The sequence below is a fragment of the Bos mutus genome, chromosome 1, assembly GCF_027580195.1.
Source record: "Bos mutus isolate GX-2022 chromosome 1, NWIPB_WYAK_1.1, whole genome shotgun sequence".
Taxonomy (NCBI): Eukaryota; Metazoa; Chordata; class Mammalia; order Artiodactyla; family Bovidae; genus Bos; species Bos mutus.
In genome coordinates this window covers 21,408,647-21,552,825 of record NC_091617.1, presented here as the reverse complement: position 1 = coordinate 21,552,825, position 144,179 = coordinate 21,408,647, and the positions used below count along the sequence as shown (strand labels likewise).

Sequence of the window (144,179 nt, the reverse complement as noted above, 5' to 3'; positions counted from 1 at the left end):
TCACTGACTCGATGGACGTGAGTCTGGGTGAACTCCGGGAGTTGGTGATGGACAGGGAGGCCTGGTGTGCTGCGATTCATGGGGTCGCAAAGAGTCAGACCTGACTGAGCGACTGATCTGATCTGATCTGATCTGATCTGATACTGCTTTGGATTGCACTGGATGCACAGATCATTTGAGGGGGGTTATTGCCATCTTAACCATGTTAAGTCTTCAAATTTGTGAATGTCCATATATTTCCATTTATTTAGGTCTTAGTTTCTTTCAATGATGTTTTGTGATTTTCAGTGTGCCTATCTTGCACTTTAAACAAATTAATTGCTAAGTATTTTATTCTTTTTCACACTATTACAAAGGGAGTAGTTTTGTTAATTTCATTTTCAGATTGCTTATTGTTGGTGAATAGGAATGCAGTTGGCTTCTAAATATTGATCCTGTTTGCTTCTGCCTTGCTGAGCTAATGTGTTCATTCTAATACTTTTTAATTTTTTGGTAGATTTCTTCTGTGTGTGCTCAGTCTCTCAGTCATGTCCAGCTCTTTGTGACTCCATGGACTCTAGCCTGCCAGGATCCACTTCCCATAGAATTCTCCAGGCAAAACTAGTAGATTTTGTAGGATTTTCTGTATAGGAGAACATGTCCTAGGCTAATAAATACAGTTTTACCCCTTTCAATCTGGATGTCTTTAATTTTTTATTACTCCTATAATATTAAACTCCTATAATAATACAGTATTGAACAGATATAGCAAGAGCAAATATCCTTGTTTCTGATCTTAGGAGGAAAGAGTCTTCTATCAGTATATGTGATGTTCAGTTCAGTTCAATTCAGTAGCTCAGTCGTGTTGACTCTGTGACCCCATGGACTTCATCTCCTTGCAGTCCAAGGGACTCTCAAGAGTTTTCTCCACACCACAGTTCAAAAGCATCAATTCTTTGGCACTCAGCTTTCTTTATAGTCTAAATCTCACATCCATACATGACTACTGGAGAAAACATAGCTTTGACTAGACAGACACTTTTTGGAAAAGTAATGTCTCTTCTTTTTAATATGCTGTCTTTTTTGGTCATAGCATTTCTTCCAAGGAGCAAGCATCTTTTAATTTCATGGCTGCAGTCACCATCTGCAGTGATTTTGTAGCCCAATAAAATAAAGTCTCTCACTGTTTCCATTATTTCACCATCTATTTGCCATGAAGTGATGGGACCGGATGCCATGATCCTATTTTTTTGAATGTTGAGCTTTAAGCCAACTTTTTCACTCTCCTCTTCTTCACCTTCTTCCCTAAGGGTGGTATCATCTGTGTATCTGAGGTTATTGATATATCTCCCAGCAATCTTTTTTTTTTAATTTAATTTTATTTTTAAGCCTTACAATATTGTATTGGTTTTGCCATATATCGAAATGAATCCGCCACAGGTATACACGTGTTCCCCATCCTGAACCCTCCTCCCTCCTCCCTCCCCATACCATCCCTCTGGGTTGTCCCAGTGCACCAGCCCCAAGCATCCAGTATCGTGCATCGAACCTGGACTGGCGACTCCTTCCATATATGATATTATACGTATTTCTCCCAGCAATCTTGATTCCAGCTTATGCTTCATCCAGCTCAGCAGTTTGCATGATGTACTCTGCATATAGATTAAATAAGCAAGTTGACAATATGCAGCCTTAATGTACTCCTTTCCCAATTTGGAACCAGTCTGTTGTTCCATGTCCAGTTCTAACTGTTGCTTCTTGACCTGCATACAGGTTTCTCAGGAGGCAGGTCAGGTGGTCTCATATTCCCATCTTGAAGAATTTTCCAGTTTGTTGTGATCTACCCAGTCAGAAGCTTTGGCATAGTCAATAAAGCAGAAGTAGGTGTTTTTCTAGAACTCTCTTGCCTTTTCAATGATCCAACGAATGTTGTCAATTGACCTCTGGTTCCTCTGCCTTTTCTAAATCCAGCTTGAACATCTGGACATTCACACTGAACATTCACAGTTCATGTTTTGCTGAAGCCTCCCTTGGAGAATTTTGACCATTACTTTGCTAGCATATGAGATGAGTGCGATTGTGTGATAGTTTGAACATTCTTTGGCATTGCCTTTCTTTGGGATTGGAATGAAAACTGACCTTTCCCAGTCCTGTGGCCACTGCTGAGTTTTCCAAATTTGCTGGCATATTGAGTGCAGCACTTTATAGCATCATCTTTTAGGATTTGAAATAGCTCAGCGGGAATTCCATCACCCGGACTAGCTTTGTTCGCAGTGATGCTTCCTAAGGTCCACTTGACTTCACATTCCAGGATGTCTGGCTCTAGGTAGGTGAACATACCATCATCATGAAGATCTTTTTTGCATAGTTCTTGTGTGTATTCTTGCCACCTCTTCTTAATATCTTCTGCTTCTGTTAGGTTCATACTGTTTCTGTCATTTATTGTGCCTATCTTTGCATGAAATGTTCCCTTTTTGTATCTCTGATTTTCTTGAAGACATCTCTAGTCTTTCCCATCCCGTTGTTTTCCTCTATTTTTTTGCATTGATCGCTGAGGAAGGCTTTCTTATCTCTCCTTGCTATTCTTTGGAACTCTGTTCAAATGGGTTTATCTTTCCTTTTCTCCCTTGCCTTTAGCTTCTCTTCTTTTTTCAGTTATTTGTAAGGCCTCCTCAGAAACCATTTTGCCTTTTGCATTTCTTTTTCTTGGGATGCTCTTGATCACTGCCTCCTGTACAATATATCATGAACCTCCGCCCATAGTTCTTCAAGCACTCTGTCTATCAGATCTAATCCCTTCAATCTATTTGTTGCTTCCACTGTATAATTGTAAGCGATTTGATTTAGGTCATACCTGAGTGGTCTAGTGATTTTCCCTACTTTTTCAGGAAATTTTCCTATTGCTTGAATTTGGCAACAAGGCGTTCATGATCCGAGCCACAGTCAGCTCCTGGTCTTGTTTTTGCAGATTTTACAGAACTTCTCTATCTTTGGCTGCAAAGAATATAATCAATCTGATTTTGATATTGGCCATCTGGTGATGTCCACGTGTAGGGTTTTCTCTTGTGTTGTTGGAAAAGGGTGTTTCCTATGACTAATATGCTCTCTTGGCAATGCTCCGTTAGCCTTTGCCCTGCTTCATTTTGTATTCCAAAACCAAGTTTGCCTGTTACTCCAGCTATCTCTTGACTTCCTACTTTTGCCTTCCAGTCCCCTACAATGAAAAGGACATCTTCTTTGGGTGTTAGTTCTAGAAGGTCTTATGGGTCTTCGTAGAATCTTTCAACTTCAGCTTCTTCAGCATAACTGGTTGGAGCATAGACTTGGATTTCTGTGGTATTCAATGGTTTGACTTAGAAACAAACAGAGATCATTCTGTCGTTTTAAGAATGAACCCAAGAACTGCATTTCAGACTCTTTTGTTGACTATTAGGGAAACTCCATTTCTTGTAATGGACTCTTGCCCACAGTAGTAGATATAATGGTCATCTGAGTTAAATTCACCTGTTCCTGTCTATTTTAGTTCGCTGATTCCTAAAATGTTGATGTTCACTTTTGCCATCTCCTATTTGACCACTTCCAATTTACCGTGATTCATGGACCTAACATTCCAGGTTCCTATGCAATATTGCTCTTTACAGCATCAGACTTTACTTCCATCACCAGTCACATCCACATTTAGATGTTGTTTTTGCTTTGTCTTTGTCTTTTCGTTCTTTCTGGATTTATTTCTTCACTCTTTTCCAGTAGCATATTGGGCATCTACCAACCTGGGGAGTTGATATTTCAGTGTCCTATCTTTTTGCCTTTTCATACTCTTCATGCGGTTCTCAAGGCAAGAATACTGAAGTCATTTGCCATTCCCTTCTCCAGTAGACCACATCTTGTCAGAACTCTCCACCATGACCCATCCATCTTGGATGGCCCTATATGGCTTGGCTCATAGTTTCATTGAATAAGACAAGGCTATGGTCAATGTGATCAGTTTGACCACAAGGCTGTGGTCAATGTGATCAGTTTTCTGTGACTGTGGTTTTCATTCTGTCTGCCCTCTGATGGAGAAGGATAAGAGGGCTATGGACCCTTCCTGGTGGGAGAGACTGTGGAGGAAACTGCATCTTTTTCTGATGGGCAGGGACATGCTCAATAAATCTTTAATCCAATTTTCTATTGATGGGCAGGGATGTGTTCCCTCTCTGTTTTTGTCTGAGACCAAACTATGGTGGAGGTAATAAAGATAATGGTGACCTCCTTCAAAAGTTCCCATGCATGCAGTGCTGCATGCAGTGCCCCCAACCCTGCAGCATGCCACCACTGATGCAGGCCTCTGCTGGAGACTCCTGAAGACTCACAGGCAAGTCTGGGTCAGTCTCTTATGGGCTTACTGCTCCTTTCTCCTGGGTCCTGGTACGCACAAGGTTTTGTTTGTACCCTTCAAGAGTCTGTTCCCTCAGTCCTGTGTAAGTTCTGGTGGTTCTGTGGTGGGGTAAATGATAACCTCCCCCAAATGGCTTATGCCATACCCAGATCTACTGCACCCAGAGCCTCTGCCCCTGTGACAAGCCACTGCTGACCTGTACCTCCACAGGGGACACTCAAACACTCAAAGGCAGGTCTGACTTATTCTCTGTGGGGTCTCCAGGTGTATACAAGGTTTTGTTTGAGCCCTCCAAACATCTCTGGTGGGTATGAGATTTGATTCTAAACGTGATTCTAAGGGCTTCTCCGTTGCCCTCAGACATGGGGTATCTTTTTTTGGTCTGATCCAATATTCTCCTGTTGATGGTTGTTCAGCAGTGAGTTGTAATTTTGGAATTCTCGCAGAAGATGAGCGCACATCCTTCTACTCCACCATCTTATGTAATGTGATGTTAGCTGTGGGATTTCTATAAATACTCTTTTACCATATTGAAGAAGTTCCCTTATGTTTTTAGCTTAATGAGTATTTTTTATCATGAAAGAGCTGGATTTTTTCCAATGCTTTTCCTGTTTCTGTTGAGATTATTGAAAAAATTTTTCCATTCTATTAAGGTGATCTATTACACAGACTTATTTTCTTATGTTGAACCACACTTGCACTACAGGGGTAAATCCCACTTGGTCACGGTGTATAGTCTTATTTGTATACTGTTGGGTTTGTTTTGCTAATATTTTGATTGAGGATTACTATCTCTATGTTCATAAAAATATGGCTCTGTAGACTTCTTTCTCTTGTGGTACCTTTTCAGCTTTTGGTATAAGAATAATTCTGTCGTTACATAATGAGTTGGGAAGTATTCCATTCTTTTATTTTTAGTATAGATTTTGGGAATGTTTGTGTTAATTAGTCTTTAAATGTTTCATAAAATTCACTGGTAAAGCTATCCTATTGTGGACTTTTCTTTGTGGGAAATTTTTGGGTATTAATTCAGTATGTTAACTTGTTATAGGTGTATTCAGGTTTTCTATTTCTTCTCAAATATGTTTAATAACTTGTTTCTTACTAGGAATTTTTTTCATTATGGCCAGAGAGCACAGTTTGTATTACCTTAAATTCTAAATTCAATCTAGTTTATTTTACCACCTAACTGTATAATGAAGAATGTTCTAACTGCACTTGAGAAGCATGTGTATTCTATTTTGTGTGGGGTGAAGATATATTTGCTCTGAGATTTTGAAAGCCAGTTCAGTTGTCTCTGGTGCACTATTTGCATGGTATCTTTTTCCATCCTTTTACTTTCAACCTGTTTGTGTCTTTGAACTAGAAATATATCTCTTGTAGACAGCATATTGTTGAATCAGATTTTAATCCATCCTGCCAATTGCTGTCTTTTAATTGCAGTATTTTAATGATGTAGTTAATGGATTGAAATACACTGATTTCAATGATCTAAAAGGCACTGTGATCTTTGAGCAATTGCAGTGGTGGGTCAAATTCCTGACTATATTAAATTGTGCCATAATTAGAAAATAGAAAAGAGAAAACAAGTTTAGACGACTTTGAAGAAACTGGGCTGTGAAAGGAAAGAGAGATAATATAGGCCAGTCACTGGAAAAGAATGTGGATTCAAGAAAATTGCTTTCATCCAAGATTCAGTTTAACCTCTTTATTTATTATTCTCTTTTGTCTTCCACCTTTAGATCATAGGGCCATCACTAGTGGTTTGGATTCACAATGAGAAGGATGACCTTTTTTCACATGGGATTGGAAAAGAAATGTGATCCTAGATAGATTAATTATGCCTCAGATCCTCAATGAAACTGTATGACTGTATATTGATGAAGGACATTGGACTGGAACATACATGAAGTCTGAGAAAACTGAGATTAAACCTCAGGTCCACCACTTTACTGGTACTAACTATGTGACTGAGCCAAATTACTGTATTCTCTTAGCTTTACTTTCCTCTTATGGGTAATACCAGTCTTTCAAGATTGTGTGTGGAATAACTGAGATAAAGCCAGGAAGTAATAAAGAATCCCAGTTCTGCCTCTTGGATGCTATTTGGGAATGGAAATGTTAGCTTTGGTTTTCTTATCCATAAAGTAGAATAGTTGGATTAGATAATCTCCATACTCCCTTCCAGCTCTAACCAAATAGTTGTTGTTCAGTCCCTAAGTTGTGTCTGACTCTTTGCAACCCCATGGACTGCAGCACACCAGACTTCCTTGTCCTTCACTATCTCCTGGAGTTTGCTCAAACTCATGTCCATTGAGTTGATGATGCCATCCAACCATCTCATCCTGTGTCATCCCCTTCTCCTCCTGCCCTCAATCTTTCCCAGCATCAGGGTCTTTTCCAGTGAGTCAGCTCTTTGCATCATGTGGCTGAAGTATTGGAATTACAGCTTCAGCATCAGTCCTTCCAATGAATATTCAGGGTTGATTTCCATTAGGATTGACTGGTTTGATCTCCTTCCTGTCCAAGACACTCTCAAGAGTCTTCTCCAGCACCACAGTTCGAAAGCATCAATTCTTTGGTGATGAGCCTTCTTTATGATCCAACTATTACATCCATACATGACAAAAATCATGGCTTTTACTATATGAACCTTTCTGTAACCAAATAGGCCTCCAATATCTTTTCATTTAGTATTATTTTTCATACACTTTGTGGGCTTGGATTGATCTGGAACTTAAACCAATCTGTGTAAGATAGTTTACATTAGAAAAGACATCTAAAATTCCAAAGGGTCTTTGTAAGATAGCTTGCGTTAGAAAAGACATCTAGAATTCCAAAGGACTGATTTACAAATAAACTTTGGAAGGTAGCTCTTCTGAGCTGGGGAATACTTTTAAACAGATGAACTCATCCCAGAACATATAAGAGAACACTTAGCAAGGCATGTTGTAAGATCCCTTAGCAATGAGCTTAGAGGAGAGGCACATCTATCATGACATCAGATCCCAAAGATTAGGTCTGTGTTTTGGGGGCTCTTAGATTGATTGTTCTGCCTAAAATATTTGTAAGGGTTTGTAATTTCTGGGTTTTGGTGGCTAAGGAGACTTTGAAACAATAAGCTGCAAGGAGAAAGGCAATCTGGAAATAAACCAGGTGGTGTTCGGGGAAGAGGTGAACAGGGGAAATGAGAGCAAGCCATTGGATGCAGGAAGATTGGTGAGACCAACAGAACATAATGAGACCAGGATTAGATAAGGGACTAAGAGACACAGGAAAAGGGGGGAACTGGAGGCCAATTAAGGCTGAGCTGGGCTGGAAAGGAATAACACAACAAAAATGATTTTTCTCCTCAGAGACTGATTTCTTTGTCCCACCAATTCTCTCAGCTTGTTTTGTCAAATCCACTGATATATTTTGGTATAATTTATTTAGATAGACATAGTCAGTATGAAATTTAACCTCTCATTTCAAGGTAAGAATCGAAACCTTGCACATTTTCTAATAGATTAATGCTTTGAAAGTTAAGGAAAACTGGTTCTGTTTTTTAAAGATGAAATGATGAGGAAATAAGAATACTTAAAAACAAAATCATGTTTATTGTGACTTTATTAAAAGTTGTTTCCCATACAACTTTGAACACATGGTGTCTCATCTGTGGTCTCTGCCAAAATTGTGAAAGAATTGTGAAAGAATTTTGTGCTTTGATTTTAAACTCCCCCTGCTTATTACTCCCAAGTGACCTGTGCCATAACTTTATTTTTAGAGTTAAAATTGAATGTGTTAGTTGCTCAGTCATGTCTGACTCTTTGTGACCCCATGGACTGTAGCCCACCAGGCTCCTCTGTCCATGGGATTTTCTAGGCAAGAATACTGGAATGAGTAGCCATTCCCTTCGATCTTCCTGACCCAGGAATCAAACCTGGGTCTCCTGCATTGCAGGAGGATTCTTTACCATCTGAGCCACCAGGGAAGCCCATTGAAAATGATTGGCAAATTTTCCTTTGGGGATATTCCAGTTCCACAGTGCTTGAGATAACTGGAACTGTCTAGAGGAACCTGGGAATCCTTCATCAACACTGTCTGCTTTTAGAGGCTACATATCCACTCAAGACACTGCTCACTTTTGCCTTTTGGCACGAGAGGATGACTGGCAGGTCATTGGATGGCCTGTTGTCTTAAGTGGACTCGTTGGATGAGACCTTGATCACTGGGGACTTTGTAGGTAGCCAGGCAGCACTGCAGCTCTAGAGAGCTTCCTTTGCAACCTGCAAATGACAGTAATGTTATGAAAGATTTCTCCAAAGACAGACATTTTCAATTAGCCAAATTACTCTAACAGGGCGTAGCTCAGGAAGATTTAAGGCAGAGCTAGTTGCTGTGCCAGCCAAGAGGCCTGCTCTGCCAGTTGAAAGGCTAGCACATCCTCCCTGCCAGCTTGCAATGAAATGATTCTTGCAGTGACAGCAGATCTACTCTGCAGGTTTGATTTAGGGCCTTCAATTACCATACCTTTGTAATTATCATTGGGTCATGATGAATCCTGGGGAAAGCATGGGTCTAAAATGCAGGGATACAGGAGCTTAATCAGAATGCAGTGTGTAGAATGAATTTTTCTTCTTGATGCCTCACCTCTTTTCAACCAATTGTTCTTGGTTTGAGTAAAACTGTAACACAACTCTTTGCCAGTAATTGTGATTCATCTTCACTTTGCTAATCAAAATGTTGTTTCACAGGCTCTGATGGTGTTCAAAACACCGTATAGGAAGTATGCTATTGCTTTAAATTGGCTAGCATAGATCTAGTATTTTCCATGAAGTGGTGGGAAAAATTTTAAAGCCTCCTGTAGCTCATAAACCCTTTTATTCTGACATAGCACACTCACAAGGATTCTAAAAGACAAACATTATATTGCTGATATATATATATATATATATATATTTAATTTTTCTGTTACTAAGATCAATGATATCTGGGCTAGTGATTCTATTTTCTTTCTACTTAGGGACCATATCTTATTTAGGAAACATGCATTTCAGAGGGTTTGCAAGTACTAGAGAAGTTGCTTGGTACTGATGGGCCATAACTTCAAATAGCAGTATTATGTTAAATATCTAACTTTGTCCAGTGACCTGTGTTTCACCTAGGGTGAAGCAGAATAGTATGAAGGAAGGAGAGTGGACTTAATTCCAGAAGATCACAGTGCAAATCTGAATTATTCTTATTTGTGAACAGGTGTGACCATGGATATATCTCTTCACCCTTCTAGGCCTCAGATCTTTTCTACAATGTGGTTACATTGGCATAGATCCTCTCCAGGACCTCTCTGTCTCTGATATCTATGATTCCATGAAAACAGGACTCCCTCTTCTTGACCATCAGCATTAAAGTACTTTGTATGCAATTTTTGGAAAACAGTTATTTATGATACTCAAGTTACTAATGTTTATAAATTCTCTTCTCCCAGGATTTCACCCCTGTCTTATATTATTGCAGATAATAGAAATTTGGGGAATTTGAAATCAGAGAAGGGTATATCAGCATCATTCCGATGTTCACAGAGTCAGTGAAGAATGGAATCGATTCCTTTTTGGTTTGGGAATATTATAAACATTGAGACACCTAGTTCAACAGAATTCTTTGGCCACGTTGTATCTTTGTATTATTATATTGCATATAAGTCCTGACTTCCCAGTTAAATGATAAGTCCCTAAAGGTCTAGAATATATTTTTGGCCTCTAAATATCCCTTTCACCTACCATCTAACAGGGCCCTGTAACTAATCACTGAGTAAGTTATACAATATAATTTTTAAAACCTTATGAAAAAATTGTATAGGCTAAAAATTTCCTAATTACTAAAAAGTAAGCAGTTTTCCACAAAACTCAACAAAAAGGGTGTATAGAAATGAATCATTGATCTTCTGTTGTAAACTGAAACTCATTCTGGTGTAATTAGTGGTTATTTGATTTCTAATTGATAGTACCTCCCATGAATCATATTGTATACAGCTAAGTAGTTGTTACTTCAAAAATAGCTTAGCTAGTATATGATTATATTTATTACAATTTGATATATTCTGAATTTATGTATTCAATTTAAAGTTTTAATGCACTGAAAGTGGGGACTATACAGCTACCTAGCATATTTATGTGTGGTTTCCCCCTTTCCTCTGAAACTATAAATTGAGAACCAGAATATCTCAGTTTAGAAGGTAAGTGTCCAAATCTTATAGTCTTAGGGATACCTTCCTCTCTGAACTCTACAGCTACCACTCTGTCCTGTAGGTTTGGCCTTTTGTTACAGGGCTGTTATGCTATTTTAGTCTTTGGTATTTGTCCTACCTCCCCAGCCAGATTACAGATTTATTGAAAGCAAAGACCACGTATCTTACAATTCTGTATTCCAAGAGTTTAACAGAGTTTTACTTATCCGGAAAGTAATCAGTTAATATTTTCTGGAATCTTACAGGTAGGTCTATAGACACATTTCCCATTGCAAGTGTAAGTTTATTTATTGAACTCCCAATTCAAGAAAAAGGAAAAGGAATAGGAACCATAGATCAAATTGCCAACAACTGCTACATCATAGAAAAAGCAAGGGAATTCCAAAATAAAATCTACTTCTGCTTCCTTGTCTGTGCAAAAGCCTTTGACTGTATGGATCACAAGAAACTGTGGAAAAGTCTTAAAATAATGGGAATACCAGACCACCATACCTGTCTCCTGAGAAACTTATATGCAGGACAAGAAGCAACAGTTAGAACCGGACATGGTACAAACACAGTGGTTCCAAATTGGGAAAGGAGTACATCAAGGCTGTATATTGCTACCCTGCTTATGTAACTTACATGCAGAGTACATCACACAAAATGCCAGTCTGGATGACTCATAAGATGGGATCAAGAATACTGAGAGAAATATCAACAACCTCAGATATGCAGAGGATATGTCTTTAAGGGTAGAAAGTGAAGAGGAACTAAAGAACCTAGTGATGAAGGTGAAAGAGAAGTGAAAAAGCTGGCTTAAAACTCAACATTCAAAAAACTAAGATCATGGCATCCGGTCCCATCACTTTATGGCAAATAGATGGGGACAAAGTGGAAACAGTGACAAATTTTATTATCTTGGTCTCCAAAATCACTGCAGATGGTGCCTGTAGCCATGAAATTAAAAGACACTTGCTCCTTGGAAGAAAACCTATGACAAACCTAGATAGCATATTAAAAAGCAGAGACATCAGTTTGCCCACAAAGATCTGTGCAGTCAAAGCTATGGTTTCTCTAGTAGTCATGTATAGATGTGAGAGTTGGACCATAAAAAAAGGCTGAGAGCTGAAAAACTGATGCTTTTAAACTGTGGTGCTGGAGAAGACTTTTGAGAGTCCCTTGGACTGCAAGGAGATCAAACCAGTCAATCCCAATGGAAATCAACCCTGAATATTCACTGGACAGACTGATACTGAAGCTGAAACTCCAGTACTTTGGCCACCTGATACAAAGAGCTGACTCACTGGCAAAGACCCTGATGCTGGGAAAGACTGAGGACAAAAGGAAAAGAGGGTGACAGAGCATGAGATGATTGGATGGCATCACTGACTCAATGGCATGAGTTTGAGCAAACTCTAGGAGGTAATGACAGACAGGGAAGTCTGGTGTGTTACTGTCCATGGGGTTGCAGAGAGTTGGTTTTTGATCAAACAACAGCAATTTATGAAATAATCTTAATGCAGAAATAGCTGTTTTCCTTTTATAATAATTTAACTACTCTAAAAATATTTAGGTCTTTTAGTTACTGTCATACAGTTTAGTCTGTGATCTTATGCAGATGTAGGATGTTCAAGATTTAAATTGCCTTTAGTTCATCTAAAATAAATTTATTGGATAACTGAATTTGTTCTTTATCAACATTTCAGTACACATTAAAATATGTTGGCTTTTTAATTATTGAAAAAAGATAGTATATTTTATTAATAAACATTTATGTGTTGCCTGACTCACGGGGGCAGAAATGTACTTATAATCCGTAAATTTATGTAATTAGCCTAGATTTTGAAGAATTCGGGGGCCTTGTTCAGGGGAACCTGTCCTAGAGCTCTGAAAGTATAGTAAATACAACATTTATAAAGGCTGTATTAAAAAAACACTGTGAAAAACTATATAAATTGGGATCCACAGAGTCCTTTTTAAGATTTAGGGTAAGGACATAATTTCTCTCATTAAACTCCTTTCGTATGGATATGATAGTTCAATATTTCATAAATATTTAATGAGTTATTTCCTACAACTTTTGAGTGTTTGGACAACTGAAGTTTTATTTGGAATATAAGTCTAGCTGCTAGGGGAAATAGGTAATTATGAATGCTTGGCACTGTGTCTGGAAAAATAATTTCTAAGTTTTAGAGTGGTCAGGAAGGATGTTTAAGGGTATTCTTTATGGTATAAACTTGACAGTGCCCAGCAAGAGTACTTCTACATTCTTAATTCTTAAAGTATTACTCTTATTAAAAACAATATCACTGACACAAATAGTGAAACTGACAGAAGTAAAATGTTGTAGAAATCATGCCAGGTGTCTTTACTTGTTTAAGCTACAACTCTGCCTCTGCAAAGCATTAACATCTTTTTGGGTTTTGTTTTGTACATTGGAATAAATTAAAGGTTAGATGCCTAAGAATTGAAGCAAATAAGTCCTGAAACTAAGTCTGATGCTAAATCTCTCATATTTCAGAAACCTGTGTTCTTAATTGCTTCACGTTGATTTCCTGTGCTGAGGAAAAGTAATTTTTCCTCTTATCTACAGTATAGGTAGGTCTTTGCATACTAGTTCTGGCGCCATATCATACAGGAGCTTCCAATAACTGCCAGTCACATGGTGACAATTATGCTTGATTAAGCAGATCCAGTAAGTACTTGATCGACTTTTTCCCATAAATACTGACATTCTGCAGCCAAAGGGAAAAGAACACTTGCTATTATTCTAAGCACCTTGGCTATCTCCGCTTGTCCCTAACAATAATACCAGGCTCTGAGTTTCCTGAGAACAGTATTCCCAGATTCTTGCCTCAGCCTGATTCCACGGTGTCTATTTCAGAGTAATTTGAATTTCTGAGGTCTGTAAGTCTACCAGCAGACAGTGATGATTTATGAGGTTTGCGGGGATGTTTGGCAAAGGGTCATTGTTGTTATTGGTCATTCTATCCCTGATAATTCATTTTTTTTTTTTAGAATCCTCTAAAAATATGTAGGAAAGATGCTTTGAAAATTACATGTGCTAAGTTGCTTCACTAGTGTCTGATTCTTTGCAGCTGTAGGGACTGTAGCCCACCAGGCTCCTCTGTCCATAGGATTCTCCAGGCGAGAATACTGGAGTGGGTTGCCATGCTCTCCTCCAGGGGATCTTCCTGACCCAGGGATCTAACCCGAGTCTTTTGCATCTCCTGCATTGGCAAGTGAGTTCTTTACCACTAGTGCCACCTAAAAAGTCCTTTGAAAATTATAAATGTATGCTATTATGAGAATCTAAGCGACTTCACAACCCACTCCAGTATTCTTGCCTGGAAAATTCCATGGACAGAGGAGCCTGGTGGACTACAATTCATGAAGTCGCAAAGAGTCAGACACAACGGCACAGGGCAGGCAGGCAAACAACCTCAAAAGATAATACGAATAACACACTGACTTACAACCCACCGAAAAGATGACATTAGCAATGGTTTTCAAAAGTTGTATCAGAATTTCTTAAAGGACTTGATACAGCTCTGGGTACTATGCTCCCTGCCTCAGAATATTATACTCTCAAACATAGAATATTAAGGGAATGCATGCATGCATGTGTAGTCAGTCATGTCCAACTCTGTGACCCCAGGGACTATAGTCTACCAGGTTCCTCTGTCCATGAAATTTCCCAGACAAGAGTACTGGAATGGGTTGCCATTTCCTACTCCGGGGGATCTTTCTGACTCTGGGATTGAACTCACACCTCTTGTGTTTCCTTTGTTAGCTAGCAGATGAATTCTTTACGACTGTGCCACCTGGGTATCTCCAGGGGAACATAAGTGGCTTAAGATAGTATTTTATGTGGCACTCTAACACAGACCATGTCCAGTTCTAACTGTTGTTTCCTGACCTGCATAGAGGTTTCTCAAGAGGCAGGTCAGGTGGTCTGGTATTCCCATCTCTTTCAGAATTTTCCACAGTTTATTGTGATCCACACAGTCAAAGGCTTTGGGGTAGTCAATAAAGCAGAAAGAGATATTTTTCTGGAACTCTCTTGCTTTTTCCATGATCCAGCAGATGTTGGCAATTTGATCTCTGGTTTCTCTGCCTTTTCTAAATCCAGTTTGAACATCTGGAAGTTCACGGTTCATGTATTGCTGAAGCCTGGCTTAGAGAATTTTGAGCATTACTTTACTAGCATGTGAGATGAGTGCAATTGTGCAGTAGTTTGAGCATTCTTTGGCATTGTCTTTCTTTGGGATTGAAATGAAAACTGACCTATTTCAGTCCTGTGGCCACTGCTGAGTTTTCCAAATTTGCTGGCATATTGAGTGCAGCACTTTCACAGCATCATCTTTCAGGATTTGGAATAGCTCAACTGGAATTCCATCACCTCCACTAGCTTTGTTCATAGTGATGCTTTCTAAGGCCCACTTGACTTCACATTCCAGGATGTCTGGCTCTAGGTGAGTGATCACACCATCATGATTATCTTGGTCGTGAAGATCTTTTTTGTACAGTTCTTCTGTGTATTCTTGCCACCTCTTCTTAATATCTTCTGCTTCTGTTAGGTCCATACCATTTCTGTCCTTTATTGAGCTCATCTTTTGATGAAAGTGAAAGAGTAGAGTGAAAAAGTTGGCTTAAAGCTCAACATTCAGAATACTAAGATCATGGCATCTGGTCCCATCACTTCATGGGAAATAGATGGGGAAACAGTGGAAACAGTGTCAGACTTTATATTTTTGGGCACTGTAGTCACTGCAGATGGTGACTGCAGCCATGAAATCAAAAGACACTTACTCCTTGGAAGGAAAGTTATGACTACCCTAGACAGCATATTGAAAAGCAGAGACATTACTTTGCCAACAAAGGTCCGTCTAGTCAAGGCTATGGTTTTTCCAGTGGTCATATATGGATGTGAGAGTTGGACTGTGAGGAAACCTGAGCACTGAAAAATTGATGCTTTTGGACTGTGGTGTTGGAGAAGACTCTTGGAGAGTCCCTTGGACTGCAAGGAGATCCAACCAGTCCATTCTGAAGGAGATCAGCCCTGGGTGTTCTTTGGAAGGAATGATGCTGAAGCTGAAACTGCAGTACCTTGGCCACCTCATGCGAAGAGTTCACTCATTGGAAAAGACTCTGATGCTGGGAGGGATTGGGGGCAAGAGGAGAAGGGGATGACAGAGGATGAGATGGCTGGATGCCATCACTGACTCAATGGACATGAATTTGAGTGAACTCCGGGAGTTGGTGATGGAAGGCCTGGTGTGCTGCGATTCATGGGTTCACAAAGAGTCGGACACGACTGAGCGACTGAACTGAACTGAACACAGACCAAAGCAGCATTCCTCAATGGCTCTCTCCAAGTATATCTCAGTGGTTCAGACTTTTCCTATGGTCTCCACAATTCAGAGTTAATTGCTTTCAGGTATATAGCTAAAGCGGAGAAGGCAATGGCACCCCACTCCAGTACTCTTGCCTGGAAAATCCCATGGACGGAGGAGCCTGGTAGGCTGCGGTCCATGGGGTCACTAAGAGTCAGACACGACTGAGTTACTTCACTTTCACTTTTCACTTTCATGCATTGGAGAAGGAAATGGCAACCCACTCCAGTGTTCTTGCCTGGAGAATTCCAGGGGCAGGGGAGCCTGGTGGGCTGCCGTCTATGGGGTCACACAGAGTCGGACACGACTGAAGCGACTTAGCAGCAGCAGCAGCAGCATATAGCTAAAGGGGTAGGGAAGCACAGAAAGAGTGTGGAAAACCTAATGAGGGGAGAAGATGAAGCCCAAAGAAGATCTAATGGTGCAAGCCCTAATTTTACTCAGAACTGGTCACATGGACTGAATTGAATGCAAGAAGGCTCATGATATGCCTAAGAGCCTAATAGGCACAGTTTGGTGAACACATGGCCTTTTCTCTGCCTTATGGATTATATGAGTAAGGCTGGATAGAACAGATAAAAGCAAAATCAAGTAAGCATGGAAAACTTTGATCATAATAGAATTTTAATGGATGCCCAACAATGCCTTCATAGTTAATATAGGCTGGTGCAAAGACTATTTGATCATAATGTGACTTTTAGGCAGGTTATTTTCATTTTCATCATCTGTAGTATGGTCCTTGGGAGAATGCAAACAGAGACTATTGACAAGGAATACCTGAAACCAGGGCTGGCTTTATGGGCATGTAACCTGTATTGTTGCATAGAACTCTGTTTTCACAAAGGCCCCACATTCAGATTAATCCTCTCCTATTGCTTCCCTGGTGACTCAGATGGTAAAGTGTCTGTCTGCAATGCGGGAGACCTGGTTCGATCCCTGGGTTGGGAAGTTCTGCTGGAGAAGGAAATGGCAGCCCACTCCAGTATTCTTGCCTGGAAAGTCCCATGGACGGTGGAGCTTGGTAGACTACTGTCCATGGGGTCGCAAAGAATCGGACACAACTGAGTGATTGTACTACTGTACTACATTGCTGTCTTAAACTTCTTAGTAATTTCGAACAAGGGGCCTTGCATTTTCGTTTTGCACTGGGCCAATATTCTAAGCACTCTGGCCATCTCCCATTATGTAGCTAGTCCTACTTGAAATTCATGTCTAATCAGAGATTAGAACTAGGTTCAATGATAAAATGAAGATACAATCTTTATGATGAAGTTAATGCTAATCGACCTTTTAAAGAAGACAAGTTACAATGGCAAAGCTTTGTGTATGTGTGTGTGTGTGTGTGTGTGTGTGTATGCATGCACACATACACTAGCACATGTGAAAACGTGCATAGGCAGGATGTATTTTCTCTTAGGACAAAGTTTATTGGGAGCAATTTGTTTTAATTGATATTCATTGAGCATCATTCCATTGTTTATTGTTAGCTACTCATGTGAAGAGTTGGTTGATGTCTATAGCACAAACATTTGTTTCAGATAAATGGGCGTTTCAGTTGGGTAAGTTTTAATTAAGCAACCTTTATTGGACAAGAAGTTGTTTTTGAAACTATGAGAAAATTACTATAGTTTGCTAATTCTGTTTTCCAGAAAGTAAAAATATTGAATCTTATCTACTACAACACTGAATATGATTTTGACTACAAATGACCCAAGTATTTGGCATCAAAATAAGGAATAAGAAACTTTTCCAATGTAATGTGTTAAATATTTTTCTACTGCATCTACCTAGACACCATTTAACTGTTCTCAAGCATATCGAGCCATTTGATTCTGAAATGAATTACTTATTTTTAAACCCTACTTCCACACCACTTACCTATATTGCTATTCTAGCATATCACTTTTCATAGGTATTTATTTATTTACACATTTGCCAAAAGAGAACACTGAACTCTTAACTCTTTCAGAATAGAAGCTGTTGCCATTCATCTTGCTATTTATTCCCAGAGCTGAGTAGAGTTTCCAGAACTCTACTAGAGTTTCCAGAATCTAGAACATGTTTAGTAAATATTTAATGAATAAACTAAGAAATAAATCCAGAGAAGGCAATGGCACCCACTCCAGTACTCTTGCCTGGAAAATCCCATGAATGGAGGAGCCCGGAAGGCTGCAGTCCATGGGGTCGCTCAGGGTTGGACACGACTGAGCGACTTCACTTTCACTTTTCACTTTCATGCATTGGAGAAGGAAATGGCAACCCACTCCAGTGTTCTTGCCTGGAGAATCCCAGTGGCGGGGGAGCCTGGTGGGCTGCCGTCTATGGGGTCGAACAGAGTCAGACACGACTGAAGTGACTTAGCAGTAGCAGCAAGAAATAAATCATTATAAAAAATGTCATTTTTCTTTCAGCAAAATAAATATTTCCAAGGCTTAAAGGAAACTTCTGTTCTTAATAAAACCAAAATCAGGATATTTTTGATTTGTGAGAACATTTAATCTTACATTATGCTCTTAAGTCCATAGCAGTTATGTTCCACATTGGGATGAAAGAAAGCATATTCTTAAAAAGTGAGATCCTAAATCATCTTAAGGGTAAAAATAGCAAATAGTTAACTGTCATATTCAGGGGCTTTCCAGGTGTCTCAGTGGTAAAGAATCTGCCTGCGAATGCAGGAGATGCAGGAGACTTGTGTTTAATCCCTTAATCAGGAGGATCCCCAGAGGAGGAAATGGCAACCCATTCTAGTATTCTTGCCTGGACAATCCGGTGAACAGAGCACCCTGGCAGGTTACAGTCCATGACCTTGCAAAGAGTTGGACATGACTTAGTGACTGAGCATGAATGTCGTATTCAGAAGTTAATTATTTTATTGAAGGAGATTTTTGTCCTATTTAAAAGAAATGGTTTGCTTGAATACATTCACACAACACATGTGTAAGTAAAGAATAATATATATATGTATATATAGTTTTCAAAGGATTTATATGTTGGTATACTTTGGTATTAAACTTGCTGCTAATAATATAGTTTTTCCCATGGTCTACTAGTAATGACCATGGATAGTGTCAGTATCCTTTTGTTTAAGACTAAACCTGGTTTATTTACTGTATTAGTTTACTGTGACTATAACACAAAATCCATAACTTAAAACAACAGAAATTTCTTTTCTCCTAGTTCTCAAGGGCAAAAGCCCAGGACAATATCACTGAACCAAAATCAAGGCATATCTGCAGGGTCACACTTCATTTGGAGGGTCTAAAGGAAAATCCTTTCCTTGCCTCTTCCAGCTTCTGACAGCTTCTGACATTCCTTGGCTTGTGGACACATCCAGCCATCAAAGCCAGCATCCTCAAATCCGTTCTGTGTCTTCACATTGCCTTCTCTTTGTGTGTCATATCTCCTTCCTCTCTTTTACAAGGACACTTGTGATTGCATTTAGGGCTCGCTCAGATCATCCAGGATAATCTCCCTGTCTCGAGATCCTTAACTTAATCACATTTGCAAAGACCCTTTCCCTAAATAGGGATTCCCTGGTGGCTCAGAGGTAAAGCCTCTGCCTGCAAGAGACCTGGGTTTGATCCCTGAGTCAGGAAGATCCCCTGGAGAAGGAAATGGCAACCCACTCCAGTACTCTTGCCTGGAAAATGCAATGGGCTACAATCCATGGGGTCGCAAAGGGTTGGACACGACTGAGCGACTTCATTTTTTCACTTTTCCCCAAATAAGGCAACACTTATGAGTTTCTATGGATTAGGATCTTCTGTCTTTGGGGGCAGTTATTCAGCCTGCTACATTTGCTCTGTTTACTCTTGTATTAATGACTATGTAGTGCAATGCTGGCTGATGTAAAATGGTGTACTTTTCTCTATGCTCACTGACACAGGAATGAGGATGCTGTATAGAGAATTATAAACTAAATAACACTTTAAGGAAAAATGCTGCCTAAAGAAGTAGGCTTTGGCAAGTAGAGCTCAGAGAGGGAGCTCATAACTTCATGATAATACCTCACATAAATTAAAGTAATGTTAATTGTCTCCCCCACAGCAAGGCCATTAAGCAGTTTATTGCTCCTACCTTTAGAATTTATTCTGGTATTTCTTGTGGTCCTACCTTTTCAATGGTATTTTACTTTTTACCCAGAAGGGATATAAACACTTCCTTGACAGTCCTTTCTGGTATATTTCATCTCTAAGTACAACAAGAGGAGGAAATAAATGACCAAATAGGTGCTGATAAGCTCTGCAGCAATCAAAGATAAAAGGCTCCAGAAAGACATCAGGATGTGGAGTTTCATTTTGAAACACAGTTCCTAACAACTGGAGAGAATAAGTGTGTCTACATTCCCTAGTTATGAACAGCTAAACTGTCAGTGACCTTGTCACTAACCAGGGAGGAATTTTCTATTTCATTTTCCCTCTGTGTTGAGGTAGGACCCTCAGCACCAGGAAAAAGGAGGTTGTATTCCTTCACCACATTTTATTCATCTCCTACTATGTGTCAGATATTATGTATGAAGCCCTGGCTCATACAACTCCCTTCTTTCTGTTGATAGCTTTCCACCTAATTTTCAAGTCTTCAGAACTTTGCCAGATTCTATGCTTGGACATTTGCAATTGGACCAAGGTCACAAAAGGACAGCTTAGTTGGAAAGGGGGAAAAGGGAGAAAAAAAAATGCTAAGAAGTTACATAAATGTCCTCTAGCACATTCCCTGTTCTGAGGGCTAATGTACTGTAGCAATTCATCAGTCATTCTAATAGTCTTTTAACTTCTGTCTGAAAGCCTACTAAATGCTAACATCTTAAATGTTTAATATTCTAAAACATATTTTCATTAATCATGCAAATTATCTAGGCATCTATATTTTACTATAACTCTCTTCGGAGATTGCAGCCTAAGGCTTTGTGTATGAGAGACCCACATTGGTGAATGATACTGTAGATGAAATATAACATACAGAATTTTAGAAATGAAAAGTTGCTAGTAAAGTTTCAGTAGCTATATGTTGTCACAGTTATTAAAAAAAAAAACAAAATGATATTAATGTCATGTACTTCTGATTAAGTAGCAAGCAACTAAAATATGCACTGCTGCTGCTGCCAAGTCATGTCAGTCGTGTCCGACTCTGTGCGACCCCATAGACAGAAGCCCACCAGGCTCCCCCGTCCCTGGGATTCTCCAGGCAAGAACACTGGAGTGGGTTGCCATTTCCTTCTCCAATGCATGAAAGTGAAAAATGAAAGTGAAGTCGCTCAGTCGTGTCCGACTCTTAGCGACCTCATGGACTGTAGCCCACCAGGCTCCTCCATCCATGCGATTTCCAAGGCAAGAGTACTGGAGTGGGGTGCCATTGCCTTCTCTAAAAATATGCACTAGCTTCATTCTATTCTATTACTTAGTTGGTGGATGGGTATTAATGGGGTAGAGGTTTTTTTTTTTTGGTGAAGTTGTCGGTCATGTCTGACTCTTTGTGATCCCTTAGACTGTAGCTTACCAGGTTCCTCCATCCATGGAATTTTCCAGGCAAGAGTACTGGAGTGGGTTGCCATTTCCTTCTCCAGGGGATCTCCCTGACCCAGGGATCGAACCCAGGTCTCCCACATTGCAGGCAGGTGCTTTACCATCTGAGCCACCAGAGTAGATGGTATATTGTCCTAATAGAAATGACCCTATGTTTCCTCACAAAATGGACTGTGGACTCCGTTGTTATAAAAGGATAGAATATGAGTCCCTTGCAGTTAGGTTGGCCTGAACAGCACCATGAAAACTTCCCTGTATATACTGCCAGTCACCCCAATACCAAGGATTCTTAGTTGCTTGGGAAAAGGAGAAATATAGTGGTGGGCCCCCTGAAACAGATGAATGAGGAATTGAAAGAATAAAGGCCATGAGTTTTGGTAGTGTTAGTGGAAGTGCTTTACCTTGAAACGATTTGATTTCAGCAGGGATGGAGGTGGGTAGTGAAATAGAAATGACCTGTGACCATGGAAATGTAGAGCCACGGAGGAGGGCTCACTGGACTCAAGAACATGACCTAAGTAACTGGAACTGAGAGTGATGGTAGTGGGTCAGTGCACTTGCCCACCTCCCAAGAGGAAGCAGATGGCACAGTAGCATTAGGACAATTCAAAAAAGTCTTCTTTATAAAGGGACTAACTACAAACGCGTGGGCAGAGTGGAGAGTAGGGGAACCATTTGTGGCCATGCAGGTAGTGAAAGCTAACAGCTGTTGTTAAATACAGGCCTTAGGAGATGAGAGAAAGGAGCAACTACCAGAATTTGAAGGAAAGGGAGTCATTATAAAAAGTCACCTCTGAGGGTTTATTGACCTTTGATTAAGGGAGACGGCCTGCACAAGGTGATCTCATGCAGAGAAAAAACACCCTGACTCCCTCCTTTCTCTCCCTTCAGTCTTCCTGATGGGACTTTCCATTCATTGAACCAAACAGGAACCTGAAAAGACAAATTAAGAATGTGGTCCCCACAGATTAGCTTCCCTGAGTGGATACCAGGGCTTCACATACGGAGAGTGGGGGTGATACAGGGAGTCAGAAACAGTATGAATACCACTTGTTTAGTTATGTGACCAAAACCATAACCTCTCTTTGAATGCTTTTCTTATGTTTCTTTTCCTAAAGCATTCCTTGTGTGGTTAGTTTCTTTCACAGTATCACCTGATACTACATATCTTAACAAAATTTCTAGTAGCAGTGCTGCTTCCCCAGTACATAAGCATGAACTACCTTAGCCTCTGAGTAATCAGCTATTTTAAGGAAACACATAGCTACTTGCCATCCAGACAGTTCTGAACTTTGTTCTGAACGTTCCTATACCGTTTGGTATGACAGTGTGCTTCTAAATATCTGTTGTCTGTACCACTAAAGGAACTCCAAGGTCTTCACTTTTTTACATTGTTGGCCTTCTCTATTTTTCTTTTTTTTTTTTTCAGAAGTATGGAAGGGCTTTATGGGGCTACTCTGAGCCCCTCACAGTGTTCCAGGAACCTATTGGTTTTGCCGTTGCCTTTGCTCTTTGGATATTTGGGAGGGAAGGCAGGAAGACCATCCTTCCTGGGAGAGAGAAGGCCCTTTTTGGGGACTGAGACAAGGTGTGGGAAAAGTAAAAAATTCAATGGGAGCAGAGTCTGGTGGGGCCTGGAAGTGGCCAGGGCTTCCTCTGGGAGAATGGAGGTCATGGAGTGTTGGCTTCATGAGAGAGAAGGTGGCAGTAAGAGGGCCTAGAGTCAGGAAGAGCAGATAGGTGGCGCTTTGGGCGCTGAAGGTGCGCACCACTCAGGACATAAGGGCCATGACCAGCTGTGGCCAGGGAGTGTGCTTGTGGATGTAGAGAAGGCTGATCTGATGAGAGTAACCCAGCCAGTCCAGGGACCCAGCAGCCCTGTGGCCAGTGCAAGGCAAGCTAGCTTCTGGCCATGTCCCAGGTGTACCCGCCATACCTGGGCATGGCAGGGAGAGTTCAGGGTTCAGGGAGAGTTCAGAGTTCCCAGGTTCAGGGAGACAATGGGCTGACTGTCAAAGTGTACCCACTTGGGCTGTTTACACCACTTAGAGACTAGGTTGATGGACCAAGAAAGATCCAGGCCCAGTGTAAAGAGAGTCAATAGACATGGCTGGCAGCCAGTGAGGGCACCCGTAGGAGCTTAGCTTCCATGCTATGGGCACGCAGGGGGCATCAACCCAAGACAGCACCAGTTATTAGGCCAGTCAAGCCCTGGTGAGGGAAATATGCTAAGAGGAAGACCTAGGACAAGCCAATTGCCAGCAGGATGGTCAATAAGCCAAGCTAGGTATCACCCTCACCCAATGACTGTGGATCCAAGTGGCCACCTGGGAAGAGATAGCCATCGTTATGGGCCAGAGGGCTGTTCCCACAGAAACAGTGTGGGAAGGGCTGCCAGGACCAGTTTCATAAGAAGAGGGGAACAGGTGAATCTGGGCTGGAGTCTAGCTCAGACTCATCGACCCACCAAAAGGGCCTGTCTCAGAAAGAAACCACTTGAAGAGGAGGTTGAGCCACTTGGTGAAGAGGCTGATCCATACCACCATGATGCCCACCTGGCGAGAGGAATAGTAGGCCGTGGGATGGAGAACAGAAAGAGGCTCTTAGAGTGTCCCAGAAAGGTGATCCAGAGACACACGTTCTCCAATCAGGGCAGCTGGTTCGCAGCACCTCAACTATCATGATCCCTGTGCCTGGCATGGACTCCATGGCCACCAAAGAGCTGGCCTGACCAGGGTTTGGTCTGAGGTGGTGCATCCCTTGTTTGCTACTGTGAAGATGGATATGTAATATCCAGGGCAAGATTCCTTCCAGACCAGACCTTTATCCTCCAGTGCTTTTACCCTCCAAAGATATTTCGAGATCTCTTGGCGAGAAGGCTAGAGGCTACTCCTATTTTGGGGAGCCAGGCATACCCAGCAGGTGCTGAAGTGGGACCCTAAGTTTGCACACACAACTGGTTAATTGGTCCGTGCCTTCCTCCCCCCAGCTCAAGACTCTCATGCTTGAGTTCATTCACTATTGATTTGGAAGCTGACAGATTTGGAAGCCTCTTAATTTTTAGGGGTTGTCCCTAAAGTCTTGAGAGTTCTTATATATAGCACAGAATAGTCACACTTCTTCCCAGTCTAAGCTTGATTGCTTTGCCCCTCTCTTTTCCATAGTTTGCTTCTAATTATATTTCTCTAGTAAAATATTTAACCATTTATTCCTGAATCATGAATTCTAAGGTGCAATAAAAGTCCAAAGGGAAATATATATGTTGTTATACAGAAAGACAGATTTTTTTTTCCCCCAGAGCATTTTCAGTCATTTCTGCAGGAATGAATGAGTAAAGGTTTCAAGAATGAATAGTGGCAGAAAACCAACTTACTATTGTATACAAGTCTCTGCAGCCCCTGGGTACAAGTACTTCTGTATCTCCTTTTGTTGAGTTCTCTATTTTTTTTATGAATATGCATATTGGGGAAAAAACTTCCATCTGCTCCCTTTTAGCTGATTCTATCACTTTTTGGAGCTGTGCATCATTATGAAGCTTCAGAGAAAAATGATCATTTACATTACATACGGATGTAAAGGAGAGAAGGAGTTGATGAATTGCAAACAAGTATAATCTATATGGACAAATTGTGCCGGAAGTGATGTCACCCCATTTTACTCTGCAAATAGAATGATTCCTGACCAATCATTTGGCCAAGTGCCCATGAACTCAGAGAAGAAAACCATCCTGTTGGCCTGTGCAGCAGGATTTCACCTCTCCCTATGAAGAAACAGGGACTTCCCTGGTGGCTCAGACAGTGAGGAATCCTCCTGCAATGCAGGAGACCCAGGTTTGATCCCTGGGTTGGGAAGATGCCCTGGACAAGGAAATGGCAACCCACTCCAGTACTCTTGCCTGGAGAATTCCATGGACAGAGGAGCATGGTGGGCTATAGTTCATGGGGTTGTGAAGAGTCAGACATGACTGAGCAACTAGCACTATATGAAGAAACAGTGCTTTGCGCTAGGGCTCACCAGGGACTCCAGAAGTCAAAGGAAATCTCTGAACATTCTAATGTTATTCTCTATAGGTTCTTTTGTCATGGTTTCTTAATTTATAACATCATGTGGACACATTGCATGATGGAGTAAGAAATGTAAAGTAATGAAAATATTTTCCTGGTAGCCTCTCCCCCTGCACTTTGTTTCCCAGGGTAGATCATTTACCTAAGTGTCCAGGTAGCGCTAGTGGTAAAGAGCCTGCCTAACAATGCGGGAGACGTAAGAGATGTGAATTCGATCCCTGGGTCGGAAGATCCCCTGGAGGAGAGTATGGCAACCCACTCCAGCATCATTGCCTGGAGAAATCCCATGGACAGAGGAGTCTGGCAGGCTACAGTCCATGGGGTCACAAAGAATCAGACACAACTGAAGCAACTTAGCACACATGCATGCACCATAAAAATTTAAAAATATATGCCTTACTTTCAGCATGTCTTTCTACAAGGACTTTTCTGTTGGCTATATCACACTCAGCTGTGACCTATACTGTATACACTAAGGCCCGATGTGCAGCCATAATCCCAAATCTTTTATTGATTTAATATGGGCATTCATTTCTATATTTAGTCATTTACCCTTAAAAGATTATTCCTATCATGTGACAAGAGTGAAGAATCAGAGCTAAATGCAATAAAACCTCTTCCTTAACTAACAGGAGTAAACAAAGAAATATTCTGTCATGACAGAATGGTCCTCGGCTATGAAGGTCTGTTGAATCAGCTGACTCTCTCCTTGATGCTGGAGAACACAGCTGTCTTAGCCCTCAGGCATTTGTGTTTGAAGGGTTTCAGATCTCTACAAGACCATGCCAGTGTTGTAGGAGCGTGCGCACTGCCTTGATTTGCTGTTTAGGCATCAGTTTTTATGCACATACTGCATGCCTTGTGCTGAGTGTTTTGCACACATTGTCTCATTTAATTGACAAAATGCTATGGAATATTAGTACAACAATTGTGTATATTTTGCAATGGGAACAAAACGAAGCTCAGAGGATAAGTGACCTGCCCAAAATCACACAGTCCTCAAACCAGGATCTCCAGTTGATGTGCTGAGGTCAACACTGGGTGTGAGGAGATGAATTCAGTGTTAGGACAGGACGTAGCATAAAGTGAAGGTTACTTCTATCTTATTTCCATAGCCACAAAACCTGGTCGAATTTAGAAACTGCTGTTCTTTTGCCTATATTTAGTCCCTATTCATTTTGCTTTCAACCTCTACATAATTTTAGCATGACTTCCCACTTTATGAAGGAGTGCTTGAAGTCTGCCTGCTGATTAGTTATACAATTTTCTTTATTGGCGGTGGCGGGGTGGGTGGGGATAGAAGTGCATGTGTGGGGTGATGGAGTATCTAAAATTTCATCATGTTATTTTCTCAGAACTTATGCCTATAACGGAAGTTTCTCAACATGAAATGTCATCAGTTTGGCCTCAGTCAGGAAGTTGCAAGGCACTTGACTAACCTCAGTGAGTTGGATGTTATCTAAGACCTGAAAATCTTTAGCTGCCTGGCATTTTAGGACTTTCAAAAGTTATCTTATTTTTTAATGAATTATTTTCTTAGTTTAGTTGATTTAAAAAAATTATGATAAAATACTTCATGGTGAAGGTATATTCCTGTTTATGTAAGCAATAGAATGGTGTGTGTGGGTGTGTGTTGGGGGTGAGGGGGGGAACCAGGATTTAAATAATCTAATTTTTGCTCTTTTCAAACAGTATTGTAAAGATTTTATCCAATTATCTGAAATAAAATTTCTCTGACCATGCATTCTGTCACAACAAACTTGAATCTGTAAACCATAGGCTCTCCCTGGGACCAGAATAATCATTGAATTCCAGAACATGTAAAAGTTTTACAGCCTTTCTATACTGAAAGATTCAGCTGGTTCCAGTGGAGAGGCTATGGTAAGATGATGGTGTGCTTAGTCGTGTCCAGCTGTTTTGCAACCCCATGGACTATAGCCCACCAGGCTCCTCTGTCCATGCAATTTTCCAGCCAAGATACTCAAATAGGTTGACATTTCCTCCTCCAGGGGATCTTCCCTGTCTAGGGAATGAACCCACGTCTCTTGCGTCTCCTGCAATGGCAGGCAGATTCTTTACCACTGTGCCACCTGGGAAGCTCATAGATTGAACAGATTGATTTAAATGTAGATATGGAATGTGTATGGGAATAATAATTATATTTAATGCACTCCGGCAAACAACTCCTAAATGCCCACTCTGTACCTGGTTTTATACCAGCAATTAAAAAGACTAAAGAAAATAATCTCTGTCACAAGGAGATCACCGTGTCATGGAAGGGCAAGTGTCATAATAAATAAAGCATAAGATGATAAGTGTTTTAACCAACAGAGACACAGATTGCTATGGAAACACAAAGAGAAGAACACCAAAGGGAATCATGGAAGGCTTCACAGAATAAGTGATTTTGGTGGGGAGTCTCAATACAGAAAACAGAGGGAGGCTTCTGGATATAGAAAATAGCAGGAGCCACTCCAGGAAAGGAAATAATGTAAGAAAAGTCAAAAAGGGAATAGTGAATTCAGGACACTGCAAGTGTATTGCTTTGGCTGGAGAGTATAGAGTGAGAGGTAGGAGAGGAAAGATATGACTCATAGGGTAGGTTAAAACTTGTTGGGGAGGATTTTATATATCCTGGAAGGTTTAAATACTCTACTAGAGACAATGAAAAGCCATCACACATTTTTAAGCTGAAAGTATGTGATTTAATTTTTGTGTTAAATCACATAGTGAATTGTGCCTTCCCCATCCCCTCAAATTCATATGTTGAAGCTCTAAACCCCATCGTATGGTATTTGAAGATGGGGTCTTTGGGAGATAGGTTTAGATTATGTCACAAGGGTGAGGACATCATTATGGGATAATGAGAGCCTGCTGTCTCTCTTTGCCTTGTGAGAATACAGCAAGAAGACAGGCCAGGAAGAGAGATCTCAGCAGAACTCAACATGCTGGCAACTTGATCTCGGATTTCTAGCTTCCCAAACTGTGAGAAATGTTTCTATTGTTTAAGTCACCAGTCTATAGTGTTTTGTTAGGGCAGCCTGAGCTGATACATACAATTATTCAGGAAGTTGGCCAAAACAGATGTGAAGTTCAGGAAAGAGACTGAGGTAAGGTGATGGCTTCCCTGGTGGCTCAGAGGATAAAGCGTCTGCCTGCAATGCAGGAGACTTGGGTTCGATCCCTGGGTTGGGAAGATCCCCTGGAGAAGGAAATGGCAACCTACTCCAGTATTCTTGCCTGAAGAATCCCATGGATAGAGGAGGCTGGCAGACTACAGTCCACGGGGTCGCAAAGAGTCGGACACGACTGAGAGACTTCACACACACATATATGTTTTATAAGTGTATATACTGACAATAAAATCTTATCTGGTAGAAATTTTTTTTTGTCTGAAGTTCTAAGGTGACATATACTTTAACAACAGTCTAGAGAACACCAAATGCATACAGTTTTTTATCATTAAAATTAGAGTATTTCAAAATTAAAAATATTTACACTTAAAAATGAGAAATCTGTACATTTATTAAAATTAGTTTTACTAAATCAGAACTGACAATATGTTTTTATCTATACTTTCATACAGAAAACAGTGAAGAAATCAACAAAAAAATAATTACTAAAACTCCATTGTGGATTAGGATAAAATGTCTCCAATACTAACTCACACTTTCCCAGTAATTATAAAAATGAGTATAAATGCTGCTTGGACAATTAAGCAGACATGCTCTGTTACTATTCACTCAACAATATAAACAAATTGAAAACAGGCATGTATAAAAAAAGGGAGAGTCTTTTTGCAGAATCACATTTGCACTTATAAAATAAAGCTAAATAAACATACCCCAAACTTACTTTATCCTTCTTCTGATACAGGGAAGTGAAATATTAACATTTTAGCATTTAAAGACATAAATATACATATTATTTACAATAACTGGGAATGTTAGAGATATGGGGTTTTATTTACAATTATTCCCATTAAAACATTTTAACTTCAGGTAGTATCTGCAAATACTTCTTTTCCTCTCCTATTTGAATTTTTAGCTCAAGAAGAGTTAAAATAGAACACATCTGTAGATACAGAGTTGATAATGTATATTCAGTCACTTGGCTCTCTGATGGTAATCTTCTGTACCATGTCAGACAGATTTTCAGACTCCAGGTCTTCTTTACCATTATCTGAATTTTCTGATGAGATGTAACAACCAGAGTCCCTTGGGCAGTCATCTAACTGTGACTTATTTAAGGAGAGGGGCATGGATTCACTTTCTTGCTCTTGAATAGCTGTAAATGGAAAAGAGAGAACTGGTTAGGCAAAGCCAAGAAAAGTTTTGTTCACATATTCATTCATCTTCAAGTTATTTTAGCTGTTTCAACTTCATTACAGTGGAAACTTCTGTAAGTAAATGATGTATTTGTTCATCATAAATGAGATGTTTGCTCTCAAATATTCGAGCCACTGTTTCCTTAGAAGATAAAGTTTGCCCTACGTTGCTCACTTGGAGTTTCACAGAATTCATGTGAACTGCTTACAGAAGTGAAAATCAATATGGACTCTCCTTTTACACTGATGATAAGTTGCCAAAGAAAGCAGATTGTAGCCACAGTGTGACTGATGCCTTGTCCAAATACTCCTTAAAGTAACATCAGAAGTCATTTGCAGTTTAAATGTACAATCCTACTCAATAGTCATTTTTGTGAACAATTTGAGAACCATGATAATGTTGATTAATGAATAAAAGATCAATGTGAGAAATAATATACAATAGAATTTCAATAACTTGGAATTTAACTAATAATTTCCATGTTTGGAAAACATAGAATTCTCCTATGTTTGAATTCATCAGAAAAGTAGACATAAAAGCAGACATTGCTTTTATTTTTTGGCTATGCCCCATGGCTTATGAGGTCTTATTTCCCCAACCAGGGATTGATCCCAGGGCATAGCAGTGAAAAGTGCTAATTCCTACCCACTGGACTGCCAGGGAATTCCTCAGGTTGCTTTTAGATAGTATAGCATTGTATCTATTGAATCTGCTTTTTGTAGTCTGCTACATCTTTGTTTATATTTCTGAATGACAATTATATATATTCAGGGTGGTAATCCTGTGTCATCAAACCAGTATTCTTAATACAACAGGCATTGTCATTTTGGGTAAAAAATAATATCAGAGATGTAATGAAAGATCTTTCTAAAGAACCTAAGGAGCCCTATAGTTTACTCTTCTCAAGAATTTTTAGCCTAAGTGTTCTCTTTGTCAATGCAAAGTTTCTTTCTTTCCTGAGGAGAGGAGATGGATCTTAAGCCACCATGTCTCAGCTATATGAGCATGCCTTGTTATTTCCCCTTCTAAACCTGCGACTGCTCTACTTTGGACATTGGAATAGCCCTACATTGGAAGAACATACATTTCAGGGTGGTTTAAGATCTGCCTTCAGAGGCTATGCATTTCATCTCATTCCAATGAGAAGAAAGTAGATCCAAACATCAAAATCCTTGGAAGAAGGAAATTGTGTACTGGTGTAATTTTCCTCAATTGACTCAAGTAATCCACGCTTTATCTCGTCTACATTTCTCCTGCTTTTAAATGCATTTTAAAGGCTTCTGATAAATTGTCAACATTCGTTTATGGTCCACTGAATATCTAATTGCTATCAACCTCCATTACAAGAGAGAATTGAGCCTAGCATCCTTGTATCTAGTGAATTAAGTTCTCCTCAATGTATCTATAATGGTACTCGTTATGCCCCTTTCATGGAGGAATGGAGCAAAGAGTCACTTAATTATTTCCATATTCTGTGGTTTTATATGGGAAACATAGGTTGAGAAAAGTTGGAAAAAATGATAAAAATAATTTCTTAGTCTACTCATTTTCAAAATGAATCATAACAATTCTTTTAACCTTTTTTCAAAGTTTTTATTCGCCACAATGAAACCACATTTATGCTAGTCTTCTGAATCTTCTCCACATTTGCCACAACTTTAACGGTGGGCTCAATTATCAGAAATTTAAGCCTAGTGATGTTATAACTAGTTCTTGGTATAAGGAGCTTCAACTTAATGTGAACCTTTTGTGATTATTGTTTTAAAATGTTGGCTATTGTGAAGCATTTTGTCTTTATTAGTTATAAGCCTTTTAGCTTTAGGGGAATCTACTTAATCTTGACTAGTCTTGATAAGTATCAGTCATTCACTTGTGGTTCCAAGCCCTTCTTTTGTGAAAAGGCAGCACTGGAATGGGACCCCGGTCTTTAAGGAAAAACCTTCTCCTCTTCCTTTGTTTTTTTGTCTTATTGCCACTGAAATGACAGAGCTGGCTCTGTGTTCCTTTATCCAAGTGTTTCTGGAAAAGACCAGAGGAATTAGCCTTTTTGCAGTGCTTCCTGCCACATCAGCAGTGATTACCATATTCAGAGTGTGATCCTGTTCGTCAGAATGGCGGTGGGGATAAGACCATATTTCCCCAGATATATTTGGGCTTATTACCTCAACACAAAATTGAAAGAACTGAGATCCCTTCCTCAGACTGGCATCCTAAAAGCGACTTAGCATAATAACTACTTCCAACACTGTACTCTGTTTAGGTTGACTGCTGATTGTGGGACTCTTCAAGATATAAAACTTAGGCTTAAAGAACCCTGATTTCTAAAATTAGCTCTTTTCCTTTCCAAAAAATAAGTACTTAGGTTGTTATTTCACCCTCAGAGAGGTCTATATGTTCACCCCAAAGGGCAACAAAGTAAAGAAACAATAAATCTAACTTTAAACAGAGAATATGCCATTTTTAATATTAGTAATAAAATGTATCTGTTTTTGTTTCCACCTGAGAAATGCTGTATCACATTCTCCATATTCTAGGAATGGTTCATTTTAAATACAGGTTATTTATTGTAGAAACCTTTCATCTGCAATTTTTATGGAAAAGGGAAATAGTTTCTCAGTATGAAAGTTATGCAGCACAGTAATTTACAGAACAGCAGTAATTTGCTAAATGATTTCCTAGTGAAATGAAAACATGACTATGCCTCCTCAAAAGCTTCCCACCAGGCTTGCAATATTTTCAGGCAGGTGATCAGCTGGAGCCCCTCAACTGTAACTATAAAAAGAAAAGGCAGGTCATTAAGTTATATGATGGAAAGGAAATCTATCTAGTATTCAGTTTTTGTATTTGGAAGGTCAAGATTTTCCTCTTGTTTTTTTGTTTTGTTTTTTTCATCTTGACACTAATGACTTAAGGATTGGCATAAGCCTAGGTCTTATGCTATGGGTAGTTTTTCCAGCAGAGGAAATGAATTCACACTAATACATTCACATGTTCTTTCTAAGTCATTTAGTCTCTTCATGTGGTCATGAAGCAGAGTAAAGCTAACTGACCTACCTAGAAATTGAAACTATATCCTTCATCAGTTTTGTCCCATGGTCCAATCATCTGAGCTAACCAGGTAAGTAACACATTGGAATAAGAATCAGTTTGACTATAAAATTACAGACTTTCCTTAGGATATCCGAGTGCATCTTTTTATACAAAAACATTTCTGATACTACATGAAGTTAAAGAATTAGCATATATAATTTTTATACTTTTAAAATTATATAAAAACATAATGGACATCATATAATTCACACATGAAAGTGTTAGAATTTTAGAGTTCTATATTTCTGAGATTGTTTACAATGTTTTGTATTTTATTTTAATAAAGAACAAAACATTAAAATGGTACCATTTTTTAATAAAGCCCTGAATGGTTTGCAAATATCCTGAAAGCTGTACATTTGAAAATCTGAGTATACTGAAGAATTAGTAAATAATCTGAAAAAGGGTATATCTTATTGCTACCAACTACCATCAGGCATAAAGGAGTACAGAAAGCAGCTCCAAACAGTTCTGCACTCTATGTAGTGAAAATAAAATGATCATTTTAAGAAAAAATTATTTAGAAGATATTTTGTCATAAAGAACTAATTTGAATATTAAAATATTTCATTTCTTACCAAAATTCTTATGGAATTGTATACAGCCCATGGTTCAACATAAGGTAGTGATCAATGGAGATAAAAAGTGATGTGGCGATTAGAATATAAGACAGCTAATATAATTATTCATAAAATAATTATGTTGAGTTGTGACATTTAATTAAATATTGGCCATCTCAATTATACTAAAAGTGAAGAAAGCTTTAAGGAAATCAAACTAGGTCCTAATTCTGGGAAAAAGTTATCATGCCCTGAAGAGAAAAATCTGTCCTATATTCACATATTAGAAAGTTGAAGATTTAATAAAAAATGTAAACTACTAGTTTTTGCTTGACTTTCCTAGTTTTCTTTACTCAAACATTTCAGATTTTGACTTTATTATCTTGTTTGCCTTAAATATGAACCTTCTGTCCTTTATACCATGTACTATCAAATAATGCAATCCCGAGGGCATAGGAAAATAGCTGAGCAATGAAAGTGCTCAATAAGCAATGTATTTAATAAAAAGAATGCAATATTTAGGTTAATTAAAGGAAATATGAACTAAAGAAAAGTAAAAGATTCTGTTGCAATTCAAATGAAGACAGCTCTTGGGCCTTTGTATTACCCTCCTCTGTTTTCTCTAGTCCAGTACCATCTTCAGAGAGGAAAAATGAGGCTTATGCACCTCTGTTGTTTAGCCGCTAAGTTGTGCCAGACACTTCTGTGACACCGTGGACCCTAGCCCACCAGGCTCCTCTGGCCCTGGCATTTCTCAGGCAAGAATACTGGAGTGGGTAGCCATTCCCTTCTCCAGGGGATCTTCCTGACCCAGAGATTGACCCGAGGTCTCCTGCACTCCAGGCAGATTCTTTACCATCTGAGCCACACGGGAAGCATTTTAAGATGGCTCAAAATCTCAGCCTCATTTGTAGCTCCATATCAGGTCCTCAAACCTAGACTCAAGCGTTCTCCAGATCACTGTGGCTATATTTATTTGGCCAGAGATAGAATTGCCCATGGAGGGGAACATTCACTAGAAAATATGGCATAAACTACTTATTTCTGATTTCATCTTAAGCATGTCCTTAAATTACCTGAACATTTTAATTTTCTATTTAGTGAATATTTGGTATTTATTTTATTTGAGTACTAGTCCACCTTTTGAAAAAAACAACAAAAACAAAGTGAATACAAAATCTTTTCATGGGAAACCAACCAGTGACTGCTTTCCTGAAGCCACGAGAGAATATGGAGTTGAAACGACTCTCCCTCTGTTTGCTAACCTCTCTTTGCATTCAAGCATCATAGTCACCTCTCTAATGAGCTGTGTTCTGGAGAGTATGTCTTTTCACTTACACTCACAACAGCTGCTCACTGTGCAGACTCCTTCAGTGGCACAGAGTCACACTCACTTGAGATCTAATTGCTCCGCACCAATGGGGACCTCACGTCAGGCTACCACTTCCTCAAGCACACATCCCCATGAAAGGCATTGATCCCAGGAAGTATCTACCCTTGGTTGAATTGTTGTCCTGTTAGACTATTTTGATGATGACCAAATAATATAAAAAACTATTATCATACTGCTTCATTAGGGGTCTTGGGAAATCAATATCACATTTCTTAACATTAATTTAATCCTGTTTACTTGACATGGTGAAATGATAACTTAATTTCATTATTTTAAAATTTATTATATTTGGCAAAACAGGATTATGTTACATATTACTAATCTACCATTTACTATATATTGGGCATCTTTTCATGTCAGTCTGTATTTCATTCTCCTGATATCTTCATCCTGGTTTGCCTATATCTTGTCCTGTTTGCCTATATCTTATTTATAACAAATTAATTACTAATAGAAGTTCATATTAGTTTTAGTTTTGAACTAAAACTCCTAGTAGTTTTTAGTTTTAACTAGTATTTTTATGCATTGTAGAAGTTAATCAAATTCCTAAAACTTGGAATTTCTAGATTCAAAAGTATACCTATTTTTTTTATATTTATTTTTTAACTTTACAATATTGTATTGGTTTTGCCATATATCAACATGAATCTGCCACAGGTATACCTATTTTAAACTTTGATAGTTTTTTACATTTTTAGAAATCTACTCACACACTTTCACCCTTACCTGCACACATGGCTAATGTATGCATGAAATGAATCTTAACAACACATTCCAACACCCAGCTGCCTGTTACAAAAGCTTTTATGTGTAAAGTGGGATTGCAGGGGACCCTAAACTTTATAACCAGAAAAAAAAAAAAAGTTGTGCTTACTATTTACAGTTCTCTTCATTCTCTCATTCAACATATATGCTTTCCACAAGCATTTGTTAACTATGGATTCAATGCCAAGCATGACACTAGGGGCTTTGGGAAGGCACACGGTGATATAGGATTGTGTCTGGTTTGACCAGGGTAATCACTACAAAGCCATGCCCAGTACACAATCACAGTGCAATATAAAGACAAATACAGGAATGCCCTGCATGTACAGATGTTACAAGTTCTCTAAATGACTGAGGTGAAAATTCTATGAACTGTTTTCTCTGGAGATGGTGCTCTGAAGTATAATGTTTTTATTTCATTTTTTTTGTTCTTTGTAGTATATGGAATATGGCATTTATCATAATTTAAATTTTAGGGGATAAAACTAAAAAAAATTTGAAGAAATTTTACATGAGGCAAAATGGCTATGACTAGAAATAGATATTAAATGCATATTTATAAATACATAAAAGCAAAATGCCCATGTGTCTCCTCTACTTTGTCTGTGGAGATAGCATATATTTTCTTAAAAGCTGCATGTTTCTTGAATCTCAATCCAAATCATATGGCAAGCGTGTTGGAAACAACAGGCACGCATGTCAGGGGCTAAGGCACCAGGCAACCCTGGCACACTGTCAGGCCAACTGCTGGACTGCTGCTTGGCATCGCTACAAAGCTCCCCTGCTGGCAGCTCATGTTCCAGGCTCCTGGCTGGGCTTTGCCATTTGCCCTGCATCGTCGTGGGCAGGTAGGCAGGCAGGAAGGCGCAAGTGGGGATAGTTGAGCAATGTGGGGCTGCTGTGACCACAGCTGGTGCCAAGGGCCTGGCATACAAGCCACCCTTCCCCCTTCTTCCTCACTGAGTACTGTGAACAAAGGGTGCAGGTAATACCTCCAATATGTTATATACAGGTTCTGATAGAGTTTGCTTATTCTGTTACGAGGTTGTTTTTTGTTTTCAATTTAAATTTTAATTATCCCTGGGCTATAGGGAGAGCAAGATATTTCCTTCACCTATTTTCCCCGAGGAGGATTGTACACATTCTCACAGACACACTTTTAAGACACATCAAAGTGCATGTCAGCATAGGAAAAGAGAAATGAGTTCTGAATAAAAAGAAAGTATTTACTATAAATAACAGTTAACTATCTTATTATTTTAAAGAGGCATTTCTCAGCAAGGCAAAGGGGTCGTGAAGGTTGTGTTTATGGAAAAATACACACACACACATATTCTCTATCCTCTTTTTTCCTTGCTGGGAATATTTATTCAAAGTAAACAAACTATTTTAAAATTCAGATGATAAATAGAGAAACTCTAAAGTGCACAAAATAAACAGATTCCACTCATTGGCTCCTTCATGAGCCAAGTAGTTGCCCTAACTTTTCTTCTCCTTCTAACCTCATCTAGATTCCCAGCTGAAGGAGCCAGTAGCCTGATTCTGCTCAGTTCTAATGTGTTGTGAGAAGAAATTCAGAATCTCTCTATGCTAGTCTTGCTTGGAATTGTAGAACCCAAAGTTGCTATTCTGCTCTAGAGGTCATGCAACGATCAGTCCTAACACCACTCAGCCCTCCTGTTAGTTTGTTGAAGTGTCTTTACCTCCTGTCAAGCAATGACCTAAAAAAGTTTAATCCGATTAACATTTTCAAGGTCAAAGAGGGTACAATGCTGTCTATTTTGGCCTAAGAGAAAAGGGAAACTGCTTGTTCTAAGTCTAGATTTCTGTTTGTTCCAGTTCCATTCCCCACCCTTTGGTCCCTCTAAATGTATTAAAAGCTCACATTGGAGTTTGTGGTCTTTTCTACATTGTCTCAGAGCTTTCACTCCTGTGATCAGAACTGGTGCGCACTCTGCTCAATTTTTATACTGAATGATAAGCAAAGCAAAACTTTGCAACCTAAATAGCAATGAAATGCTAAATTTAGCGAGGAATTTATTGACATTCCCCAAACTGACATTATTCAATGATCAAAATAAGATGCATACATAAAATCCTGTTCAATTTGCATACCCCGTTCTTCCACATAAGAAAAAAAAGCTATTTTAAACCTATGACTGTGACATGCATTTGTTTTTAATAATGTCTCATTTTTAAACAACCATATATTCAACGCCTTTATCATTCAAGGTACATGAAGGTTGTGCATTTAATCTTTAGCATGGTTGTAGAAGATATGATTCACAGAGTAGAGAATAGATAAAAATAAGCATGCAGCAGCATGGTGCCGACTCATCAGAACTCACCATCTTATCAACAAATAGAAGTCATTCTTCTTTATTTCTTGAGCAAAGCAGTTTCATATAAGATAAATAGCTTTCAGTCAGAATAGCCTAACATGCAATATGCATCTTTTTGACATGTATATTCTAATACTATTTTAGACCATAAGATTAAAAGAGGAAAAGTCTCGGGGTTGTGTGTTGAGAACAAACACTGGTTGAATCTGCATTTTTTTTCCATTTTTCATTTCCTAGAATTTGGCTCTGTATGGGTATGTTTGTACATTACTGGATATTATTAAATGGTCAACCTCTAGTGACCTTCAAGTACTGTTTTCTAAAGAGAAATAATTCAGGGAATTTTTATGCTTTTTATATCAGACATGGAAAGTCACATCATAGTTTGGAGAGATTGTCTTTTGTTTTCAGAGACCAGGGCATAGTAGAAGTGTTTCTGATAGGTTTAGGAGACTGGGTTCTAGATGTGTGACCTTGAGAAGGCTACTCCAGTTCTAGTTTCCTCATCTTGTAAAGGAAGAATTTGAGTCAGATGGTTTTTAAAATTATACCTAGCTCTAAGATGATATCATCTATAAATTGCTGTGCTTTTGTTAACAGAGAAGGTACATGGATGATGTGGAAGGCAGAATAAAGAAATTCAGTGGATACCTTACGTGGCCCAGGCCTTTGGACTGGACTGATCGTCCCTCTGTGGGTCTCTGCTGAGCGCACTTTCATGACTTAAAGCCCTGTTTACCAAGCCTCTCTGGCTCATTCCATTCACAAATCCTGTTTCAATGTAGCTATACAAGCCTTTGAACCTTTAAGGCTGTCATGCTGTTACAAAACTTCCTTTCTCACTTAAATATTAACTTCCACTTTCTGAGATGGACAAGTGAACTGAAGTTCTTGGGGAAGTCGACAAAACAGGAGAAAGCCTGCATTTTCAAATAGTCATTATTCTATTCATATTTACTGGTTTGTATGTGTGGAAGAAAGAACTTGTTTTTTTTTTTTTAATTATTTTTTAAGAACTTGTTTTTTGGAGTAGACTGCCTTTAATTAAAACTCCAACTCTACTACTAATCTAGCTGTTTGGCCTCTTTGAAATTCATCTCGAAATATTTTCTCATCTGTAAAATGGGCAAAACAGCTACATGGATGTTATTGTAGAAGAAAAGCAATTATTTACGAGTGTTCAAAAAATACTGTTTTTTCCTCCCTCTATTTCAGTATCAGCTTGTTTGGGAGAGTACTGATAATGATACTGAAAATCATCACTTTCAAGACAGAATCCATTTCTTAGTATAATATTGCATAGTGAGGATCCATGTTTTGAAATGACAAGATGTGAAAGGATTCCTAGACCAGTTTACACTGATCAGTTTTGTTTTGGCTTGTAAATAGGTTCCTTTCTTAAGTCTGACCCTGGTTTGCCTCTGTGACCTGATTCCTTTCTCTTCTGCATCTCCTAGCCGCCACAACTTCAAAGAAGGCATACAAACCCCTAAGCCTAAAGGATGAAATCATTTCTGTGGGTGTCAAATTAGTGGTGCATGTGAAAACTCCTTGAGAAGGATGAGAACCTTTGCGAGCTCAAGAGAGCAAGTAAGGATTCAATAAGGTACGGTTTCTATAAAGTAAATTAATTCTTACTAGACAAAAGGCCCATGTATAATAAATATATGCAGTTCAACACCGCCATTTTGTGAGACATATAAGGGAGAATAAAGGAAAGCTCACGAAGGGACCGTCAGGAGGCCTGGGTCCTATGTAGAACTTTTCTCTTGACTCTCAATCTGGGCTATTAATTGCAGTATAAGAAAGTCTAACAACATCACAAACACTGTTCCTAGCTTCCTAATTCACCAGGTGCATAAACTTGGGCAAGTTTCTTATCTTCTCATTTCTCATTATAAAAATAGGGATGATACCAACTTGGAGAGTTGTGGACAGCGTTAAAGAAGATAGTAAGTGTAAAGACCCTGGCTCAAAGTTTTAGAGAACATGTTCAAAAAAATAATTATTGTTATTATTCATATTACTTTGTAAAGAGAAGGTTGGATTAGGGGATATAAGTTCTTTTTCATCTTTAGAATTAGATACCATCCCCCTTTTTTTTCTAATGAAATACTCCTGACAGAGTTCGGCACTCCCTGAGCTCAGGGTTTTTGGAGAAGGCAATGGCATCCCACTCCAGTACTCTTGCCTGGAAAATCCCATGGACGGAGGAGCCTGGTGGGCTGCAGTCCATGGGGTCGCTAAGAGTCGGACACGACTGAGCGACTTCACTTTCACTTTTCACTTTCATGCATTGGAGAAGGAAATGGCAACCCACTCCAGTGTTCTTGCCTGGAGAATCCCAGGGACGGTGGAGCCTGGTGGGCTGCCGTCTATGGGGTCGCACAGAGTCAGACATGACTGAAGCGACTTAGCAGCAGCAGCAGCAGCAGTAGCAGCAACAGCAGCAGAGCTCAGGGTTTAGGGAGCCCAGTCAGATTTGGTAAGAATAATGGTCAGATTGGGCAGTTGTGAAAACAAAGGCTAGCTTATCTTTATAAACGCAATTGGTGTGGCCAATCAATATTCAAGTGAATCTGCTTGTGTTACTCCATCTTTAGTTTATATTTACAAATACAGAGACAACCACCTCAGATAATAAAAGTAAGTGCTGAATATTTTTGCAAACTATTATAGCATTTTGAAAGAATACTATAAACACGTACAAGATGTGACTATATGGTAATGAAATGAATTTTCTTGTGTGGTGCAAAGGCTCATTAGCTCAGAGCCATGCTCTCTCTGTGCAGTTCTGCAGAAGTTGCGTATGACAGTTCTCGCTAATGGCTCATGCTGTCACTAAATACTTGTCTCTGACTCCCCCAGTCTTAGGGAGTGCGGACATCCTCTTGCGTGTAAATTAATAGGTCTGCAGAATCTAAATGAAGTACCCAGTAAAGCCCTTTCATTTTCTGGATCCAGTAAGCAGCAAAAAAAAAAAAAAGAAAAAAAAGTAAAGGTCCTCTTTCTATTTATAGATTTGACCAGAGTTGTTTCCAAATGTATAAGAAAACACTTTTTTTTATTGGAAAGAATGCTTTATGTGATTCTCAGTAAATAAAACTGGGAATTTGTTTTTAATTATTTTACTATTTACATTAACCTTTGATTCTCAGTGAGGGAAAAGAGTAGCTACACATACTTACTTTCTTCATCAAGGAGATTTTCAGCAGCTGATAGTAACCTCATCCTGTCTTCTGGGTTTTTAATGTTTAATTCAATGAGATGACTCTCTTTTATATCCTTTAAATCTTCTAGGGTCTCGTAACCATTGAGCAAAAGTGTTGAAGTATATTCCTGTGGGGAAGAAAAAACTTTGTACAATATAAACTACTCTGAGCAAACATTTTACTTTTAGTTATTTTTAGATTTTTAAAAAGTATAGAAATGCATGGAAACAATGCATTGGAACCAAAAGATGCCAACAGAACTTTTGCTTAATTTTGTTTTACTTGTACTAGGTTTCTACAGATGAACACAGGACCTTTAAAAAGCACGTTGTACATTTCTCACCTTCTGGAAGGACAAATGTAAAGAAGAAATGATTACCTTAAGCAATGCAATGCTAAATCATGGATCAATTAAATAGCTGGATCACTTATCCCATCTGGCACATTTTCACTTCTCAAATAGCAAAATTGACAAAGCTAGTGTTGTTTTTTTTTTTTTTAAGTCTATCAATAAAATGCCTCTCATAGAGTATATTATAATAATATTTCTGGACTGTATCTCTTCCTGTTTGCTTGATCGCAAAATTATCTACCCTCATTAACTTCTTGGGGCAGGTCAAAAAAGGCATTTGAAACAGACACAATTTATATAAGTATACCTAACATTTTGGTTGAAAGGTATTTTATAAACCTAGGGCGTTCCAGACTTTCTATTTAATTAAAAGCTTTTATTAAGCATTAGAACACTGTGGTAGGGAAAAGTATTGTTTCCTTTTCTTAGCATGTATATTTTGTCCATCATTTGCATTAATATATATTAGTTTAAAATTCATAAGCTTCTGATTTCAAAGTCTGTATGTTATTTATGTAACCTCTGTTCTCTGTAACAAAATAAAAATGCAAAGTGAATTTAAATGCTTTTCAACTTCCTCAAATATTCTTCCCATTTTACTTGATCATTAATCCAGTATCCTTATTTTAGTTACTAAAATTGAATAAGAGGATATAAAAGTTTTAAGTAATCAGAAAGAACTTATTACTAGCCCTTTATTTATTTAGAAAAAGGAAAGAAAGAGTAGCAATTCTGTTTTAAAATAATGTATCCTAGAAGGATCACAGAATCAGAACAGGAAAAAAAAAAAAAAATCCCAGTCTGATGTAACTAACTGAGAGTTCTTGAGTAAGTTTCACGTTCTCTGACCTTGGTTTTTTCATAGGTCACAGAACAAACAAGTAGCTGAAGTAGGATTCAAACATGTGCCTCCTCCAAAGAGTAATATCATTTGGAGGGTACCAATCTGCTTTTGAACTGTGGTGTTGGAGAAGACTCTTGAGAGTCTCTTGGACTGCATGGAGATCCAACCAGTCCATTCTAAAGGAGATCAGCCCTGGGATTTCTTTGGAAGGAACAATGCTAAAGCTGAAACTGCAGTACTTTGGCCACCTCATGCGAAGAGTTGACTCATTGGAAAAGACTCTGATGCTGGGAGGGACTGGGGGCAAGAGGAGAAGGGGACGACAGAGGATGAGATGGCTGGATGGCATCACTGACTTGATGGACGTGAGTCTGAGTGAACTCCGGGAGTTGGTGATGGACAGGGAGGCCTGGCATGTTGCGGTTCATGGGGTCGCAAAGAGTCGGACACGACTGAGCGACTGAACTGAACTGAACTGAATAGTAATATTGAAATGTCTATGTAGTGTGTCTACAGATAGGAATACAACTAGGTAATTCAGGAAAAACAGTTAAGGAAAGATTAATTGGTTATTTTCTTGACGATGAATTTTGAAAACTGTCAAAATACTGCTGTGTTATTTTTAGAAGTAGATTGCAAAACGGTAAATTTAGTGAGATTAGGCATAGTGGATGTACATGCCATTTAACAACATAGAAATACTTCATAAAAATTTCTCTAATATAACAAGAAAATAACTGGATTATAAATATAGACAACAGTCTCCCTAACACAATCATTATGGGGGCTTAATGATCATTGTTTTCTAACAAATTTCTTTAAAAACAAATTGGGTATTGAAGAATCCTTGCATCCCTGGGATAAAGCCCACTTGATCATGGTGTATGATCTTTTTAATGTGTTGCTGGATTCTGATAAATCCACGCACATATGGACACCTTATCTTTGACAAAGGAGGCAAGAATATACAATGGATTAAAGACAATCTCTTTAACAAGTGGTGCTGGGAAATCTGGTCAACCACTTGTAAAAGAATGAAACTGGACCACTTTCTAACACCATACACAAAAATAAACTCAAAATGGATTAAAGATCTAAACATAAGACCAGAAACTATAAAACTCCTAGAGGAGAATATAGGCAAAACACTCTCCGACATACATCACAGCAGGATCCTCTATGACCCACCTCCCAGAATATTGGAAATAAAAGCAAAAATAAACAAATGGGACCTAATTAACCTTAAAAGCTTCTGCACATCAAAGGAAACTATTAGCAAGGTGAAAAGACAGCCTTCGGAATGGGAGAAAATAATAGCAAATGAAGCAACCGACAAACAACTAATCTCAAAAATATACAAGCAACTCCTACAGCTCAACTCCAGAAAAATAAACGACCCAATCAAAAAATGGGCCAAAGAACTAAATAGACATTTCTCCAAAGAAGACATACAGATGGCTAACAAACACATGAAAAGATGCTCAACATCACTCATTATCAGAGAAATGCAAATCAAAACCACTATGAGGTACCATTTCACACCAGTCAGAATGGCTGCGATCCAAAAGTCTACAAATAATAAATGCTGGAGAGGGTGTGAGAAAAGGGAACCCTCTTACACTGTTGGTGGGAATGCAACCTAGTACAGCCACTATGGAGAACAGTGTGGAGATTCCTTAAAAAACTGGAAATAGAACTGCCTTATGATCCAGCAATCCCACTGCTGGGCATACACACTGAGGAAACCAGAAGGGAAAGAGACACATGTACCCCAATGTTCATCGCAGCACTGTTTATAATAGCCAGGACATGGAAGCAACCTAGATGTCCATCAGCAGATGAATGGATAAGAAAGCCGTGGTACATATACACAATGGAGTATTACTCAGCCATTAAAAAGAATACATTTGAATCAGTTCTAATGAGGTGGATGAAACTGGAGCCTATTATACAGAGTGAAGTAAGCCAGAAGGAAAAACATAAATACAGTATACTAACGCATATATATGGAATTTAGAAAGATGGTAATAATAACTCTGTATACGAGACAGCAAAAGAGACACTGATGTATAGAACAGTCTTATGGACTCTGTGGGAGAGGGAGAGGGTGGGAAGATTTGGGAGAATGGCATTGAAACGTGTAAAATATCATGTAGGAAACGAGTTGCCAGTCCAGGTTCGATGCACGATGCTGGATGCTTGGGGCTGGTGCACTGGACGGCCCAGAGGGATGGTATGGGGAGGGAGGAGGGAGGAGGGTTCGGGATGGGGAACACATGTATACCTGTGGCGGATCCATTATGATATTTGGCAAAACTAATACAATTATGTAAAGTTTAAAAAAAAAAAAAAAAAAAAAAAAAAATAAAATAAAAAAATAAAAAAAAAAAAAAAAAAAAAAAAAAAACAAATTGGGTTACCTTCTGTTGAGTTGTTTTTGATCTCTGCTCTGTAGGAAATATATTTTCTTATCATTCTTCCTTTCAATTCTTTGAATTTTTACCTTCACTCTTTATATTCTCTTTATCATTCTCATTACCATGTTTTCTCTGAGTCTTTTATTCCCCCAAGTGTATTTCACTTTCCACTGCACTTTCTTGTTCTAATTTCTAGGTGCGACATGCATGTTTAATTGCTCAGTTATGTTCGGCTATTTGCGACCCTTTGGACTATACCCTGCCGGGCTTCTCATTGCATGGGATTTTTCAGGCCAGAGTACTGGAGTGGGTTGCTACAGGGGATCTTCGTGACCCAGGGGTCGAACAGGAGTCTCCTGTGTCTTATAGCATCTCCTGCATTGCAGGCAGATTATTTATAAGCTGAGCCATTGGGGAAGCCCAATTTCTACTGTGAATGCTAAATATCATTAGAATTTAGTCTAAGTGATGTTATATCAAGACCTGTCCATGCATAAAGAAGTGGTTATGGGTAAATAAGAGCTATCCTTGGAAAACAGATTTTCCCTTGCTGTAAATCATGTATTTTTTTTTTTTTTTTTTTAGCAATACAAACACTGATCCATTCTTCTCAGTTATTGCATCTGTATGCCATCAAAATCAAACAGGCCATGGGTTTGCTAACCTGAAGGTGAATCCTCTCTAAGAACTCCTGTAGAGTCTCAGGCTTTTCCACTCCACTCCTTCTTTGTGTCTTCATTTTCTTGGGGGCTGCTTCTTCTGATATGACATCCACATAAATGAATTTGAAGTTTCCCACCTTATTGTTCAACATTCCTGTCCACATCCCCATTGGCGTTTTGCAGATAATGTCTATGATATCTCCTTTCTAAAGACAAAGAAATATAAGTTAGATTTCAGAGAACTCTGATGCTATGACAATTGGTAGGAAAAAAAAACTGGAATCATTGAAAATTAGAATGAGGGCATACCATTGAAGAGATCTAGAGTTAGAAATAAATCTAAGAAGAAATTTCTTTTAAAAGTTTAAGGAAGCTATTTGCTAGTAATGTTGAAGAAAACACCAACATGCTTGAGAAAAACTCCTAACTGTATTTGATGATGTGTTTATGTTTTTGGAATTATATCAATTTATCAGCTTACATTTGTAGAGCATCCTGTAGTTTACAAAACATTTTGCATACATTAAGCTCTTTTATGTCCATAATACATCTCTTCAACCTATATGCTAGGTATAATTATTACTCTAAATATTATGGAAAGAGAAATGCAAGCATTAATTTTTCAGGAACTCACAGCACCAGAACTCAAGCCTAAGTTATTTGAATTAAAAAATGATGCTCTTTTTATTTATCCTGTAAAAACAATATACATGCAGCATCATCCCTGGAGGGGCTCCCAAGTTGGGAAGGGGAAGAGAGAGAAGTCTATGGCTCTGTCTATGCTTCTAATTCATCAGAAAAATTCATATACTTTGTGAAATGAATCTATCTAAAGTATTGCATCCATCTAAAATAATGAAAATGTTCAGAACTTTGTACATATAAAATATGTAACAAAATTATATATGTACTAAGGATAAATTATGCTATTTATTCTAGATTAATTAATACTTAATCAACTAGTAGTTATTTAATTAATACTTAGATTGAGTTTCACAGCAATAGTTTAAAATATGAATGGAATGCATTGGGACTGATAGAATAATTGGTCTGTCTCTTTATTCACCTCTAAGACTAAGACTGCAGGAGTAATTCTTAAGCACAAAAAACTTCACAGGGGTATTTTTTTTTGGGTAAGGAAAGTTGATTTCTATGTAAATACAGTGTCTACATTTAAGAGTCATAATTACTCCTTTAAGACTGTTAGCTGTCTACCTTAGAGATTACATTATAGATTCTGACATTTTTGCCATTTTAGAGGTCTACCGTCAAACAAAGCATTAAATCTGCTACTAAAAATATTTTTTTCTGCTGCTCTTGAGTGTGCATTCTTCCATCTAATACACAAATTGTATTTGTAAAAGTAGAAACCAATGTGATTAAAAGATCAGGTCTTTCCAATTTATTGACAATTTGACATTCTGATCCTATGAGTTGCTCATCTAGTTTTTCCTGCCATTAACTATAGGGAATCAAATCCTAGGCTAGACATCAGGTAAGCAGACCTAGAAAATCCCCAGAAGCTCTAGGGGGTTATCTCAAAGTATTATAGTCTTATGCTGCACCCTTCTTATTATCCTTTAAACTTGTAAAAATACATTACAGGTAAGCCCACAGGCTACAGGCAAAAATCCAACTTCATTTCGGATAAGACCCTGGCTGAAGACAATAGTATCCATTACCCTGTGGTGTCTGTGGAATTTTTATTGTGTCCTACAAGAGCTCCACAAACATCCCCTTAAGCAGCGCTAGGGGTAGTACGCTGCATGGCATTATAGGGAAATATGAAATCTATCCTGAATCAAAATGTTTTCAATGTATTCCCTTCTACTGCCCTCCCTCCACAATGGTTACTTGGCTATAATCCTCCTTTCCCCAAGACTTGGACTTAGACTTCAAATCATTTCATAGAAACAAGTAAGGAGCTAACTGTGGAAAGAAATGTTTTCCTCATTCTCCAGCTGAGGTTATTCTGATTTGATATCTTAAAAGGGATAAAGAGAAGAGCTGAGTGCCTTGAATGTGCAATAATAATATTAACACTTCATAGTTTATAATATTTATGGTTAACATTGGTTTGGTATTGACAGTATCAGTTGAGTTCAGTCGCTCACTTGTGTCCGAATCTTTGTGACCACATGAACCACGACACGCCAGGCCTCCCTGTCCATCACCAACTCCTGGAGTCCACCCAAACCCATGTCCATTGAGTCAGTGATGCCATCCAACCATCTCATCTTCTGTCATCCCCTTCTCCTCCTGCCCTCAATCTTTCCCACCATCAGGGTCTTTTCAAATGAGTCAGCTCTTTGCACCAGGTAGCCAAAGTATGGGAGTTTCAGCTTCAACATCAGTCCTTCCAATGAACACCCAGGACTGAATTCATTTAGGATGGACTGGTTGGATCTCCTTGCAGTCCAAGGGACTCTCAAGGCCTTCTCCAACACCACAGTTCAAAAGCATCAATTCTTCGGTGCTCAGCTTTCTTTATAAACCAAATCTCACATCCGTACATGACCACTGGAAAAACCATAGCCTTGACTAGATGGACCTTTGTTGGCAAAGTAATGTCTCTGCTTTTTTAATATGCTATCTAGGTTGGTCATAACTTTTCTTCCAAGGAGTAAGCGTCTTTTAATTTCATGGCTGCAATCACCATCTGCAGTGATTTTGGAGCCCCCCAAAATTAAGTCTGACACTGTTTTCACTTTTTCCCCATCTATTTCCTATGAAGTGATGGGACCAGATGCCATGATCTGCATTTTCTGAATGTTGAGCTTTAAGCCAACTTTTTCACTCTCCTCTTTCCCTTTCATCAAGAGGCTCTTTAGTTCTTTTTCACTTTCTGCCATAAATGTGGTGTCATCTGCATATCTGAGGTTATTGATGTCTCTCCCAGCAATCTTGATTCCAGCTTGTGCTTCCTCCAGCCCAGCGTTTGTCATGATGTACTCTGCATATAAGTTAAATATGTAGGGTGACATACAGCTTTGACATACTCCTTTTCCTACTTGGAACCAGTCTGTTGTTCCATGTCCAGTTCTAACTGTTGCTTCCTGACCTGCATACAGATTTCTCAGGAGGCAGGTTAGGTGGTCTGGTATTCCCATCTCTTTCAGAATTTTCCACAGTTTATTGTAATCCACACAGTCAAAGGCTTTGGCATAGTCAATAAAGCAGAAATAGATATTTTTCTGGAACTCTCTTGCTTTTTCTATGATCCAGCGGATGTTGGCAATTTGATCTCTGGTTCCTCTGCCTTTTCTAAAACCAGCTTGAACATCTGGAAGTTCATGGTTCACGTATTACTGAAGCCTGGCTTGGAGAATTTTGAGCATTACTTTACTAGCATGTGAGATGAGTGCAACTGTGTGGTAGTTTGAGCATTCTTTGGCATTGCCTTTCTTTGGGATTGGAATGAAAACTGACCTTTTCCAGTCCTGTGGCCACTGCTGAGTTTTCCAAATGTGCTGGCATATTGAGTGCAGCACTTTCACAGCATCATCTTTCAGGATTTGAAATAGCTCAACTGGAATTCCATCATCTCCACTAGCTTTGTTCATATAGATGCTTCCTAAAGTCCACTTGACTTCACATTCCAGGATGTCTGGTTCTAGGTGAGTGATCACACCATTGTGATTATCTGGGTCATGAAGATCTTTTTTGTACAGTTCTTCTGTGTATTCTTGCCACCTCTTCTTAATAGCCTCTGCTTCTGTTAGGTCCATACCATTTCTGTCCTTTATTGAGCCCATCTTCTCATGAAATGTTCCCTTGGTATCTCTAATTTTCTTGAAGAGATCTCTAGTCTTTCCCATTCTATTGTTTTCCTCTATTTCTTTGCATTGATCGCTTAGGAAGGCTTTCTTATCTCTCGTTGCTATTCTTTAAAACTCTGCATTCAAATGGGTATGTCTGTCCTTTTCTCCTTTGCTTTCGCTTCCCTTCTTTTCACAGCTATTTGACAGTACTGACAGTATAGAAAATTAATAATTTCTACTCTTTAGCTATAGCGACTTTGTGTCACTAAAATGAATAATCTAACATCTATAAAGTATTTTACCACTAAATCTTCCTCTGTTTGTACTATTGTAACACCTCCTCCTCTTGAGTATAAACAAAAGTATGAACATGATGAATTTCAAACCTGTGATTATGTTATATAACAGGAGGGGCTATGCATACATAATTAATACCCAAAATTTATTAATTTGGGAATTAAAAAGAAGTTATCTGGGTACTTCTGACTTAATCAGGTAGGACCTCTTAAAATAGATTTGAAGCATGGGTGAGCTTTTCTGCTATAGCTATTGAAGGAGTGAACTGCCATGTTAAAGAAAATCATGGCTGGCAACCTCAGGGGACTGAGAATGGCTCCCAGTTAATATACCTTAGGAAAGCAGAAAACTCAGTGCTATACGCAATAAGAACTGAATTATGCCAACAGCTGGTGAGCATGAAAATGGACCCTGAGTCTCAGATAAGATCACAGCTTCAGCTGACACCTTGATTTCAGCCCAGTGAGACCTTAAAAAGACCACCCAATTGAGCCCACATGTAAGACCTACAGAACTGTGAAATAATAATATATTTGTGTTGTTTGAAGCCCTTACAGCAAAAGAAAATGAATAGAGAAGGCAACAGTGAAGAAAAGGGAATTCAGAAGGAAATATCATTGAGAGAAAATTGTCCAGTTACTCGTGGCATTTGCAAGTACTGACTCAAGTATTGAAATTGCCTGACCAACTCTGGCTCCTAAGGCCTTTACTCTCCTTGACTCTGCCTGATATTTCCATTTTCTTTCTGTCTCCTTGGGTTCATTATTTTTACTCCAACAAGTATCAAGTACAACTAGGCACTTCTAATAACTTGTGAGGCTTTTGGTAGTCAGAAAAAATGTAGACAGTTCCTTCTCCCTTAAAAGGCTATGATTCTAGGAGGTGGGTCATAGAGGATCTTGCTTTGATTCATGTCATCGAGTGTCCTATAAAGCAATTATCCTTCAATAAAAAATGAATTAATTAAAAAAGGCTATGATCCTGCATTATCTACAAAACACAACTTTTGTGAATAGCCTCGAAAGACGGATCGCCCTACCTTACCTCTTGTGTGTTGTTTGAATTCCTGCCACAGTAAACCAGTCCTCATTTCTCCTCTTGGGAAGATACACTCATCCCTAGTTCCCCATACTTGTACTTCCTGAAAGAGATCATACACCCAGCCATAGACAAACCATACAGAATGCACACACCTTGATTTTGAGGGAATCAGTGTCATAGGGGCTTGGTGTGAAATCGGTGTGTACTCGGGCACGGCCACAGAATGGTCCAGAGTAGGGGCTGTCATCATCAAGTCGAAAGCTGTCCCGGTTACTTGTACCATCTGAACAACTTGTTATTCCACCTGATGAAAGCAAAGCAGACATTTACAGTTCTCATTGAAGGTTCATAACATTCTGAACCGTCACCTGGACATAACTAAGCAGAAACAATGCTGAACAATTGGATGCCAGCCTCCTGCGGGGGTTCTAAGTGACTGACTGCTTATTTTTGCTCCCAGTCCTTCTCCATCAGTGACTTCTGTCCTGAGCCATTTCTGATCTTTATTCAGTCAACCTGATCCTTCTTTCCTCAACCACCAATTCAAGCACTCTCTTACTTCGGCCTCTCTGATCTGATCCAGTAGCACAGTGCTTTGAGCATTGGCTACTTGCCAAAGACGCAGGAAGTATATAGCCCTAATGCCCTGTACAAGGCAGATAATGAATTTTGTACATGTAAACAAAGACAGAAGCCTATAATAACAGTTTGATTTTTGTGTGCTGTTGATCAGGAATGGTCAAAGCATAAGCCACAAATTTTCCTACAACTTACTATGATGTAGCAAAAATGGTGTTTCAGACTTCCTCCTGTGTACCAAAAGCCATTCTGAGACAACACCTCTATGTATAAAAGGTAGCATTTTTGCTTGTAGTGTGAATGACAGGGAAAGAGAAAGTGTGTTATAATATCTATACTCCTAAATGGTTCAAACCTGTTCTAAACTGGGCTATTAAAACGGCTCCAAAACCTTGTTCTCTGGTCCTCTTCCTTTCTGATCTGGAACCTCAAGGGGGGAAAAAAAATAGATTTCGTATTTGCTGCCTAGGGGCAAGAATGGTTCACAGGGGCGGTTACTCTGAGTCTCCTACCACTCTCAGTCGTCACCTCTCTTTTTCCTTTGGTGCGGTCCTTTGGTGCTCTGTTTCATGAGGGAGCAGGCCCAGTATCTCTACCATTCATTCAAATACGTGTAGAAATAAGATAAAGATCCCTAGGGATGCTTCATTTTTTATATAATGAAAGTCGCTCAGTCGTGTCTGACTCTTGGCAACCCCATGGACTATAGCCTGCCAGGCTCCTCTGCCCATGGAATTCCCCAGACAAGAATACTGGAGTGGGTTGCCATTCCCTCCTCCAGGGGATCTTTCCAACCCAGGGATCAAACCCAGGTCCCTGCATTGCAGGCAGATTCTTTACTGTCCGAGCCACCAGGGAAGCCCTCATTTTTTATATGGACTGGTGTAAAAAAAAAAGTGAGTTGCATCTAGTCACAGATATTAACCTCTGTTTGATAATGGCTAAGTGGACTCCCATTTCCCTTATCCTCTCGTCCATGACTACTTCAGGCCCTGGCTTTTCATGGTATATTAAAGTTAATAAAATTCTACCCACATTTGGCACCCACAATTTTGAATTTTAAAACTTCCAGCAGAAATGAATACTAATGATATCTGAATTTCACACATTCAAAATATACCCTTCAAATGTTTCTGTATTAGCTTTTACTTCACAAAATAGCTATTCTACAGCCAATAGGCAAGCAGGAATAAAATTCAGGATATTTTCAACATCTGGTCTTTGTGATCCATCTTCAAATAACAGAAGCAGCTGATTTAGAATGGAATGGAAAATAAACTTTGCAAAAAACCATTTAAAAGCCCTGAAAAGATTCAAAAGATATAAAACAGTATACATATAAAAAATTTACAAGGCATCCTGTAGTATCAATAGTTTCATTAAAATATTGTAGCAGGACATATGACTGAAGCCTGAGTGACTTCTTTGTTAAAATGATATTTTTTTAGAAAATTCTTATTGAACACATGCTGATTCTTTTTTGTCACCTAATTGATATGTGCTCAGTCTCTCGTTTGTGTATCACTCTTAGGAACCCTATGAATGATAGCCCCCCAGGGCCCTCTGTCCTTGGGATTCTCCAGGCAAGAATACTGGAATGGGTTGCCATTTCCTCCTCCAGGGGGATCTTCCCAACCAGAGATCAAACCTGCGTCTCTTATGTCTCCTGCATTGGCAGGTGGGTTCTTTACCACTAGCACCACCTGGGAAGCCCTACCTAATTGGTGATATTCCTACTATTTAGTATTTATATACCACTTCACTTTTTACTCCCTAATGCTGGATGGATACCTAGAATTGATGCAAATGTCCTGTTCTTTTCAGAATATTCCAGACAAAAAAAAGGAAAGGAAGGAAATAGTGAGAGGGGAAGGATAGGGAAGAAATAAATAAAAAATGGGAAAAAATAAAAGAAAAAGAAAGAAAGACAGGGAAGAAGGGAGAGGTAGTAAGATAGAAGGGAGAAAGAAAGGAAGAGAAGAGGAAAGGAAGGAGTAAGTGGGGTATGGAGAAAGGGAAGGAAAAAAGGCAGAGAACAGGATTTTGGTTTTCTGAATATTTCAATTACTTTAAAAAATCTGGATTCAAAATAATGCTAGTTCTCTCCAGCATACTATATTGTAGGATTCAGATTTAATCACCCAATGTGATCTTTTTAAGGCCTATCCTAAGAGCCCTGCTGACCACAGTGCTAAAATTTTCAAAGTATTCCGTAATCCTAATATACTATGTATTATTTTAAATAATAGCAATTCCATAGATTCAACATGCTAATCAAATAGCTGGAAGCTTGTTGCTATTTTCACAAGCCTGAGAGAAATCAATTCGTTGTTTTTAGTTACTCAGCCCAGATCTCCCATCTTGTCACTTTTCTATAGCCTTACTTGATGAGCTCTGCCCACTGTAGAGACTGTCCAAGGAGTCACTGGTTTTGAGGGAGATCTTCTCAATGTGGGTTCCAAGCGTGGGGTCACTGTTCCGGTATGGGAGGGTATCCTCTCCATCTTCCTCATCCTTCAGAAAATCATATCAGAAGTTAAGTGCAAAGAACTGATTTCCTTGGAGACTTTCACTGTGTGCATTGATTTAGCAAACAAGACAATACTTTAGCAACAAAATACTTAGGAATACATCAGCATCAAATATGAGTGTCATTAATCCTTAGCTCAATTTCTAGCAAAACGTTTTTTGGTATTCTTGGAAAAATTCTTTAGCTGAAACAGTCCACATTTTGGAATTTAACTGAAATTATCCAGTTTATTTTTGTAATTAGAATGAATATCATACCAAGACTATTTAATCAGAAATGTTAGGTTTATTAACATTTATGCTTTATCTGTTAAAGTGCTTTTGTTTCTTCCTGTTCTTCTTATCATCTGTTTACCACCATTACTAATCCTTTGAGATCTGATATTACAAGTTTAAACTCTGCGTAGTTGCTTCATGTCACTTATTTGCACCCTACCAGATCACTAGATATGAATAAAACATGCACACTTTGCAATTCTAAAGCAAAGCTTATCTAAGAAGCTTTACAAATCTCATACGGTGCTTGCCACCTAGTCAAGTGAAAAGCAAATCTTGCATAAAATTAGGAAAGACAGACAATCTCAAAAGAAATTACATCTGCTTGAAAACACCTCAAATGTTTTCCATATTTAGATAGTTTCAACAAAACCTATGAATTTCTTAATGCTCATTAAAATATAATTCAATATTCCTCATTTTTTAGCATTTCTAAACATTGATAAAACTTCAGAATAAACATATGATATATGCTTAGTTTGATTCTCTGCTTTTATCCATTCCTTTATTCATTTGTTCAATCATTCAGTACAAGCCTGTAGAACATCTTCTAAGCAACTGGCATTGTTTGGGGGAACTGAGGATACCATGGTAAACAAGATTCAGGGTCCTACCTTTAATAAGGTACATTTTAGGTACATTCTTAGGCTGTGTGCGTGTGTGTGCATGCATGTGTGTGCATGTGTACTCTTTGGGGAGGTTTGTGTAAACAAAATGAACAAGACAATTTCAGAGAATAAGTGCTATGAAGGAAATAAAACGGGATGAAGTGAAAGGTTTAGGTATTCAGATTAGGTTTGGAGGAAGGTTGACTGATTTAGAGGGACCACCAAAGACCTCCTCCAAATGCTAACAGAGTCAGCATTATTGATCTGAATGATAAGACGATGTGACTTATATGAAGATTTGGAGATAGTATCCCACTCAAAAGAAATAGCAGGAACAAAATAGCTAAACAAAGAATTAACTTGAGTTATGCAGAGGAAAGCATTTTCCAGGGGGCTAGCAGGTAAAGAATCCACATGCAAAGCAGGAGGTGCAGGCAGACAGTTTCATCTCCTGGTCAGGAAGATCCGCTGGAGGAGGAAATGGCAACCCATTCCAGTATTCTTGCCTGGAAAATCCCATGGACAATGGAGCCAGGTAGGCTACAGTCCACGGGGTTGCGGAGTCAGACATGACTGAAGCAACTGGACATGCACACATGCAGAGGAAAACAACAAGGCCAGTATAGCTGGAGCTGAGTGAGAGCAAGGAGAGTATTAGGGTATGAGCTCAGAGAAGTAGACTGGAGCCAGATCAGAAGGAACTTCTGAAGCCACTTGAAGTGACCATGCAAATCTCTTGCTGTTGGACCCTTCAGATACTCAGATCTCTTGCTGTGGGACCCTTCTTTACTGACATCCCTAACTACTGGCCCTCTGTATTCACCACTGTGTTCGCAAGGAAGCCATGTACCAATGACTTAAATAGTGGGGCTACCATTTGAGTCCATGCTGGTGGGATGTGGGGCTTCTTTAATGAAAACCTTGGGGTCGAGGACTTCCTATCAATCTGGCCAAATCTTTCTTAAAACAGTGCTGAAGTGTGAGATTTGAATGATCCTTCTTCTTTCTTTGTCTCCTTTTATAGTTATCAGACTTGCATTTTATTCTAAAGGATTTTCTAGCTCATTTTTTCTTTCTCTTCTTTATCCTTCACAGGCATTTTCTCCAGTAAGTCTTTGGTGTGTCTATTCCTTTCTTGGGGTCTACTTCTCAGAGGACTGTAATGAACACATCATAGTAAGGGAATGCATTTTGGTACTGTAAAATTTTAACTGGTACTGTAAAATTTTAACTGGTACTGTAAAATTTTAATTTCAGAACTTGACTTTTCAAATATCTTTCTGGCTTTCATGTGGAGAGTGGCTTTTATGGAGGAAAGAGTGAAAGAAAGGAAACCAATTAGGTAATCTAGGCAAGAGAGGTCGTTTACTTAATCTAAAGCAGAAATAACTTACATGGAGATGTTAAGAGTTTTTAGATATGCTTTGGGGTTAAAACTAGAAGGATATGCTGATTAATTGCTATGAAGAGTGGGAGAAAGAATGAATTTTGGGTGATCTCCGGGAGTTGGTGATGGACAGGGAGGCCTGGCGTGCTGCGATTCATGGGGTCGCAAAGAGTCGGACCCGACTGAGCGGCTGAACTGAACTGAACTGAACTGATAGGCTTTCTTCTTTTTTTCCTTTCCTTCTCCTTCTTTCTCTCTGTTCCCCTTCCTTTCTTTCCAACATCTACCATTAGTACAGTTTTGCTTTTACTTGGAAGACTGGACAAGAAACAAAGTCTTTGTACAGCATAGAGAGTCAGTAATTCCATTTTAGGGATATCAAGTTCTAGATATCTATTATGCATCTAAGTGATAATATCAAATAAGCAACTGGTTGTATAACAGATAAGCAAAGAGATCATAGCTAGAGATGTAATTGTGAAAAACAAAGTCATGAGACAAAATGAGATCACTTAGAAAGACTAAACTGAGTAAAGCATCTGGGAACAAGCCTCAGGAAGACTCAATATTTAGAAGGACAGGAAAGAAAGCATAGCCAAGACAGGAAACTACGAGAAAGAAGGAAAACAAGAATGCCCAAAGAAATCGTAAAAGAGAATGTTTCATATGTAATGAAGTCATCACTTGCATCAGACACAGCTGAGAAGTATGTAAGAAGAAAGAAAGGTGACCATTTGATTTGGCAACACAGAGGTTAATACTGACCGTGACTATTCTATTGTTTGAATGGAGTACTGGGAGAGAAATCCTGTTGAAGTGGGTTAAAAACAGACTAGCTCTAAGACATATAGATCAACAGAATAGAACTGAGCCCATAAATAAATCCATATATTTATGATCAGTTCATTTTTCAACAAAGATGCCAAGGCAATACAGTGGGGAAATAATTGCCTTTTCAATAAGAAGCGTTGGGATAACTGAATATCCACATTCAAATGAATGAAGTTGGACTCCTACCACACACCATGTAGAAAAATTAATGGGCGATACACCAAATTTTAATACCTACAAGTATAAAACTCTTAGAGGAAAACACAGGAGTAAATCTTTGTAACCTTAGATCAAGCAATGGTTTCTTAGATATAACACTAAAAGCACAACTGATGAGAGGAAAAATAAATCGGGCTACTCAAAATTATAATCATATGTGCTGTAAACGACACCATCGGGAAAGTGAAAATACGATCCACAAATGGGAGAAAGTATATCATATTGCAAATCACGTATCTCATAAAGGATTTGTATCATAATATATTGTTTTAAAAATCATAAACGTCAACAATAAAAAGACAACCTAATTAAAAAAACAGGTAAAATATTTGAATAAACATTTTTCAAAAGAAGATATGCAAATGGCCAATAACACATGAAAAGTTTCTCAACATCATAAGCCACCAGGGAAATGCACATCAAAGTACAATAATTCTCTTCCTACCCATTATGAAAGACTAACATAAAAAAGACAGACAGTAACAAGTGTTGACAAGCATGTGGAGAAATTGGAACTCTTGCACACTGGTAGTGGGACTGTAAAATGATGTAATCTCTTTAGGAGATACTTTGCCAGCTTCTCAAAGTATCAGACAGAGTTACCATGTAACCAAGAGAAATGAAGAATTTTTCCACATACAATCTTGAACAAAGACATTCATGGCAGCAGTATTTAATATAGCCCCCAAGTGAAAGCGACCCACATGTTCACCAACTGATGAAACGATCAACAAAATGAAGCCTATCTATAAAACAGAGTATCATTTGCTAACGAAAAGAAATGAAGTATTACTGTTTGTTCCAACATAAATGATCTATGTTCCTCACATACAACATGCGGGATTTTTCTGACCCTCTTGTTTCCTCTATTAAAATGTGAACAATAATACTGTCTTCCACCCAACTTCTGGGCAAAATTATCAAGGAAAAAAGTATATTGAAGTCCTTCATAAGCTACCAAGTACTTCTATATCTAGAAAAACCTGTTCCGTATTTTAAGAAATACATTAATAGAAAAATACAAATGATTAACAGAGGACGCTTACCTTTTCTTCAGAAAGGGCTTTGATGTACTTTTTGCCCACTTTTTTCTTCATTGTCCAGGAAATAGCTCTCATTTTTTTACCTAAACTTGCTCCATTATGTGAAGTTTTGTTTTGTTCTCCACTTTCATTTATGGGTTCCCCTTCGCATACCTAGTTATAATTGTTTACAAAAGACAAAATAATGAAGCAATGAAAAGCATTGATCTGAAAACATCATTAGAAGATTCCAAATTTGTGGGCTTCCTGTACATTCTGTGTAGCAGTGTTCAAAATTTCAAACAAAATGAAAATAATGCATATTTTTAAAATTGTCTAGCTCTGGTTACCTGTATTACAGACTCAGAAAGTAAAACTTTTTATCGAAAAACATGAGCTTCACATCTGATATTATTAAAGATAATTTTAGCTACATTTTAATAGATGTATAGTAGAATTACTTTAGTCCTTCCTGTTTATGAGATGGACAAAATAGAAAAAAAATGCCAAGCATGATGAGTGAATATCTACTTAGATGAGAGATATTTTTTGGAGGCCTTAGAAAGGCTGCAGCATCTATCCATGCTGAACAGGTACTAACATACCTTCTTGCTTCTTATAAATTGAAATGGTAATGGTTATTTTTAAAATTTTGGAGTTAATTAAATCCACAGAGAAACTGCAGTTTTTCCATCTTACAGGTTATGAATACGTGCACATTTCCAACATTCTCAAGTAACATTAATTATGAACTTGTTCCCGCCATTAGAACAGAGATCTTTATGTATTCCACATACTAATCAAATCTCTATTTAGACTGCTTCTGATTTTTGCCTATTAAGAATTTTGTTAAACCAGTGATTTCTCATCTAACTCAGAATAAAACAATGTTTACAGCTCACAAGGCTCTATAACAACATAATATAATGTGATATAATGCAATTATTATAATACATATTGCAATATAATATTGTTGTTATTTAGTCACTAGATTGTGTCTGATTCTTTTGTACTCCATAGACTGTGGTCCCCCAGTCTCCTCTGTGCCTGGGATTTCCCAGGCAAGAATACTGAAGTGGTTTGCCATTTCCTTCTCCAGGGGATCTTCCTACCCAGGGATTGAATCCACATCTTCTGTATTGGTGGGCAGATACTTTGCCACTGAGCCACCAAGGAAGCCCATAATATAATATATATATTACATTGTATACAGTGTATATGAGATAAAGAATTCAAACCATCTCACCCCTTGCTACTTCTCAAATTTTTCTTGTTCACTATAGGAATGATTCTCAAAATGTGGTTCTAAGACCAGTAGCAACAGAATCACTTGGGGCCAATTTGTGTTTTAACAAACTCTACAAGTGACTTTGATACATGCTAACATTTGAAACAACTGTAACTGAGTACTGCCACACTAGTCCCTCTGCCGTTTCTCTTTCATATTCCCACCGATGTTTGTACTGGTTTCAGCCATTGGCTTCCACCAGATATCTACAAATGTCTTCCTTCATTCATCCAGGTTTCCACCCACATGCCAAGTAATGGAAGGGAAATTTTCTGACTGATCACCCCATTTGCAATAGCCCACACATGTCCACGCTCCCTGTACGTTTACTATGATTTATTCTTCTTCTAAGCACTTAACAGTATCCAATAATATATTTGTTTGTTCTTTATATTTTACTGCCTGTGTCTCCCACTATGATATATGCTCCGTGAGACTTGAGACTTTATCTGCTTTATTCATCCTGAGCATCTAAATATTTCCAAGAACATAACTGACCCTCAATAGTTTTTAATAAATAGAACTTCTTACGTAGAACTTTGGCATTTTTTTCCCTTGGAGGACATTTTTGGGTGACATATACATCATATCCCAGATTTGCAAGAAAGGACCCTTGAAGGTCATCTAGTCTAGTACTGTCCACCATCTCCAATAGGTGGGTGGCCAGTCATTCCCTGAATATAAAAAATCATGGGAAACGTCTGTTTAGTGAACTTGAATATTTTAATATGAAGGTGTAACCACATAGTTAACATCATTGTTAATAAATATTATGTTTTACTTCACATGTTACCCCAAATTGCCTATGATAAATATGAATGGACAGCCAATTTAAGTCCTCATTGCACTTTATTAATGTCTACATTCAGGGTTATAAAGGCAAAGATTCTTTGCCTGAATCTTTGCCTGAATAAAATACAACTGAAGCACTGAATAAAATACAACTTGGAACTACTTAAAAATTTTAGTGTTAGGCCTTTTATTTTCTCTTTACTTAAACTTTTTCTATCTTCATTGTAAAGCTATAAACTAAAATAAGAAAATATATTAGTTTATTACTATCTGTGTTAACTTACCATTGCCTAAGTTTCAAAAAAGGGCCATAAATATTTTTAATTTCAGGCTTTTCCATAATTATTTACAGAAGCTTTGAGGAGACTCTGTTGACATATATTTAATTTCAATATTTTTCTGTGCTTTTCTCTTTCATAGCCTGAATCTCAGTTTATTTATATACTTACTTATGGGTTTTTTTTGTTGTTGTTGTTTTAAAGTCTGTCTCCCCCTAGACTCTAGGCTTCATGAAGTAAGGATTTTCACCTGTATTGTAACAGTACTTTCTGAGCACCTAAGGGAGATACTCAAGTAGATGCTCAATACACATTTATTGAATGAGTGAATGACAGTTTGCTAAAAAATGTACAAACTGCTTTATCAAGTTCATTAAATTCTCTCACAAATTGCTAGGCCACCATTACTAATCAATAAGTTTGAATGAGCCTGAGCAACTTTTATAGGTCAACTCTAGAATAAAAACTTAATAACAGTAAATATACCTACATAGGATTATAGAAAGTATAGGATTATACAATATGGGAGTTTGGGGCTGACATGTACACACTGTTATTTAAAATAGGTAACCAACAAGGACCTACCATATAGCACAGGGAATTCTCCTCTATAACAATCTAAATAGGAAAATAATTTGAAAAAAAAAGATACTAATATATGTATAACTGAGTCACTTTGCCCTGCATCTGAAACTGACACAACAGTGTTAATCAACTACACTTCAATTTAAAATAAAGATTTAAAAAAAGATCAACAGGAAATCCCTCATGCTAAAAAAATTATATCAGTCTTCTCACTGTATACCATTTGTAAAAGAAATACATTTGGGTTCTCACTATTTGTGTTGTATAAGGCTTCTCACTATTTGTAAAAATTGTATAGGGTTTCTCATTATTTGCATTGTATTATTTACAATTATGTAAGTGTTGATAGACCATAAAGTTACATACAATTTTATATATTTATATCCATGTAGCTATAAAGGTTTATTCATAAGTTTATATGTATAAATGTATAGGTGAATAAAATAAGATATATGTAATGTATATATACATATAAAGGGATATAGTATGCACACATGTACATATATATGTGTTAACAGAGGTATTTATAAAGAAGTAATATATGTCATTTTCTTTCTACTTTTGTCTAGAATATCTGTTGCTGAAATAAACATATTTAAAGATAATATAGATAGATACACTATAGGAATCTGAAAGATATTCTGAGAAATTAGACATGATAAAGAAAATTCTTTGTAAAAAATAATAATGCAATATCTAGAATGAATAAGATGTGAATAATATCTAAAGCCTATTGATCTAAAACAAATCTACCACATGAATACATAAATCAGGTTCAATGATAAATATATACTTTCACTTTTCTCAGTATATATCCCTCCTCTCTACTATTTTATTAGTTGTTATTCCTTCTTTAATCAGTTTTTACAGTTGGCCCATGACTTATGAGATAGTATAACAGAATAGCAAACTTTGGACAAGATCTCGCTTTCTGCCTTTGTCATTTATGACATGTATGATTTAGAAGTAATTTTGTTCAAACATATTTCTTCAATGATAAAATAAAAATAATAATATTTCCTACTTACAGTTAGGTAAAGTGCTTAATGTTGTGCTTACTTCCTGGTAAGTGCTCAATTAAATGTAGTGATGATGATGATGTCAATAAGCTTATAGGAAGCTTTTCTTAAGCTACACTTTAAGGTGTTCATGGTTTGTAAATGTATATGGAGCTTCCCGAGTGGCACTAGTGGTAAAGAATCTACCTCAATGCAGGAGACGTAAGAGACATGGGTTAGATCCCTGGGTCAGGAAGATCCGCTGAAAGAGGAAATGACAACCCACTCCAATATTCTTGCCTGGAGAATCTTATGGACAGAGGAGCCTGGTGGGCTACAGTCCATAGGGTTGCAAAGAGTCAGACACGACTGAAGAAGGGACTTAGCACGAACACACTCATGGAATGGTCACTGCTGATTTCATGGTTAAATGGTCACCACCATTTCAATGTGTACAAAGGTGTGAAAGTGTAAATGAGCAGAGCAGCCTATGCTCTCCTTAACTAATTTCCAATGAAGCCATTTAATCACTTCCTAAATTTAAACAATTATAACTTACTTAAAATTTAACATGTATGTCATTTCATATGTGTTACTTTAAATTATAATTCTCTTCTTAAATTGATGTTCTGCCTTCCCAAACATCTCTAATGTTTCTTAGATAGCTTTTTACTCTTAATGCCCAGCATGGTGCTAGGTACTAAATAATTGTTCATTTGTCACAAAAATGTATGCAAGGCTATGGATTTTAAATATATATCTTTTGCTTACTGTAATTTGCAAAAGTTATATTGGCTTCATAATTTTTCATAATGCTTTGTATAACACTCATAAAAATGGAATGGAATACTAACCCCAGTCGAATCATCTGGTTTTGCTGTGGAATTATTCCAAAAACGATCAAAGTTCCCAAAACTGCTGCTGCGCTGTAAAATAGGAAAGAAAAAGCAAAAGAAACAGGATTTGTGACTTTCATTGATAAAACTGCTAAATATATTAGATTATGGCTTAATAAGCCCAAGTCTCTTGTGAATAGAGGATTAAAAAGACTCTTCTTTCTAGAATATCTAAAGGTGCTGATGGTGTGTTATTAACATTCTAATATTTACAGTTAATAAAGTGTCTTGTATGTTAATGATATAGTGTTAAGCACCTTGTAGAAAATCTATTAAATTATTTTGGACTTATAGTGTTAATTTTGCTTTTAAGAATGACATGTGTTGCTAGACAACCAGACAACTAATAGAAAACAACAAAACAAAAAACCAAAAGCAAGCATTTGAGTAGATTAACCATTGTGCCTCATAAAGAGGCACATTTGTCAAAAAACTAATGCAAAAGCATTTCCCAATGCTGACCCTTGATAATTTGAAACTCTCTACTAGATATCAGAAAGAGAAGGTAGCATATACACAGACCTATTAATAAATTGAAAAGAGCATTTAGGTATGCACACTTTTAGGTTGGGGGTAAAACTGAATTTTTACACATTTAACATGAAATTACAATGAGACCTCTAGATCCATTTCATTCACTGGTTTTGAGAGAAAGCTCAATATGTTAATAGAAACCTTGTTCTCTTGGATACTTTTTGCCTACAAGGCTAAATTTTTATTCTTATGTAACTCATTCTAGGCAGGTAATTATAAGCAATTCCTGATTACTACAAACTAAATGATTCTTCTAAAGACATTTTTCAAAAATCTTTAGTCATGGAATCAAAAATTGATATTTTCTCACTATTTAATTTTATATATTGTTTGAGATGGTGGATATCGGACATTACAGACTTTATATATGTTCTATCTTAAGAACTTCATTTCATTTCAAGCTTATAATATTTTCAAAATAGGCTGGTGGTACTGAAAAATAACCTGATAATTAGAAAAGTTAAAAATGGGAGTCAGTAATCTGTAAAACTTTGTATGTCCTTTAAAAGTCACACACCGTTTTAGTTCAAGACGGCGTCAAAGGTACTTAGTCCCTGCAAGCACTCTTATTCTCAGATCTTCCTACTAGCTATCTTTAAAACTCCTTGTTTCTCTTTTAAATGAGTTTATATAAAAAGATCCTGGCATGTGACAAGGGGTGAGCTTGATAGACACTGTGACACAGAACACCACCCCAAGGATGAGGGCTGTGTTAGACACAATTAACACCTTTTGCTGACTTGCTACCCTTGCTGAAGAAGCCCTTCAGCTTGTGGCAAGAGGAGAGAAAAAGAAGGACTGCAATTGAAAACTACTCTGGAAAATACAATCTTCTCATGCAGGGCTTACGGACCTAGAATGATTTCTGAGAGCATTAATCACTTCAACTTGCCTAGTAGGCATTTCTGCCAGGTCATCATTGCCCGGAAATCGCGAAAGGGAATTGAGTGTGTTCTTGTTCTGCTTATAAACAATCTGAACACAGGGAAAGCTGTTACTTTTTTATATACTTGAAGCATTCTTATGGCCTATTGGAGCCTGTGCTTAGGGCACTTTTGTAGCCTATAACCAGTCTATGCCCTGCCTATTAAATATTAATGAAGGTTACAATGTGTTATCCACCTCTGGATAATGGGTCAGGTTGCCCAGAGGGGCACAGAATAGGCTCACCTCAGCACTTCTCCACAGTATCTTCTGCCATTAAGTAATCAATAGTCACCACCTTTTAAAATTAATTCTCCCCTCATTATATCAATAGAAGCAGATTGAGAAGTAGTGGTTTTCAGAACTATTACTTTGAGTTTTGTCAGTCATCTCATTACAAATCACTCAACAGATTCAAGCCAGAGGAGTAAAATATCAATCCATGCTAAGAAACCCTTAAGAAGCAAATCTAAGTATTTAAAATAATGTTTTTACAATGTCATTATTCTCTTGTCAGAAAGTGACTTTCTGAGATGGTTTCATAATGTATAGGCTATGGCTTATGATGAAAAAAGACTAATGTCTACTATGAGGTATGGATAATGAACAAATGTGTAATTTCTACTCTTGTTAACTTTCTAATGAAAAGGTGAATCATGTGGAGGTAAGCTGGTTTCATAGATGATAGTCCTTTACCAATGAGAATATATTTCAATACTGATAATTTTGCAGTGTATAATTATAGAGGATTAGACTTGGCAAATATTATTTTGTAACAAAGCTCCCATCAAGACAGAGCTATTATATAAACAAATAGATATCAACAAAAGAGTAACTTAAAAAAGCAATTCGTATTTTAGATAATTATTTGCTTCTGTTGGCATTAGATTATATTTAGTCTTCAACTATAAATCTGTATAGTATTTCCTTATCCAGTTAGATGTGTTTGTAAAATGACACACCTGTGTAAGATAATTTGGAAAAACTAACAAAATTACATGCAATTGACCTTTGACCCAAAATTTCATTTCTAGACAACTATAACAGATACACTTGAATATAAATTGATTTGCACATCCACATTCAATGGAAATTTTTTATAGAAAAGCTATAAACCTCAATGTTCACCAGGAGAGGACTGATTGAATAGTATATGGTAAATTCAAATAATAGAAATGTGTACATCTGCAAAACCCAGAAATATATCTCTTATCTGATGTGAAATGATCCCAGGATATAGTGTGTATGATAAAAGTCAAACATAGAAAAATGTACATAATAAACTGCTTTTTATCTAAGAGTGGAACTACATCTGTATGTTTCAATACAGGCAAATATGTATTTTCTTTCTTAGAGAAATTGGGTAAAATAAGCAAAGAAAAAGAAAAGAGAAAAAACAATTTTCTAAATATGCCTTATTTCATAGATTTGACTTTAAAACTATTTATAAACAAATTTAAATAAAAATAAAGGCAATCCCTAAAAATTCCAAATAAAAATAATTAATCTAATTTTATTTTGAATTCATGGCTTAGAGAGAGGAAATATTTTAAGCAACTAATAAAAAACAGTAATTTGATGGTTTAAAGAACAACAACAAAAATGACAAATTTTAACCAGTTTTCCAATCCCATTTACAACTGCATCCAAGAAAAGTACCTAGGAATCAATCTGACTATGAAGGTAAAAGACATGTACTCAGAAGACTGTTAGACACTCATGAAAGAAACTGAAAAGGACTCTTACAAATAGATATACCATGCTCATCTATTGGAAGAATTAATATTGCAAAAATTACCATATTACCCAAGGCAGTCTGTGAATTCAGTGCAATCCCTATCAAAATATTAAAGGTATTTTTTACAGACCTGCATGAGTTCACAAATAATTCTAAAAATTGCATAGAAACACAAAAGACCTTAAATAGTGACAGCAATCTTGAGAAAGAAGAACAAAATTGGAGTAATCACACTGGCTGATTTGAAACTATACTACACAGCTACAGTAGTCAAAATAGTATGGTATAGACACAAAAACAAGCACATAGATTCATGTAACAGAATAGAGAGCCCAAAGTACACCACACTAAATGGTCAATTCTACAATGAAAGGAGCAAGCATATACAATGAAGAACAGACAGCTACTTCAACAAATGGCATTGGTAAACTGGAAAGCTATATGCGGAAGAATGAATTTGGATTATTTTGTTACAGTGCATAAGAAACTAAACTCAAAACAGATCATAGACTTAGATGTAAGACCTGAAATCTTAAAACTACTAGATGAACTCATAGGCAGTATATTCTTTGACATTGATCTTAGCAACATATTTTTTTGGATATGTCTACTCCTACAAGGGAAACAAAACAAAAATAAATGGGACTACATAAATCTAAAAAGCTTTTTCATAGCAAAGGAAATCATCGACAATACAAAAAGGCTGTATACTGAACAGGAGAAGATATTTGCAAATGACGTATCCAAAAAGTGATTAATATCAGAAATATACAAAGGAGTCATAAAAGTCAGCATCAACTCCCCTCCTAGAAACCCAATTAAAAAAATGGAAAGAGTACCCGAGTAGATATTTTTCCAAAGAAGACATACAGATGGCCAACAGCAGCACATGAAAAGCTTCTCAATATCACTAATCATCAGGGAAATGCAAATCAAAACCATTTGACATTTGATAATGTCACATGACTATTGTCAGAAGACAGCAAATAACAAGTTTGGGCAAAGATGGGGAGAACAGGGAACCATTGTGCACTTTTGGTGGGATTGTAAACCGGTGCAGCCACATTGGAAAACAGTAAGGACGTTCCTCAAAAAATTTAAAAATAAAACTATTATACCATCCAGCAATTTCACTCCTGGGCATTAATCTAAAGTAAACATAAACACTAATTTGAAAAGATACATGTGTCCCTTTGTTCATTGCAGCATTATTTATAATAACCAAGATGTGGAAGTAACGTAAGTATATATTCATATATTAATGGGTAAAGAAGAGGTGGTATACAAATACACACACACACACACACACACACACACACTGAAATAAAAAAGAAGGAAATCTTGCCATCTGCAACAATGTGGATGGACCTAATGGGTATTTTTTAAATTGAAATAAGTCAGACAAAGAAAGACAAATACTGTATGATTTCACTTACATATGGAATCTAAAAATCCAAAACAAATGAACAAACACAACAAAACAGAAATAATCATACATACAAAGAACAAACAGGTGATTTCCAGATGGGTGGGAGTGGAATGATGAGAGAAATAGATGAGGGAGATCAAGCGGTACAGATTTCCAGTTAAAAAAGAAATGAGTGAAATTGTGAAATAGAGGCAATCATTCAATAATAGCGTAGTGTCTTCATATGGTAACAAATGCTAACTAGACAGTGTGTTGATAATGTTGAAATACATAGAAATATTAAATCCAGTTGCTTGGGGCTAGTGCACTGGGATGACCCAGAGGGATGGTATGGGGAGGGAGGAGGGAGGAGGGTTCAGGATGGGGAACACATGTATACCTATGGTGGATTCATTTTGATATTTGGCAAAACTAATACAATTATGTAAAGTTTAAAAATAAAATTAAAAAAAAAAAGAAAGAAATATTAAATCATGTTGTACACCAGGGATTAACATAAAGGTGTAGGCCAATTAGCTTCCCCAGTGGCTCAGGGGTGAAAAAAATCTGCCTGCCGATGCAGGAAATGCAAGAGATGTGGGTTCGATCCCTGAATCAGTAAGATCCCCTTGAGGAGGAATGGCTACCCACTCCAGGATTCTTACCTGAAAAAGGCCATGGACAGAGGAGCCTGATAGGCAACAGTCCATGGAGTCGCAAAGGTGGGACTTGACTGAGCACGCACAAGCATGTAGGTCAATTATACTTCAGAAACTAACTCAGAAAAAGAGATTAGACTGTGGTTACTAGAGGTAGGAGGCGGGGAGACGGGGAACTGCATGAAGGTAGTCAAAAGGCACAAACTTCCAGTTATAAGATAAATAAGTCCTAGGGATGTAACGTACAACATGATAAAAATAACTAACACTGTGGTGTGTTATATACAAAAATTAAGAGTTCTCATCACAAGGAAAATAGTTTTTAAATTTTTGTGTCATATCTGTATGATATGATGAGTCTCACTAAACTTATTGTGATAATCATCTCATGATGTATGTAAGTCAGATCATTATGCTGTGCACTTTAAACTTACACAGTGCTATATGCCAATTATATCTCAATAAAGCTGGAAGGAAAAAAGTTTTTAATTTTAACCTGTTTTCAGTATTCACACCATTATTAATGATATAAGTATATATAAGTGGATATGTTAAGGGATAATGAAAATAATGGTGTTAATGATATTTGAAATCAGACTTCTTAGTCTATATTCTCAAATTTTTAATCTTGTCATACCATAAAGCAGGGAGGCTTTCAAAGACTCTGGGGCCATGCCAAAACAACACAATGGCCATATTAAAAATATTGTCCCTGTGATAAATTGTATCCAAATATGGGACAAGTGGAGTATCAGTAAGAATAATAACTGAAGTACCTTGAAATATATATGTCTGAATTCATGAGTTCATAATGATACTAACTCAAAAGAAAAACACCAGCTGTTACTTTTGAAATGTTGCATCCAGATTATTAAAACTGACAAATAAAAGGAAAGACAAATATTTAATCTGTCCTTCTTGTATGAAACATATTTTAGAGTAACAAGATACTTAATTAGGGAAATTTTTTCTCTCCATGTATATGTGTGTGTATAATCTAGCTAATCAATTAAGTGATGAAATTACATACCATTTTGTAAGTCCCTAATGCAATAATGGGACTTCCCAGGTGGAACGTGGTAAAGAATCCACCTGTCAATGCAGGAGACACAAGAGACAAGGGTTCCATCCCTGGGTTGGAAAGATCCCCTGAAGTAGGAAATAGCCATCCACTCCAGTATTCTTGCCTGGAAAATTCCATGGACAGAGGAGCCTGGCAAGCTACAGTCAGTGGGGTCGCAAAGAGTTGGACATGACTGAGCATACACATCAGACAACCTATTTATCTATCCATGCAATAGTATCACTGTAGGAGGAGACAGAAACTAAATACATAGGAAATTTTTAAAAATGAATAAGACAAGTGACTGGGTCTAAAATAATGAAGTGACACTATAGATGGCAGTGCAATAATGGGTCTAGGCAACGATCGTCAGTGGCCACTAAAATCACAAAAGGAATGAACCAGAATATGTGCTTCATCATGGAAGCATCTAATATCATTAATGAAATATTCTTAAAAAAAAAAGTGCAATCACACCAAGCTTCTGGATCTAACTAGCAGGTCACAACAAATAAGATAGAGGAGCATACCAAAGGACACCAACAATATGATGTCAATCAGAAAAGTTTAGGCAATGAGAAAATCTACCGGACAGATAACCCAGTTTCTTCAACCAATCAATAGAAAGAAAGAAAGGAGGAGAAGGAAAGTATAAATTAAGAATGTTTAAGCATTGTATCAACTACGATATAATCCGTGGATTGTGTTTAGATCAAGTAAAGTATTTTAGCAAAAACATCCAGGAGACAACTGAGGAAATTTTTAAATAAGTAACTATATGATGTTATTAAGGAAATTTTTTTTTTTGTAATTCAAAATAATCTAGTGAGGGGCAGGAAGTATGTGGGCATAAAGAAGACATGTGACCTCTTGTTATTTAATGATTAATTAGGTGATGCATACATGGGGTAGATTATACTAAACTGTGTTTACATATGCTTCAAATTTTCCAAATAAAATGTTGGGTTAATAAAAGAACCAAAGGTACCTATATAAAAGCCAAAAAATAATTTACAAAGAGTTAATAAGGTGTGGGGATAAGAGGGGCACACGGGAAAATTGTATCTTCCTCTCAATTTGCTGTGAACCCAAAACTGTTCTTTAATAGATAGTCTTAAAAATTAATGGTTGCATAACTTTCTAAGGAACCAATTTTTAAAGATATCATTAACATCGCTTAGGTCATGTTTGTTTAGAGGTATGGACAAATTTAAGAAGAAAATAAAGTTTTGGTTTCTAAATTTATTTTAGTACAACAAATGTTTCAATATAAATGTGTATTGTGTTATCTTTTAAAGACTCTCTGATTACATAGTACAGATTACCCTCTTTCATATAGTCTACTTGGTGTACACAAAAATAGAGATGAATAAGTGGCACTTGGGCTTCTCTGGTGGCTCAGTGATCAAGAATTCACCTGCCAAAAGATGCAGGTTGGATCCCTGGGTCAGAAAGATCCCCTGGAGAAGGAAATGGCAACCCATTTCAGTATTCTTGCCTGGGAAATCATGGACAGAGGAGCCTGGTGGGCTACAGTCCATGACATCTCAAAAGAGTCAGACATGACTTAGTGACTGAACAACAACAAAAAATGGCATTTGGGGTGTTTGAACACATTTTTGTGTTTTGTGTTTGTGTGTGTTCTCACACAATGCAATGAACGATATATAAGAACTTAAGAATAGATTCTTTTTTGTTAGCCTCATTTCTTGTCTTGTTTTGTATAACAATTCTAATCATTATAGAATGTGTCTTCATATGAAGCTTGTAGTATTCTTGAAAATCATAGAGCCCTTCTCAATTAGGAAATTGTCATGGGAACCAGAATTTGCAAAAAAAAATTTTTTTTCCAATTTTCCATCCTGCTGTACTCTCTATTATATCATTCAATTACAACGTTTTAATCCTGTTTTTTGTTTTCAAAGAAACTTGCTACTAAGCTGGATGAAAAGTATATAAACTTAGCTTGATAGATAGCACTGAATTGGTTTCTTAAAACAATGACCATCCTAAATTTATCAACATGAAGAACAATTAGGGAGTCTGTCTTTTGGAATGTAAGTCAACCTTTTGAACAAAACCAAAAGAACTGAACCCTTATTTTCATTTTTTAAGCACTCTCCAACTTCTGGGATCTTCAAGTAAAATCTTATCTCCAAGATGACTTAATATTTGGGTAAGGCATCAGCGGAAAAGTTTCACAGTCTATTTCAAAGAAAAAATTTGCATATGTGAGTCAGACATCCGCAGCATTTTGAAATACACTGGCAAATAAGAATTACACGCACTGTGCCAATGAGTTCTCACATCATCTAAATATTGCACATAGAGCCTTCATTGGTGATATGCTTTTAAAGTTCAGAATTATGTTTCAGCACGTGCTTGCATGAATATTCTATAATATGCCCAATCTCAATAAGCTTGTCAGCCTTTATCCAAAGGCATTCCAGGATCTAATTGTTCTCACTAATTCAGGTGCTGAGGTCTTTTGAAGAGTGTGAAACAAGTTTAACTCACTTAAAATAATCTGTTAGGATTGCCTCAGTGTTAAATAATTACACTATCATGTGGTGATGATGGAAGACAGTTGTTTGGGTGCCAGGGGCCCGAAGGCTGAAAGACAAGCAGGGTGTGAAACGTGACCTTCAACACTAACATTAACCCCAAGTAAAGGCAACTCAGTGCTCAAATATGTATCAAAGCTCTAAATATTTTTACATCTGGATTCTTAGAACAAAAGTTGGTCTATTTGATCTCTTTGGTTTAGTATCTTTCATTATCAACTGCACAGACCATCTAAAGGAAGTGCAGATTCTGACTCCACCATAGTGTTTTAAAGTTGTGTCAAAATTTCCATGCTAAAGCTTTATTTTCAGAAGTTGATGTGCCGAGAGATGTTTTCAGCAAATTGAAACTACCTCAAAGAAGATTACCGAAAGGAAACTATAAAAACAAACAAAAAAAATCATTGTAGAATGAGCCATACCTGTAAAAGTGGTTATCATAACAGTCTATTTAATGTAACAAAAACAAGTTTCATAAATAAAAAGAACTCAAACTTTCAGAATTCTCAATCATACCCCTGCATTACTTATTGCCATATCTCATGATTTGCATTGGATACATTGACTGTAAGTTATGCTGCACTTTTAGGAATTGAATAAAAATTAAGATACTCTTTTGTCAGAAAGGAATTCTTAAATAATATTGATATGTCTTAAATGACTTTTCAGGTAAAAAGCATAACACAACAAAAGTTGTCACTTCACATTACCAACTCTTTTAAAACCATATAGAATACAAAGGAAATGGAAAACTTTAAAAAATGTGACCATGATCAGGTTATCTTAAATGTCTCAGCTCCTCATTTTTCCTACTGTAAAACTTCTGCTTGACTTACTCACTCCTACATCATTATTATAGAACTTATTTTCTATTCCTTCTCTCTTTCTAACTGCTAAACCCATAAACAAGTACACTAAATGGTCCCTATTGACCCCCCCCCACCTCGAGAATTGTTTCATTATGACCCTTCTTGGAAATCAATTTCCCTAGGGTATCCACTTGTGCAGCTGCTGTAGTTTACAGTAGCTTCTCTGCCTGTCTTCAGGCTGGAAGGCATATGTGTGAACAAAAATCTCTCTCTACTTATGTCCTCTTACCCCTGAGAATCTGTGTTGATTCTGCCTTCTGAACCTTGCACCTAGACTGTTGGAAACCCATATTTGCTCATTCCTCTCTTTGGGAGTTTGGCCAAATAATGCAAAATAATGTAAGATACCACACACACGTTCTTTCAGCCTCCACATCTGCTCAATTCTTTCCCCAAATCTCTGTTGTAGGCATTTATTCTCATTGTTGTTGTTCAGTCATTGAGTGGTGTCCAATTCTTTGCCACCCTATGGACTGAAGCATGCCAGACTTCCCTGTCCTTTACCATCTCCCAGAATTTGCTCAAACTCATGTCCATTGAGTCAGTGATGCCATCCAACCCTCTCATCTTCTGTCCCTCCCTTCTCCTCCTGCCCTCAATCTTTCCCAGCATCAGGATCTTTTCCAATGTGTCGGCTCTTCACATCAGGTGGCCAAAGTATTGGAGTTTCAGCTCCAGCATCCTTCCAATGAAAATTTAGAGTTGATTTCCTTTACCATTGACTGTTTTGACTTGCGTTTGTGGGTGTGCATTCTAAGTTGCTTCAGTCATGTCTGACTGTTTGCGACTCTATGGACTGTAGCCTGCCAGGCTCCTCTGTCCATGGGATTCTCCAGGCAAGAATACTGGAGTGTGTTGCCATGTCCTCCTCCAGGGGATCGTCCAGATCCAGAGATTGTACTCACATCTCTTATATCTCCTGCATTGGCAGGCAGGTTCTTTACTACTAGCACCATCTGCCACCATACAAATATGTCATTTCTGCATCAACGAAATAGCTTTCAGCCCCTTAGTCCCAACTCTTGACTCTCCAATCACCTAAAATCATACCACTGGACTCCTAAAGTACCAGTTCTTATCATTCCATTCTTCTCAAAAAGTAAAGCTTGCTCCACATTGTTATGATGGCCACTGAGAGCTTGCTTTATGCCAAGTGATTTATCCATAATCATTTCATTAAACAAATACAACTCTCCTTTGAGGTAGTTCTTGATTTTTCCAGTTTACAGATAAGAAAACTGAAGCTCAGAGAGTTTAAGTGACACTTCTTTAGTTATCACGAAGCCCTAACTTAGCATGTTGTACACTCATGATTCCTCATGGGATCAGGCAATGCTAGGCAATCTGATTAAGCAGAACTGACACTCCTTGCTGGCCAATGTGGACACATTCAATTATGTTTCTAAGCTGTTTCTCATGCTATTTTTCTCTCAAGGAATGTTCTTCTACTTTTCTTCCTCCTACTCAAATCCAGCCCATTCTTCAAGATCTCAATCAAGTCACACCTTCTCTATGAGACCACTTACCAACCTGCATCATTTTAGCACACACTGATTGCCCCTGGTCTTAAGTGATGTAGGACTGAAAGAGAAAATCCTACAGTTGGGAGGCTTGAGAAAACCACAGCAGATGAGAAATTTCACACGTTTCTCTTCAAGTTAAATGACAAAAACCATACATTTCCCAGTTATACAAAAGCAAAGTATAACATGTTATAGTCAAAGAAAATGACTTGCTGATGTTTAATTAAATAGCATAATGTTTCTACATTATGAAATTTGGTGTAAATATACTAAGTGGCTTCTATGGCTAATCTTTGTGCTTAGAGTCAGGGTTGTTTGTATGAAAGAGTTAAGAATCTCTCCTGGAAGAATTTACACTCTATTGGTGGTATCAATTGATTTCTATTGAAAAGAACTAAACAGAGCCATTTTCAAATGAATGCCATACAAATATAGAAGCAATTCCTAAAAGCAGATTATATTTACACACACAATAAATTAATAATGTATACTAGATGTCATCTTGGAAATTTATATTCATCATTATTTATATTTGCACTGACTACTTAATATGCAAAAGGCATTTTGTACGCATAAGTCTATACCTATATTATTGATAGTCTAAAAACAAGATACATTAACATGATCTCAGATTTTGGACATGAAATTAGCTGAAATCAATACAATTTGAGTTTGCTTAAACATCTTCATATATTATTTACTCTAAGAGATTGTATAGTTATTGCCTAAGGAACAATTTAGACATTGTCAAGTCTGAAGAAAATAATTGCTAAAATGAAGATAAAGTATTAGAACACATTGAACCACACACTGTGTTAAAAGGAGCAAAGGATGACAAACAATATGTCTAATATGTCTGAACTCTTCACTTGAACATAGTCACTTGGGGACATTAGAAAGGTGTTGTATGTTCACAAGAATGCATCACTAGGATTCCCCATTTTCTGGGTGGACTATCTTTCCAAACCAAAATTGGCAGGAAGTTTTTTTGCAGCAGCATGGATGGTTTGTTAGGACCTTCATGGAGAAGGCTATGTTGAGAAGCATTCTGAAGCTATTTTCAGGCTTGGAATTAGAGGTCATGATAACCGTGTCTACCAGGTTTACAGAAGATGGTATGTGCTTTAGGGAAGATGGTGGGAAAAGGATGAGGAGTTACAGGTAATATATTTTATGTATTTATCATCCCTACTTAGTGATAAGTGTTTTCTGTGTGAGAAAATTTCCATTACTAGTTTTGTTTTCTAGGCACCTTGATAGAATAGGGTGTAAAAAAATTGATTCAAATTTTCCAGTTATAAGAAAGATGTAAAATCCTCCCATAAATTTAGAAATTAACTTTCTATTGTGTACATATTATATTTTTCTACTTATAGACAAATATTAAATAATATTTTAACTATGGTCACTTCATTGTCAGTTATTTTAATCTTATAATCTTTGAAAGCAAATAAATAATTTTGCATAAATAATTATCCAGAGTAGTATACAGCTAACAAAGAAGATAATATTGAATATCATGGTTAAAGAATCCAACAGTTATTTAGGAGAAGAATAACTTTGAAGTAATAATTAGGAAAAGCCTTATTATATTGATCATAATCTTAATGATAAAATATACTAATCTACTCTTTGTTTTACCTACCAATGAAATGATATTGTGTATATTATGCATAGTATCATTAATCTAGAAGACAAACTATTGAAAACATAAAAGTTATGCTTATTCAACTTTATCATCAAAGAAATTTTTAAAAAGCAAGATAACTTTTTATTAGCTAAATTAAACTGAATATTCTCTTTCAAGGATTTAGATTTAAATCTTTTTCCTTTTCAGTAATCCGAGAAAAGGTTGTGAAAAATTTTACTAGTTAACATGTGGTGGAAGAATGTATAGTACCTTTAAGTCCATTAAGATATTTATTAACATATTTAACAGTTGACTATGTTGACCCAAACTTGAGGTTCCTGAGAAATTTTCTAACCAAATTTACTAGCCAAATGTTTTTGCCACTAAATCCAATTACTTCACTTTTTAAAATAAAATAAAATCATCACAAAGAGGCAAACAGTCATAGTACCCATTGCTTTAAATTCACAGTTAAATAAAAGTGTAAAAATTAAGCTGGGAAAATAGAATCCATTCAATAAACTTTCCCATCAAATTCTCTGGAACAAAAACTCTCCTTTACCTCCATTAGCCTTCAGTTTCCACCACATTCACTTGGCCTCTGGGTACATAATAACCTTTCTAAAGTTCTCCCCAGGAGATATTTTAGTCATGCAGGGATCTCCTTGAACACAAGTAATGACAAACAATAAGCTAATTCTCGAAAAGTTTTTTTTTTTTTAAGTCATTTTTACTACTTTTAAATGAGTGTGTTTGATGCATGATTTTGGTCCCCCTGATTAATGGTCACCGCCAGCCCAGCTTCTGGAGTTGTAATGTTTCTGTGAGCTTCCCTCCAGCAGAGCTCGACCATTAATCCAGTGGCATATGTCAGCCCAGCAGAGCAAGGTCACTCTTCTGCTTCAAGGGGAACCTTTTTAGAAATAATAAAACTGACAGAAAGTTCTTTTTTGCATGCTTTATGCCACCTGAGGTTGAGTGCTGCAGTTAATATCATAAAGCTTATAAACATTCCCATCTCAGGCAGCACCTGCTGACACTATGCTTAGGGATTTAAACGTTTTTTTCTTAGTAAGAACAGACATGTTTATGTGGGGCAAATATACAGTGTGTAATCCCAAACAGGAAAAGAATAGGTAGAAAAAAATAGCTGTAAGTTCATGCTAGGATATTTAGAAGAGACATTTAGGTTCTATAACTTCTTCACTGTCGATTACATTTATTTCCCTTTCATCATATTTGGATTTGGCTATAAAAATATTTCAGTCTACTAAGAGATAAATAGTGGTGTTGGAAAGTCATAGTACTGGCAGAAAGGAACTCAGTACATGATAATTCCTAAACCTACACTATGTGTTCTGATAACTGCAAAACATCTATCTTTGAAAGAATTTTATTTTAAAAATTGTTACCCTTTGTTTCATTGGTAGTGGGTACATTAAAATTGGTAAATAATTATAGTGAGATATTTGTAGTCTTAAAGTAGATGGCGTGAAACTTGTAGACAGCTTAGTTTAGAAAAAGATGATGACTAAATAACAGATAAAAATATAAATAATATAAGCATTACAACCTTTATATATTGAGTTATTTCTCTATTACTCGTAATTAAAAAAATCAAAGTTACTCAGTAAAACCATGTGGTATTCAGAAAAAAAATTTAATATCCAGACTAATGTCATATCACTATGTACTGTTATACTGCTAAAGGTAAATCTGTCTTGAATCTTATTCCAGGAATTTAAATTGTTAAAATTATGAAATGTATAGAAAAGAAATTTAATTATTTAGTTGTCTTTATTTTATGTATATAGAGAAAAGGTGGGGCCAGTTGGCAACTTAGGCCAGCCTTTCCAAGAAGCCAGTGCCTTGGTTTGGTCCCCATGGCCAATGTCAAACTGTCACATTGACAGGTACAAGAACTTCAAGCTTTCAAAAATAAATGACTGAGGGGTTGCGGGGTACTTACTCATAAACTAAACTGATAGGATACTAAAATTAGCAATATCAGGAGTTGATTAGTTATGAGAAATTCAACTGCCAAGAGAAATGCATATTCTTGTTGACTAATCAAAGAGTTGTCACCCCTAGAGACGTGGAACACAAAACCATTGTTGGAAGTTTGTTTGATTAGTATAGCAGAGACAAAGAAAAGTTGTATTCGGTTGTATTAAGGGCTAGAGACACAAAGTTATAATAGCCTGAAATATATAGTTCACCCAAGTGAGCAAGTCTGCTGAGCCTAATGGAATATTTGCTTCTGCTGATATGCATTATTCTGCAGACTCAATGGTAAATTCTATTCTCCCACTCCTTTCTAAGCACCCTGGAAGCAACACTCTTTGCAAATGTTTCTTCCCCCGCTTCAGACAGATTACAGCTTTTGATTACTGTTTTGTCTCATTACATTCTGATTCTAAGAATGGTTACTTTGTTTTATGTGGGTGTTGCCCACATCTTTACCAGTGACCCATTTGCACACTATGTCTTGAAGTAGAGTACTACTTTACATGACTCATATTATCCATTAGTCATTTCACAAGTATTGTGCATATATTGAGAAATCATGACTATATTCCATATTATAAATATTTTTGATGGTAATCAAAGTATAACAGAAAGCACATGGAGTCTGAAAGTTAGATAGAGTTCAACACCCTTTGTTCCTCAACAGAAATTGCAGAGCTACAGGTATGGATAAGATACATTCCTTGTTCTTATCCATTTGGTAAGATGGTAACTCCATTTGGGAGGACATATTAGAATAAACTATGGTAAAAGAAACAATAGTGGAACGAGTTCTATTAAACTAGAAAGGAGGGAGAGATTATTAATCAAACATGAACATTATGCTAGGAAATTTACACATGGTAATTTATTTAATTTTCTTATCAATCTTTTGTGATGTGCTTTAACACCCCCTCTTCTTCAGATAAGCACATAAAGCCCAAAAGATGTTTAGTAAAATGTTCAACATCCCATAGTTAAATAGTACCTCAACCCTGATCTAAAAGACTTTAGTTCATATTCCCCCCTGCTCTGCCAGAATGCTCTCTTTATGTACTGCCTTGGGTTAACTCTTGGAGGCTTCCTTGAGGGAAGGTATTAAAATAGAGATTTAAGTTCATGAGTTGCGATGAACAAAGGCATTCTAGGCTAAGGAAAGCACAAACAGGAAAGTATAAGAGTGTTCAGAGCCTTTCAAAGATGAGATCTGGATATACAAAGAGAGACACAAGATTATGTACACAGAGGGACTGAAGGGGAAGCAAGTAGTGGCCAACTGCTGGCCTAAAAGAAGCCTAGAACAGATTCTTCCCTTATGACCCTCAAAGAAAACCAGTTCTGCCTCACCTTGATCTTGAACTTTGAACCACCAAAACTGTGAGAAAATAAATGGCTGTTCTCTAAGCCACCTAGCCTACGGTATTTTATTATGGAAGCCTTAGAAAACCAACACAAACCAGGTGAAAACTTCCAAAGCTTTTTAAATGAGGGGAGAAATGGGACATGACCAGCTGTGTTGACAAATGGCTATCTTTAGAAGAATCACCACCAGACAACTTAAAACTCTCTTCTATTCTTATTAATCAGTTCTTAATGGAGGACGTTTTTGTTCTCTCCTAAGAAGCTAATTAAAAATGTCTTGTTTCTAAAAGTTCACCTAAATCCTTAACACTGGAAAGAAAGAGAAATGAATCAGTTTGGGAATGCTAAATTTGGAAACTTAGATATTTGGAGCATGAGCTTAATTCCATTGTAACACACACGCACACACACACATTGCACACACACACCGTCTTCAGGGATAATGAAGCCATTTGTCTCCTTAGCAAGGCAAAGAAAGATTAAAGAGATAAGTGTTTCATTAAATTGATTTTTAGCAAATCCAGTGCACTGGTAGTCAAGGTAATGACTTTGTACCTTCCTGTAGGATATAATGGAGAAGGCAATGGCACCCCACTCCAGTACTCTTGCCTGGAAAATCCCACGGACAGAGGAGCCTGGTGGGCTGCAGTCCATGGGGTCGAGAAGAGTTGGACACGACTGAATGACTTCACTTTCACTTTTCACTTTCATGCATTGGAAAAGGAAATGGCAGCCCACTCCAGTGTTCTGGCCTGGAGAATCCCAGGGACGGGGGAGCCTGGTAGGCTGCCGTCTCTGGGGTCACACAGAGTCGGACATGACTGAAGTGACAGCAGCAGCAGTAGGATATAATACCTATATTTCCAAAGGGAGTCTACACTTCCATCATTTCTCTCAACCATTTATTTCCAGAACTTTCTATATACCATCTGGGCACAGTGGGTTTTTTCAAGGATAGCCAGTCTATTTGTTACTCAACCTCTGCTACTTGCCTGCATAAAACTTGATTACAGATTCATATTCAATAAAATGGGAAGGCTAGAGTGAATTGATACTTTGTTTGAAGATAATTTTTCAAGCCTAAAATTATTTACCACTTTCAAACAATTAAACAAGGTGAGATAAGCAAATTATTAGTTCTTCTATTCTGATTCAAGGTGCCCTAGAAAGGAAAATCAAATCTAACAGAAAATTGTGTTTTGAGGAAAGATGTAGAAACTTTTGAGAAGTAGGATATCCATATGGGCCTAAGTGTCTGGTGGCTATGAAGAGAGGGATAAGGGCATTTCTCCTTGATGGGTCAACACAAGCTAGAAGCAAGAATGGGGCAGGACAGTGGCAGCCTTTCTGTTTACTACCATTAGAGCCCATGTGTAAGTTCATTTTTTATACCTCCAAAAGTTTACAGTATGTACATATAGATCTCCAATTCAACATCTTCTCAACACCCAGCCTGCCACTTCTCTTGTGTGAGTCACCATTATCCTTTCCTGATTTCTGTAAAAACTTCCTAAAGAGTCTCTTTTCCCTGCTTCCTCCCTCCCTTTCTTCAGTGTATGTGAGACACAAAAGCAAGAATCGGCCCACTAACGTGTAAGCCAGATTTTTCTCTGTCCTTCTCAAAATCTTTTAATACCAGCTAAAACCCTTATAATGACCAAGAGGACCCTCTACATCCAACTCTTTGTGACGCCTCTTCCCTTTGTATATTCTGATTTATTGTTTCTCAGATACACCGGGGACACTCACCCCCACCTTCAGAATTTTGATCTTGCTCTTCCTGTGGCCTAGAATAAGATTTCCTTATTCAGTGTCATGGCCAGCTCTTCATTTCCTTCATTTCCTTTTCAGATGTCCCACTTTCAGCAAGTCTTCCCTAGTCCCAAATATTTCATATTCTTCCTTCTCTTCTTAGCACTTATCATTACTTAGCACACTTTGTATTTAACATATTTATCTCATTTGTTGTCTGTCATCTCTAATAAATATAAATCCTATGAGGACATGAATCTTTGTTTTAGTCACCACTGTATTCCCAAACACTCAATAGATATTTACAGCTTTGAAAAATGAATGAAAGAAAGAAAAAATGAATTAAGTTCTAAGTCTTTTGAAGAGATTAGTAGGAAAAAATATCTCCAGATTGGAAAACCTTAAACATTCTTGATGGCACATTCCACATTAGGTAAATCAGAATATTTGAAGATGGAACCCAATAATCGGTATTTCTTAAAACTCTTCAGTGATTTAAATGGGCAACCTAGGCTAAAAGCCATCAGTATAGACATCATTTCCAAACTTTAAAGATCTTACAGAACTTCTGGTTATCTCACTACAATGTATATTCTGATTTAATAGGCTTGGGGTAGGCCAGACAGTGTTTTTCTAACAAACTTCTAGAATGCCAATATTGCTGGTCTGTAGGACCAAAATCAGTGGCAAGTACTTAGAATCACCTTCAACCCAATCTTGGTGGCTCAGTGATACTTTTTACCATGGTCTATCCTCTCTTCTTCTGATTTATGCTATTTGTTTTTAGGTTTGCATTATAATTTACTTTAAATATTAATTAGAAAACAAATATGGCATAAATACTAACTAAATACATAAGTGAAGAGAACATTTTGAGAGATTTTTTAGTGGCACAGAGAAATAATAACCAAAAGTAAAAATAAACATTTATTTATACCCACCATTTTTTAATGGAATAAATGGATTTAAAGTATTACCTACATCGTATATTGCATACCTTACTTGGAATCACGTTCTTTCAAAATCCAAAATGTTTAACTGAAAATGCATAAATTAAAATCTGAAAATTATACTTCAGATGCTGATGCAAAAAGAAGTGCATGCATGCTGAGTCACTTCAGTAATATCTGACTCTTTGCAACCCTATGGACCAACCCTATGGACTGTAGCCGCCAGGCTCCTCTGTCCATGGGATTCCCTAGGCAAGAATACTGGAGTGGGTTGCCATTTCCTCCTCCAGGGTATCTTCCCCATCAGGGATCAAACTCATGTCTCTCAATGTCTTTTGCATTGTGAGGTGGGTTCTTTACCACCAAGGCCAATTGGAAAGCTGCAAAAATAAGGAGCAAATGGGAAACCCCCAGATTTAGAAGAAAAAAGTTGTCTTGTATACTCTCAAATCAACTTTTTTTTTTTTTTTTTTTGCCAGCTATGCTATCCTGGGCAAAATTTTTCATATCTACAGGGCTGTTTTCTTTTCTGTAAATTGGAGGTTAGGGGAAGGAGTTCCATAAGCCCCTTGTGTAATTACTTGGTCTAAAGTAAGCACCAGTTCAAATAAACACTTCACCTTTTTTCTTATACTTGGTTAGAAAAGAGTTAAAATATATCTTAACAGTCTTGATAGGAAAAGCAATGAAGAAAGCTCTTTAATGCCACAACTATGTGTCATCCTTGTCTAGGAGCATAAATTTGCACAGCGGGCAGTGCGGTGAAAACAACTCATAATCAACTCATCACCTCTCATCATTGCTAGGATCAAATGCAAATGGGAAAGAATGCCACTTCAGTCATTGCTAGTGAAAATTAGCATCTGTGACACTAATGGTGTCTCATTTAGTATGCACTTTAGATTTTAAAAAATGGTGAAAAAAAAATAAATAAATAAAAGCGCTATTTCCAGAACTGCCATTATTCCAAAGTTTTCCTTTAAAATAACAGCGGTATTTGAATCTCCTTTACTAAAAGAAAAACCTCAGTTAAAATTTATTAACACAGATCATTAATCCCAGCCAAATAGAGGTCAACTTGTTCTAATTACAGTGTCAGAGCCTCTGTGGGGTCTACTCCTTCTCTATTTTCAAAGTTTCTACCATATTTCCTGACCTGGAACAGTGGTCTACTTGTTAGGTAACAATGGGACACTCTAGGGATTCTTGCACAACATATTGGAGTCTTTCTTAAAACTTAAATAAAACTTAGAAATGAATTACATGTATTTACACACAGACATACAAACTTTCTTATGTACACACTAATAGACTTGCAAACAAGAATAATGAAAATACATAGTACTGGTCAGTTTTCATATTTGAACCAGGTTGCATATAGGAAATCAAGAAAATTCATTCCTTTTACAAATACTTATTAAGAGCGTACTTCATTGAAGGTATTATACTAGATTTAGGAGGGAAATACATGCTTTTACTTATCTCAATACTAGATCATGATATTTTTGACAATCTGAGCACTTGAATACTAGCAAAGTTGTTCTTATTGTTATTTTACAATTTAAAGTTTTAAAGCTTGGGTGGGCATCTGGAGGGATTTGACAAGTGGAATTCTTGCATTTAATTAGAGACAGGAATGGAGAACCTCTAAATTCCTTTCCAACTTACAGAAGCTCTTAAAGATACATTGTCCTAGCTTTCCTTAAAATTCAGCTGGTAACTAAGACAGAAACATTAATAATATCTACAGTCTCTAAGCTTGTAATTGTGGCATAATAATGAAGGAGTACCAGAAATTGACATATGTATTTCACACTACACAGTTTTGCTTTTTTCTGTGTATATTTGTGTTACGTTTATTAACCTTCTCTACCCCTTCTCATCTACAAGGCTAAAAAGAGATATTCTGTCACAGAAATGTTACAAATATTAAATAAACATACAAAAAGTTCTAAACACTGGTATGTAATAACCCCATAATAAATATAGCAAACTAGCACAGTTCAGTTAGAAAAAATAGTTAAGGAAAATCTCATTCTATAATTTAAGCATTTATAGAGTGTAATGAGATCATGAGCTTCCCTGATAGCTCAGTAGGTAAAGAATCCGCTTGCAATGCAGGAGACCCTGGTTTGATTCCTGGGTCAGGAAGAGCCACTGGAGAAGGGATAGGCTACACACTCCAGTATTCTTGGGCTTCCCTAGTGGCTCAGCTGGTAAAGAATCCGCCTGGAATGTGGGAGACCTGGGTTTGATCCCTGGGTTGGGAAGATCCCCTGGAGAAAGGAAAAGCTACCCACTCCAGTATTGTGGCCTGGAGAATTGCATGGACTGTATAATCCATGGAATCATAAAGAGTCAGACAAGACTGAGTGACTTTCACTTCACTGAGATCATATATTTTGAACTCTGAGTCCTAGATGTGCTTAAATTTTTTTACATCACAATAAATAGTAGATACTAGTGATGAGAAGGTAAAAACAAAATTAAAAAAGGAAAGTACAGTACCTATCTAATATGTTAAGCAAGGCTATTATGGACTGACTAATCTAAATGTAGAATACTCAATCATTTATCAAGAAGAAATTTATCAAATGTCTTTCTTAATTTGTACTTACTTAGGCCCCATAACGGAGAAGGCAATGGCACCCCACTCCAGTACTCTTGCTTGGAAAATCCCATGCACGGAGGAGCCTGGTAGGCTGCAGTCCATGGGGTCGCTAAGAGTCAGGCACGACTGAGCGACTTCACTTTCACTTTTCACTTTCATGCATTGGAGAAGGAAATGGCAACCCACTCCAGTGTTCTTGCCTGGAGAATCCCAGGGACAGAGGAGCCTGGTGGGCTGCCGTCCAAGGGGTCACACAGAGTCAGACACGACTGAAGCGACTTAGCAGCAGCATGCCCCATAAAGAGTTCCCTTGAAGTAGGAAATGGTACCACTCCAATATTCTTGCCTGGAAAATTCCATGGACAGAGGAGCCTTGCAGGCTATAGTCCATGGAATCACAAAGAGTCAGACGAGACTGAGTAACTGAACGCACACGCTCGCGCGCACACACGCACATGCACAAAGAGACTTGTGAGACATGAATTATAACAGACATGAATTATAACATGAACTATAACAATTATGGAATATTTCTGGTTTCTCCTTCTTAACCTACAATATGAATCTGTTATAATACATGTGAATGCAATTGGTCCTATTTATGAACTATTTGAAGAAAGGAGTCCATACCAAAACTGGAGAAATAGAGAAATAAAGGATGAAAAAGAAGACATACTAATCAATTATAGATGGTAAAACTGTACTTTGATATGTTTTGATTTTTTTTGATATATGGACATTGATAAGTCTCATAAGAAAATAATAAATTATTTTGTATCAGTTCAGTTCAGTTCAGTTCAGTCACTCAGTCGTGTCAGACTCTTTGCGACCCCATGTATCGCAGCACGCCAGGCCTCCCTGTCCATCACCATCTCCTGGAGTTCACTCAAACTCACATCCATTGAGTCGGTGATGCCATCCAGCCATCTCATCCTCTGTCGTCCCCTTCTCCTCCTGCCCCCAATCCCTCCCAGCATCAGAGTCTTTTCCAGTGAGTCAACTCTTCACACGAGGTAGCCAAAGTACTAGAGTTTCAGCTTTAGCATCATTCCCTCCAAAGAATACCCAGGGCTGATCTCCTTCAGAATGGACTGGTTGGATCTCCTTGCAGTCTAACGGACTCTCAGTAGTCTTCTCCAATACCACAGTTCAAAATATAAGCTCATAAAACCTATTGCTGCATTATATATCCATGGAAGTTTTGAACCATCTTACAACCATAGGACATATTTTAAAATATATTTTAAAATACGAATAACAAAGTCCTTCTCCATTTTTTCCATTTCAGATGAACAGCTTCGTAATTCATATTTAAGGAACAATGTTTGGTATAATATGCATTCCTGATTTGAATTGGGTATAGGGGTTTCCCTTATGGCCCAGTGGGTAACTAATTTACCTGCCAATGCAGGAGATGGGGGTTCCATCCCTGGGTCAGAATGATCCCCTGGAGAAGGAAATGGCAACCCACTCCAGTATACTTGCCTGGAGAATCCCCATGGACAGAGGAGCCTGGTGGGCTACAGTCCATGGGGTCACAAAGAGTTGGACACAGCTGAGCAAGTAAGCCCAGCAGCACATTAGGTCACCTGGACTATAAGCCACAGGAGTTAACATGAACTGCGTGACTAAATAATAGTTTCCTCATTTTTAATGTGGTTGCTTCTTACCTACTTTAGCACTTACAACTGAAAAACAAGGAAATCTCTCTCAGAAATTTTGAAAGAATACAGCACAAGGGGGCTTCCCAGATAGCTCAGTGGTAAAGAATCAGCCTGCCAATGTAGGAGACAAGCTTTGATCCCTGGGTTGGGAAGATCCTCTGGAGGAGGAAAAGGAAACCCACTCCAGTATTCTTGCCTGAAAAATCCCAGGGGCAGAGGAGCCAGGCAGGCTACAGGTCGCACGGTCGCAAAGAGTCAGACACGTCTGAGTATGTAATGCTAAAAGCTGCAGCACAAAGTGTACGTTTCTGGGTCAGGAGATGTGCATGATTGTCTGGATGCAGTTAATCCATGTAGACAGCAATTCCCTATATTTCAGACTGGTTTCTTGATGGTTCTATTCTATCTTTCTAAACACAGGCCCTATATTCCCTTCTAGTCAATGAAGGATTTGAAATCCTCATTCTACTAGTCATTTATTTGTAGGAATCTCCACCATCTCTTCTGGATTTGGCTTTTTGTCCATAAAGTACATAAAGAAAATTACCCAGTAAAATAAACATGAATTAAAGCAAAGTTATTTCTAAGACAGAATTATAATAATTGGAAAAAAATATTAACTCCATATTAAAAGGAAAGGATTTAGCTGGAATGTATGAACAATACTTTTTCATATACATTCACATATCTCTTTAAATTCATATAAAATGAAACCATCCATCTAAAGAAAACAGGAATCCATTCACAACAAAAAATGTTTCCAATGTGACTATTTTCTGTGATATATTTTGCTCTCAGATATATACTTTATCAAATATATTTTTACTTTTATGAGTAAGAAACTCAGTAGTATGAACAATATTCTACTTCTATTACAATAGCCCCTGCAATTAAGGTAAAAGATAATCATAGACTAAAATATCATTTTGAAAGTTATTCCATGACATAAATATGATAGCAGCTCACTACATAATAGGGTTCTTATGAGGTACTCTAACTCTAAACTGTAAATACTTGGATGAAAACCACTGCTTTGAATTAATTTTTGTGAATTAATTTCCCTAAAACCTAGTTTTGTCAACTCAATGTTGGTTGCATTTAATCAAGCAAATTTTGTAGAAAATTAATCTTAAATAGAAAGGTAAGCAATGCTTGTTGTACTCTTTGGGAAATGTTACCTTGCATTTGCATTTTTATTCTACTAGGGGAAAAGACAGAAATCATGATATGTTATCCAGCTATATTTAAGTAGAAATGCTTGCCTATCCTTTATCAGGCCTTTTTGTCAGAAAAAATTAATATTGAAAATCATTTATTCTCAGTTTCCAAATATCAGAAATCATTTATTTTTAGTTTCCTTCAGAGAGGTTTTGTGGTAACTTGCAAAGAGTTATAAAATATAAAATATTGACTATTGTTCAATGCCATGACAATTCAAAAGTTCACAATCAATTACCAATTCCTTTCTGTCTGGAAGGTACCAAGCAAATAAATTCCAATAATAGATAATAAATCAACCCTCTAAAAAAGACATTTGACCTCAGTTATTGTTTATTTACAAGCATATTTAAAATGTTTACCTAAGAAACTAAAAAAAATGTATAGGTTTTGGAAAAATTCGCTGACACCAGTATTTCAGAGATATTTTCCTTTATGATACTAATGAAACTAATTTAGAGTCATACAATAGAATCCAAACTTTGTTATCTCATACCTTTTTTTTAAGTAGTCATTAACAATTATTTTCAAGACAAAGAATAGAATAACATTTCAAATAGAATCAGTTCAACAAATCTATACATTATGGAGTTTTGATGTTTCCCAAACAACCCAATCCTCTCTCAAGTAGTGGAGCTAGTTCAAGAGAGAAAGTAGTAAAAATAGCCTCTATAATAAGCTATCATATTTTAGTTTGAAGAAATGAGAAACATCAAATATTCAATCAAAACATCTCTATTTTGTAACCTTCTCATAATGCATTATGAAAAGTTGAGACTGTAAGAAATAAAATGCACTTGGTAGATTATTAAATAGACTTTGCCACCTTTATAGTTATTGAGAACATACAATATTGTAAAGTAATTAGCCTCCAATTAAAATAAATAAATTTATATTAAAAAAAAGAATATACACAAAGATTTCATAATGTCAGTCTTTCAGAGATCACCAAAATGATTTCCATGGAGCTGACAGTATGAGCTCAGAGTTCAGTTACAGTTGTAAATAATCAAATATGCCCTATAAGATAAAATTACATAGACAATAATTGTCAGCTATCATTTAACAGCTAATGTTCGATTCAGTTTTTCCCATATTTGCCATGAAGCTTTCAACCATATGGTTGAACTGATTTCTTATGGGCAGATAAAAACCATGTGTCTCTGTGTGCGTTCTATTAAATACATTGGTTTTGTTTGACTATGTATGAAATCACCATACCTTAGGCTTTTGATGTTTTTCCTTCTCTGAAGCATTGGATGGTTTTCTCTTCAGCATTTTGAATTCACACTACTCCAAATGAGTGCACTTTCTGGTGTTACAGAAATGACTGAAGACTGTCAGCAGTGTGCTCTCTAATGTGTACAGCCACAGAGAAGTTTGAATCTAGTAACCTGCCACTTCCTCTTTTTGGTCAGGATATGACTTCACATCTACATGGGTAAAGTTTTTTTTTTTTTTTTTTTAACAGTAATTCTTTGGTAACTTTTAACATTCTGTTCTTGCTATATTCTATGAGGTAGATCCCTAACTAAACCTCACACATCAGCATCCCTGCAGTTATAAGGGCCATGAAGATTTCAAAATAACACATTTTTTCAGTTTATAAAAAAATAAAAATCTGTAACACATTCCATGAGATAGATAGATAGGTAGAGATAAGTAGAGAGAAGAAAACATCTGAGCTAATAAATGAAGCAAAACTTGAGATATGAACTTTATAGTATGTAAAAAATGAAGAGAATACTCAGGGTAGTCAACTTTGCATTCCCATGTAAACCTTATTGGAAGATGTAATAAGCTAGATTTTAAACAATACTAAAAAGAGTTCCAGAAAAACAACTATTTCGCTTTATTGACTATGGAAAAGCATTTGACTGTGTGGATCACAATAAATTGTGGAAAATTCTGAAAGAGATGGGAATACCAGACCACCTGACCTGCCTCTTAAGAAACCTGTATGCAAGTCAGGAAGCAACAGTTAGAACTGGACATGGGACAACAAACCGGTTCCAAACAGGAAAAGGAGTACATCAAGGCTGTATATTGTCACCCACTTATTTAACTTATATGCAGAGTACATCATAAGAAACACTGGGCTGGAGGAAGCACAAGCTGGAATCAAGGTTGCTGGGAGAAATATCAATGACCTCAGATATGCAGATGACACCACCCTTATGGCAGAAAGTGAAGAAAAACTAAAAAGCCTCTTGATGAAAGTGAAAGAGAGTGCAAAAGTTGGCTTAAAGCTCAACATTTAGAAAACTAAGATCATGGCATCTGGTCCCATCACTTCATGTGAAATAGATGGGGAAACAGTGGAAACAGTGTCAGACTTAACTTTGGGGGGCTCCAAAATCACTGCAGATGGTGATTGCAGCCATAAAGACGCTTACTCCTTGGAAGGAAAGTTATGACCAACATAGATAGCATATTCAAAAGCAGAAACATTACTTTACATTACTTTGCCAACAAAGGTCCGTCTAGTCAAGGCTATGGTTTTTCCTGTGGTCATGTATGGATAGGAGAGTTGGACTGTGAAGAAAGCTAAGCGCTGAAGAATTGATGCTTTTGAACTATGGTGTTGGAGAAGACTCTTGATAGTCCCTTGGACTGCAAGGAGATCCAACCAGTCCATCCTAAAGGAGGTCAGTCCTGGGTGTTTATTAGAAGGACTGATGCTAAAGCTGAAACTCCAATACTTTGGCCACCACATGCGAAGAGTTGACTCATTGGAAAAGACCCTGATGCTGGGCGGGATTAGGGGCAGGAGGAGAAGGGGACGACAGAGGATGAGATGGCTGGATGGCATCACCGACTTGATGGACGTGGGTTTGGGTGGACTCCGGTAGTTGTTGATAGACAGGGAGGCCTGGCATGCTGTGATTCATGGGGTCACAAAGAGTCAGACATGACTGAGCAACTGAACTGAACTGAATCCTATTTAAAGCATATATGCACATTTTAAAGAACAGTATGGATGAAATTCATATAAATAGGAATATGAATCCAGAAGTAAATTATTATGCATAATGTTACTTTGTGAACACATTACTAGGCTGTAAAGTGAAAGTGAAGTAGCTCAGTTGTATCTGACTCTTTTTGACCCCATGGACTATAGCCTACAAGTTTCCTCCAGCCATGGAATTTTCTAGGCAAGAGTATTGGAGTGGGTTGTCATTTCCTTCTCTAGGGGATCTTCCCCAACCCAGGGATCAAACCTGGGTCTCCAGCATTGTAAGCAGACGATTTTACCATTTGAGCCACCAGGGAAGCTCCTTATGTTGTAAATTCCTGATTAATAAGGAAATGAATTAAACAGAACCCTCAATTAACCAGATGTCTTTCTGCTACAAACTGCATTGCCATATGTTGATAATTGCTAATAGAGTGGTGATCCAGTGGATCAATGGTACCTTCAAATGAAGCATCCCAAGTCCTCATTTAATAGTCCTGGAGTAGAGCTAATATGACTTAGAAAGAATTTCCCCATCAAACTACAGGATTTAGCATTTTTTATTATAATGTCAAAACCAACATAGCCTAGAAAGCAAAAGCAAGAAGTTCAAGCTTTCTTATTACTTAGGGATTTACCAAAGGGAGACTTGTAAAATCTCTGAAACTCCACTTCTATTAAAACCAGCTTGTTAAGGGAATCAAACTAGATTTTGTTTATAAAACCCCTGGGTTGAAAAACAGTGGTACCATATTCTTAATGAGCAGCTTTTCTAGGTGAAAAATCAACTGACCTTATTTCTCAGTCTTTACTCATACCTCTAAGCCCTTCCTCCCCAAAACCCAGTTCTAGTGTTCAAATTTCACTGATTCATTTAACAAATATTAAATTGTCTGTTTTATGCTGTCTGATAATATATCAAGCCACCTGAGTAGCTAAAATATAGTTTATGTTCTGTAACAGAATTGAAGGAATACACCTGTTAAGATATTATGCTTCTTCTACTGGATATTAAGAGCAGGTTTATATTTTTCAAGAGTTATCAGGCTGGTAGTTTCCAAATAGTGACAGGGTATGACACTAAAGAACCTGAGTACTCTGAAGTTGGGTAATTCCCTAGAACTATGCTTCTTTTCAAACTTTCTGTTGGTGCTTAAGTTAAAGAAGTGATCTAAGTAAAACAACAACAACAACAACAACTTCAGAAACTGAAAGTCATGAAAAAATGTATTTCTTGTTGAAACACTTACAACCTCTGTGCCCCCATTTTTTCATCTGTGAATAGAAATTTAACTCAATTGCGGAGTTTGGTCAATAACATGGGAATGATAATGTGCTTACTACATGTTAGGGTTTTGGTGAGAATAAAAGGAAATGCCAATAAAGAATTACTTACGTAAAAGATGTTTTATATCAAGAAATGTTCATGGATCTTAAAGACGCAGAAGCTTTTAATAGTTTTGCTTGGAATAATGTTTTCTATAGATTATATTTCTACAGTGATAACTAAAGAGTAGAAAATAGTCACATTCATGGTGACCATAGCTGGACTATATGCAGTTTTTAAAAGTGCTGCACTCTAGCAGCTTCTGCATTGCACTCAGTTGTGCCCACCTCTTTGCAGTCCTGTGGACTGTAGCCTGCCAGTCCCCTCTGTCCATGGGATTTTCCGGTACAAGAATACTGGAATGCATTGCCATTTCCTTCTCCAGGGGACCTTTCCAACCCAGGGACTGAAGCTGAAGAAAATCTTACTTTTATGATCTCTAGGCATTTTACCATCATCAAGACTCTAAGAAATATTCAAAATGTAAATAATACTTGAACTTGATCCTCAGAATTAAATATGGGAGAAGCAATTTTCCAACCTTCTCTTCTACTCAAGAAAAAATGTTTTCTGAAGACTAAAAGACATATATGACATTTGAGGTTCTGTTACAATCTGTATTAAACACCTTAGCCCTCAAAAAAACCTCAGTTGACACAGTAACGAATGTTGTGACCAATTATCTTCTATTTTGTGGAATTCTGGATCCATGGAAATGTTTAATGACTCACCCAGAGTGATATAGCAAGTTCTTAAGTCAAAGGTATATAGAGCAGGAATGAGGTAGAAAGTCAGTACAGAGCACAAAAATTTCCCATCATGACTGAACTAAACCACATGTTGCTTAAAAAATATTCTGAAACAGGGAAATTGCAAAAGAGCAAAGTCTTGGTGCTTTGTTTTCACACATTACCTTAATGGTCTTAACCCAGGCAAGGTGAAAAAAGCCTGGGACTTTGTGGCATGTATGTCAATTACAACCTCTGCGTCATAGTGGGTAAGTCAAAATTGTAAAGAAATTGCAAATTGATGACAGCTATTGTGGTGTATTTGATGAGAAAGTAAAGTGAAACATAAAAGAGTTGTTTCAGCAGTCCAAAAAATATTTACTGGCAGATTGCTAAGATGTAATAATCAAATTCAAATCAAATTCAGATTCAGATTAATTCCCGTCAGCAGAAAGAGAATGCATTGTTCATAAGGACAATAAGTCCCTGAAACTCTGCAGTTGCTGTTTCTCACTATAAATATTAAAAAAGTCATGGTGGTTAATCCCACAAGGTTATCCCAAAGGGTCCACTCTTGGTGTGCTCAAAACATTATGTTTCTGATAGAGGAGAGTTGCTGGTCGCACCCTAGGTATCTTGGGAAGCCTCTTGGGAGAGAACTTGGCCCTGTGACAATATTTCTTATTTTAAATTTCTAAAGAGATAATGTAGTGCATTATCTCACTATCTTAGCTCTAGGAGAAATAGAGATGTGAGATAAACAAAGAAGATTAACAGTCTGAGATGCATGGTGAACCTAAAGAATCATACAGGAAAAAAAACTGTTTTGAAAGAGAGAACATCTTAGATCACATCTATGCATGACAAGATGTTTGAAACAATATAAGAGGAGATTCAGTAAAAAAAAAAAAAATGAGGAGGACCAGTCATCAGTGACTAAAACAATCAGGGGATATATGCACATTTGTTGTCGTTGTTTAGTCGCTAAATTGTGTCTTACTCTTTTGCAACCCCATGGATTGTAGCTAGCCAGGCTCCTCTGTCCAAGGGATTTTCCAGGCAAGAATACTGGGGTGGATTGCCATTTCCTTCTCCAGGGGAATTTCCCAACACCAGGAGTGAACCCATGTCTCCTGCTTGGTAGACAGATTATCACTGAGCCACCTGGGAAGCTCTTATATGGAAATTACTTAGGTTATTCAACAAATTATAAATATATATTTTCTAAGTGGTTGCCACAATAAGTAATGATAAAACAAAATTTCATATCTTTATGATTAAAGGTTTAATATTCATGAAGTCATTCTCAAAGTTAACTATAATAATGATAGTTATCATTTTGAATGCTTATTATATGCTTGGCATTGTGCTCTGTGCTTCATTCATATTTCCCATGTAACTCTCAAAAAATCTCTGTAAGCTGGTACTAACATTATCATTCCCAACTTCCAGGTGCGGTTAGGTAACATGTCCAGTTTGCATAGCTAGGAAGTGGTGGAGTCAGGATTCAATCCAAAATCCTACTTCATAAACATCACTCTGTACCATAGTTATACCTAAAGACCTGACATAAAACAGGAGTGATTTATTTGAGGGTGGGAGAGAGTAAGCTGAGCTACTGATTGGAAAGTGTTTCAACCTTTCGGTTCAGTTCAGTTCAGTCGCTCAGTCGTGTCTGACTCTTTGTGACCCCATGAATCACAGCACTCCAGGCCTCCCTGTCCATCACCAACTCCCGGAGTTCACTCAGACTCACGTCCATCGAGTCGGTGATGCCATCCAGCCATCTCATCCTCTGTCGTCCCCTTCTCCTCCTGCCCCCAATCCCTCCCAGCATCAGAGTCTTTTCCAATGAGTCAACTCTTCGTGTGAGGTGGCCAAAGAACTGGAGTTTCAGTTTTAGCATCATTCCCTCCAAAGAACACCCAGGACTGATCTCCTTTAGAATGGACTGTTTGGATCTCCTTGCAGTCCAAGGGGCTCTCAATCTTTAGGTGTGTATAAAATGTGAAACCAGGAAGCATGTAACTAGTCTAAAGCCCTCTTCTTCAATTAAGACTTAACATCACATGGACAAACCTTCTAGCTTTTCAGGGTCCTTCCTCAAGCCAAGCTACTTTGTAGTGCCTCTAAGAAGAATCAAAAGCCCCCCAATGCTGTCATTAAAATCATTTTCTCTAATTTCACAATTATTAAAATCGAGGTAGGAGCACAGATTAGATTTGTCTTCATGTTATGAAATTTCCTAGGTTCTGAAGTTCCCTTATGATGGCTTTTGATAAGGTATCCATCTATAAATTGATCTCCAGTTACTATAATAAATGTATTCTATTTCCTCCTTGATCTGGAGCTATAGAAACCCACTTTATGTTTCTAAAAAGTATTTATTATTCTCTTAACCTTTGACATTTCATCTCATTAGTTTTTACTTGCTTCAGTATCACACCCAAATTATGGTCATAATCTTCACATTTATATACTTTCCATTTTACACTTCAAAATGTCATTTCATATTTTGTAGAAATGAAAATGCTTACCCTAAAAAATAAAAAAAAAGAAGCTCCCTGTCACATCCTTTTATTTTTCCCAGACTTATTTCAATTCTTTGTATGATCCCTCTAGTATTAAAACAATTTTTCTCATTAGTTAAATTAATTTTTTTCTGTAAGATAGGCCCATAGTTTCTTGACTTATGTATTAGACATTATCTATTGGTTCCTGTTTTGTCCTTGAGGATTTTGTACTCCTTTCACTTCCCAACTTCCTTTTAATTATTTAGTTAGATCAATAGTTATTATCATTTTGTAAATATTGTAAATGAATAAGTAAAATTAGGTATAGTGTTTTGTGTTCCCTTTGTTGTTTATTTTTGGAGTTCATAATGGGTAATATATCCCAAATTAATGCCCACAACAAATTAATCAACTGATTTATTTTGAACATTGAAGTTTACTCACCATATTTATAATTGTAAATGACCAAACACTTAAATTTTCTTTTTGCCTTCATTCAGTGGGGTTTGATTGCTTTCTAAGGATGCAAGCCTAAGGCTGAAATAGAAATTCTCAACCACCTGTTGGTTTGGATTCTCTTTGACCTCAGCCTCACATCATCTTTTTTGTCTACTCTTTCATTTATAGAAACATAGCTCCTTAATGGAAATGCTTTAGGACCTTGTAGATCCTTCACATTTGAACACAATTTTGAGTTGGTATTCTAGCTTCATTCTTCCTTAGAATCTAGAAGGCCTCTCCATTGTCATCTAGCTTCCAAAGCTGTTGTTGAGAAGTCTAACACTATTTTGATTCCTGGTTTATTGTAGATGGATTTCTCCTAACCGTCTTGCCCCCACAGAAAGAATATATACATATTATTCCTTTTATCTTTGGTATGCCTTAAAATGTCATAGTATATGTCTTAATATACATTACTGTTTCATTCTCTGTACTGCTCACTCAATGGTTCTTCAAACTGGAAAAACACAACCTTAAGGTCTATTTAATTAATAAATGGTTCATCTCTTTCTCTGTTCTCTCTTTCTGGAAATTTTAATAAGACAATGTTAGAAACCCTGATTGATATTTTCATTTTGATATATTTCTCTGTTTCCTTCCTTTCCTTCTTCTTCCTTTTTTTTTTTTACTCTCTAGGAAATTCAATTACCTTTCTACTAATCATTATAATAAATATTTTCTTTTAACTATAATGTTGTATTTTGTAAAACTTCTGATTATTTTCTTTCATAACACTTTGCTCTTTTTTTAAAATATAGCGGTAACATGTAATGAAATCAATTAACATGCAACAATATGGATGAATCTTAGAAATGCAAGAGAAGAAGAGTTCACAAAAGAATTTTAAATGGCATGAAACTCTTTAGAAAATATACATATATAGTTTTAAAAAATAAAATAAATGAATGAGGAACATAGTGCTTAATGTAATGATTACTTGAGTGGAGAGAGTCAGGGAGATGGAAAGGAGGTTCAGTGTAGATGGGTACAGGTTATTTTTGAGGTCCTAGCTTTATTTCAAGGGTATATTTTAGTAATCTATTTTAAAGACTAACTAAACAAAAGTAAAGCTTTGAGAATATTCTATTCTTAATTCTTGGAAAGGAGGTAAAATATAATGGGTAAGAGGGTGGACTTCAAACAGACTGCTGCTGCTAAGTCACTTCAGTCGTGTCTGACTCTGTGTGACCCCACAGACGGCAGCCCACCAGGCTCCCCCGTCCCTGGGATTCTCCAGGCAAGAACACTGGAGTGGGTTGCCATTTCCTTCTTCAATGCAGGAAAGTGAAAAGTGAAAGTGAAGTCGCTCAGTCGTGTCCAACCCTCAGTGACCCCATGAACTGCAGCCTTCCAGGCTTGACTCAGATCAGATCAGATCAGTTGCTCAGTCATGTCCGACTCTTTTCGACCCCATGAATCCCAGCATGCCAAGCCTCCCTGTCCATCACCAACTCCCGGAGTTCACTGAGACTCACATGCATCGAGTCAGTGATGCCATCCAGCCATCTCATCCTCTGTCGTCCCCTTCTCCTCCTACCCCCAATCCCTCCCAGCATCAGAGTCTTTTCCAATGAGTCAACTCTTCACATGAGGTGGCCAAAGTACTGGAGTTTCAGCTTCAGCATCATTCCTTCCAAAGAAATCCCAGGGCTGATGACTACTTGGGTTCAAATCATGGTTCTGCAATTTTCTAAGATGTCCTTGGCTATACTTAACCAACTATACTATACTTAACCTTTCTTTAAAATGGACAGTAGTTGCTACCTCAAAGGAATTGCTATGAGGATTAAATAACAAACCATTATTAAGTTAGTAGAAAAGTGACTGGCATATACTAAACACTAAGAACTAACTAAATAAATGGAATATATTCTCTTATCTTTCTGAGGTGATTGATTACCATTTTATAATTTCCTTCTGTTCCTTTTGTTGTCTTCGTTTCTTTCTGATTTCTTTCTTCTGTTTGCTTTGACCTCTGACTTTCACCTTTGAGGCTTTCTTCAAATGTCTAGTGATTTTTGGCTATTGATACATTGCTAAGAGCATCATATAAAAATCAAGCCATATTATCAGAAGACCCTAGATGACAGGTTCTGGAATTTTGTTCTCTGAGATCATCAGGATTATTCTATTAATAATCCTCCCATGTCCTGAGTGAACTCTGGGGAAGTGGGGGAGCTTCCTTGCAGGTTTCAAATGCTGATGCTCTGAGGGGCTCTTTGGTGCACATGGACTCACTTCATTGCAGCATCCTTTCCTGCAGGTTCTGAGACTGACTTTCTCCAATCCTCCATTCACCCTCCATCATCACAAACATTAGCTGGCATCTAGTCTATTCTTTTATCAAATGCCTTTGTCTTAATGGGTTTGCATCTTTTTGGTAGATATTTATGGATTATATGCTATATTTAAGCAGAGTCTAGTTTTTCCAACTATTCATATTTTTATCATCTCCAACTGTCTTCTTCATTCTGCCCTTGAAAACATGTGTGTCTCTATCTTACTTGCTAAATTCCTAATTACATGGAGCACATAGCTAATTACATAAAGCTGATCCCTGTCCTGCCACTTCAAATTTATAACATTTAAGATTGATATAAAACATGGCTACTGCATTACACAGTAGGAAGAAGGCAGGAACAAATATGAAGTCTTTCAATAGAAACCCATTCTCACATTTAAATAACTGTGTTCTCTCCATTTTTGTAGATTCTTCTCACAAGCACAGAAATACAGTATCCTGTGAAAATAGTTAACTTTTTCATTATTTATAGCCTAAAACAATTAACAAATGTTTTATTGAAAATCTTCAAAGCAATTTTTAAACTAAGAATATAATCTAGTACTTCTTGAATCATATCTTATTAGGCTAAAAGGAAATTCTGTTCGTAATATATAATACTGACTGAATAAATTGAATTAACTTTGCACAAAAATATTTTTAAATTAATTATTATCTGAGCATAGTACATGTACTATTAAAATTCCCTGTTTTTCTTTAAGATCAGGTATAAGTATGTCCACTCTCACCACTTTTATTCAACATAGCCACTTTTATTCAACATAGTTGCAAGTGTTAGCCACAGCAATAAAAGAAAAAAAGGAAATAAAAGGAATCCAAATTGTAAAAGAAAAAGTGAAACTGTCCCTGTTTGCAGATGACTTGATCCAATACATAGAAAAGTTTAAAGATGCCACCAGAACACTACCAGAGCTCATCAATGAATTTAGTAAAGTTGCAAGATACAAAATTAATATACAAAAGTCTGTTGCATTTCTATACACTAACAATAAACTATCGGGAAGAGAAATTAAGGAAACAACTCCGTTTACCATTGTGTCAAAAAGGATAAAATACCTGGGGGTAAATCTACCTAAGGAAGGATAAGACCCATACTCAGAAAACTATAAAACACTGCTGAAAGAAATTGGAGATGACATGAACACATGGAAAGATATATCCAACGATTGGATTGGAGGAATTAATATTGTTATAATGACCACGCTATCCAAAGCAATCCATCTATCCAATACAATTCCTATCAAAATATCCATCATGTTTTTCACTGGACTAGAACAAATAATTTAAAATTTTGTATGGAAACACAAAAGACTGAGTAGCCAAAATAATTCTGAGAAAGAAGAATGGAGCTGGAGGAATCATACTCTGACTTCAGACAATACTAAAAAGCTACAATAAGCAAAACAGGATGGAATCAGCACAAAAACAGATACATAGATCAATTAAACAGAACCAAGAGCCCAGAAATAAATCCACACACTTATGGTCACTTAACTGATAACAAAGAAGGCAGGATTATAAAGTGAAGAAAAGATAGTCTCTTCAATAAATGGTGCTGGGAAAACTGGACAAATACATGTAAAAGAATGAGTTTAGAACATTTCCTAACACTATCTACATAAATAAACTCAAAATAGATTAAAGATCTAAGTGTAAGATCAAATACTGCAAAACTCCTAGAAGAAACATAGGCAAAGCATTCTTTGACATAAATCACAGTTCTATTTTGGGGGTCTGCCTCCTAGAGTAAAGGAAACAAAAGCAAAAGTAAATAGGACCTAATTAAACTTAAAAGTTTTTGCACAGCAAAAGAAATCATCAACAAAACAAATATCCACTGAATGGGATAAGATATTTGAAAAGAATATGACTGATAAAGGATTAATATCCAACACATATAAACAACTCATACAACTCAACAGCAAACAAAATCCAAAGAACCCAATTTAAAAATGGGTGAAAGAGCTGAATAGACATATTTCCAAAGAGGAAACGCAGATGAACAACAGGCACATGAAAAATGCTCAGTATCACTAATCATCAAGGAAATAAGGTTCAAAACAAAAAAGAGATATCTCCTCACACCTGTCAGAATTGCTATTAATAAGGAACATAAATAGCAAATGATGGAGAGGATGCGGAGAAAAGGGAAACCTCTTACCCTGCATGTGGGAATGTAAACTGGTACGGCTACTATGGAAAACAGTATGGACATTTCTCAAAATCTAAAAGCAGAACCACCATATGACCCAGCAACTCTATTCCTGGGTATATATCTGAAAAAAGTAAAAACACTGATTCAAAAAGATATATATGCACTCCAATGTTCATAGAAGCATTATTTACAATTGCCAAGGTATGCAGGCAACACAAGTGTCCATCAACAGATGAATGAATAAAGAAGATGTAGTAAGCATGCCTGATGGGCGACTACTCAGCTATAGCAAAGATTAAAATTTTGCCCTGTTTAGCAACATGGACGGACTTGGAAGGCATTATGCTAAGTGAAATGCATCAGACAGAGGAAGACAAATGCTGTATGATATCACTTATATGTGGAATCTAAAAAGTACAATGGGCAATTTAAAAAAAAAAGAAGAAAGAGACTCACAAATACAGAGAATAAACTAGTGGTTACCAGTGTTGAGAAGGAGGGAGGAAGTGGCAATATAGGGGTAGAAGAATAAAAAGGATTATCATAGAATTATACAAAATTTGTGTGTGTTAAACTTTTGAAAATTATAAAGCATTGCAGAATTTTAAAAAGTCTTTCATTTAGTTTAAAAGTATAGGCTTAAAAGTACTTCTAAAGTCAAAAAAATCCTCTGCTTAATTTGTACTTTTTTCCACAGAAGCACAGGAGGAAGGTAGACTATGCTGATCAATAGACCATGATTTCCTCTAACTACTGAAAAAAAGGTAATTAATAAAATATTCCTGGAGAGATATATAAGAGCTTCCTTTCTTCAGAAATCTATTCTTAAATAGGAAGTACAAAATTACTTTTTTCCTTTCTACTTACACTTGCCAGAAAAATTTATAGCAGATTCAAGAGTGATCAGAATATTTTTCATTCCTTAACATTTGAAGCTATGTTAAAACTGTAAAGCTGTAAATGTTAGTAGCTGTCTAGCCTCTTACTTATACAACCCAAACCCCTAATGTGATCATCTCTTCAACTCTGACTATAATTATGAGATAAAATACTTTAATTGCATATCAGTTTAATTACAAAAGAAATGGAGTGGAACATGATTATGGTGAATGTTTTTAATGTCTACTATAGCAAAATCAAATTTCATAATATTATATATGTACACACACATCATATATATGCATATATATATTTATAAAGTATGTATACATGTGTGTGTATGCATGTATACATGTGTTTTATTTAAATGGAATTCCATTTTTACCTTTTAATTCAAAAGTAATGGTAGAAGGTCTTAGGAGAACAAGTATGTTATAAATAGCACACACTGCCCTCCCTTACCCAACACATAGACTGAGGTTTCCACCTAAAGCGTGAAGCCACAGCAAGGCACAGGTCCTCAGAAACCTTTCTGCATTCTAATTTTAAAGCATTTGTATTGTCATTTCTGGGAAGGGAGAAATCAAGTGATCATTTACAGGAGTTTACAAGTATATTACCCACAATTCAATTCCATTCTCTTCTTGAATAAGAAAATTTTCCATAACTTTTGCAATTATACTTGTGAGAAATGAAAGAAAAGTCTGTTTTTCTTTGTCAATCAAGTAGTATGGTGAAGCAAATAATTTCCTTAACATCAATGCCCTGCAACCTAAGAAAACTAACTGGTTAATTGAAACCTGATATCTCTTTGGAAAGAGAGAGAATTCTTTGTTTGATTTTTAAGGGCATGGGATTCCAACCACCATAAGCAACCTCTAAAGCAATCACAGCCTCTGGTTACTAGACCTCTGCTGAGCAAGTCTGGCTTGGGGGTCCACTTTTCTACCTGTCATGGAGGCATGTGATGTGATGAGAGCTTGTGGATTTTAGAAGACTGACATAGCTTTGAGTCGAGTCAAGCTATATAAACTAGAGCGCAACATTTGACTTCTCCAATTTTGAATTTCCTGATGGGTAAAAGGGAAAAATAATGTTTCCTCATGAGATTATTGTTGGGATTAAATGAGACAATATGTATAAAATTCCTGATACAAAAAAAAGACCTCAGCTAATGCTACTTTCATCCTTTCTCCTTCAAATGCAAAGGCAGAAAAGCAGTAGATCCCCAGGCTTTCAAGTCTTACTTTCATTCTAGATTGTGGTCACAGTGTGACCCAACTTGTTGATACCATGTCTGGCCACTGATTTCCAAAGCTGATACATGCGTAATGACTAGTCTAACCTGCAGTTCTCTCATCGTCACATGCTGGATGATATTTGAATATGCTGTTTATCCTTAGCACCAACCAAGGGAAATTTCTACAGAAGAATTCAGTTCTGCTTTCACTTAGATTTGGTGATAACATTTAACTGTGGATTTGTAATTGCACTTTGAAAACAAGCTCTGTAGTCTTTCTCACGAACAGAAAGGCCTGGACATCTCTGGCCTTGGCCTGTGTGTGCCAGTCTCCTTTCTTTCCCTGATCCACTCACACTGGTCTTCTCTTTGTGCTTGGACATTGTTCAGTTCTTTTCTGTCTTGGGCTTCTGGTCAAGTCCTCTCTTTTGTTTGAAGTGCTCTTCTGTTCATTTTCACCTGACCAGCTCCTTTTCATTCTTAAAGTATCAGCCTCCATGTCACCTCCTTAGAGGGGCTTCTCCAACTAAATGCACATAGGTACTTGAAGTTTTGTTTTTGTTAACCTCTTTTATTTGTTTGTTTGTTTTAGTTACCTAGAAGGCAGAAGCCAGCTCTGTTGCTAGCACTAGTGTAGTATCTGGCACAGAAAGAGGTCAGGAAGTATTTGATGAAAAGATGAGTAAGTCAGCTCTATCAGTTCAGTTCAGTTCAGTCGCTCAGTCGTGTCCGACTTTTTGCGACCCCATGAATCGCAGCACGCCAGGCCTCCCTGTCCATCACCAACTCGGTCTGCACAATTCAGGCTATTTCTTTGGATTGACAAATGTCAGGATCAAACTCAGAATTAATACTCCTTCAAAACCAAAAGATATTATGCCAGGCAGAATAAATGTTTAAGTCAGATTATCAGAGAAAATATCTTGCAAAAATTTTGAAACATACAGACTATAAACCACTTTCACAAAATTTTTTCTCTTTTATGGAGAACTCAATGAGATATGTCAACGTACCTTACTAATGATGATAATGATCTATTATTGATTTATATGACATTCTTTCTTAATGTTGAACATATTTTAACATAACTTTTTATCCTAACAGCTTTCCTATGAAGTTCTTATCCTGATTTTATGCACATGAGCAACTGCATTTTCTTTTCTACCAACTCAGCTCCTGATTCTAGGACATCTAATCCTGAGCCTAGGAACCTCCCTGCACAAGATTCACTGGAGTGAAATAGCTCCTTTACTACTGAAAGAAATTATATTGGTCCTATCTCCACTACAAACCTGGCTCTATAATTCTCTAAATATTAAAGCTTGACTCATCTTTGTAGAGATGATACTTTAGAAAACTAACACTTCTCCTCTGAAAGAGAAAAGAAACTTTCTTTATAAAATGATAAATACTTAGTGGGAAATGTGTATTTTTTTTTTTTTTTTTTTTTAGCTCTAACACAATCGGTAAGTATGTCATATGGTTCATGCAGAGCCAACTTCTTTATTTCAGCCTGCAAAGGTCATCTCCTCTGCTGAAAATCAGCAGGTAAATACAATCCACTCAGTATCACCTTGAGAAGGTACCAATTTGGAAACTAGAAGTCTGGTGTTAATCTTTAAGCCAGCACATCTCTGGCCACCACAAGCTTAGGAAACCTCTGCATGCTTTAAGGCCTTTCCTGTGACTCACTGTCTTGCCCTGTGGAGAGAGATTTGGCAGAATCCCTCCATCAAACAGACTCAGAGAGGACTGACTGGGACCTGCATGCTCCACAGGCATAAAATATTACTTATACAGCTCCTCTCATCGTTATTGTTGTATTCCAAGATACGTTAAGCAAGTATCTTATTTGTTTAACAAATATGTCTTGAATGTCTGCTGTGGGCCTGGCGCTGTACCAGGTGTCCGAAGATGGAATGTCAAGGGCATTACCTTCTGAGAGTTACCAGTTCAGTGGGAAGACAGACCAACAAACTGAGAATTCAATATAATATGTTCTGTATCAACCCAAGAGGCACGAGCAGAGAAAGCATAGAGGGCAAATTGCTAATATGACTGAATAAGGAAACATTTTACTCAGGAGGTAAAATCCTAAAGTGGACTTGAGTAATAGTGAGTGAAATAGGAATTGGCCAGGCAAACCAGGGGAAATCCAGGGGCATTCCACCAAGAAGAAGAGTATATGAGTGGGTGAAAGGCCTGAGAAGGTCTGATATGGTCTGGGAGGGAGGGGTAATTCACCACAGAGAGCAGTTACGCCTAACAAGGTGAAAGACAGATAATGGGGCAGGCGGGTGGCTTAAGGCCAGACTGTGAAGGACTTGGAGATCACATGTAATGGGTTGAATCATATCTTTCCAAAAAGATGTGGTAAGGTCCTAACCCTCAGGATCTCATAATGTGACCTTATTTGGCAATAGGGTTGTAGTAGACATCATTAGTTCAAGTGAGGTCATCCTTGATTAGAATGACCCCTTGATCTAACATGACAGGTGTCCTTAAAAGAAAATGGAATTTGGACACAGACACATATACCTAGAAACTCACAGGGAGAAGATAGCCACTTGAAAGTGGAAGCAGACATTGGAAGTATGCTGCCACAAGCCATGGAATATCTGGAGCTACTAGAATCCAGAAGAATCTTAAGAATCTTCCCATAAAGTTTTCTGAGACATCATGGCCCTGTTAATACTTTGATTTTGGACTAACCTCCAGAAACATGAGATAATAAATATCTATGGTTTTAAATTGCCTAGGATGTGTATTGGATTATTGAAGCCCTTGGAAACTGATGAAAAGTAAGTGAAAAGTAAAAGTGTTAGTTGCTCAGTTGTGTCCAACTCTTTGTGACCTCATGGGCTGTAGCCTGCCAGACTACTCTGTCCATGGGATTTCCAGGCAAGAATGCTGGAGTGGATTGCCATGCCCTCCTCTAGGGGATCTTTCCAACCCAGGGATAGAACCCAGGTCTCCTGCAATGCAGGAAGATTCTTTACCATCTGAGCTACCAGGGAAGCCCTAGGAAACTGATACATCATATTAAATAAATAGTGTAGATTTGAATGTAATGGGATTATGATCTATAGGGAATGGAAACTACTAAAGAACTGCTGTCAAAGCAAGAGAGCAACTTGACCAGACTTGTGTGTTAGATAAAAGGTTCTGGCTGAAGTGTGGAGCATAGATGGGTGATGGAGAGAATCTGCAAAGTTTCCAAAGCTTATTCCTCAGTGTCTCCTACAGTTGCTCAGAATGTCCTCGTCTATGAAACAAACACAAAGGATGGAGAAAAGAACATCCTTCTCCACTCAGTTTGGTCCAAGATATTATATTAGAGCTCTCCTTTCTGCATAATGTCACCTGGATAAAGACATGGGTATATTTTGAAATTCAATCCTACCAGATCACTTTACTTAGTGATGGGAACGTCACAATGAAAAATGATGATATAATTGGACACTTAAAATGATGTTGACATTGAGATCTTGATTTAAAAATTCAGTTAAAAAATCTTAGAGCCATGATATGAATAAAATTAATTTTCCAGTAGTAAGCCATTTAAGTTTTCTCAGAATTGTTTTTCTTGTTCTTTATCTTAATTGCAGAATCTGGTTTATATCCACATCTTGAAATGTCTGTTCCCCAGCAAAAAAACTTGTTAAGAAGCATACTATCACTAAGATCAATACTAAGGATGCTGGATTACAGCTGTTATTTCTGTTGAGGTATTTCCTAGAAGTGTCATGGACTGCAGTAATCGGCAGCTTTGACGCAAGCAAGCGACTTCTCTCTAATTGGAGTAAGTGGCGTTCAAACCGATGACACGTACACTTCCAAGGTCATATACTCTTTAGCTGTTTCTAAACTTGACTAGTATCCGTTTCTAATCTTGACTAGTTTGAATAGATCCTAAAATAAATACAGAAGTCTTGAGTGTGTTTTCCGTGTTTCAGGCAACATAAATGCACATACTTTACAAGGGATCTATTTTTACTGAAGCCACAGAATTCACTAACGAACAAGACCCTGGTAAGGCATTCTGATTCACATTCTGTAGTTCCCTTATAACCTCCTGAGACACATGTCATCCTTGCATAGATAAGTAGATAAACTAATGAATATAAACCATCTCCATGTATCTTTCATCTCATCGGCTGAATACCATAACTGATAATGTTACAAAATATTACATTGCATAACTCAAAATGTAAACTATATGCTTCTAATCATATTATATTGATGAAGCAATTTAATATCATTTCGTTTTGAAAAATACGAAGGTTGCAATATAACAAATGTAAAAATCAGTGAGATGATCAAACACAGAGTACTAAAGAAACAGGAAAAACTTGTATAACAAGTTAATGCTCAGATGTCTTGGACACTGATATGTAAAAATCATGATTCACTTGGGAAAGTTAAGGCTTAGAGAGATGAGGAATTTCGGTTTAAGGAAGCAGCTAAGGGCAGCTGGCCTCTTCATCTGTCATTTGTCACGAGACGTAGTGTTGAATTCCTGTCATGTGACCTTCTTGCCCACTCATTAAGCCCTGGATACACAAACAGCAAGAGTTCTCTGTTAGCGTTTCCTATAAAATGACGTTTTAGAGAGATCAGAGGCCTTACATTGTATTGTATCTCCTGTTTTACCCTGCAAAACAAGAGAGGACAGATATAAAATATTTGGGAGCAGTTGTGAACGTGTATATTGACAGAAGAGTGCCTTATCTCTCTGTGATTGACATGTCTCAACACCCATAGTGGTAGAAATTTTAAAATACGACAAGACTGAACAACTAATACAAGCACATTTAAGAGTGGTAACAAAAGTAAGCCAAAAGTTCCCTATGTCTACATAGGTTACTGATTTAAGTGTACTTTTCCAATGGCATTCATTCGTTTATTTTTCATTCCTTTCTCCAAACACCGTGTTTTAGTTCCTGCTTTGTTGCCTAGCATTGGAAATTATCTCCACTTTAAAAAGTTTTTGATTTGCATGTATTATTTGGACTCATGCATTGGTTTAAAATCAGATCATCAAAGATAGGAACTTAGATGCCTCCAAAATATTACTTCAAAGAAGAGTTATATGGATATAGTTTATAGTTGAAGAGCCAACATTTTCCATGCTCATATATTCAGTCTAGTTTGTTATTAAAGTATAGAATGAGATGAGAAGAAGACAGATTTTGGAAGAAGAAAATGAACAAACATTTATTGATATGCTACTATAGATCATTACATCTCACTCAAGCCTCTTAACAGCTATATAAAGTGTTATTATCTCCTATTTTACAAAGAAGAAATGGAGATACAAAGCAGCTCCCTCACCTAAAGTCAGAAAGCTGACAAGTAGTCAAGAATTGAACTCCAGCCTCTCTGACTCCACTATACCATGCAGACAAACCCTTTATGTAGAATAAAATTCACAAGCCAATTAAGGGAGAAAACAGCAAGCCAAAAGCAACCCCACTTATTTCTTTAGCAGGCAGCTGTAAATACAAATGTTAGCTTTAGAGCTAGGGAATGGGCCACCTTCCCTTCTTCTGATCTCTTCCCTTTTCTCACTTTCTATTTTGTTATTCTTTTCCAATGCCTCACTACACTGTCACTTCCTCCTAAGAACTCAAAGGAGTATATTTCAGGAGCAGTCAAAGAAAGAAACTGAGAGCAGACAAGGGTGACTCAAAATCAATCCAGGAGGAGACATTGTAGTAAACACATACTTACCAGATGATGCGCAAGCTTCAAAGGGATGGAAAAGGGACTGGGGAACAACTGAAATTCAGTGGAGGTAATGGACACACCACAGAGCATGTAAAGCAGAGAAGAAAACAAATTCTGATTTATATATACTATATGGATGATCTTCCCAGATGACTCAGTGGTAAAGAACCTGCCTGCCAATTCAGGAGACTCTGGTTCGATCCCTGGATCAGGAAGATTTCCTGGAAGAAGAAATGGCAACTGACTCCAGTATTCTTGCCTGGGAAATCCCATGGACAGTGGAGCCTGGTAGGCTACAGTGCATGAGGTCGCAAAGAGGTGTACAAAACGTGGCAACTGAGTGCGCATACCATACAGACCCCTTGGAAATATACAGTAAATATTTCAACTATTTATCATCTATGGATAAAGTTAACATCTACTCTCGGAGCAATACTGAAAAGTTTAGACAATAGTAAAGTTCAAAGCAGGTCAATGAGCCTAACAAAATGCTTCGTTTATACCTGAATCTGTGATCGCCACCCTGGCTTTGAGGTACAGCTTTCTAAAAATGTATTTCTTTCCTCTTAAACTTGACTCTTGGGGCTCTTGGTCACCATCTATATGCCAGGTGGAGAGCTAAGCACCTTTACATAAAATATCTCTTGCCATCCTAATGATAAGTCTGGGAGAAAGGCTATATTTTTCCCACTACACAGTAGAAGCAACTGGGACTCAGACAGTAATGTGCCTGTGTATACTATGGATTCCAAATTTAAACTCAAGATTTCTCCCTTTAAAGTCGAATGGCCTTCCTCTTTTACAGTGTTGCAGAAACTTCTAAACATCATGGTGAGTACAATGCTAGCCACACAAAAAATGAAAACTTCTTCTGTGGATACTGGGGGGTTAAGAAATATTGGTTTGATTGGGTGATTGTTGACCAGTTTCATTTTAAAAGGCAAAGTAATGTACATTTGCCAGTGGGGTGGGGAGGGGGCAGAAATGTAGACAGTGGAAAGAACAGAGAAATATCACAGCTTATTCACTCCCATTTCCATATATGCAGACTGGAGTTCTTGTTAGTTCTGCTTTTGTTACTGGTAAAGACGAAAGCTCACCTTTCCCACAATTTGCCCAGATACAATGACCAGGATGATGGCTGGCAACTCTTTGGGAGTAACCACACTTGTACTGTGGTTTCTTTGGTTGAGTTTAAATTCAGCTTGCATTTTATTCAAAGGAGACTCTTTCCTACTTTCATCTGAACTGAATTAATGCACAATAAATATAGGCATCAAATTTTCTAACTGTGGTGAATAAAGGATATCCAAGGGTTATAGACTGTCAGTAAAAGCACATTACAGAACCTAAGTACTCAATTTCAAAAAGCCTTTTAACATAAATATTTCAAGATTATCAGCTTCGTTATCATTTCACACCAACAATTTTCATTTCCCAAATCTATTCTGACATTTGAAGAAACATTAAAGAAAAAAAAAATCTTACTGTGTTATATCTGGCTACCACCATATAATGCCACTTAAAAGTTGGTTTAGAATAGAGATAAAGGCAGAGGAAGGTTGGCCACAGTGACTCAAATGAAACCTTTTCACTATTTCTTTTTGAGTAATGTTAGTGTTATCTGATGCAAAGAAACACAGACACACACAGATCACCTCAAGATCCCATTCAAACCTATTAATTTGGTTCAAACACTTCAGGATTTAAAGATCCTGACCAAATGATATTGGAAACCATTACTAAAGTAAATGGGCTGTGTAATTAGCAAAACTGGACATGTCTTTGACCCTCTGACAGAATGGATGGTTTTCGCTCCTCAGCAGTTGGGTAGAACCCTGTGTTAGGGGCCTTAGGTCACACAGAAATGTTGGCAGAGTTCCATGCCACTGGAACTACAGGAAGGCAATCCAATGCATCTATATAAAGGAGGAGTTGGCAGACGAGACGACTGATGAATGGGAGCATAAAAAATAAGCATCACTAATAAATTGGGGAAAATTTCACAAATGAGTAAGGTGAATGATTTTTACCCAGCTTGGATATTAAACTAGAAAGAACACAACAATTACCCAGTAGAGAAAATCAGATTCTATTTAGAAAGTTACAAAAATAAATAATAGTTATGTTATTATCATAGAAGCTACTTATATTCAAAAGCATTTTATAAAATCTGGAAAATATATAAGAGGCCTGGTCATTTGTTATACCCTCTGTCTGGGAATCTTTCTACTCTCTGATATATCAAAAGTTCCAAATACTCTTAAACTGGAGTTTCAACCAAATCAGTTTGGAAAGCACAAAACTATCTCTGGGGAAATGTCAGCTGCCCCCATTAGAGGCCTTGTACACTTTCATACAGGCTGATCACGGGAGTCTTTAGTACTGAAAAATCCCTAGGGCTGCCCAGTGCATTCCTTTGCTGTGTTCTCAGTGTGAGGTCCCATGGTAATTTGACTATCTTACAGAAATGGGATTTGGAAGACTGAAAACCCAGTTTGACCCTGAAACACAGCTTGGGCAACTTCCTCAATCCTCCAAGTCCTATTACCTCATTAGCTGTTGTTCAGTCACTCAGTCATGTCTGACTCTTTGTGACCCCATGGACTGCAGCACATCAGGCTTCCCTGTCCTTCACTATCTCCTGGAGCTTGCTCAAACTCATATCCATTGAGTCAGTGATGCCGTCCAACCACCTCGTCCTCTATATCCCCCTTCTCCTGCTACTTTCAATTTTCTCAGCATCAGGGATTGTTCTAATGAGTTGGCTCTTTGCATCATGTGGCCATAGTATTGGAGCTTCAGCTTCAGCATCAGTCCTTCTAATGAATATTCAGGATTGATTTCCTTTAGGATGAATTGGTTTGATATCCTTGCAGTCTAAGGGACTCTGAAGAGTCTTCTCTAACACCACAGTGCAAAAGCATCAATTCTTGGTCACTCAGCCTTCTTTATGGTCCCAACTCTCACATCCATACATGATTAATGGAAAAACCATACCTTTGACTAGATGGACCTTTGTCGGCAAAGTAATGTTTCAGCTTTTCAATACACTGTGTATTGAAATACACAGGTTTGTCATAGATTTTCTTCCAATGAGCAAGCGTCTTTTAATTTCGTGGCTGCAGTCACCATTTTCAGTGATTTTGGAGCCCAAAAAAATAAAGTTTGTCACTGTTTCTACTGTTTCCCCATCTATGTACCATGAAGTAATGGGACTGGATGCCATGATTTTAGTTTTTTGAATGTTGAATTTTAAACTCTCCATTTTCACTTTCACCAAGAGGCCCTTTAGTTCCTCTTCACTTTCTGCCATAAAGGTGGTATCATTTAAGGTTATTGATATTTCTCCCAGCAATCTTGATTCCAGCTTGTGCTTCATCCAGTCTGGCATTTCACAAGATGTACTCTGCATATAAGTTAAATAAGCAGGGTGACAATATACAGCCTTGACGTACTCTTTTCCCAATTTGGAACCAGTCCACTGTTACATGTCCGGTTCTAACTGTTGTTTCTTGACATGGATATAGGTTTCACAGGAGGCAGGTAAGGTGGTCTGGCATTCACCATTCCTTTAAGAATTTCCCCATTTGTTGTGATTCACACAGTCAAAGGCTTTAGTGTAGTCAAGCAGAAGTATGTTTTTATAGAATCCTCTTTCTTTTTCTATGATACAATGGATGTTGGCAATTTGATTTCTGGTTCCACTGCCTTTTCTAAATCCAGCTTGAACATCTGGAAGTTCATCTGGAAGTTGAAGCCTTGCTTGGAGAATTTTGAGCATTAATTTGTTAGCATGTGAAATGAGTGCAATTGTGCAGTAGTTTGAACATTCTTTGGCATTGGCCTTCTTTGGGATTAGAATGAAAACTGGTCTTTTCTAGTTCTGTGGCCACTGCTGCGTTTTCCAGATTTGCTGGCGTATCGAGTGCAGCACTTTCACAGAATCATCTTTTAGGATTTGAAATAGCTCAGCTGGAATTCCATTATCTCCACTAGATTTTTTTGTAGTGATGCTTCCTAAGGTCCACTTGACTTCGTAGTCCAAGATGTCTCACTCTAGGTGAGTGATCACACTGTTGTGGTTATCTGGGTCATAAAGATCTTTTCTGTATAGTTCTGTGTATTCTTGCCACCTCTTCTTAAAATCTTCTGCTTCTGTTAGGTCCATACTGTTCCTATCCTTTACTACCTCATTTGGAACACTGAATTATCTGCTTCATGGGATTGTTGTGCTTATGGTATTAAATAACTTCTGAAAGTGATATGCATGTGAGAGCTTCTCCAGAAGACTTCCTGGACTGGTGAAGATGGAACTGAAAAATCAGGGAACAAGGAACTCTGTAGACATAATTCTCAAACTTTGGTGCACATAAAAATATCATCTAAAGAGCTTGCCAAAGAATGTTGATTCTAAAAATTCTGATTCAGTAAATCTGGACTAGGCAAACCTTGGTAACAAATACCTTAGGTGAATCTGATATAGTTGGTTTATGAAGCCATACACTGATAAATAGATTTGGAATAAAATACTCTAGCCAAATTTGAAAACAGATTGATTTATGTGGAATCATCAGACATTTCTTTCAATATCTTTCCTCTCCTTCAAATCTTCAGGCTTCCAAAGCCCCCTAATTCTCATCTAGAATGAATTCCCCCAGACCCCCTCCTAAATAGAACTATATCAACCTTGCACATCCAAGCAGTAAGACATCCAAGTTTAAAGAACACTACACATTTTCTCTTGCCTATTTATTGTAAAATTAGATAATAATAGGGGCTCACCATTTTACAAATTAAAATGTAGGACTTTGAGTTTGGGAATACTTTCATGGGAATCAGGTCCTATTGCCCAGATGATGTGTTAATATAATTAACTACTGTTACTTATTCCTTCACAGAGTTGAGTCATGAATATTTATCCCTGGAAGAGATCTTAGTGATTATCAGTATTATTCATTTGTTTTACAGCTAAAGAAACTGTAAGCTATACTATCTGACTTATCCTCCAACCTAGAAACTTCTCAAATGAAGAAGTTTCCCATCCAAGGGAAGCCTACTGAGAGGCAAGTCTACATGAAGAAGAATTTCCCCAGTGAACCATGTTTTGTTTTCCTGTGTCAGAAAGGAATGCAGTGTCTTAGGGACTTCCCTGCTGACCCAGTGGGTAAGACTCCATGCTGCCATTGCAGGAAACATGAATTAGATCCCTGGTGGGGTCACTAAGATCCTACATGCCATGCAGCACAGCTAAACAGTAAAAAAGGAATCCAGTGTTTTAAATTATAGTCATAATTTCTTCATATAAATAGAACACAGGGCATTGGAGTTATTAACTTCTTTCATAATGTCTTAACTCATGAGATATGAAAGTATGATCATGGATTCATCCCACAAAGGAATAAACTCCTCCAATAGAAAAAAATTACCCAGAACTCTTTTTTACTTCAAGAATTGAAAGTCTAGCATTCAAGAGAATTAAAAGTTATTTTCTCTGAAAAAGAGTTTCTCTGCCACGTTCCATCGTAAAATCTGAATGCTTTTGGATAATTGCTGCTTTGGGTTTTTCCTCTATTTTCTTTCCAAGTACACAGAAAACTTAGAGCGGATGCTATTTTTAATATGAATCCCCATGTGCTGTTTTCATAGATTACCTTTGCACTTTTCAGAGTAGGTTTTTCTAACCCAGGCCCATGTAATTACAAAGATCCCTAGAACTCTTGCTTCCAATTCTTTTCACTGTGAACCTTTGAAAGATATTGATTCTGCAAATGTGAAAAATTAATTTATCAAAAAATAGCACACATAAAATGGGGACTGGCAAGAGAAATCCTAAGAATATTATTTTAACTGGAAGTTGTACCATTAACTGCTACAACTTACTGTATTTCTGTTGCGGCTCTTTGCAATGTATTTGTCACTGTGTGGGAACAGTTTAATCTACTCCATACAGAGAGCAGTAGGAGTGCTCAGTTTGTCTCAAAATATGATGTCCCTCGCCACAAACAACTGATCTAAATTTCTTGCAGGTGGCAGGTCTCACTTTTTTCTTTTTTTCTAAAAGGAAATAACCCTTCTCTGAAAGTCAAATTTGTTTTTAAAGTTGCAGTGTCTTTAACCACTTTTTTTTTTTTCCAGTTTTTCAGTTGACACCTTGTCGTGACTTACAGTAGGTTGCATCAATCATTCTGGGTTCCTACAGAAAATATTTTGTGGTGGTGACTATCCTAGGCAAGAAACTAAATGCCCTTTGCAGGTGAGTGCGCAGGTACCTCTGATTTCTTGCCAAATCATTCAGAATGCCACAAATCCATTAAATCTCTCCACAGGGAGGAAAAAATTCCTGCATCCTAGAGAGAGAATTTATGAGTTCATTTCAATCACCACAAATGAAAGCCACCCTTAATATTCATTAGAGATTTTACGGTGGCAATATGCATTATCTATTCCTATGCCCCTCTGAAAGGCCAATTTCTCTTGAAACCTTACATGGCTCCAAGCCACTCTTTGTAGAAACAATGGCCTATGTCCAAGTGAAGTCAAAGGAGGCAAATGGATGACATTTCCTCATCCACTGGTAATGATTCCATTAAGGCATTGTGGTGGTTATGAGTTTCTAAGTTTTAAAAATGAAAAGACAGATTTGCAAGGTGCAGTGACATCACTGGATCACTTCTCCACTGTCGTCTGTGACAATCTGTCCTAAAGCGAAAGGGGCTTTTCTATTTGCATCACAAAAGATGACTTTCAAAACTGGCATTTCTTTCCTTTGGAGAAATGCGTACTCTGGAGACACAAGTCTGTGAGCCTGAGAACTGTTCATCTCTTCTTTCTACCCATTATAGTTCAAGGCACCATTTTCTGGCATCGATTTTTCCCTTTCAATCTATTTCACTACTGTATGGAAAGCAATCTTGTCAATTTAAGCATATATCTCATGAAGTGAAGTGAAGTCGCTCAGTCATGTCCGGCTCTTTGCGACCCAATGGACTGTAGCCTACCAGGCTTCTCCATCCATGAGATTTTCCAGGCAAGAGTACTGGAGTGGGGTGCCATTTCCTTCTCCAGGGGATACCTCAACAAATAAACAAGAAACAGACAAACCCCCCAAACCATTAGCTTAAAACATTCCTTGCATAGCTTCCCACTGCTTTTAGGAGATGGACAACAGAATTCTGCATAACTTATGAGGCTGTAAGGGGTCCGTCTGGTCCTTCCTCAGTTCTTCAGAACTGCCTTGCACTTCATCTCCTTGCTTTCTCTCCCAGTCATGCTAACTCTTATTCCAGCCTCTAACTCTCATAACTAGTCTCTTTTTGGCTAGTTCACTCCTGCTTTTGACATCAGATTGAAGCTCAAACATCATCACTCCTGAGAGTGTTTCTTGACACCTTGCCCAGATCAAATTTACCTATTACAGGCTTTCCATAGAGCCATGTGGTGCTCACAGATTTCATCAAAGTTATCATTCTTATTTGTGTGGTTATTTCTATTTTTGTCTCTCATTGGACTATGAGGATGGCAGTGTTTGTTCTGCTCAACGTTTTATCTTCCTTATCTGGCACACTGTAAATACTTCAAAACAAACTGTTGAGTGAATAAATAAATGAGTTCCTGACTTTAATCTATTTTGTGCCCTGGCTGAAAATCTCTTTCAATCGGTGAGATGAGGGCTTCAGTTTGGGTTGAGCTTGAGATGAATGGCAAATAGGGTGTATTTCTAATCTAATTATTCATCAATGTGGTTGTATTTAATAGCTAGGAACCATGAGATGCATAAAGATCCTACTCTGAATATTCATAAGGGTTTTAAGAGTGAATTCAACCAGTTGCTTTACAACTTCCCAGGAAAGACAGGGGACATGATTTCTTTCCATCATTTTTCATTCTCTTAGGAAAAAGGTATGTTATATCTGAGAGTTATATTCTGACTCTAAAATAAAATATGACATGCATAAGTGATATGATTATGGAAAAATATATGAAAGGAGTTTTAAAAAGCTAAAATCATTTTACATCCATAAGATGCTGCTGATATACTGATGCAGTGATAATCTGGGGAGTCAGAAAAGGGCCATGGAGAGCCCAGTACGTGTACCCTGAGTCCCACTTCCTTTTGGTCTGCATGTCTCAGAGATCCACAAGCCTGGGGTCACATACTTCTGGGGAGCTATAAGCAGTGGTCTCACACTAGCAGAGCTAGGCAGTTCTGGCTTTCTTATCTATAAGAAGAAAATAGGGCAAGCTATATTTACAAATCTTAAAAATTAGTGAAAACTAGTAAATGTGCATTTACTGTAACATTATTGCATATGATACAAAATGGCTGAGAACTACTGATGGAGAGACTCCAACATCAGGTGTGTGTCTTGGTTGGCTTTGTGGCCCTGCAGCCCAGAGCAAGAACTGATGTATCATAAACATAATGTTTTTCACTGAATGAAAGGTAAATAATTATAAACACATAATTATAATTTGTATTATAATTAAGGAGTAGTAATTGTCACTAGAAATAGTAGCTCTTCTTCATCAAGTTCCAACTGTGTGTCAGGTATAATTCAATGCTCTACATCCAATTCTTTGCAAGTACTCCACAAAAAAATCTTCATTGTATCTATCTGGATAAAAAACTGAAACTCAGAGATATCAAGTAATTTAGCAATTGCAGAAGGCAATGGCACCCCACTCCAGTACTCTTGCCTGGAAAATCCCATGGACGGAGGAGCCTGATAGGTTGAAGTCCATGGGGTCGCTAAGAGTCAGACACAACTGAGTGACTTCACTTTCACTTTTCACTTTCATGCATTGGAGAAGGAAACGGCTACCCACTCCAGTGTTCTTGCCTGGAGAATCCCAGGGACGGGAGAGCCTGGTGGGGCTGCTGTCTATGGGGTCGCACAGAGTCAGACACGACTGAAGCGACTTAGCAGCAGCAGCAGCAGCAGCAGACATAGAACTGTAAGCAGTGATGCCACAGTTTAAGACCAGGCTTATTTGGCTCCAAGACTTGTAGTTTCTACCATGTACAGCTCCTCTTTGCCACCATGTTTATTTTTCTTTCTGCGGAACCATTTAAAGACAACTTAGTGATAGGAAAAGCCTGGATTGAGAGTTAGGAGGTTTATGTAGTACCACCTCTCCCATCATCTGCCATGGGACCCCAGGTAATCCACTGAATCTTCATGTGTCTCAATTTCACCATTTCTAGGATGAAATAATATTTTTTCCTAGTAACAAAGCTAGTATAAAATGAAATGTGAGGGACTTCCCCAGTGGTCCAGTGGTTAAGAATCTGTCTGACAATACAGGGGATACATGTTCGATCCCTGTTCAGGGAGCTAAGATTCCACATGCTGTTGGGCAACTAAGCCCACGTGCCACAGCTGTGGGAGCCACAACTGCTGAGCCCACATGCCTAGAGCCCATGCGCTGCAACAAGAGAAGCCACCACAGTGAGAAACCTGAGCACCACGTGGAAAAGTAGCTCCCACTTAGCAAACTAGTGAGAGCTCGTGCACGACAGTGAAGACCGAGCACAGCCCAAATAAATAAATGCTTTCCCTAGAAAGTACATTTTAAAAAATGAAATGTGAGAAAAGTTATATTGCATCTCAAAAACAGGAACTTTATTTAAGCAATTAGGCCCCTATGTTGAATCATTTCATTTATGTCAAATCATTTCACTATATTTTATATCATCTCATTTTATACTGCAAGGTAGGAACTAACATCTTCATTTTTCACAGATCAAGAAGTCTAGATACACTACTAGCTTAAGCTCGAAAGTTACAAAGCCACGATTTTTGCAGGAAAACTTTAGATACTTACAGATTTGGGCTTAAAATATAGTTCTGCAAGCTATTGTTACATTACATAAATATTTATTCTCTTTTATTATTAAAATGGGAGTAATAATACCACCTAACTGAATCGTAACACAAAGATACATGAAACGCTTGAAATAGAGTCAAGTGATAAGTCAGTGGAGACTATGGTTGTCATTATATAGACATGTCTACATGACTAGACACATCTACTTTGGCCACCTGATATGAAGAGCCAACTCATTAGAAAAGAAGCCTGATGCTGGAAGAGATTGGGGGCAGAACGAGAAGAGGGTGGCAGAGGATGAGATGGTTGGATAGCATCACTGACTCAATGGGCATGCATCTGAGTGAACTCTGGGAGATAGTGAAGGACAGGGAAGCCTGGTGTGCTGCAGTCCATGGGGCTGCACAGAGTCAGACACAACTTAGCAACTGAACAACAACACAGGATCAGAACAAGATCTGAAAGGTGGCACCTAGTGTGTGTGTGTGTGTGTGTGTGTGTGATGACTGATGGCAGCAGAAGAGGCTGTCTCATTTCAGCCCAGCACTCTCTATACCACAAAGCCCCCTGCTCTTCTGCCCCCACCTCACAATCCTATTTAAACTTCACCCACCCATTTGTCAAAGCAGGATTTTGTCTTTTGAAATGGCACTCAAAAGGATTTTAAGAAACAGTTTTTGAGTGACAGAAGCCTTCTTAGCTCCTGAGAATAGAAAATAGACATTTTGGTTCATGAAGAAGTTTTCATAATCAGAGGAAATCTGGCTGTAACTCAAGTAAAGTCTGTATTCACATACATGGTTGCTAGTTCGGAATATGAGGAAGTACCCAGGACAGAGGAAGTGCAGTTGGTCAGGAAAACAAAGAACAGTAAAAACCGAAACCTAAAATAGCTTATGTAAAAAAAAAATCATAGAAATAAGGTCAACAATGGACATCTGAAAAGTGAAAAGAGAGCTAATTTGAAAAAGCTGAAGGACAATCTTTTTCTACTAATCTCTTTCTGCACATAGGATATACCTTTCTTGGTGTCCCCTCATAACCCAAATACTGAAGATAGAAAAGGGCCTTTAAGATCATTAATGGCCCTCTTTCTGAAGATGAAGATGCAGAAGACTACGGAGATTAAGCAGCCTGATCCAGAGAGACGCCAGTAAGTGACAGCAGTGAGTTCATAATTGGCTTTCCTGGCTCCAACCTGTGCTCCTTTGATGTGCAACATAACTTCTGACACATCTGGCTGTGCACTCAAAATGAGGCATGGTCTTTAGCTTACTTAGCAATATTTGAATTATGAGCTTGTTTCTCTGGCACAGAAAAAATTCTACCAATACTTGGAACATTCTCCAAGTCTCATTATATAAAATGTCTTAACATTTACACCTCTCTCTTTGCAAGGGTCAAGGTGCAGCTTTAGATTGTCTTTATTCTGCTAATACATGCAGAAGAGTTAAACTCTCAGGAAGGAGGAGCTTGAGGTTTCCCATGGTCAATAAGCATAAATGGGTCCCCTTCAGACTGATATTTGTTTTCTGCCTTTGTCTATTTGAGAATCCAGAGAAACAAATTTCATCTTGATTGTAGAAGCCAAAATGTAGTTATAATTGATTATCATGGATCCTATATCATTATCATAAGAGCTATTGTAAATTACAAACATTTTATGATGACTTTAGAGAGATTTTATTATGGAGTGTACCAGTTCAACTTTCTCCTTAATTTGATGCACTTGAATGCTGCTGCTGCTAAGTCCCTTCACTCATGTCCGACTCTGTGCGACCCCATAGAAGGCAGCCCACCAGGCTCCACCCTCCCTGGGATTCTCCAGGCAAGAACACTGGAGTGGGTTGCCATTTCCCTCTTCAATGCATGAAAGTGAAAAGTGAAAGTGAAGTCACTTAGTTGTGTCTGACTCTTTGTGACCCCATGGACTGCAGCCCACCAGGCTCCTCCTTCCATGAGATTTTCCAGGCAAGAGTACTGGAGTGGGGTGCCATTGCCTTCTCCGATGCACTTGAATAAACAAGCACAAAGGAAAAACAACAATAACAACAACAACACAGAGAAAAGTGAGGCAAAACTTTAAGGCCATTCATGAAAAAGAGAGATTCTTGGTTTCTATAACAGTTCTAGGACTAGCACAGATCTGTTGTTTTCACTGATATTCAGAAGGTTTGTAAAATTGAGAAAAGCCAAACACCAACCCAAATAATTAGATTTGTTTGCATTCTACATTGCTCATATTCAAAAGTCTAGTTTAATGATACCTCTACTTATCCTGGACTTCTAGAATACAATTTTACACTTATAAAGCAATTATATTTTCTCATTTTATTTTTATATTCATTATACAGGATTTTATTATAAAAGACATTTAAACATTTCATAAACATTTACAATTTACTCTCTTCAAATTCAGCCTAAATAATTTCCATAAATCTGATATCTTGCACTATTATAATATCTCATAATTTAAGTGTTTCTTCTATGAACTCTTTTTTTTTTTCATGTAAATGTGCTTGCACATCTGGCTGGATCTTTTCCAGGATTATTTTATGTACAATTACTACTGTATGTTTCCCATCTTTGTGAATTTTTATACAAAGAATTGTGATTATTTGTTTTTCTTTTTACCTTTTTAAAATAAGACCCTCTAAACTCTCAATGGGCTTCCTTGGTGGCTCAGCTGGTAAAGAATTCACCTGCAATGCAGGAGACCTGGATTCTATCCCTGGGTTGTGAAGATCCCCTGGAGAATGGAAAGTCTACCCACTCCAGTATTCTGGCCTGAAGAATTCTGGGGCTATTCCATGGTGTCACAAAGAGTCGGACACAACTGAGCAACTTTCAGTTTTACTTTCAAACTCTCATTACAGATATGAAATGGTAGATTTCCCAGCCCCGCCCCCCGCCCCCCACACACACACATTTAGAGCCTAAGTGGCTTAGGAGGCACTTGATATAAGTTAGCTAAATGAGTGAATACATGGATGAATGAATAAATGAATGAATGAACAAACTGTTGCAGCATCTTCTGTTTTTCAAATTCTTCTCTTGAGTAGATATTAATTATCCTTCCTTCAAACATTATATTGGCTATAATTTAAAATTTTTCACATAAAATACTCATTATTTTTTCTTGTTCATTTAGGGCCTTAAAATTATTTTTATTATCTTGACTCTCAAGTTCATTAATTTCAGCACAAAGTGTAGTAGGCATAAATATCTTTCGGTACTTTTCTATCCCATTTTCCTATTTTTCCTTTGGAATTTCTCAGTCCAAATTATCATTTATTCTGCCTTCCTTTTCACAAGTTGTCCAAATCTATTAATTAAAACCTGTTCTCTTTCCATACCACCATAAATCCAAGGTAAACAAATAAAAGTTTACAGCTGTTCTAACAAATAGCTTTTGCTGTTAGAGTTGGACACAAGGGCATTAAACTATGAGGAATTATGCATTGATGGCTCAGAGCCTGTTTTCCTCTGGGTGGATATGGGAGCAGTCATCTTGGTATATCATACACTGAACCTGTAAAAATATTAATACCCTCATCAGTGGGACCACAGAGACTTTTTGTCAGGAGTCTAACATCACTAATGTACAGAGAAAATAATAATAGAATCTATGAAATTAACTTTTCTTTTTTCCTAAACCATGCCCCTCCTTATTCTCTTTTTACTGGTCCTCTCAGTCCTCATTCCTTTTTACACATTTTTTCCTTCAACGTGTACACCATGAATTCTAACTTGACTATATATATATTTTTAAACTTCCATATTATTCATCAAATAGAGAAGAAAAGAAGATACAAATGGGAAAACAGTATAAATAAAGCGATAAAGATGGGGAAAAATCTGGATTTAGCAAAATGATAGTATAACTTTGGTAATAGAGTGTGTGTGTGTGTGTGTGTGTGTGTGTGTATGCGTGTGTGAAGGAGACTTGTGAGGATCTAGTTATAAGGTAGATTACGTCAATGAGTTTGCTTTTGACCCTGTAGGTGTTGATGAGACACTTAAAGGTTTGTAAGGGGAGCAGTAATATTATTGAGCTTCAGGATCATTATCCAGGCAGCATTAATCAGGTAGATTAGTCAAGTAAATTAATCTGGTAGATTAATCTGGTAATGATGTGTCACGTTGATTGAAAGAGGTAGGCTAGCATCAGAGAGATGGAGAGTTTGCCAAGGTTGAGACTAGGAAGACGAAAGTAGAAGATGGGCACAGACCATTTCTCCCATAGTGCGGTAGTTTTGGAGGGAGAGTATTGAAACTCTGAAATCACTTGAACATTTTCCCATGTCAATAATTAGAGCACTCAGTACTCCCTATGGAGAAGGCAATGGCACCCCACTCCAGTACTCTTGCCTGGAAAATCCCATGGACGGAGGAGCCTGGTGGGCTGCAGTCCATGGGGTCGCCAAGAGTCGGACACGACTGAGCAACTTCACTTTCACTTTTCACTTTCCTGCACTGGAGAAGGAAATGGCAACCCACTCCAGTGATCTTGCCTGGAGAATCCCAGGGACGGGGAAGCCTGGTGGTCTGCCATCTATGGGGTCGCACAGAGTCAGACACGACTGAAGCGACTTAGCGGCAGCAGTATTCCCTATTTGAATTAGAAGATTAATGTAAAATCTTTGCTCCTTTACTTCTAGGTTAACGTTAGCACACATTCGTTCTTCTCACTAAAATGGTTCAGTAAAGAAATCTTCCACTTTCCACACTCTCTTTTGGAGCAATTTTGAAGGGTTCATGTAACACTCCAATAAGACCTTCTAGCTTCACTCATCTCATTCTCTTCTTACACATATAAAGATGCTTTAAGTAGAGATTTTTTTTTTATTTTCTCACCTTGAGATTTTGTATAGAAACTTCACTCATTTTTCTTTGACCTCTATGAAATTTTTTGTTTCTCATTCTCATTTTTCCTATACTACATTTTAATTCTTCTATGTGTGGGTTTCTGTTGTATTCTTTGAGGCCTTTGACTTTCCTTCTTCCTGAAAACATTTGTTATTATCATTTTTAAATATATTACACTATTTTTATGTAATAGATTGCAAAACGTTTTAGACACTTAAAGTGAAAAATGGATATCTGTTCCCCTTTTTCATGTCAAGATTATTTCCATTTCTTAATCTGAAAAACTGTTTATTCTTAAAAATCTGGAAAATAATCCCAGATTTGGAAAAATATATTAGCTGCTATTGATTATTTTTTAAAATATAAGATTAAAGGAAGACCTCATCACCTTTGGAACATGCAAACTTTATTCTTTCTTGTCCTTATTCCCACCAAGCCTATGGCTCATTCTTCTCTTTTGTTATGTTTCAAGTTTTTAGCATGCAGGATTTCATAAGTACTCTTCAATCACTCTTCTTGTAAGTTGATTGTAAACACTTGTTTTCAATATTATTTTTGGTTGCGTTCATTGATATCTTTCTTAAGATGCATCTGAATTCCCTCTCAACACCACTCATCGCGGATATTAGAAAAGACTGGCATCCTTATATAGCTTTTCCTTTCACATTTCTCTTGTGGGGTATTTGCTTTCATAAATCTCATCTTTTGTCTTTCTCATTTTCTAGCAATTCTATAATCACATCTCTCTCCTCACTCCTCAGATCCCATAGACCTTACCAACAACTAAACCACACATGAAATATCTGTATGTCTCATTCTCCCCCTCTTGACTTTTGTGAAGAGCTCTTCACAAAGAATATATTTCCCTGTCTGGATTCAGCTTGTTTATGGTATTTCAACTGAGTAAAATATTGCTACTTTCCGAGCCCAGCACAAGCTCTGGACTCTTTGATTTGGGCATAAATATCACCCGCTATTGACAGAGTCCTGACACCATTTCATTTAATCATCCCAACATCCCTTGTGTAGTAGACCTTGATAACCTTGTTTTACAAATGAGTGCTTTCAGTATGCAAAAAGTCACTCAGAGGAAAAGCAATGAGTAGGATCTGAAACCAATACAGAATTGAAATTTGTTCATTAAAGAGGGTAAGGAGTTTGCCCAATCTCACTCTGCTAGTGATGTCAGAGTTGGCATTTACACCCAGCTCTAGAAGAACTAGAATTGAGAGTTTGAGCCTGAAGTTGGTTAGCAGAGATGTATCTGGAAGAATGAGGACTGTCTGAAGACAAGCCAATTTCAGGCTGCCTCAAAACTGATACAATGATGAGATCAAAGACACAGGAATCCATTATTGTTGAGATTTCTGAGATCAAGAAACTAATTTGTGGATTAGTTTTATTTCCCCCAAAATGTGGGGTTTAGGCCTTGCTCCAACGAATCTGCATATGTTGGTACATTTAGAAAAAAAAATCTGGTCACTACTGACTACCTGTCATTGATGTAACACTCATTTGAGAAGGCTTTTTCCTTGACACTACCTGCCTTCTGTATCTTGCCTAGAATGAAAGTGAGTATAACTCAAATAAGAGCCCTGCAATTATTACAGAAAAATATTAGATATGCTAAAATGAAACTAGATAGTTTTACTTGCTATTATTATAGAATATATATGTAAAATATAAAAATAATACTTTGCCCTCATTCAACTTCTTTTACTCTATGTCTCAAATCCCTGAGTGCAAGTGGTCTCATTAAATTTATCAAACCAATTTAACTCTAACATGTTCTTGAACCCTCTGTCCAAGTCCACTGAGGTTTTCCTGTTACAAATGCTGAACATTACCATCTGAAATTCTGAGCATTCTACAGATGTTTGACTTTCTATAGATAAAACTTATTTACCTTAGCTATGTACTAAAATAGACAAAATTACCTAAGTAAAAGAAAAACATTACTATGCATACACACCGAAACCAACACACATCCACAAACACTCATACTATACACACATGGTAATAGAGTTCATATATGATGCTTTCAAATTGTGGTGTTGAAGAAGACTCTTGAGAGTCTCCTGGACTGCAAGAAGATCAAACCAGTCAATCCTAAAGGAAATCAACCCTGAATATTCATTGAAAAGACTGATGCTGAAGCTGAAACTCCAATACTGAGGCAAAGAGGTGACTCACTGGAGACGACTTGTTGCTGGGAAAGATAGAAGGCAAAAGGAGAAGAGGGTGGCAGAGGATGAGCCACGATCCTCTGGATAGCATCACCAACTCAACAGACATGCATTTGAGCAAACTCTGGGAGATAGTAAGGATAGGGAAGCCTGGCATGTTGCAGTCCCTGGAGTCACAAAGTTTCAGACACAACTTAGCTCTGAACAACAGCAATGACTGCATTAATATAGAACAGTTAGACAATGAAGAAGTAATTTTTTTCTCTAGATCTATGGTAACAAAGTCTATTGGTTTCTAAAACTTCTATTCATTTAGTCAGCAAATGTTACTCAAATATTTGAGTGCCCATGACTTCTGCTTCCCTGGTGACTCATTGGTAAAGAATTACTTGCCAATGCAGGAGACATAGGTTCTATCCCTGAGTTAGGCAGATCCCCTAAGAAGGAAATGGCAACCCACTCTAGTATTCTTGCCTGGGAAATCCCATGGACAGAGGAGCCTGATGGGTCACGTACAGACATAGGGTCACAAAGAGTTGAACATGATTGAAACTACACAATTTTAGTTTCTCTATTATCCCCTGAAGTAGGAAATGGCAACCCGTTCTAGTTTTCTTGCCTGGAACATTCCATGGACAGAGGATCCTGGCGGGCTACAGTCCATGGGGTCTCAAAAAGTTGCAAACAACAACATTCTAGAGACTAGGGAGAATATAAACATAAATTATTTATAGCAAGTAAACTAATGCCCAGCTCGTCCTGCTACAGGACGGAGTGTGATAAGCTCCATGAAGATAGGGCCAATGCATGTATTATTTGGCTCTGTGTCGTCAGTGTCTAATATCGTGATGCTAATGTAGATTTAATGACTATACAATGAAAGAAGAATACCCTTAAGTAATCTGGAAGTTCAAAGGAAAAAGAGATTGCTCCTATCTGGTATGACCCAGGCAAGTTTTCTAGAGGACAAAGTATTTGATCTAAGTATTATGGGTTAGGATGATGGTTTTAAAGGAAAGAGGAATATACCAGGCAGATGAGTAACTCATCTGTAAAAAAAAAAAATTCACACTCTTAAATCTTAGAATATCTATGCTATATAATTTTAGTTTCTCTATTACCCCCTGGAGTAGGGCATGGCAACCCACTCTAGTATTCTTGCCTGGAACATTCCATAGACAGAAGAGCCTGGGGGGCTACAGTCTCTGGGATCACAAAGAGTCTGGCATCACTGAACTACTGAGCACCTTCCATTTTACAATTGAGAATAGTAAGCTTAAAAGGGTTCAATAATTTGCCCAAGTAGCAGAACTGGAATTCAAACCCAGATTTCTCTAACTCCAGATCATTGCTCTTTCTTGTGTGCCATATACCATTAGTTTAGTACGTGGGAAATGCTATAATATATTAGCTAAAATCAGGATCTGTAGCATAGGACTGTGGAGGTTCTAGATTTTGGCTTCACAAATTGTTAGATTTGTGATATTATACCTGTTACTTTTTTATACCTCATCTTTCTCAATTGTAAAACAGGAAAGAATTAATATTAGAACATCACTCCCTACATTATAAGGTTGTGAGATTTAAATGAAATAATACATATGATGTACTTATGAGAATAGCAGGCCCACAGAAAATGCTCATTTAAATTAGTGGGATTCTTTACCATCTGAGCCACTGAGCGACTCTTTCATGTATTAACTATCAGTGAAACTTCAACACAACGGCAATAATTTAGATAATTCAGCAAACAACATCCTTTATTTTCTTTTAGTTAAAAAGAAATCTCTGGAAAACATTGTCTGTGTTAGTCACTCAGTCATGTCCAACTCTTTGAGACCTCATGGACTGTAATTTGCCAGACCTCTCTGTCCATGGAATTCTCCGGGCAAGAATACTGGAGTGAGTTGCCATGACCTTCCAACGGGGGATCTTCCAGACCCAGGGATAAATCTGGTTCTCCAGCATTGCAGGCAGATTCTTTACTGTTTGAGCTATGCAATAGTTTATTTGAACACAAAGGAATATATGCAATAGCAACATGATAACAGAAGTCACTAGAGTTGCATTGCTTTCTGGAAAGACAGCTCTAACTCTGGCAACTTTCCAGAGACTGGTAAATTTGACTGATTAGCACCTTTGTTATCTGTTTCTTTCCTGCTAGTACAAACATCCAGATAAGATGATACATTTCCGTCATTTTACGAACTTACCCATGAGTGTGGGAGATCCATATCTGTACAAGAAGACTTGAGACGGGGGTGGTGAGTGCAGTGGAAACAATTGTCCCACAGTCCAGTCTGGTCAATTTGGAAATCAACGTATGTCCACAACAGGTTTTCTGGAAAAGGTTTCCAGTTGTTCCACATCTGAAATTCACCTTCATTATGGGATAGCATTTCTGCCAAGCTGCATCCATTTGAAGCACTGGATCTAGCCAATGATGGAGAAATAGAATCCAGTCTAATTTCCATTCCTTCCTTCCCCCTTGCATTAACATTAACTTTCTTTTCTTGGCTTTTGGCTAATTTCATACAGGAAATCAATGTTTCATCTTCATCTTCTGAATGATAAAGAAAAATAGGTTAAAGAGGTAAGTCTGTCAAATAATTTTGCACATGTAGAAATTATGACTATTATAATTCCCTTTATATAATAGAAATGAATGAACATCACAGGTTAAACCAGGAAGTCATATAATTTTACAAAATAATTTTAAATTAGCATTTCTTTAAAGAGTATGTCTTTGGTATATTAAGTGATTTGTTTTGTAAAAACGGATTTACCTAACTTTTTTTTGAAGTTGTGTATAAAGATTAAAGCCAGTTTGACTGGAATCCATGTGGAAATAGTGTACTGAAAGATACTTTAGAAAAATAACAAATTAAAAAAAATCCTCATATTTTATAAACATGATATGGTGTATTTTTATTCTTAAGTATTTTTTTTAATTTTTTGAGGTCACACGTATAAGACATATAAAGAAGCAAATCAGATTTTTGTCTTAATTAAAAGAATGAAATCTCAGTAGAGATTTTCTTGATAACCTAAGTTCTCTTGATAACCTAAAATTCTCTAACTTAATATCAATCTGCAAAGAGATTTATGCATGATGTGTTTCTCATAGTGAAATATTTTGGAAAAGAGAGAACAAGACTGAGAAAACAGAGAACGGTATATCTTTGGTCCCATAAAGTTGATCAGTAAGACCTATATTTACATGTACTGTAAGGTGTGATGAGATTTTTGGTAATGTATAAAAATTTATAGGAAATAGAAATATATATAACCCTTAGTAAATTACACCATTCATTGACTCTATTTAAGTTCAAATGTTTAGTGAGTGTAAACACAAGATTATGATTAATAGGGCATTCTTGTAAATAAATAAATGAAAATCAAAGTTGCATGACCTGCCAGTGGCATTCACATCAAAACTGAATTGGGCTGCTTTGTGAGGGCAAGGAATGCAAAAAGTGGACAATGCTGGTCCTTATCATCTTGCTGAGCTCTACCCATAGCTTTCTCTTACTCTACCCCGAGTCTGGTTCTGAAGAAGAGAGATGGAGTGGCACAGATACAAAGTGAAATTCAGGAACAGTGTGAGGATATTTGTTTCACAAATACCTTGGCAATAAGAAAAAGCCCTCAATATTTAATAATTTTAAGACCTTATCAAAATGTTCTTCATTAATATATACTATCTGAATTCTTCCTCAGGACATTTTTTATCAGCTCATTGAGGTTTTTAAATTATTTTTATTGGAATATAGTTGCTTTACAATGGTATGTTAGTTTCTATTGTATAGCAAAGTGAATCAGACATACATATACACATATCTTCTCCCTTTTGGACTTCCTTCCCATTCACTGAAAAGCAGAAATAGACACATGTTGAGAATAAATATATGGATACCAAGGGGTAAGGCAGGGCACAGGCAAAGAAACTGAGAGATTAGATGGACACATATACACTACTGATACAATATATAAAAGAGGTAAATAATGAGATCATTAAGTTCTTACTTACGGAGGTTTATTGATGTAGGTTTCATCTCATTCAGACTGGGCACTCTTGCTTTCTTGGTCCAAACCAGTTTCTGCAATCTCTTTAATGTCCCTATGGATTCCACTGGGTCATCACCTGATTTTACAGACTAGCACAAACATAGCTCAGGGTAAAGAAAAATCTCCACCAAAAAAATATATAAAACGTGTCGAGGTCATAAATGTAGGGAAATTCATAATGTGACCTTAACCTGTACCCTGAGACAATTGAAGCGATATCTTGAAATGGCACCACATTTTGGAGGTTCAAATTTATAAAGTGCATTACAGCTGGCCAATCATAATAAAGCAGAACTTTATTTTTTTTTACCATTTCTTTTCTTTTTACATCAAAATGTAACAAAATGGATTGAATCCAGAGCCATCTATAAAGGAGGTACCCCTGCTCAATGTGAAATGGTGAAAAAAAACAAGCCTTTTGTAGCATAACATAGATGGAAACAGAAATTGAAAGGTGCTATTTACGTATGTTGGAATAGACTGATGGTGTTCAAAAAAAAAAAAAGCATTATTCAAATTTTCTTCATTTTTCCTTAGAAATTTCTGGTAAAACAGCATTTAACTTCTACTAAAATATTTTCAAACAATATACTTTTTTAAAAAATAGCCTCTTGTTTTCTAGAAGATACACAATGAGAAAAGAAAAAACAGGCATCATATTCTATATTATGTTTTAGCATATAAGCGTCATTGGCTTATTGTGGGAAAAAATGTGTAAAAGAATTAACATTGCTTTAAAGACAAAGTGTTTTGGAAGATGCACAAATATTTGTCACTAGTTGAATGTTGATTAATTTGCATTTACACTGATTTTACTTATTATTTTTAAGATACTGCTCTCTTAAAGACTGCAAAATATTTTGGCAATTAATACTTTACATGCTAAATGCTATACTAGTGGGTAAAATAATTGCATTCTGTTGTATTAATAAGATAAGAAGTAATACATAGAGGAATACATCTTTTTCATCCAGAAAAGTCAGGATTCAGAAATATTTCTCTGCCTGCTTCTCCCTCATTTCTTTCCATCGGACAGCTGATAAATGACATCCAAATAGGTACTGCAATTTTCAAAAGGCGAATGATTTGCTTCCTCATTAATGTTTGGATGAGACACATTTGTAACAGTGCTTCCCATCCTTTGACACAGACCATAAGCCCAAAGAAATGTTTGGAAGAAAAAGATCTCTGGCATGCAAATATTTCCAATTATTAAATTTAGTTCTTATTCTTGATCTTTAAGAATGACTTTGAACAACCAACATAAACTTGATGTTCTGTCTCTGCATGATAATACCTAAGTAAGAACCGTGATGTTTTGTCAGAGAAAGCCGTACCTATTTGCATCAAGTAAATGAAAGAAAATACTGAATCCTCTTAATCTTTCAGAGAGGACTGTGATGAGATTTTCTTAGATATGCAAAATCTTTCTTCTTTTTCCAAAGGTCATGCTCAGCTCACCACAATTTCTGTTGCTATTTTTTCTTTGTATAATTTTCCCTAGTATTCCTTTTCAGTACTTTCTGAGTTGCTCAGTTTTATGCTGCGGCTGCTATTCAGTCACTTCAGTCGTGTCTGACTCTTTATGACGCTATGGATTGTAGCCTGCCAGACTCCTTTGTCCATGGGATTCTCCAGGCAAGAATACTGCAGTAGGTTGCCACGCTCTCCTCCAAGAGATATTCCTGACCCAGGAATGGAAGCCCCATCTGGAAGCCCCATCTCTTGCCTCCCTCACTGCAGGCAGATTCTTTAGCGCTGAGCCACCAGGGAAGCCCACTTGGTTTTATAGGTCTACTACAAGTCAGGAAGAGGCATTTTCTAATCTTTAGTCCCTTCCAGAAATGAGCTGGAGTAATGGGCTGGCATGGCACAACCACTGAGCATGATATTTTGGTTTGTTGTTGTACTTATTTTCTTACGGCAACCTCGTTCTCCCACAGACAAAGCCTAATGTCTCCACTGAAACACTGGCATCAGAAATAAACTTTTCTCTCCTCCTTCTTTGTGAAAAAGACTTACACTTGATTTGGGGAAAAATGTTAAGATACCATGGTAACTGAATTCTATGTTAACAATTGTGCCTAGGAGAAATGGAAGCATTTGAATAGTGTCTAAATTCAAAAGAGTGAGTTCCATGGCCTAGAGGTGTTCAACCAAACAGACCCCTTATTATTTTGTTTATACTCTAACATAGCTTTTTAAAAACACAGTGTTGTTAACTTTTTTTAAAATTTTATTTTTAAACTTTACAATATTGTATTAGTTTTGCCAAATATTGAAATGAATCCACCACAGGTATACATGTGTTCCTTTATTCACTCACTCATTTTTGAGTTATTATATTTCATTCATTTTTGTGCATAGCAATAAATGTTTGTAAATATAAATACATTCTTGATTTCATATATGTGTTTTATCTATGAAATGGATTATCCATAATAAATTTATTATATTAGTCTGGCTACTTTCTAAATGCAAAGTACTTCTGAGAAACCTTCTCCTGCTATTAGATAGCATATATACCTAATGGATGAAAGTTAGAGTTAATATTATTATAAGAGATATGGAATCATTAAGATCATCTATTAAAATAAATTATCTATAATATTTTAAATAATGTTATTCACTACGATCTTCCAATCAATCACTTGTATATCTGTACTGAATTTGATTAAAATTTTAATAATGTGGCTTTTAATTTCTAGATGTTTTCTAAGAAGACTGACCTGTAAATTAAACTTACCATTCAGCAAACTTTTATTGCACACCTACGTGTGCCAAGCACTATCATACATTCTGGAGATATGGCATGGAGCAAGTAAGATGGGATCCCTGCTTTCACAGAGCCTATATTCTAGAGAGAAGTGACATGCCATTAACATATAAACAAGCACATGAACAGTAAAATGTGGCACAAGAAGTGCTGTGGCAAGAATTCTCAGGGCGATGGCTTGGGGATAGGGGTGTTACTAATTTATAGTAGGTGATCAGAAGGGTTTCACTGAGGAAACAAATGGAGGTTTGAATGAAAAGAAGGAACCAGACGTGAAAATTTGGAGATCATTTTGGATTCAGTGGATATTCAGGAACAACATCTCAGCTGAAACTTGAATTATGGAAAAGAGTGAGTCAGGGAAACAGCAGAGGGAAGAGAATTCCTAGAAGAGGACGCAGATTGTGCAAAGGTTGTAAACTGGAAATCATGGGAGAATTCTTAGTGTATGAGAAAGGAAATGAGGGAAGGGAAGAATGGCACAAGATAAAGCCAGAGATTTAACTAGGAGGCTTTTTTAGAGCAGGCTGGGGAATATGTATTTTATTCTAACCAGATGAATGACACAAGTTGGTTTATATTTTCATTCATCTTCCCTCTTTATTGAATTTTGATCATCTTCTTTTTTAAAAGATGTTTCCCAATAGCCTTTACAGGTGTTCTGATCTCATCCATCTTTAATTCACCATCTTTTATATACCACTCTCTACTCCCTTTCCTAGGCATGCTTCTCAAAAAATTTAACTATATGCTTTCTTTAATCTTTTTAATTTCTCATCCTTTCAACCCACCTCATGTACTCATCAATCAACTTTTGTCTCTCCTATTGCATTTAAATCGCTTTTGTGGTCCAATGAACTCCACAAACTCATTACTACCTGATATTCAGCAATATTGACCATGATGACCTTCAGGCAACATTGTTTTTGCTTGGCTTCTGTGACATCATGTTCCTGGATTTCCTTGCACCTTTTTTGGCTGTTCTCTTATATGCTGACACCTCTTTTTCTCTCAAAATTAAATTCCTTTAGAACTAGCTCTGGATTTTCATATAATATTGCATCATTTTTTCTCAACTACACACACACACACACACACACACATGGCTTTTAATAGAAAGTATATGCTGAGGATTCCCAATTTATTTTTGTAGGACTTTCTTCAGAGCTTCACACTCAACATATCCAAATTTCCATTTCAAATGATTTATAAGCATGATCATGACTGTCCTCTAGCCTCCTCCAGACCTGTTTCTCATCTGGTCTTCTTCAACTCCCTGAATACCATCTTCATCCATCCTTTTGCACATTCCATAAATCAGATTATCACCTTTCTTATTTACCTCTCCTCGGTTTACTTGTATTTATCCCATTACTGAGGTTGGTTTATTCTCAAAAATGTATCTTGAATCTCTTTCCTTTTTCCATTTCCACTGTTCTCATCCATGTTTAATTTTCTTTTATTGACACTATTGGCAAGTCTCCAGCTGGTTTTCTTTTTTTTTTCTCTAATTTTATTTTATTTTTAAACTTTACATAATTGTATTAGTTTTGCCAAATATCAAAATGAATCCATCACAGGTATACATGTGTTCCCCATCCCGAACCCTCCTCCCTCCTCCCCTCCTCCTCCTCCCCTCCTCCCCCCCCATACCATCCCTCTGGGCCGTCCCAGTGCACCAGCCCCAAGCATCCAGCATCGTGCATTGAACCTGGACTGGCAACTCGTTTCCTACATGATATTTTACATGTTTCAATGCCATTCTCCCAAATCTTCCCACCCTCTCCCTCTCCCACAGAGTCCATAAGACTGTTCTATACATCAGTGTCTCTTTTGCTGTCTCGTACACCAGGTTATTGTTACCATCTTTCTAAATTCCAGCTGGTTTTCTTTTAGTCTTTGTACCCACCCCATTTAGTTGTGGGCTTCCCTGGTGGCTTGGTTGGTAAAGAGACCACCTGCAATGCAGGAGACATGGGTGTGATCCCTGGGTCAGGAAGATGCCCTGAAGGGGGGCATGGCAACCCACTCCGTTATTCTTGCCTTGAGAATCCCATGTACAGAGGAGCCTGGTGGGCTATAGTCCATAGGGTCACACAGAGTTGGCCACAACTGAAGCAACTTAGCATGCACGCACACACCCCTTCAGTTGCTTTATAATATAATGTTAGAGTTCCCTCTGAAAAATGTAAATCTGGTGATATTACTACCTTAAATTACTTCAGAAATCCCAAATATTCTCTTAATAAGGTCTATAATACTTAACTGGATCTATGAGGGCCAAGTTTTTAGGGTCCCCTCTGGCTCACACAGTGCAGACCTCTAGGTTCCCAAACTACACAATTCTCCTTTCTCAAGTATTTTATATCTGCTGTTCCTTCTACCTTGAATGCTCATTCTCCTTCTCTTGACCTGATTAATTCCTTCCTACTCATCCCTGGAACCTCAGTCTAATGTCATTTTTTTTTTCCCCAGAGATTGATCTTGACTCCCAAGTCCAAATTAGGTCCCCATTCTTCTTCTTCTTGTCTTTCACTGCAATTTCAGGATTATGTAATTGTGTCATCATTGGCTAAATGTCTTTCTTCTTCAGCAGGCTCTAAACTGAAGGACGGCAGGAACCATATCCTTCTGTACAGGTATCATGCAGCATCCTTAGTATCCGTAATATTGACAGTTAGTACTCCATATGAAGTAGTTAAAATAATAACATGATGAGTAAATGGATGAAGATTTGATTTGGTAAAATCTACCTATTTCTTTAAAATGTAAAGAATAATGCAAAAAACAGAATGAGGAATCAAGAAATTAGGGGAAATTTTTAAATTATTGTATTTAATTTACTTACTGTTTTTCTCCATTAAGACAGTAATTATATGTGAATATAAATTAAATATTTCATACATATATTTTAATATGTATATGCTATATCTTTTGGGCTTCCCAAGTGGCTCCATGGGAAAAGAATCCACCTGCAATGCAGGAGACACAGGAGCTGTTGGGTTCGATCCCTGGGTTGGGAAGATCCCCCTGGAGGAGGGCATGGCAATCCACTCCAGTATTCTTGCCTGGAGATTCCCATGGACAGAGGAGCCTGGCTACAGTCCATAGGGTCGAAAGCAGTTGGACATGGCTGAAGCAACTGAGCACACACATACTATATCTTTTATATATAAATGTGCATATCTTTTAGTTCACTTGGCTCACATTCCTTAAATAATGTAAAATTTTTGTTACAAGTGTTAGATTAAATGCACCTCATTTTCTGACACTTTGCTTGACTATTAGTATGACAGAATAATTTTTAGAAAATAGCATCAATGAATTATTGAACTAGATTAGTCCTACAATCATATTTTATGGGCCAGGATGGAACTTACAGAACATCTAGTCTACCAGCCTATTTAAAAAATGGGAAAACCCAGAGAAGTTAAGTGGCTTATCCAGGGAAAGATAATTCATTAATAACAGAGCTAGGATGAGAATCAAGTATTCTGACTTCTAATCCAATATTCTATCTCACAAGAATTTTAGGAGCCAACATAATTACTAGTTATCTGGTGTTGACAATCGAATTTAAGATCAATCAAATTCCAGCTTTTGATTTATAAGTTAAATATGGTTCTCCAATATAGAGGATAAGTATCAGGTACACATTTAAATTTATAGGCCTATCCAAATATACATACATATATATTGTATCTTCTTATATATATCTTTATATATAATATATATGAATATTTAATGTTTCATATGCATACACACATATGTTCTCTTTTGTATGTATATTTTGCTCCAAAGGAATTTAAATATCTTCCAATTGTATCCCCTTATTTGTACACAGGAGAAATTTGGGCTTTTGGAGGCTAAATAAATCCAAATCATTTAACTGTTTGAATTATGTTCTCTCCCTACTAAGGAAAAGGAAGTTGGAAAGTAACATGATAGACCTTGAAGAAAAGTAATTTCCTTTTGTTCTTTTTTTGTTCTTAATTTCTGATTTAGAAAAAGTTTCCTCTCTGGTAAACTCTTTAGCAAGTATTCAAATGGAAAAAGCCAGATCACCTGATATGTATATCACAAAATTTCTTAAAGAGAGGAAACAGAGGTTTTTTTAAAAAAAATATTTCCTTGGTTTATTTTAAAAGGAAGCTGTAATGAGCACCCTGAAGTGAAACTTCAAGTATTTTCATGTATTTTGCATGAAACAGAAAACAGTTTCTCTGTTTTGTAGTCTTATGACTCTTCACTTAGTTACAAGATTTACAAGTTCTTAAGACTTTGCAGAAGAGTTATTTTAATGCTCACAAAACACTCTTAAGGGAAAAATCAGAATGCAACTTTGTATAAAAAGTGTAAATACCACTTAAGTGGCTCCTTTATTGTTTATATACCATGAATTTTCCATGTTTTCTACAATGAAGATATATTACTTCTAAAATTTGGGAGACATTCTATCATTTAAGAATACAGGTTCTTTTAAATTAAATCTATTTCTGCCAAAACTAGATCCCCATTGTCTTTTATATGAGAGTCGGACACGACTGAAGCGACTTAGCAGCAGCAGCATGACCTAAAATAAACTCTAAGAGGATAATTTGTAAGGTCCAATGATCAATTAACATTTAGTAACTCATTGGAGAGCAATAAAACCAAGAGGATTATGAACTAGGATCAATCAATCCAAACACATGAAAATAAACAAGTTTTCTTTTAGAGGCTTATTTTACTGCTTCCTTGAAACTGCAACTAACTAAAAAGACAGTTTGAAAATTCATTTATGCAAATGAAATATTGATTGAAGAAATAATTAGTGGAAAAATTGCCAAGTTGATGTTAGAGTACTTGCTGCTGCTGCTGTTAAGTCGCTTCAGTCGTGTCTGACTCTGTGCGACCCCATAGACGGCAGCCCACCAGGCTCCGCTGTCCCTGGGATTCTCCAGGCAAGAACACTGGAGTGGGTTGCCATTTCCTTCTCCAATGCATGAAAGTGAAAAGTGAAAGGGAAGTTGCTCAGTCATGTCCGACTCTTTGCGACCCCATGGACTGCAGCCTACCAGGCTCCTCCATCCATGGGATTTTCCAGGCAAGAGTACTGGGGTGGGTTGCCATTATATAATCACAAAAAGTATTATTTCTGTGATAGAAGTTAAATGAACACTAACTGTATCAGCATTTAAAATAGTGTTTAGCACAATAAAAATGTCATTGAATGAATAGGCAGTTGAATACATTCATTAATGAAATGGAATATATTCTCCTAGAAGGTTTAAAAAGTATTTATTTATTCATTCAACACACATTTACTGAACATCTAACCTGTGGGAGAGGTTTCCCTGATAGGTTAGTTGGTAAAGAATCCACCTGCAATGCAGGAGACCCCAGTTCAATTCCTGGGTCAGGAAGATCCTCTGGAGAAGGGCTAGGCTAACCACTCCAGTATTCTTGGGCTTCCCTTATGGCTCAGCTGGTAAAGAATCTGCCTGCCATGCAGGAGACCTGGGTTCTATCCCTGGGTTGGGAAGATCCCCTGGAGAAGGGAAAGGCTACCCACTCCAGTATTCTGGCCTGCAGAAGTCCATGGACTGTATAGATCATGGGGTTGCAAAGAATTGGACATGACTGAGCAACTTTCACTTTCACTAACCTGTGGGAGATGCAAAAGAGAATAAAACAGTCTGTCTTGTGATGCTCATTTCTTACTATGAGTGATTTTGAAAACCAGTCATCTAAGTTTTTGTGTCTGTCCCCTCCACTGAAAGGTGTGATCTTTGGAGTTCCAGAGCTATTTTGTACATCTCAACCAGGGTCTTTAACATGCTCAATACATGGGAACTGAAGAGCTGGTCAAAAACACATCTGGAGGAAAAGGCATGTCATATGAAAGATACAAATAAAATGTTATGGTTATTCACAGGAAAGAAAGATTGCACTGGGTAAGATGGGGAAAGGAAATGCAGGCATTTGAACAGCTAAGCAGTGTAATTTACCATGTCTAATATATCCCTTTTTGTAACAGTCTTTTCCCACTAAATAAAGATAAATCACTTACTGAAGTTCTAATACAGGTTTCTGACTCCTCTTACTTACAATTACAAAACGTATTATTTCTGTGATAGAAGTTAAAATCAAGCAGATTTGGGGAGGCATAATTCTGATCCTGGAATAATGTGCCAGCTAAGCTCTATTTCCCAAGGATCACAGAAGTTACCAGTTCGTGGCCATCTCTCCCCATTTCTGTATGAACAGCCAAAAATGTTCTTTGCTCATTGACCCATAGGCTGGGGTCAGTCTTTTACTGTGGAGGCGCTGCCAAGTCAGCTGGAAGCTGCCAGGATTACACAAGTCAGAGATGCAAATAGGGTTGTGTTGGTTTAAGGGGAAAGGCTGCAGAAACAATATCTTTCTTACATCCACATAATATCCTCTGCTTTGAAATTTTGAAGAAGTTTCTGAAACTCATCATAAAAATATTTTTGAGGGTTGACCTCAAAATGACCAAAAAATGTGAATGATGGACTCTGTGGGAGAGGGAGAGGGTGGGAAGATTTGGGAGAATGGCATTGAAACATGTAAAATATCATGTATGAAACGAGATGCCAGTCCAGGTTTGATGCAGGATACTGGATGCTTGGGGCTAGTGCACTGGGACGACCCAGAGGGATGGTATGGGGAAGGAGGAGGGAGGAGGGTTCAGGATGGGAAACACATGTATACCTGTGGTGGATTCATTTTGATATTTGGCAAAACTAATACAATTATGTAAAGTTTAAAAATAAAATAAAATTTAAAAAAAGAAGAAATTTAAGAATCAGCATACAAATTAATGGACTTCCAGGTGGCATGAGTGTAAAGATCCTACCTGCCAATGCAGAAGACATAAGAGACTCAGGTTCAATCCCTGAGTCGGGAAGATCCCTTGGAGGAGGAAAGGTCAACCCACTCCAGTATTCTTGCCTGGAGAATCCTGAGGACAGAGGAGCCTGGTGGACTACAATCCACAGGGTTGAAAAAATTGGATATGACTGAAGTGACATAGCATACACACATATAAATTAATAAATTTTTATTAAGCACCTGTTGAATTCCTAGCAATATAAGGACTTATGGGTATAGGGAATTACATAGAAAAAATACACCTGTTGTATGTAGGAGTTATAATTTAACATAAACAACACATAAATGAAAATGTCTGGAAAACCTAGTTTAATAGGACTAGACTTGATCTGCAGATAAATGGCTGCTCTGTTGCAATGCTCTGCTTTTTGACCAGCCACGTGCACTTGAGCAAGCCACTTCACTTCCCTATGCATCTACAAAATGAGGAGCTGGAACACAGGAAATTGTTGATGCTGAAATAGATTATAGAAGTATCCCTTTTGTTACTTTATATAAACTCGTGGACCTCAGAAGAGTATCAAGGAAAAAATGGGATTGGGCTCTTATTAATTGTGGATGATTAGCTTTTGAAAAAGAGTTTGAGGACTTCTCTGGTGGTCCAGTGGTTAAGAATCCACTTTGTAATGCAAGGGATAGGGGTTCAATCTCTAGTGTAGGAACTAAGATCCCACATGCTGCAGAGCAGCTAAGCCTGTGCACTGTACCACCGAGCCCGTGTCTGCAACTAGAGTCTTCTTCACACTGCAAGAAAGATCCTTTATGACACAATCAAAGTCCTGCATGCTGCAGCTAAGACCCAAATACAACCAAATAAATAAATAAATATCAAAAAAGAAGAAGTTTTTGTATTCATTTAGTCCACTACATTAAGAGTGAGAAACTGAGGCACAGAAATACGAATTTAATAGCTTAAGAGCCAAGTCAGTGGTAGCTCCAGGTCTTTTGATCTAGTTCTTTCGCTTCTGTTTCTAATGATTTCTTACTCCTCCCAAACACATAGCCTTCTTTTCATCTGGGAAGTCCTTCCAGTATTCATTGAGATTCAGTTGTTTTTTCCCCACAGCTCTTTGCTATTTTAACTAGTCATTAAAAACTTAGAAGGCATGGAAAACAGCAAAGGTAAGGTACAGTAATTTTTTCAGGGAACAGAATATTTAAATAGTTATTTTTTTATCACCTCTTCCTACCTAGCATAACTATTCCTTAAGCAAGAATCTCTATTAAGATTATTATTGAAACTTCAATGTTAATATGTTAATTATCTTTGGGAAGAGAGGGCCATGAATGGAGATATCTTGAAACTGGGCTTCTCTCATAGCTCAGTTGGTAAAGAATCCTCCTGCAATGCAGGAGACCCTGGTTCACTCCCTGGGTTGGGAAGATACCCTAGAGAAAGGAAAGGCCAAAAAAAAAAAAAAAATGCTGGAAAACACTCAATATTCTGGCCCAGAGAATTCCATGGACTATATAGTCATTGGCAAAGAGTCAGACATGACTGAGAAACTTTCGCTTTCACTGTATTTGTACCTATATAAAGAAACATGATTTTTTTGTAGATGGTTACATTCCATAGAATCTTAAGCTTATATTGCATTCTGAGAAATAATGATTAAATAAAGTTGTATAATTTATCTTACAGCCTTCCCAATCTAGAAAAAGAACTTCAAAAAGGACTTACAGTCTACTCAAGCCCGTAATACTTCAAGACTTGCTGCTGTACATGAGTGTCCTGGAGATTTTCCACACCTGCTATAAAACATTTTCTTTCCCTGAACCTTTGTTTAGCAATAGCTCAACCAGGAAAGGAAGGTGGTTCATGTGATCTGAAGATTTCAGTGTCTAAGAGAGAACCGGCATACAAAGGATGCCAGTTATACTTTATAACACTAAAATATTTTCCATGCCCTAGGAGAAATTGCTAAATTTTAAGGACTTTTTTAATATGAAAAACTCATCCTTCTTTGAAGGAAATGCTTTACGTTTCTCTTAGGTCAGGAAATTTCTCAATAAGGACAAGTCATTTTATGTTCTCTAAAAACGTTTCCATGTGGCAGCTGAAAACCAATGTAACAAAGAACTATAGAACACAGTGCTTATGGCATTAACATTTTGGGGAAAGAGAAAAACCACTTAAACAGAACACAGTAGGCTTAATGTGTTTTTGACAGAGAGATGGACTTCAGTATTCAAAGGTCACCCTCTTTAATGTTAAAAAAAAGAAAAGATTGATGTTGACGTTCTTTAAAAAAAAAAAACTGTACAAAGGTATCAGCATAATTGGGAAAGGATTCATTTTCTCAACCATGATTATCATATTACCAAAGTACACTAATTTATGTTTCACCATAATTTCATCTCCACATACATTATACAAAGATGAATATGTATGTTCATGCATGCTTCAGTCATGTTTGACTCTTTGCAATCCCATGAACAGAGGACCCAGGTGGGCTCCAGTCCATGGGAGTCTCCAGGCAAGAATGGAGTGGGTCGCCATGCCCTCCTCCAGGGGATCTTCCCAACCCAGGGATCGAACCTGCGTCTCTGTGTCTCCTACACTGGCAGGTTCTTTACCACTAGCACCACCCAACCAAACACAGGTTTGGTCCCTGGCATTAAAAACAATTTTTGTCTGGGACACCACAAGACTGCAGCAAAAGGCACTGGATAGAATTTATAACAGAAAATAGACATGAATTTCAGTCTTTCTGTCAGATTAAGAGGAGTTTAGGGAGAGAACATAAATGTTCATTGAACATTTTTAGGGGTAGTATACATATGCTGCTTCATTTAACATTTTTAACAATCATAAGAAGTTTTTCTTTCATCATTTTACACATAAGGGAACTGAAGCACAGAGAGTTTAAACAAGTCCAAAGTCAAGAGTTATGACTCAAATAAAGGCAAAGCAAGTTTGGTTACTATACAGTTCAAAGCTAGGCAGAAGTCCCACAAGGTCTAGTCTAGGACCAAGAGGCAAAAAGTGGAAACCGACAGTGTAGCTGAAGTGACTGAAACCAGTGCTGAGGGACTGGATTTTATTCTGCCACTGAGTGCAGAGTGTGTGTGCTAGGTCATTTCAGTCATATCCAACTCTTTATAACCCCATGGACTGTAGTCCACCAGGCTCCTCTGTTCATGGAATTCTCCAGGCGAGAATACTGTAGTGTGTTGCCATGCCCTCCTCCAAGGGCTCTTCCCAACCCAGGGACCAAACCAGTGTTTCTTATGTCTCCTTCATTGGCAGGAGGGTTCTTTACAGTGCTACCTGGGAAGCCCACAGATTTTTAAAGAATTAGGCCCACGTTTCAGGTTTGTGTTTCATTTTAAAGACATCAACTAGCTTGGCACAGTTTAAATTACCAGGATGTGTTTACTATCCATTTTAAAAATTATACAATTCTTTTAAAAATTGAAATAATACTAAGAAATACACAAATAATTCCTATCAACCTTTTGAAATGATCAAGAAGTGAAAACTCCCTCAGGTATTTAGAATTAGAACTTGGCTAGATAAGATAGCTTGTTCATATTTTTTTTTAACTTTACAATGTAACATTGGTTTTGCCATGTATCAACATGAATATGCCTCAGGTATACACGTGTTCCCCATCCTGAACCCTCCTCCTTCCTCCCTCCCCATACCATCCCTCTGGGTGGTCCCAGTGCATCAGCCCCAAGCATCCAGTATCGTGCATCGAACCTGGACTGGCGACTCGTTTCATACATGATATTATACATGTTTCAATGCCATTCTCCCAAATCATCCCACCCTCTCCCTCTCCCATTTGTTACTACTAGTTATTTCCTTTTCTGTGAATAAACTAAAGTTAAAATGAGAGTCACTTAAGCTCTTTTCCTTGCTTTAAAAGGGACAATAGATAGATAGATAGACAGATCTAGAGACAGATAAAGTATAACTGGATACTGATACAATATCTAGTCTGATTTTAATTTACCAGTGACAAAGATGTGTATTTCATAACATTCCATGTTCTTTGAATACCAATTAAAGTCACTCTTTAAAGTCTTACATTTTTAAAAAAAAAGAGGTTATATTTTATTCTCACTTCAAAATAGAGTTCTATATACTATTTGCTAAAAGAGTTGTAATCTCACTCATGGGATACAGAAATCCTCCTTCACCTGTCCACTTATAGCTTCAAAATATTATTAGGGTAGCTCTGGTGCTTTTAAAATATGCCCACAAATTGTTTTTACTGCTCTCTTCAAGAGATGGGTCACAATGTTCCTCCCTTTAGTTTGAGTTGGATTTAATAATTTGCTCTCAACAAATAAAATAAGGTGGACATGATGGTGTATGACTTCTGAGAATCGATCTTAGAAGGCACTTCAGTTTCCTTCTTACTCTGTTTCTTGGATAACACTCTGGGGGAAGCCAAATTCCATGCTGCAGACACTCAAGCAGCCCCAAAGGCTAACCTGATGAGAGTCTGATTCCTCCAACCACCCCTGCCCCCAGCCCCTGCAAGGAGCTGAGGCCCCTGACTGCAGCCATGAGAGGAAGTTTGGAAGCAGTTTCTTCAGCGATAGGCAGACTTCAGGCGGCATTTTAATTGCAACTTCATGAGAGACCCTAAGATAGACTCACCCAGCTTGCTGCTGCTGCTGCTAAGTCGCTTCAGTCATGTCCGGCTCTGTGCGACCCCATAGACAGCAGCCCACCAGGCTCTGCCATTCCTGGGATTCTCCAGGCAAGAATACTGGAGTGGGTTGCCATTTCCTTCTCCATTGCGTGAAAGTGAAAAGTGAAAGTGAAGTCGCTCGGTCAGCGAGCACTCCCAAATGCCTAACTCACAGAAACTGTGATATAATAAAAGTTTGTTGTTTTAAGACCCTGATTTAGGGGTAGTTTGTTATGTAGCAACAGATAACTGGCCTTCTTTTCTGGCTCAGTGGGTAAAAAATCTGCCTGCAGTGCAGGAGACAGAGGACCTACAAATTTAAATCCCTGGTTTGGGAAGATCCCCTGAAGAAGGAAATGGAAAGTATTCTTGCTTGGAGAATCCCATGGACAGAGGAGCCTGGCAGGCTATAGTCCATAGGGTCCCAAAGAGTCAAACATAACTGAGCGACTAAGCATGCAAAGCATGGACAACAGATAACTAATACAATAGCTAATGGTATAGAGAAGAAAGTACTTAAAAATAAGAGCAATGTACAGCATTAGTAGATTATCTTTAAATGATCACATCGTACATAAAGACTATTTTTTAACTGACACTTGCAGGTACTATTTGAACAGTCTGTTATTTGGGCCTCTTTCCACCACCCCCCGCCCCCACCTTATGATTTGTTCACAGTTTTGCTTAGAACCAGAAAAAATTTGTCTGATGAAACCTAATAAGAGACCTGCCTCTGCTGCTTGTTAACGAGATCATAGCATAACCTTAAAGTTCTTCTCTGCTCACCTGGTGCCATGACCTCAGTAAAACTCACCAAAAAGTAATTTTACCTTGATCTAATCTACATAACTTTCCCAGCAATGGTGTGCTGTATTGGATGCAGTTTTAATTGTATATGTAGCCAACGAACTGTATGCAGTCAATTGATTTTTTTGTTATTAATCTCATTTTCATTTTACAGACTAAATGACTAACTCAACTCTACTGCTGCTACTGCTAAGTCACTTCAGTTGTGTCCGACTCTGTGTGACCCCATAGACAGCAGCCCACCAGGCTCCCCCGTCCCTGAGATTCTCCAGGCAAGAACACTGGAGTGGGTTGCCATTTCCTTCTCCAATGCATGAAAGTGAAAAGTGAAAGTGAAGTCGCTGAGTCGTGTCCGACCCTCAGCGACCCCATGGATTGCAGCCTACCAGG

At 37.4% G+C, this 144,179-nt stretch overlaps 1 protein-coding gene and 1 pseudogene across 2 annotated transcripts; both read right to left on the bottom strand.

Annotated features, from left to right (window-relative positions):
* Nucleotides 1-23,255: 23,255 nt before the first annotated feature.
* LOC102279912 (glucose-6-phosphatase 3 pseudogene) lies at nucleotides 23,256-24,192 on the bottom strand (annotated as a pseudogene).
* Nucleotides 24,193-29,052: 4,860 nt separating this feature from the next.
* Nucleotides 29,053-143,087, bottom strand: LOC102279636 (SAM domain-containing protein SAMSN-1). 2 transcript variants are annotated; one of them, XM_070367678.1, is made up of 10 exons: nucleotides 142,949-143,087; nucleotides 128,623-128,749; nucleotides 126,806-127,155; nucleotides 62,858-62,929; nucleotides 58,087-58,236; nucleotides 53,575-53,704; nucleotides 50,764-50,915; nucleotides 45,515-45,718; nucleotides 41,214-41,364; nucleotides 29,053-29,834 (listed from the first exon to the last, which is right to left on the bottom strand). In XM_070367678.1, exons 2-10 carry the CDS (start codon nucleotides 128,645-128,647, stop codon nucleotides 29,650-29,652), a joined length of 1,419 nt encoding a protein of 472 aa, XP_070223779.1. In that variant the 5' UTR covers nucleotides 128,648-128,749; nucleotides 142,949-143,087; the 3' UTR covers nucleotides 29,053-29,649. The 2 variants fall into 2 exon arrangements, with proteins under 2 accessions (XP_070223779.1, XP_070223788.1); XM_070367687.1 differs by lacking the exons at nucleotides 126,806-127,155; nucleotides 128,623-128,749; nucleotides 142,949-143,087 and adding an exon at nucleotides 88,597-88,756.
* Nucleotides 143,088-144,179: the final 1,092 nt, after the last annotated feature.

Coding starts and splice junctions, on each gene's coding strand:
- LOC102279636 (XM_070367678.1), bottom strand. CDS start 128,647: ATGAAACCTACATCAATAAACCTCC. Junction 53,705..58,086: donor AAGCCCTTTCTGAAGAAAAG/GTAAGCGTCCTC, acceptor GATTTTCTGAAG/GATGAGGAAGATGGAGAGGA. Junction 29,835..41,213: donor AAATCTCCTTGATGAAGAAA/GTAAGTATGTGT, acceptor TTCCATTTACAG/CTATTCAAGAGCAAGAAAGT.